Here is a 144,179-nt window from a genome sequence, read left to right as displayed (position 1 = left end):
GTGCCATTGTACGGTAATTATGTTTTCTTAATGTTTCCACAATAGCTCTGCTTTTGCCAGACTTCAATATTTTAGCAGCATAATGGTCACTTTGAAAGGGATGAACACCCATTACATCCAGAGAAGGAAGACCTTGGAAAATCAAATTCAGATCATGCTGAGAATACACTTTGCATTGCTAATTTGTTTCATCGTTATCTTAGTAAGGGAGAAAAACCCAGCGCTCTCTCCAGAAAAAAAAAGGAGGAGGGGTAATGCAAATGAATTAATTAGAAACATGCTGAAATGCAAATCCCTCAAATTCTAAACCTATGCTTAAAACCTTTCATAGGACCTGTGATACACAGGCTGAATAGATCCCAGGGTGGCCGTGACTCATCAGTGTGTGTGCAACTGAATGCGAGTTCTGGGCAATGCTAATAAATGCTTTTTGTCAAATCATTTTGTAAAACACACTAGATGCAACAAAGTTAATCAAGTTTTAGTCCTATAGGGACACACTTTAATATGGCAGTATTCAAGAGTCCTTGTCCCAAGCCAGGTAAAAGCATTCCCAAACTATCTGGAAATGGAACTCTGTTTTCACATAGACTCACAAGATCGGTGTGCCAAGAACTGCTCTTTGGGAAACATTGGCTACACCAATCCCTGTTTTTATAATAGTAGCATTGAAGTCCAGGAAATTAAAGACAGTCTTCCAAGGATGCCCAGGTGACTCAAGGTTGAAATAGAAATAAAATCTCAGGTTCCCTTGTTCTCAGCACAGTTCTCCACTCACTCCTGCCTGATTGTTTTGTACAAGCTCATTTGATATTGACACATTTATAAACTACCACTTTTTAGAAGATTGCAGAATTTTTATATGGATAGTAACAGATCTACAATAGCCTAGTTTATGCTTTCTATATCCTAAATGAATTTTGTAGTTTAAAAAGTGCATATCTACTCCTAGGTATCTATCTAGATAGATGTAACCCTTTACAGCAGGGGTCCCAGACATCATTGCCTCCAGGGCCAAGAAGGGAATGCAAGTGAGACAATTCAGCTTTAGCCAACTACAGCTTCGTGGAAATCTGAGCCCTTTGCTTCTAGTTCTGATTTTTTTTTTTTTTTTTTTTTTTTTTTAAGGAGAAGCCAAAGTGAAAATTTCTGTGTGACACTCATCAAATTTAAATTGTAGCAAGTGGCTCAAAATAAAAAACAGGAGTTCTCTGTGGTGCAGTGGGTTAAGAATCTGGCATCATCGCTGCAGTGCTCAGGTCACTGCTATAGCATGGATTTGATCCCTGGCCTGGGAACTTCCACATGCCATGGATGTGGTCAAAAAAATAATAAGAGAAAAGAAAAGAGAAAAAAGAAAAGAAAAGAAAAGGAAGGAAAAGGCTATCCAAAAAAAAAAATCTATCATGCATTTTGTGACAGCAGCCCATATGGCTTCTTTCTCCTGTCTGGGACCTGACTGGTGCAGGTTTAAATCTCACCCTAACTCTTCCTAGTGGTGCAATTGTATTAGTTAACGTGGGTCAGGTTATGCTGTGGTGACAAAATAACCCAAATTGCAGTGGCTTACAATAACAATTTGTTTTGTACTCATGCATATGCGGCCCATTCTTGGCCATAGCCCTGGGATCCAAGCTGAAGGAAAAGCTTCCATCAGGGATGTTGCCATTTCTGAGGCAGAGGAATAAAGGAAGATGATGGGACTGTGGGGCAGCACTTTTGCTTAGAAATTGCATGTGTCATTTCTTCCTGCATTTCACTGGCCAAAGCAAGTCACATGGACCTGTCTGACATCAGTGGGACAGGAAGTGCCATCCTCCATAAGGAAGGGATCTGTAAAGGAAGAGTTCACATATTCTTTTTTTTTTTTTTTTTTTTTTTTTGCCTTTTCTAGAGCTGCTCCTGTGGCATATGGAGGTTCCCAGGCTAGGGGTCCAATCAGAGCTGTAGCCACCAGCCTACACCAGAGCCACAGCAATGCCAGCTCCGAGCCGCATGTGTGATCTTACACCATACCTCGCAGCAACGCTGGATCATTAACCCACTGAGTGAAGCCAAGGATCGAACCTGCAATCTCATGGTTCCTAGTCAGATTCGTTAACCACTGTGACACAACAGGAACTCCAGTTCAGATATTCTAACAGTAGTACAATCAACCTATCACAGAGCAAAATTTTTGATTTTTCTGATCCTGGTTTTATCTGTGAAATTGGCATAATTATAGCAGCTGTCTGTATTATTAAAGATCTCACTCAGCTGTGTGTTTCAAAAAATTAAAATAACTGTGGTTTAAATAAAAAACAATCAATCAAAAATTCTATCTGCAGATAGAATTTGACCTGTATTCAGGCTGCCAGTTTTCTATCACTGCATTTTGGAATTAGTCCACTTCTCTCCTTTGGCTCTGTGGGGGCACAGTGCTGGGAGAGAGAGACTCCAAATCCTTGGGACTGGGGCAGACCCTCAGCAGGCCAGAACTATTGTCAGCTTCCATCTTCCACTGCAACCAAATGATGCCAAGGAGAGAAAGCCAGATAGAGACGACCAGAGAGAGAAGGAGAGAGATGGGTTAAGATCCTGGGCACCTCCCACTTCACTTTGATCTCTTCTTTTTCTTTCTAATTTTCAAATTTATTATTTATTTATTTTGTCTTTTTTTTAGGGCCGCACCTGCAGCATATGAAGGTTCCCAGTCCAGGGGTCTAACTGGAGCTGCAGCTGCCAGCCTACACTACAGCCACATAAACACCAGATCTCAGCCACATCTGCAACCTACACCACAGCTCACGGCAATGCCGGATCCCCAACCCACTGAGCAAGGCCAGGGATTGAACCCACAGCCTCATGGTCCCTGGTCAGATTCGTTTCTGCTGTGCCAAGATGGGAACTCCTCAAATTTATTTTGAATAGCCTTTATTTTGCAGAGTAGTTTTAGGTTCACAGCAAAATTAAGTATAAATATAGATTTCTCAGATATCCCCTACCCTAGACAGTCTCCCCCACTACCAACATCCAGATCCCAAATGGCACCTTTGTTTCAATCAATGTACCTAAACTAATATCACTAATCCACCGTTTGCATTAGGGTTCACTCTTGGTGTTTAACATTCTATGGGTTTAAACACATGTATGAAATGTATCCATCATTGCAATACCACACGAAGTATTTTTCACTGTCCTAAAATCCTCTGTGCTCTGCCTATTCATAACTCCCACCCGCTAATCCCTGGCAACCACTGATCTTCTTACTTTCTTCATAGTTTTGCCTTTTACAGAATGCCATATGGTTGGAATTATACAGTATGTAGCCTTTTCGTATTGGCTTCTTTCGCCTGGTAAATAATGTCTGGAGACACCAGACATTATCCATTCACTTACTAAAGAACATCTTGTTTCCTTCCCAGTTTGGCAATTATGGATAAAGATGCTGTACACATTTGGTACAGGGTTTTTGTGTGGTGAATTCTCAGCTGCATTGGCAAGGAGGAAGATTGCTGGATTACAAAGTTCTGATTGGTTTTGTAAGACATCCCCAAACTCTCTTCCAACCAGACTGCACCATTTTGCATTTCCCACAGCAACAAGTGAGAGTTTCTGTTGCTCCGTAGCACTTATATCTCTCAGTACCTGAGGTGATGTATTGCTCTCAGCTTAATGATGGATATGTACTCACTTAGTGACTTGGTGTGTGAGGTTTCTGCTCCGGGGGCTGGGTCAGAATACCTAAGGGAGGAGAGCTCCTCTTCGCTTCCTTGTGGATATGGTTCATTTTCAGAGCTGGATGTAGCCTGACAAAGCAGCTTCTCACTGGGTTCTGGCCATAGGCACCAGGCCCTCACAAGCTCTCTATTATCTTGAGAAATGCACTTCCTCACTGCTATTCCTGGAGCAAGTTGGGCTGCATAGATTGTTAAAGATTTTTCCCCTCAGGCTTTTAAAATGGCCCAACCTTTAGCCTGAGATCTGGCAAGCTGAGCAGAGATATGGTTGCAATTAGAAAGTCCTAAGCCTGGATGGTAGCAAACTTCAGTTTTTTAACTTCTGTAACCCTTTTCTTACATAGTTGGGCTCAGTAACGTGCAGGCAGAGGACAACTTTATTGTCTCCCATTATGTGCTACATGCTCATATTCACCACTTGGATTAAATCTTGGTCAGATCTCAGGACTTTCAGGGGTCACACTCAGGCTATTATAAAATCTTTCCCTTAATTTTCATTCTCAAAGCAGTCTCAAATCAAAGAACAGAACTAAAATCTTCATTCCAGTGTAAGAATCAAAAAATCCAAACTCTTATCTGATAGTAAAGATTCTAAGCCCTGAAGTTTTCTTTGTGGCTCAATGGGTTAAGAACCCAATATAGTAGTGTCCATGAGGATGCAGGTTCGTTCAGAGGGTTAAAGATCCAATGTTGCCACAAGCTGTGGTGTAGGTCACAGATGTGGCTCAGATCTGGTGTTTCCTGAAGACAAAAGAGATGGAAGGAGCCCGGTGGTTTCCTTCTTGATCTTCTGGTCTATATCTGCTGACTTACCCTCTAGGCCTAAGACCAGGGCAGGGCAAGCAAGTGAAAAGAGTTCTGTTCCATGTGAGTCGTCCTGCCATGATATGGCATCAGGACTCTCTGCCCTTGGAGGATGTTTAATTCTATCTCTTTCTCTTTGGAACATTTTTTCCTCTGGTCAGGTACTATTGTATGTTTCTCACTGATTCCCCTCTAGGAAGCTCCAGCATCCCTGCAGAGATATTTTCCTTCATCTAGTCTCATAAGTTTCCCTCCCTTAGGCTCTGGAGTCAGACACAGGGGTTTACATCATTAACTATGAATATATTACCCAAACCCCCATGTCTCAGTTACCCAGCGCCTGAAACAATGATAATAGAATCTGCCTTTTAGAGCTCTGAAAAGGATTTAATGAAATTATTAATGTAAAGTGTTTAGACTAGAGCTTGGCATAGGCTAAGATCTAGAAATAAATGTTATTGTTAGTATAATGTATCAATCATCTGAAGACACTTTCTGGAAGATGATTACAAAGATATAAATTCAGTGTCAAAGAGGCTGGGAACCAGCCACAAAAAATTCTTGCACAGGCAAGTAAGAAATGTGCCCTAAAGTTGCACATAATGTCATGGTAAAGTAGAAAAACAGTGGACTTATGTTCAGGGGACCTGGGTTTTAGTCCTAGCTTGGCTACCAACTGCTGTGTGTTCTTGGAAATGTACCAGAAACTGTCTGTTCTGCCTCTCATCTTCCTCCCTAAATTTACATTAAGAAACACGGCTTTCCGTTCATCTTTTGCTTGTGCTGGTTTGGTCCTGGCCCAATTGTCCAGTCATCCATGTATTCACCTTTAAAGTGAAATCAGCAGCCCAGCCCACCACAAAGTTTTGGTAAAAATCAAGTGAGATGCTGTGTAAATGAGCACACTATGAACTCTGAACCTTTCCTTTAGCCCCTCAGAAAACATATTGACTAATTCCATTCCCACATGCTATGAAACCATAACCCATTGCTAACATCACCATGAAAGAACTCAGCCAACTCCAGTTTATTCTAGCTCTTGGAAACAAATTGTGTAAAACCAAAGGGCAGGGGCAATTCTTCCTATTGTCCCTGAATGATTTGCACCTGCTTGGACAGGGAAACATGGAAAGCAGCTCTGTCCAGCTGAACATCCTGTGCTGTGGAAACAGCTCTCTCTCTGCACTGACCAGTACAGCAGCCACTAGCCGCTAGTAATGACTGAGCCCTTGAAACGCAGTTAAGTTTACTGAGGAGTTGAATACTGAATTTTATTTAACTTACAATAACATATTTAAATAACCACACTTGGCTAGTGGCTACCATATTGGAAAGTGCAAAATTCTAGCACCCGAAGCAAATGGTGGTCCAGGAAGAAAAAAGAAATGCAGGGCTTGGAGTCTAATCTGGGAACTATGTTTGCTGCTTGATGGGAATGTATGTTTGGCTGCAGATATTTAGTTTTATTGATTTTCATTATTGAACTGGGATAAGTCTGGGACTTGGATAAGTCTGGAAGGGACTCCTGCTTAAATTATAAAGATGTGCCCACTATCTTGCCTTGCAAATGGACTGGGGAGAATCCTTAAGCTTTATATTCTTACAGAGTATAATTATGTGTGTTTCATGAACTATGAAGAATTGGGGATTTATTAGAAATTTTCCACTCATTGGTCCTTAAAACAAGAGTGATTTAAGAGGCACTAGATGCAAACAGAGGCATTTCCTCTTAAGAGTACCATTGATGGGGAAGTAATAGTGAATGATTTAGAAAACATACGGTAAATGCCTCTAATTTTGTAAATCAGAGATTGCTGGATGGTGTCAGCTGAGGCAGGTAGGCTTACAAATTCATACCCTAAGCAGAAGGTTGGCCTGTCTTTTTGAAAACAGATACTCTAAAATGCCTGGTATGGCCAAAGAGGTGAAAGACTCCACGTTCACACTCATGCCAGGCCTGGGCTTCTCCCCACTTCTACGAAAGGGATAAAATTTTCCAAATTTATTAAAATGAGATAGATAGGACAGGTGACATGTATATAGAAAAACTCCTGCTTCTACTCTACTCTTCACACAGAACACTTCTGTGACCCACTGTGTCCATTTTTCCCACAACAACCGATTCTCTAACACCAGCTGGCTGTCCTGCAAATCAGTTCAGTCCTGACACTGTCCACCTGGAGTTAGGGCAGAACTCCCGGGTTAAGGATCCAGACCTACAAGATTCTCCCTTGTCAGATGTTGATCACAAGTCCCAGATTGTCATTTGTGCTTCTGACCAACCAGCCATAAACACTTAGGCTTGATAAATTGCTAGAATGGCTCACAGAACTCAGGAAATCACATCAACTGCTTTATCATAGAGGACAGAATAAAGGACAGATGAACAGTCAGATGGAAGGATCTGTATGTTAACCTTTTCCTCCTGCGTCTTCCCGCATCCTTGCCCATGGCCTTCTTCCTTCCTCTGCCTCCCACAGCCCTTGGCCTGTGGCATCTTTCTTCCATCTTCAAAGTGCACCAGTCCAACCTCTTTTTCTATTGTCCTGCCTCTTTTTTCTTCCTGCGACCCTCTTGCCTCCCTCTTAGAAAGATGCTTGTGATCAGACTAGGTCCACCCAGCTGATCTTGGATAAATCTCCCATCTCAAGGTCCTTAACTTAATCACATCTGCAAAGTCCCTTTTACTGTGCAAGGTAACTATTCATGGGTTCTGAGGATCAACCTGTAGACACGTCTGGGGAAATTATTCTAAACCAGGGTCATAAGCAGGTAACAAGTGACCTGAACGGTGAACAGTGTGCAGTCAGGCTCTCTGTGTTGCTTGGGCCAGTGGTTCTGAGTGTGCTTCTAGACCAGTAGCATCAGCAACATCTGGGAGCTTGATAGAAATGTACCTTTTTAAGCCTTACCTCAAACCTGCAGAATCAGAAACTCCACGGAGGTGGAGCCTAGCAATCAGTATTGTTTTTTTTCCTTTCAGGCCGCACCTGCAGCATATGGAATTTCCCTGACCAAATCAAAAAGGCAGCTGCTGGACTAAGCCACAGCCATGGCATCAGATCCAAGCTGCATCTACAACCTACACCACAGCTTGTGGCAACATCGGATCATTAACCCACTGAGTGAGGCCAGGAATCCAACCTGTGTCCTCACAGACATTATGTCAGGTTCTTAATCTGCTGAGCCACAGCAAGAACCCCCCCCAACCCCCGCAGCAATCGGTATTTTAACTCTTGGTAGAGAAGAGACTGATGCCCCACAGAAGTTTGAGAACCATTAGCCTAGGGAATGATGTAGGAAATCAAGGCCTGATACTCCGTCCATGCTCTTAGGCACAGCTCTCTTTCCTTTATTCTTTGTCAAGGAGAGACACCTTCAAGTTCTCTAAAGGTTAGATTTCTCTAAGATTCAAACTCATTACGTATTTGTCATAGTTATTCTCTGCAGTGCTCCACATGGGATTTAAGTGGCTTACAAAATCCAGTTAAGTCATCTTAAGTGGGTGAGGTTTTAGTCCTGTTTTTGCTATCTCTGGGATTTTTGTGCAGAGGAGACAGGATCTGGAGGGGAGGGCAGTGGAGGACCCTGCCCTCTCCCCCTTTCACCTTATTCTCCTTTTCACCACCCCACCCCCATTCCACTGGAATGGCCTGGCACATCTTAGGTATGAGCCGACAGACACCAGATTGAAGGTGGTTGGGTAAAGTATGAAGCCACTGATTTATAGAATTAGAAAATTTTAGAGCCAGAGGAGGTCTCCAAGAGCATGTTTCCAAGGCCCTCGATTTATAGAGGACTCTGAGGTCCACAGAGGTCATACACAAGGTCACAGAGTTAACGTGTTAAGTCAGGACTAGCTGCTCAGGTTTCTGATTTTATGCCAGTCAGGTAGCACTGAAAGACAGATCAAAAGTATGAGCTGTTTTCACCCAAAACAAAGAAACTTGACTAAAACAAGGTGAATCTGACCTGCTCGTATTTTCATTAAGGCTCCACTCTGTGAGAAGAATCAGTTAGCAAAGGTGAGGATCAAATTATTGGCGCTAATGCCAGAGCAGAATGAAGCTGAAATTTATTTGAGGTGTATCCAGAACAAGGGCAGGCATAAAAATCAGTGCAGTTCTATATAAATAAAGATCATTTGCAGGCAAAGGTAAGAATTTCAGAAAATCAATGGGGTAGATGAGGTTTATGAAGCCAGTTGCTGGAGTGACTGGATGGGGGAGTAAGGAGTTGCCTGTACAAAGGAGACGACCATGTCAAAGGGCTTATTACAGCAATAACCTGAAAATCCAAAAGCCAAATTATAGAGCCAACACAAGGAAGTTTTGAAGTTTGTTTCTAGGAATGAAAATATACAAGAAAAGTGTTCACCCTGGCAGAGAGATGTAGCCAAGAATGAAGAGCAGGGATTTCCTTTCCTTTAACCCAGGAGAAGAAAATGATGATTGATTTAAACAGAAAAGTGTATAGAGATGCAGGTGAGGCAGCACAAGGGGGAAGGGGTGGTAATTTATCACCATGGTCTAACACATTTAAAAAGTATGCGCGTGTGCACACACACACACACACACACACACTATGCAGGGCTTTAAAAATAACCAAGAGAGTATTTTCTCTTTTTTTTCCTTTCTTTTTCTTTCTTTCTTTCTTTCTTTCTTTTTTTTTTTTTTTTTTTCTATCTTGGTGAGAGAGAATGAGGTTATTCTAGTGGTAAATGTGTTTTAGGAACTGATGAATTCAAATCATTAACATCAGTATGTAGAGTCAGACCTCCCTCCTAAGAGGGGTTACCAATCCACTTAACATTAATTTTCGCAGATGAGGTTAGGGGAAATTTTTGTATTTTTAAAAACTTGATCATTTTTAATGCCTTTTTTCTCTCACCTGCTTTCATTTCTTTATTCATTAAGTAGAAAAAAGTGTGTGTGTGTGTGTGTGTGTGTGTGTGTGTGTGTGTGTGTGTGTGTGTGTGTGTGTGTGTGAGAGAGAGAGAGAGAGAGAAGAAACGGTTGAATTCAAAAGGTTGAATCGCCCCTGTGCACTCTCTGTAAATGTCAACTACGCCATCTGGTGGCAAATAGGTATTTTTGCACCTGGCTTAAATTTCACTGAAAGATGAACCATTTGAAAAATATCAGTATCATGATTTCTCATTACCTTCAACCACTAAATGAAGTATGAATTCTGATGCCATGAATATTAACTAGAAATCAAAGTGTAAATTAACTAGGTTCTTGTTGTAAAGTATTCATTATGAAATGAAGGGCAATTAAAATTTTAATAGATACAAAACTTTTATCAGAATCTTACCCATAAACAAAGTTTGAGAATTCATCCAGGTCTGTGATGACAGTTGTGAAGGATTTTTTATTTTCCATCCAACCTAAAGCAGGTCCCTCTCAATTTTCATTTCGCTCTACTTTAGCCCCTTGTTATTTCCTTCAGATTATTTTTTATATTTTCCTCGTATTTTATTTGATTTTTTCTTCCAGGGTCGATTTTAAAATACAGTATATTCACAGGATTAGGAATTGTTTTCGTGCTCTCCACTTTTGTATCCCCACTGTTTGTAGTAGACAATTGCTATTTGTTAACTTAATTTTTTTTTAATTTTTATTTTCCCACTGTACAGCAAGGGGATCAAGTTATCCTTATATGTATACATTACAGTTACATTTTTTTCCCCACCCTTTGTTCTGTTGCAACATGAGTATCTAGACAAAGTTCTCAGTGCTATTCACCAGGATCTCCTTGTAAATCTATTCTAAGTTGTGTGTGATAAGCCCAAGCTCCCAATCCCTCCCACTCCCACCCCCTCCCATCAGGTAGCCACAAGTCTTTTCTCCAAGTCCATGATTTTCTTTTCTGAGGAGATGTTCATTTGTGCTGGGTATTAGATTCCAGTTATATGTGATATCATACGGTATTTGTCTTTGTCTTTCTGACTCATTTCACACAATATGAGAGTCTCTAGTTCCATCCATGTTGCTGCAGATGGCATTATGTCATTCTTTTTTATGGCTGAGTAGTATTCCATTGTGTATATATACCACATCTTCCTAATCCAATCATCTGTTGATGGACATGTGGGTTGTTTCCCTGTCCTGGCTATTGTGAATAGTGCTGCAATGAACATGCGGGTGCATGTGTCTCTTTTAAGTAGAGCTTTGTCCGGATATATGCCCAAGAGTGGGATTGTGGGGTCATATGGAAGTTCTATGTGTAGATTTCTAAGGTATCTCCAAACTGTTCTCCATAGTGGCTGTACCAGTTTACATTCCCACCAACAGTGCAGGAGGGTTTCCTTTTCTCCACAGCCCCTCCAGCACTTGTCAAGTTAATTTAATTAAATTAAAAATACTTAATAAAGGAGTTCCTGCTGTGGCACAGTGGGTTAAAAATCCAACTGGAGCAGCTCAGGTTACTGCAGAGGTGCAGGTGCAATCCCCAGTGGGTTAAAGATCCTGCATTGTGGTAGTTGCGGGATCTGATCCTTGGCCCAGAAACTCCATGTGCCATGGGGAGGAGATAAAGGGGAAAAAAAAACAAAACCTTAAAACTCTAATTTTTTTTTTTAAAGAACCGATATGAACAGTTAAATTTAGAATATCTCTGAGTGAAGTGGACTATTTTCAAGACACTCATTCAAACTGGCTTGAAGAGCTTTCTGGCACTTTGAGAAACTTCATTGTTTGGGACCATGCTACTAACAATAAAACTGCTAGATAGGAGTTCCCATCAGAAACGAATCTGACTAGTAACCATGAGGATGCGGGTTCAATCCCCGGTCTCACTCAGTGGGTTAAGGATCCAGCATTGTCATGAGCTATGGTGTAGGTCACATACCCAGCTTGGATCTGGCATTGCTGTGGCTGTGGTATAGGCTGGCAGCAACACAGGATCTGAGCTGTGTCTGCGACCTACACCACAGCTCATGGCAATGCCAGATCCTTAACCCACTGAGTGAGACCAGAGACAAATAACACATTCTCATGGATACTAGTCATGTCCTTAACCCACTGAGCCATGATGGGAACTCCTCTCCCCTTATCTCTTATCCTTTGTTGGGATCCCAGCGAACCACGGAGAGAGTATGGAAGGGGGGCTCTACCAGCTGAATTATTTTTATATACAGCAGTAGAATCCAAAATTTAATGTGTTAAAGTCAGCTGGGGAGTTCTCCTGTGGTGCAGTGGGTTGAGGATCTGGCGTTGTCACTGCAATGACTTCAGTCACTGCTGTGGCGCAGGTTCGATTCTGGGTCCGGGAACTTCCACCTGCCACAGGCATGGCCAAATAAATAAATAAATTTTTAAAAATCACCAGGAAAGCTTGTTAAATTGCAATGTCCTGGGTCCAGCTCCTTCTCCTTCTGGAGATGTGTGGGAGCCAGGAATCTGGTAATCAGGTGTTGCCAAGAACTCACTGTGGGATGCCTCAATTTACTACTGTCAGCCCTACGAGTGTGGGAACTCTGTTTTCTTCTCCAGTGTATCTCCAGCATCCCTGGCACATGGTTGGTATGCAGTACATAACCTGTAGGGTAGGGATGAAGGGTGGGTGGAATGCTGGAGTTAATAATGGAAAACTATGTGGATTCAAGAACTTAAAGATAGGGTGAGCTAGAGCAGAAGAGAGAATGGTAAAATTTCCAGGGTCCAAAGATTTTTTTTTTAATTTATCCTTAAATTTCTGATACATCATATGTTGCCTTCGCCCCCTGATTTTATGTGACCTTTACTTAAATACCATCTCCCTTTAGCAACAGTCATTTTGTCACTTGGGATTAAAAATGGTATTTTTGTAAAATGGCAAACCATCTTGACATTTCATTATGAACCTTTTAACAAATTCCTGTTCTCATTCAAAACTCTTCTTCCAAGTAGAACAAAGCCTCCCATCGGTGGTTTTATAGCAAAAAGATTCCTTGCAGTGAGAGTCTGGTCAGTGGGGCCACAAGGAGTGGTGGGAAGAGGGCTAGGCTGTGAGCCAGGCCAGCTGGATTCCACGTGCAGCTCCTCCTCTGCTCATCAGCATGACCTTGAACAAGTCTTGCCTGTCTGGGGCCCAGTTTCCTCATCAGTAAAGTGAGAGGTTTAACCAGATGGTCACTAAGGCCCTGTGTGCTGTACATGTTATTTAGAATCACTCTGAGACTTGGATTTGCCCCCATGCCTCAAACTTGGGAGTAAAAAATAGACTTTCCCAAAGGCCTTCATTGAGCATATCAGAGGAGACAGAATAATGACCCACACACACACACACAAAGATGTCTATGTTTTATCCCTGAACCTGTGGCTGAGTTGCCTTCCATGGAGCAAAGGGATTTTGATGTGTGATTAGGTTAAAGACCTTGAAATCGAAGGGCTCTCCTGGATCCTCCAGGTGGGCTCAATCTCTTCACAAGTTTTTAAAATCAGAGGACCTTTCCTGGTTGTGATCAAAGAGAAAGATGTGATAATGGAGGAGTGTCAGCAAGGTGATCAATGACTTTGAAGGCGGAGGAAGGGAGCCAGGAGCCAGGCATAGGTGCAGCAAAAGGCAAGAGCAGGGTCTTCTCTCCAGTTCCCAGAGAGGAAGGCAGTCTTGCGGACACCTTGATTTGTCCATGTCAGACTGGTGTGGATTTCTGACTTACCAAAGTATAAAATAATAAATGTATATTGTTTAAGCTGCCACATGTATGGTGATTTATTACGAAAGCAAGATAAAACTAACCAATGTGCCTTAAGAATACAAGTACTATTCAGGAGTCTGGCACTTTCCATAGCTCACTTAGTGGGCAAGCCAGGACCTCCTGGGAGGGGGTTCAGGGGCCTCCTGGGAGTGGGTTCAGAGGCTCATTTGACCTGAGCTTCAAACTCATCACCATTCTCAGATTTAGACTTTTTAACATTGGTCTCCAAACAATTCCTCTGAAAAACTGTGTATATGCATATATGTGTATGTACATATATATGTATATTCAATCAGACCAATTTTTCATCACCCATTGGAAAGCCACTGAATGGTCTGAAAACACACTTGATAACTCATAGGAAATGCTGCCCAGCCTAAGCCAGTTGCAGTGGGTTCTAAGCCAGTTGCCGTGGGTTAATCCAGTGTAAATAGGAAAAGGACCTTCTTAGGCACATAACCTTCATCATGTAGCTCTGCATCATCAAGGTAATTAATCTGGGTCTGAGAACCTGGGAAGCCAAAAGTAGCATCCAGAGATATGTGAAATTACATAGCAGAAGGGGACCATGGAAATCTCCCAGGCTCCTCCTTCATTTTGCAAGTATATAAACTAAGACTCGAAGGATTGGGAACCATCCCAAACCAAAACCTGAAGTACTCTTTCTGCTATAGTAGGAGTTCTTAACATTGAAAAGAGCATCCATGTTTCCGTAAATACCATTATTTCATTCTTTTTTTTTTTTTTTTTTTTTGGCTGAGTTGTATTCCATTGTGTGTATATATATCTATCTATATATATACCATCTTAATGTCGATGAACATTTAGGTTGTTTCCATGTCTTGGCTATTGTGAATTTTCTCATATTAAGCGAAATAAGTCAGGAAGAGAAAGACAAATACCGTATGATATCACTTATATGTGAAATCTAAAATATGGCACAAATAAACCTATTTACAAAATAGAAACAGACTCACAGACATAGAGAACAGAGTTGTGGTTGCCAAAGGGGAGAAGGGAGAGAGTGGGATGAACTAGGAGTTTGGGGTTAGTAGATGCAAACTATTGCTTTCAGAGTAGATAAGTAATGAGGTCCTGCTATACACCATAGGGAACTATATTCAATCTCCTGGGATATGATATGATGGAAGATAGTATAAGAAAAAGAATGTGTGTGTATGTGTGTGTATATATATATACATATATATATATATATGTGTGTGTATATATATATATACATGTGTATATATGTACTTATATGTGTGTGTATATATGTGCATATGTATGTATATATGTGTGTATATATGTATATATGTGTGTATATATATGTATATATATATGTGACTTGGTCACTATGCTGTACAGCAGAAATTAGCACAACACAGCAAATCAACTACACTTTATTTTAAAAAATAAATTAAAAACAAAAACAAACAAAAAGAAAGCAGGACTGCAAAGTATGTGTCTATCACAGTATTCACAAATCTGCATTGCCTCAGCCTACTTTGCAAATCAACTGTTGCATCACATTTTGAGGACTTGCTCCCTAGATCAGGAAATTGACCCTGATTTAAGGAGGCAGCTGGTGGAGGAGGGAAGGGGGGCACAGCTGGGATCTGAGAACAGATACTCACACAGGCAATCAGCTCAGGCTAACTAGAGACTGGCAGTCACATCTCCAAATAATAAATAGACTCTCTAAAATGTCCCACAGTCCAGTTTGGGCTAAAATATCTGGAAATTTTGGATATTATCACCAATTTTGGAGGTCTGTTACCTAAAATTAATGAGCACCATCTAGAATGTTGGAGCTGAAAGACTTCTCAGGAGCACTGAGTTTATCTCTTGAATCAAACAAATGGAAACAGACCCCAGAGGTTAAGGTTAAGGCAGAGCCAGCATTTCAGCCCCATTCCTCAAACCCAGGCACTTGCTTATCCCCTTTGCTTACTGGAATTTAGATGATGCTTTCTTGTGAATGAAGACCCTTGGAGCATCATGAAAAGTGGTTTTAGTTTCAGCCCATGGACTAACCTTTGCCTAACTAAATCTGAAAACTGTGCCAACTGAGGTCAGAATTGATGTGCTCTAAAGAGAGAAAAAAATGAATTTGTAATCCCAATTATTTGGTGAATAAAGAAAAGACACTCAATTTCTAAACTGAGGACACAGCTTCTTCAAGGAGATTGGAATGGAAAGTACTCATTACTCACCAGTGATCTGAGGCTCTAATGACCACAGTGTTTGAGAAAACCACAGACTTTTCTCTCTCCTTTCATTCAAGTAACACCATGTTAACAGTGTTATTACTCAGTGATTACCCACACACTCAGGTTAATATACTTAAATTAGACCAAGATATGCATCCAAAGTCATTAGAAAAACTTGAATTTGATGTGAACTCTAATTTAAAGATATTATTCAGATACTTCAGACCTCAGGCCTCTGCTCATATTGTTCAGATCTTTATTCCTGAAGTCTCTAAATTCACTCTCAGAATGAAGAGGCATACAAATGCCTACCTGTCAAGTGCTACCATTTTAGGAAAATTCATTTTATTATTAATACTTAAGGCCCAGGGGGAGATTTCAGATTTGGGTCTACATTCAACTCTGATACTTGATAGGTGTTCCTGTGCTAGTTTCAGATCCCATTCTAAAAATAAAAAGCATGCCTAAGAAGAGTCTGTTCAATGGTAAATATATGTGGATTATCCATTTGCAAAGATTGATAATGCAATAAAACACTCTTACCTTTGAAACTGTGAATAATAAAATGTAATCTTTCTTTGATACTTCTGAATGTACTTTAAAATTATGCAGTGCCTTGGAGTCATTGCAGAGAATATAACTTTTTTATAGATCAGGGAACCACAGAACCTTAGAAGTGAAAGGGACTTAGTGTCTTTCACTTGAGGGTTGCTAATTAGGTTTTGTATAGTTGCCAGCTACAATCAATTGGTATGGCTGTGGTGTGCCATGCTAAGAATTCTTTGGCTACTAGGGCTCAATGGACGAGTGTAACGTGATCAATTAGCAATGTCTGCCATGGGCAGAAGGAAAGAATAATGACTGGCAGGGCATGTATTTTCTGTTCTTAACAATTCCAACCTCTTCATTTTAAAGATGAATAGCCTCAGGCCAAGCACAGTTCAAAAGATTGGCCAAAATCAGCTGGTCTATTGTTGAGCGGGACTAGACATTGCTGTTTCTATCATAGCATGCCAGCTCTGTAATATCAACTCACAACATCTAGAAAATGGGAAATCAAGTAAGTTTCTTGAGCACCTAAAAACTTTAGCAGGAAAAAAAAAACAACTAAGTAGAAAATATATTTGGATAGTGATGTGCATTACCTAGGAAATTGGTGACAATTCATTGAATAGTTTAAAAGAATTTAATTTTCCAGTGAGATACCATGTAGTTTAAACTATAATCATGCTTTCAAAATTCATTTTTTACACAATAAATATATTTGGATGTCTTCTCTGTGAAAAGTACTATATTAGAGAATAGTACTGAGATGTTCTAGGCAAAAATCTCCCAACATCCATTCAACAGACATTTACTGAGTACTTGCTTGAGTCAGATAATGTACTTGGTCCTGGAGATTTAAAACCAAGTAAAACTCTGCCTTGAAGGAGTAGTTCTCCTAGTAGGCAATATCTGGTACCATAACCAATGGTTAAAGCAACTTTGTTTTGTTTCCTAGATCTTCAGGAAAGATCTTTCTAGGAAAGATTTCAAGAAACTTAAGACAGAGAAGACGCTTTTAAGAAAGGTAATGTATAGCAAAGAAGAAGCTGGTAATTTTTCAAAATAAATACCCAGTGAAGATGAGTATGTAAATATTTCACCTTTAAATATTTCTATTTGAAATCATTTCATTGAAGTATAGTTCACATCATAAATGAAAATGCACAGCTTGCTGAATTAACACACAATAAAGAGAGTAAGTACATACTGGAAACCATAATCCTGGACAAGAAATAGAACATTATCAACCCAACATGCCTCTGTCCTCCTCCATCCTTACCCCTCACATCAGCCCCCAGGGGTGACATCCTTGATTATCCTGACTTTCCAACCCCAGATTGGTTTTTTCACTTTTTGAACTTTATGTGGATGGAATCACATTACATTTGTTTTATATCTGACTTCTTTTGCTCAGCAATAGTTTTATTGGAATTATTCATGTTCTGTGTAGCTGCAATTCATCATTTCTGTTACAATATAGTATCACCCTATATAAATATACTTCAGTTTTTTTATCCATTCTATGGTTGGGGGATATTTGTGTGCTTCAAGATTGGAGTTATCACAGTAAATATTTCTGTGAGCATCCTCGTGCCTGCATTTCTACTGGAGATATGCCTAAGATGTAATTATTGGGTTGTTCATGGGAGCATTCCATAAGCACTTCCAGTTTTCCAAATGGAACCAGTATATACTCTTCCAAAAGTGTCAGAGAGTCCTCATTGTTCCACATCCTCATCAATATTTGGCATTTTCAGTACATTTAATATTAATCAGTCTAGTAGGTATCTCACTAGAATTTTAATTTGCATTTTTCTAAATTACTGAGGAAGTCAAACACATTCTCATGTGTGTTAAGTGTTCCGATATCATCTTTGGTGAAGTATACTTGCTTTTTCTTTATTGTTATTTCCCCAATACAATTTTTTTTTCTACTGGACAGCATGGTGACCCAGCTACACATACATGTATACATTCTTTTTGCTTACATTATCATGCTTCTTCATAAGTGACTAGACATAGTTCTCAGTGCTATACAGCAGGATCTCATTGCTTATCCATTCCAAAGGCAATAGTTTGCATTTATTAACCCCAAATTCCCAATCCAGCCCACTCCCTCCCACTCCCCCTTGGCAACCACAAATCTGTTCTCCATGCCCATGATTTTCTTTTCTGTGGAAAGGTTCATTTGTGCCATATATTAGATTCCAGGTATAAGTAATGTCACATGGTATTTGTCTTTCTCTTTTCTGAATTACTTCACTCAGTATGAGAGTCTCTATGTTGCTACAAATGGCTTTATTTCATTTTTTCATGACCATTGTGTATATGTACCACATCTTCCTAATCCAATCATCTGTTGATGGACACTGAGGTTGTTTCCATGTCTTGGCTATTGTAGATAGTGCTGCAATGAACATGTGGGTGCATGTGTCTTTTTCAAGGAAAGTTTTGTTTGGATATATGCCCAGGAGTGGGATTGCTGGGTCACGTGTATAGTTTTCTAAGGTACCTCCATACTCTTCTCCATAGTGGTTGTACCAGCTGACATTCCCACCAACAGTGCAGGAGGTTCCCTTTTCTCCATAACCTCTCCAGCATTTTTTATTTGTGGACTTCTTAATGATGGCCATTCTGACTGGTGTGCGGTGGTACCTCATGGTAGTTTTGATTTGCATTTCTCTAAGAATCAAGGATGTTGAGCATTTTTCCACGTGCTTGTTGGCCATCTGTCTATCTTCCTTGGAGAAATGTCTCTTCAGGTCTTTTGCCCATTTTTCCATTGGGTTTTTGGCTTTTCTGCTGTTGAGTTGTACAAGCTGCTTGCATATTGTAGGGATTAAGCCCCTGTCCATTGCATCATTTGAAACTATTTTCTCCAATTCTGTAAGTTGTCTTTTTGTTGGTTTTTTTTTTTTTATGGCTTCCTTTGCTGTGCAAAATCTTGTCAGTTTGATTAGGTCCCATTGGTTTTTTTTTTCCATTTTTTTTTATTACTCAAATAAATTTATCACATCTGTAGTTGTATAATGATCATAACAATCTGATTTCACAGGATTTCCATTGGTTTATTTTTGCTTTGATTTCTGTTGCTTTGGGAGACTGACTTGAGAAAACCTGTGTAAGGTTGATGTCAAGATAATGTTTTGCCTATGTTCTCTTCTAGGAGTTTGATGGTGTCTTGTCTTATATTTAAGTCTTTAAGCCATTTTGAGTTTATTTTGGTGCATGGTGTGAGGGTGTGTTCTAGTTTCATTGATTTACATGCAGCTGTCCAGTTTTGCCAGCAACACTTGCTGAAAAGACTGTATTTTTCCCATTTTATATTTGAAGGGTAAGAAGATTTTTGTTCAGAAGTGTGCCCAGTGCCATACTGTAGTAAAGGGAGGCAAGCACAAGGTTGGCCCAAACCTCCAGGGTCTATTTGGATAGAAGACAGGTCAGCCTCCTGGATTCACTTACACAGATGCCAGCAAGAACAAGGGCATCCCTGGGGAGAGAGACATTGATAGAGTATGTGGAGAATCCCAAGAAGTACATCCTTGGAACAAAAATGGTCTTCGTTGGCATTAGGAAGAAAGGAGAAGGGCAGACTTGGTTCCTCATCTCAAAAAAAGCTATTAATGAGTAATAGTTGGCCACTGCCTCTTCTATTACAAAATTGAAATGTCTCATGACTTTTATATATGTACCATATTTAAATTGATCTCATACACTAGAATTAAGATCATGTATGGCTGATGGAATGTTTCTGTTTGGACAGTCCTGATTTAAATCAGGTTGGTTTGTGGCTAGATGAATATCCTCAGCTTTTTGAATTTTAGTAGTAATTGCAGTTCAACAAGTACTATCACTTTTTCCCCTTCGAAAGAGGTGGTTAGATTTGAATATGGAATGTTAAATTTTTCAAGAAGATGGTGAATACCTTCTCAAAACCTCTAGGAGACTGGTTTTATATTTAGATTTCTATAACTGGTTATATTAATATATTTAAATACAGAGAAGCTTCCTTCACTGTCTCATAGAATGGAGTAAGATTCACCTGTGTTTTGCTAGCCTGTTAAGGAAAGAGCTGAAGATGAACTGACAATGTCTACTTTATCTTTTTGGCATATCTTAACTATGCCAATTTTATTAAAATTCTCTGTGTCTAAAATACTGCCTTTTATTTATGAAAGGGCATTTTGGTGTGGTTTATGTAATGTATCAAATAAAGAATATTTAGCATTTCTCACCAAAAAAAAATTACAAAGAAAGAATGTATGCAAAGCATGCACATCACTTTGGGATCAGAGTAAGTGTTTATTATGTACTTGCTCATCTGTGAGTGACAGAACCTGAACTAAGTCTTCTAATTTAGAGGAAGTGCTCTGTCAGGCTGCCTCCTGATTACAAGCCCAGGCCCACAGGAAGCTCATAATTAAACAATGGCAATCTTGAGAGCATAAGGCAGTGCCCAAGCTCTGGTCCACCAGGAAGTTGTGTTATGTTTCTGTTTGAAGAGCAATGAATCTCAAGCCCAATGTATGATTCCATCCTGTAAAGTAATTCCTTCTATGCTGCCCTCCCAGGGCAGGAAGTTCTCCAAGATGTTACTTGCTACATTCTGCTCTCATGGATCTGTCTGATTTCACTACTACTATGATCTCTTTGAAAAAATAATTTATATATATTCCTCCTTTTAATTGTCTTAAATTATGAAAGTACTTACTTGCATTACTCATAAATTACTGTAATCATGACATCTGGGAATAATACAGAGACGCCAGTAGAGGCAGTGCAAGGTTGGGGGGGGGCAGAGAACCCCAGTATCCAGAGACAGTCACTGCATCCGAAAATTTCATTATTTTGGTTGTACTATTTTATTTGTCCATTTCTTTCCATATCTATCAGTCAGGATTACCAGTAACAAACAGAAATTGATGCTGACTCACTTAAGCAGAGAAACAATTCATAAGGTAGCTACTGCTGACTCAGGGAAGATCAAATATTGAGTTTGTTTCCACCATGCAGGTTTTAAATAATGCTGACATGAACATCTTTGTGCATAAAGTTTTGTCTGCTCTGTGAATTATTTTCATAGGATAAATCTCTTGATGTCTAGACTAAAGAGAAGTCCTCTTAGATCCTAAGATCCGTCTTCTTGGGTCCTTAGTTTTGATGGGGCTTTTAGCTTGCTAGTGTAAGTCTATAAGCGATTTTTATGAAGGAAAATGAGTGAGTTCTAGATCCCTTCAGTGCTTGCCATTCTAAGATAATGACACTAAAAGGCCTCCCAACTGCTCCTTGTCCACGTTGTGGCTTTTTTTGCAGTCACAGGCAATGGTCTGATGTCATCATTACAAGTTGGGCAATTGTAGCAGAAGCTGTCACCACCACTCTAACCAGCCCTGTGTCAATGCTAGTCCAGCAGTGTAATAAAGAACTGTGAGGACGCCCTTCTACTAAACCCTTCTCCTCTCCTTATAGAAATGTGCTCCCTACTTCCAGCAACCATCATGGTTTACTTACACTTTCTCCTGAGAAAAATAAAAATGTGGCCCACCGGCTCGGGAACTTTGTTAGGTTGTTATTACGTATGCCTACATCCTCCACCTTCCAACTACCACCCAGCCAAGGGCAGAGATGACATTTCTGTCACCTTTTTTCCCTACCAATGCATTATCCTCATTCTCACAGTGGGACGTAAGCTCCCCATGGACAGGCACTCTGGTGTGTTTTTCTTGTACTATCCTTTTCTCTGGTTCCTGTAGCATCACTTCACACATCGCAGACATGCAGTGAACATGCTCATTAAGTCAAGTTTAAGAATAGCCTCATAATTCAGAGTCTGGTTTCTTAGAATGATTTTTGCCTCCGAACACATCCAGGTTCTCTTCCCAGTTCTGGCTTTGGCTTACAAATCACCTTACCATTTTTCTGCCTACTTGGCTTTTCAGTTAGTTTCTCTACCAATCACACTGTTAGACTCTTTTATCTATCTTTCTGTTTTTCTTTAACTGAAAGCCACATTGCCCATGCATCCATTAACAACTGCATAAGACATATCTTCCCTACCTAATAGAAGGATCTAAATTTTTCTGCTCCTTAATGTGAATAGTAAACTATTGTCAGTGGTAGCTAAGAATATATTTACAGGAATTTGGGGGCCCAAATCCTCTCTGTGTTATTGGAATTGTATTTATTCAGACCCAAATTTGATCAGTTTTCTGTCTCTCTTTTCATTTCCTTGTCGGTTGCTTGACTTTCTCATATAGTACAGATGTTATGAGATACATTATTCTGGTCATATCTGCATTTGGTCTCCTTTTTTATGGAAGTATTATTGATTTATAGTGGTTAATTCCTGCTGTACAGCAAAGTGTTTCATATATTCATGTATACACACACACACACACACACACACACACACACACACTCACACAGACATATCTGTGTGCTATATTGTAGGATCTTGTTGATTATTCTCTCCATGTATTATAGCTTACATCTGCTAACCACAACCTCCCACTCCAGCCCTCCCCCAAGCCCCTCCCCCTTGGCAGCTACAGGTTTGTCCTCTGTGTCTGAGAGTCTATTTCTGTTTCCTAGATGGGTTCATTTTAGTCTCTTATTTTTAAGGTAATAGCTTATGAAGTTACTCAGTTCCTAGCCATTGCATCACATCAAAACATTTAAGAACAGTCCAGGGATTATCAAAACCATGGTCCCCCTTAAGTGTAGAAGTGGGGTGAGAGCTAAAATTATCAATTTCAGCTGTTCTACTTGTTATTTTTATTTATTCATGCATCCACATAAATTTCATTTTAGCACAGTTTTCTGAATCGTGTGTGTATGTGTGTGTGTGTGTGTGTGTAAGCTTGTATGCATATACACATTCATACCCCCACCCCCTCCACACACACAGGAAAACCTCTGACTTAGTTCCATCCTGTGGCAGACGTTACTAATGCAACCAAAATTACAGTGTTTTGAAGTCAGGCTTGACCTTGACCTTGCAATTCATTTTGGCCGGTGGAATGTATGTAGAAGTGTTATTTGCCACTGGCAGGTAAAAACATTTAAGAGGCAGTGCTCACTTCAAGTTTTCTCTGCCCTGGCAATCAGTGATTACAGATGTATGTACTGATCAAAAGACTCCACAAGACTGAGACTAAAGTAGCCTAGACCAGGGATCCAACTCAGAGAATCTCCATACCCAGAACAGACAAAACATACACTTGAGTTAAGTCACTGAGACGGTTTTGACTGCAAAATTTCACACCCCTTGGCCATGGTTAACCCTTACGTTCAAGGCCAAGAATAAAAGGCCGAGGTGGGGAGGGGAGGAAGACATTGAAATGACCCAGCCAAGATCAAAGCTAGAAACAAGGCCATGACTGGCACCTGGGACTCTGAACTCCTTGCTTTGTGTCTGTCTCCCTGAGAAACACTCTCATGCCTTTGCTTCCTCAACCACAGTGGAAATAGCACGTGACGTCAGGAAGAGCTCCTGGGTGAGTCATGAAAACTATACACGAGTTTGAAACCATAAATTGTCCAACATTTTACTATCTTGCAAAATCTTCCCTACTTTACCTGTCAAGTCTGAGATGGATGGAATGGCAGGAAGGCTCAGTAATTTGCAGCATTAAGTAGTATCAGAAATAATCATTTTTGCAAATCATCCAACATACTTGGGACTTGAATAGGCTCTGGTGTATCTGAAAATATTACTATAGCAGTGAAAGATGTATACAAAAGTATTTTTTTGAATCCCAAACTATTCACCATATTCCTGACATATGAAAGTGAGTAGTTAATAAAATTGTCAACATTTTGAAGGGGCTATGAAATAGTCTTACTATATCTGGTTTTATGCCTGTTCCCAGAGCAGGTTTCCCTGCTCTCTCCCCTCTAGGTCTGCATAAAGCAAACAGGATCCATCTTTCATCCCCTTGAAACTCTGGGATTTGCAGGATAATAGATGCTGAAATGCACATTCCATGACAGTGGCTCCCAGTCCCAGCACTGGAAGATGAGAAGTAGAGTAAAAAAAGAGACACATTGCTAGATAGAGTATTGCTTTTAATTTCCCATAATTGGAAAGAACTCTCCAGGGAGTTCCCATTGTGGTTCAGTGGGTTAAGAATCTGACACAGTGTCCATGAGGATGCAGGTTCAATCCCTGGTCTTGCTCAGTGGGTTAAGGCTCCAGTATTGCCACAGGCTGCGCTATAGGTAGCAGATGGAGCTCGGATCCGGTATTGCTGTGGCTGTGGTATAGGCTCGAAGCTGCAGCTCTGATTCAAACCCTAGCCTGGGAACGTCCATATGCTGCAGGTGCAGCTATTAGAAAAGAAAAAAAGTTCTCCACTTGGATGAGCTTTGGAAACTGTGGTTTCTGGAAACTAGGAACATAAGTATTGTCAGGAATTTAACATCAAAGATTTTTTCTCAAGTTACTAAAAGAAAAACTAGAATAAATTTTTTAAAACAATGAAAATGATGTCCTTTATGAATAAATCGCAGGGGAACAAACCATTGAAGAAACCTAATTCCCCCTTTATTGTCAAGGGAGGCTAAGTGTGAATATTGATTGTCTAAGACTTCATAGACCCAGCACAGTGCTCCAAGCACCTCTGTGGGCCTTATAATTTACTGTCCAAACTGGTACCCTTTGGAAAATGGAATGGGGCAGTGCATGGTAATAATTACTCTGATATACCAGACACGTACCGCAGCTATCCTGAACAAGTCAGACTCTACATATTCGCACAAGAGGATGCCAATACAAATGGCAAGCTGGATCCTAGCAGGTAATACACTTGTTGGTTCATTGGGGTCTCTGGCCAACAGGGACTACCTACTTAGCTAAAGAAAATTGTTCCCACACATGACCAAATCTTCCCATTTTTAAAAAGAAATCAGTATTTCTGTGTGTGCTCTTCATTTTCTTTTTTTTTTTTTTTTTTTTTTTTTTGTCTTTTTGCTATTTCTTGGGCCGCTCCCTGGGCATGTGGAGGTTCCCGGGCTAGGGGTCAAATCGGAGCTGTAGCCACCGGCCTGCGCAGAGCCACAGCAACGCTGGATCTGAGCCATGTCTGCAGCCTACACCACAGCTCAGGGCAACGCCGGATCGTTAACCCACTGAGCAAGGGCAGGGACCGAACCCGCAACCTCATGGTTCCTAGTCGGATTCGTTAACCACTGCACCACAACGGGAACTCCGTGCTCTTCATTTTCTAAATGTTGTCAGTTCATTCAAAAACTCAAATTACCACAAGGACCAAACCCATCCTTTTAATTCTAGTTTGAAGGTCACCAGTTTTTGACCTCTTAAGTGTGTTAGAGAGAACCGTCACCATGGAAGACTAAGAAAGGGCTCCTGGGACAAAGTAAATCTGTTACTTAAATGTGCTTTTGTATAAAAGGTAAAGAATTGGAAGACTTACCCTGGCCCAGGAACTTCCATATGCCATGGGTACAGCCAAAATAGAAAGGAAAAAAATTCACAATTCTAAAATTAATTAATTAAACTCTTAATTTACAAATGATAACAGAAGGAGTCCCTATCATGGCTCAGCAGGTCAAGAACCCAACTAGTATCTGTGAGGATAAGGGTTCAATCCCTGGCCTCGCTCAATGGGTTAAACAATCCAATGTTGCCAGGAGCTGTGGTGTAGTTTACAGACGAGGCTTGGATTTGGCATTGCTGTAGCTGTGGTGTAAGCCAGCAGCTGCAGCTCCAATTTGACCCCTAGCCTGGGAACTTCCATATACCTCCAGTGCAGCCCTAAAAAAAGACTAAATAAATAAATAAATAAATTACAGAAGGAGTTCCCACCCTGGCTCAGTGGGTTAAGAACCCAACTAGTATCCATGAGGATGCGGGTTCAATCCCTTGCTTTGCTCAGTAGGTTAAGGATCTGGCATTTTTGTGACCTATGGTGTAGGTCTCAGATGTGGCCTGGATCTAGTATTGCTACGGCTGTGGTGTAGGCTGGAAGCTGCAGCTCAGATTTGACCCCTGTCCCAGGGAACTTCTATATGCAGCAGTTATGTCCTGATAAAGAGAAGGGAAAAAATGATATATCATTTTTTTCTGATAAAAACAGAATATATCTATAAGCAAATCTAGTTTTGCTTTTTCTGAAATACATGATTCCATAGAGAAACTATTTTTGGCTGTCAGGACTAGCTTGGCTGGTTTTATTGAGTAAACCAGTATGGAGCTTGATCTTCATCCCTACAGGAGTGAGTAGGAAAGAGGTCTTTTCCTTTAATTATGAAGGAAAAGCTTTCCTTTCTCACTGTTCTCCATGGCTGCCAAGCAGACTTTCTCTACGTTACATTAGCCATAACTGTGTTGTGTGGCCACTGACAGCTGCAAAGGATCATGGGGAAGGGGGCTGGGCTATGACAGGCTTAGAGCAAATGTGACTCCTTGCGGCTGGGCACAACATTGCCCCAAACAAAATGGAGGTTCTTATCAAGGAAGAGAGGAATTTTTGGGTCAATCAGCAGTGTCTCCCATAACTGTGAAATTCATTCATTTTTTTGTTCAATAAACATTGTGGGGGCACTTATTAAGTGCCAGGTCCTTGGGACACAGGAGTAAACACAGAGGCACAGATCTCTGACCTCCTCTACTGAGTTTATACTCTTGGAGTGAGGAGGATTTCTTTTTTTCAACTTTTTTTAAATTAAAGTATACCTGATTTACAATGTTGTGCCAATTAGGAGGATATTCTTAGAAGTAAGGCTTATAGTATTTTAGAAGTTAATCAGTGCTTTGAGAGAAAATAAAACATAGAAGGAAAATAGAGGGTGATAAGACTGGGGGTATGGTTTGGATATATCAGGTAATCTGGGGAAAATTTTCTAAGGAGGAGAATTTGATCAAAGACCTGGAAGATGTAAGGGAACAAGTTACACGTCTACATGAAGCAAAGGGAATGGCCAGTGCAAAGGCCCTGAGGTGGGGGGGGCCCCCACTTTGTTGTGTAACCCAGAGGCCAGAGGTGAGGGAAAGGAGTGAGAGCCTGGATGGTAGTAAGGGGAGGTCAGAGCAGGACCTGGGGGCCCACAGGCATCACAGGGCCTGGTGGACTCCCGTGAGGAGGTGGCTTACAGTGAGATGGGGAATGAAGAAGGGTCCTGGGCAGGGTGGTCGCATGGCCTGACTTTTGCTTTAAGGGAATCACTCTGGCTGCTTTGTTGAGAATGAACTTCAGCAGCCAAGGGTGGAAGCCAAAAAGACATTATTGAAGCTATTGCAATAATCCAGGCAAGAGATCACTGGCTGCTTAGATCAAGGTAGTAGTGTTCTTTAACACATTAAAAAACAAATATACAGTTAATACTGAAACCAGAAGGGAGCCAAAAATGTCTCTTCCCAGTATGTGTGTATCCCTTGCTACTAATACAGTGTAGAAGCCAGACATTAAAAGTGCAGTGAGGCTTTTTTGATTCGCAGTTTCTCTCATATAACATCAGCCTTAATTATATACTATTAAAGTTAATTCTTGAACTCTAAGACAAAAGTCTAGGAAACTGTAAGTTTCCTTTTTCCCTGGTTTGCGGAGCTCCTTATCAATGAACACAAGCAAGAAGAAGCGTGAGCCACTCAGTACGATACCTTCTTTCAGGATAAAGTTACCCAATTAAAAATAAATGGTAAATGGTTGTGTTTTCCTTTGGGATTTTAATAACCAGGGCTTAATCCAAGAAGCCTGCTTGCTGAGATGTTTTTGTTCCATGATCATTTGTTGTGACCCCTATTGTAAGACAGAGCTATGGATGACTGGGTAGGCTCTGGAAGGATGAAATGAAGGCGGGAGCAGATGGTGCAAGTGAATGGAGGCAAGAAGAAGGAGGTGAATGGGGACTGAAAGGTCCACAGATGGTAGCATCGGTGATCCTGGGGCCAAGCACAAAAGAAGAAAGAGGAGCAGTGCTTTTCTAGCCACATCTGCTGACCCTGCCAGGCTCACAGCTGTCGTTTCTTGCTTACAGGGTTCTTCGTTGACCAGGGTACAGGGCACTGTGCTGGTGCCATTTCTGGGGAGGACCTGGGAAGGTCAGAGCTTCCTTGTTTAGGGGCCAATTGTTTGCTATGTAAAGAAAGTTCTGCTGCAGGTAAGCACACTTCTTTGCAATTCTATAAACCATAGTGAGACTGATAATGTGTACATGTGTGTACCTGCTGTCACCCTTCTCCCCTCCCACCCCCTCCGCACACCCCAGCCATCCCCTCATTGTTCTATCTTTCTATCCTACATTTTCCTTTCTCTCATTCTGGCACAGAATCATCCTTTGCCTGACTAGAGCTATCACCTTAACTCGACTAAAACATCACAGTCACGTGTCCTATGTAATTGCCATTAACTGATAGCTTGTAATTGTTACTTATTATCAAAGGCAATGTTGTTATCTATACCACAGACATTATTCATTAGGAAAAACCTGGGACACTAGCCCATTCTCATTTTGGAAATGGGTAAACTGAGACAAGGCCACAGAGTGCTTGGGAGAACAGAGGTGAGAAAGACACAGAATGAATTCATTAGCCTCTCTCCCAAGGAGATTTTCATGTTTTAACTTTTCAGTAAGCAAATTTTTGGAATATTAAAAAAATATCAGATTCATCATTGTTTTCTTCAGAGCAATTCTGCTGCTTCTCACCCTTCCTCTCCCCACCATGTTTAGGTATTTTATTTCATTTAAGGGTGTTTCAGTTTCTTTCTTCGCTGAAGAGACGATGCTGAAAAGACACTAAGAAAACTTCTGTCCCTCCTCCATAGCAGAAACCTTACCAGTCACACACTCCACAGATCTAAGAGATTTATGTTTTTGCATTCTGTGGTCTTTTTCTTTCTTTCTTTTTTTTTTTTTTTTGCCATATAATGACTCATTTTTGCTCAGTTGCAGTAATAATGAGTATGCTCTTCTATATTCTGACAATCTCATTTGCCAATCATAAGCCTCTTCCCTTTGTGTCATCACCATTTCTTTTATTTGTTCCTGATTAATGCATGTTAATTTCGGGATATATGTGGAAACGACTTAAGATTGTTGAAAAGAAAACCAGCTATGACCCAACCGCCCTCGGAATAATTGGTGCATTTTTCCAGTCTTCATTTATATTGTTTTTATTTTGAGAACTGGAGCTAATGCTGTATAAACTGCTCTTTGCTCCCCGCCCCCCTCGTTAAGAGCGAGAGACTGAAGAATCTGAGCCTGTTTCCCCACGTGTGAGATGTGTGAGGGGTTGGAACAGGAGAGGAGTCTGTGCCCTGAGCGGCGGGCACCCAGTCCCCGATGGCGGTGGCCACCGCGCGCAGTCCCAGGAGGGACAGCCCCGCGGTGCCTTTCCAGGCCAGGCGGCGCGCTGCCTGCCCCACAGGCGCCGCCAGGGGGCGCTGTAGCCCGGGGCGCGGCGGCAGCAGCGCGGCGCGGACCCTCCCCCGGCTGCAGGGGAGCCGCCCTGTCCCAGGCTCCTCCGCGGGTAAACAGACATGGCCGGCGAGGGGGATCCGCAGGACGCTGCGCACGACATGGGCAATCACCTGCCGCTCCTACCTGGTAACCGCCTGGGGCCGGTTCCGGTCTGAGGGAGGGAGCGAGGCCCGAGCCACAGGGGGCGCGGCGGAGCCGGCAAGGTGGGCGGCGGGTGCGGAGCCGGTGGGACCGCGCCTGGAAGCGGCCGCTCCTCAGGCCGCCGGCCCGCAACAGAGTCACGGTGCTTCTCCCCGGCTCGGTCCCCGGTGTGGGGATTAGCGTTCGGGTGGCACGGAAGGGGGTTGCCTCTCCATCCTTCTTGGGTCCAGAACTTAGCTCGGATGAAATGGTCTGAAACTTGGTGTGGGAGAAGGGGGACTGGGGCACTTCGGCAGCCAAGACTTTTCCTGGACTTCTCCCCTTTGGTAAGAGTGACAGCTGACATGTATTAAGTGCTTAGCACGTCATCGACCCTGCAGTAAGCGCTCTGCAGGTGTTTCTCCGTTTAATCCTCCCCACATCACTTTTCTCAGCCCAATTTGGTTGCTGAGAAATGGATTGGCAGATCAGTTCATTGACTTGCCCAAGGTCACAGTTGCACAGCCAGGACTCTCATCCGAATCTGTAAGTCAGCGTAGCCCGGGTTTCTTAACCACTTCACTGCCCAGACGGTAATTGGTCTGTTTTTTGACGTGTAGTCCAAGCACACGGTAGAGTACGCTTAATTAGAGATACTTAGGCCAGTGATGTTGAACTCAGTTTTCTCTTTCCTGTATGTTTTGGGAATGTTTAGACAGTAGCCTTATGTCCGAATACTGGGCAGGAAAAAAAGCATGGAACAATTGTACCGTCATGACATGGAATGCTCTAGACAAGAGGTGCTTCCTAAGAGGTCTGTCAGCCAAACTGAGACTATTAGCTCAGTCCCTTCACTGTGTGCCAGGAAGTGTGTTAGGTGTCCTGGAGATTAAAAGAGGCATGATGCACAGCCCAGTATTTGAGGTTTATCATCTCTGTGAGGCTTCTGAAAACATAATAATCAGGAGGCCATTGATTTAGGCCAGGTAAGTAAAGGCTGTTACAGGTCCATGAGAGAGAGGGATTAGGGAAAACCCTGTGAGGTTAACTGGAGACATCCAAAAGTGTATAATTTAGGCTAGGCTTGCAGAAGAGAAGGCCTGGAGAGCAGGTTGGGTTGGAGTGTTGGGAAGCTTGCATCTCTTGTTGGGGGGATTGGGAGTTTTTCCCCACAGGTTGCAGAGAAACATTTGTGTTTTTCAGATCTAAGGGAAGCTATGCTTAGAGGATTATTTTGCCCAGTAGGGGTGGCATGGATTGGAGGAAGAGACTGAAGGTCTGCCCACCATAGAGGAGGGATGTTTTCCTTAGCAATAAATCAGGATTAGGGTCAGTGGTCCATCCTGAAGCAGCCTGGCAGAATTGAATTTGACTGAAGAGCTGAGCTATTTTTTCAGAGACATGAGCCCATCTCTGTCAGTGTCAAATCCAATGTGTCAGGGAAGATGCTGATGTTCTATTGGCATCTACATGGTGTTCCTGCATGAGATGAGTCATCAGACTTCACCCTGGTAGCTCTCAACAGTCAGTGTTTTGTTAGAAAAAACAGGGAGTGAGAGGGCTCAGGGGTGTCAATATATTGATAATGCTTTTGTAAATCATGTGTTTTTGTTTTTTTTTTAAGAAACATTGCATTGTCCATACATCCCTGTAGTATAGGTTGTTTTGAAGAGTAATCCCCATCAAGTGCTAAGGAAATAGCTTAACATTTAAGATTCAAAGAAGCTGTCCCAGACAGATAAAACATCAATAGATAAAACAGCCGAGTAGGGGAAAATCGGTTTCTGCCATGTATATGAGAAAGGCTGCTTTATATAAGGAGATCATTTAGAGACTAGAAGCAAGAACATTGAAAAATCTCAATTGTAAAATTATGAATTCTAGCTTTGAGCTCAAAGTTGATCTTTTAAACTTTGTGTTACGGAGCGGTAAAGTATCAAAGTGCCTAGTGAAAGCTACACTGTCAGCGTTGTAAATACAAGGAAGTAGATTCAGAATATTCTTGTCATCAGTTAAAGTTTTCTTTGTTATCTCTTGTTGAAATTTCTTTGTTCTTAGGAACATTTTATCGAGGTGTTAAATAATTCAGCATTTGAATTTAAGTAGAAATAATTATATTATTCTCTTAAACAAGGCCTTATAAGAATTAGTGGAAAGTCCGAGGCAGTTGCCATATTGAAAAACATTTGTATTTTTTTGTCAGGGACCTAACTGGAGGTGATTTGATTTAAATAATGATATGCTCAAAGGAAAATGACTATTTTGTAAAGACATTTTGTCTACTTAGAAATTTATTTGGGGCCTGTCTCCCTTCTTCCTTCCTTCCTCTCTTCTCTAGAAACTCTTTAAATGTTTGAATGAAATTTAGCAATTGTCTTGTTTATGCCTATCATTTTTCAGATGAGGAAACTAAGGTTTAATCAAGTGAGATGACTTGTCTAAAGTTTCATTATTAGTTCCTAGCAAAGGAGAAGAGATAAACCTTCATGCATAAAAAGTTCAAATAATGTATGCAAGTAGTGCCCCTTCAAAGAGGCAGAACACAATCCCTACCCCTTGGGTATGGGTTGTGCATAGTGATTTGCTTCTAAAAGAGTACAATGTGGAAAGAAGAAAAAAGTATCTGTCTAGTGGAGAAAACCTGACAAACACTACCTCACCCAGATTATCATGGTCAACATCAGCAGTTACAAGCCCCGTTGCTAGTGTGCTAGAATGTCACTCCTCTGGGCTTCCTCCCCTAAAGGAGAGCCATTCTCCAAAATACCTGACCAGTAGTGCTCAAAACTATCAAGGCCATCACAAAGCAGGAAAGTCTGTGAGACTGTCTCAGGCCAGAAGAGACATGACAACTAAATGTAATGTGGTGTCTGGATGGGATCCTGGAACAGAAAAAAGAGTATTGGTAAACACTAAGGAAATCTAAATAAAATGTGCTTAGTTGATGGTAATGTGCCAGTGCTGCTTCCTTGGTTATGACAAATGTACTATACTAATATAAGACATTAACTATGGGGGAAATGGATGGGGGAACTCTCTGTACTACTAACTTTGAAACTTTTCTGCAAGTCTTAAACTATTCTAAAATTAAAGGTTGATTTTAAAAAGAATAGTTTTTGGCAGAGCCCAGCCCAAACCCCAACCCTCTGGCTGCCTCTTCATAGTGCTGTCGAGATTCTCAAATGTGTGTGGTGTTTACAAGAACCCTCTTCCCAAAGGCCCAGAATCCTCAAGAAGGAATTAAGTATTTGGAAGGGAACATAGCTTTGACATTTTCATGCCTCTGCTTTGTTTTGTTTTATTTTTTTCTTACACTATTTTACTTTTACAGCAGAGGATGAGGAAGAAGATGAGATTGAAATGGAAGTTGAAGACCAGGATAGCAAAGAACCCAAGAAACCAAACATCATCAATTTTGACACCAGTCTGCCCACATCACATACAGTATGTCATTTCCTACCAGATCTAGGATGATAGATATGTACATTTAACTGTAGACAAAAGTTCCTGAAAACAAATGACTGCTTTTAGCATTACTGGATATTACAGTAGAAACTGTGGATGAGGATGTGGGCTCTTTGCCAATAGATAAACAGTCTTGGCTATAATTTTAAACAGTTTGATAACTATGTCTGTGACTGGTTTGATACTGTGTCTGTCACTGCCGCTCTCTTTATGTCTTTACTAGTAATGGAGCTACTGAAGTACTTACTCCCTGTACCCCTGGGTTCCAGAGTGTTATTTAACATACTAGCATGTTACACTAACCATTTATGCTCTTTGGATGCAGAGATATTTAGCTTAGTTAAAATCAAGTATTTTGAACTTTAAAAAAATTCTCTTGAATTTCTTTGTGAAAAATCTTCACCAAAAATTGGAAATTCTACTTCTAAGAGTCAAAAATAGATTTTCATATGGCTGGCTGATAGACCAAGTTAATTTTTGAGATATTTGTACCCTTTATGTTTCTTTATGCTAGTTTGCTCTTCAGTCAGTTTAGCCTGTGTTTTTGTTCCATATTTGCTGACAGTGTACCTATTTGTGTCCTGTAGTATCTGGGCTCTGACATGGAGGAATTTCACGGCAGGACTCTGCACGACGATGACAGCTGTCAGGTGATTCCAGTGCTGCCACAGGTGATGATGATTCTGATTCCTGGGCAGACTCTGCCTCTTCAGCTCTTCAGTCCCCAAGAAGTCAGTATGGTGCGGAATTTAATTCAGAAGGATAGAACCTTTGCAGTTCTCGCATACAGGTAAAACCTTAGAGAGAACTGACTTGGGACACTCTTTCTATCGCAGTCACAGCAGAGGTCAGTGTCAAAGCCAGAAGTGAATACTGTTTTGCAAGCATAGGAAATGGGACAAGGATGTGAAGTAAAACACTTGGATGAAAAGTTTGAAAGTGCAAGTTGGAATATTTTGTTACAGTCATTACCATCTAAATCAGGCTTTTACTTTCACACACACTTGAAGTTTCTGGTATTTGAAAGTTTTAAGATCATTAATATTTAATGGAAAACATTTCTAGAATTTTTTTTTTAAAGAATGGTCCTTATTTAAAGAGAAAGAAGGCTTTTACATTGCAATGTAAAGGATTACTTTTACAAAGGAGTGACTAGATATTTCTCTATCTCAGAATTCTTAAGTTGTCCTCTTACAGACTAGTGGTAAATTGAACCTGAATTTCAAGTTTCCCGTGACATCTAGAGGAAGTCGGCATAGAGGCAGGAAATCAATACAGGAAGTTCCCAGCCCTATACCATGCTGCTGCAAAGTGGCACAGATGATGGTCTGCTGAATGAAAACTAGACATTGGTTTGGGAAATGAGAGTTCAAACCCTTATCAGTCCTAGCTCATTTTCATTGATTAGAAATCTGTTCTTTGACTAATGTGGTCTAACTGAACTTCCTGAAGCCTCTCTATACAGCTCAATTCCCTGTGTGATTTTAAAATGAATACAATGAAATAGCTTTACAGTGAGATCCAATTGCTATAAATTGCTTTCCTATATGTATTACTTTCATCAGCTTCTAATATTTAAAAAGTGTTCAAAACTGTTTCCTTTTAAAATTTACCTTGTAAGTAATGTACAGGAAAGGGAAGCACAGTTTGGAACAACAGCAGAGATATACGCTTATCGAGAAGAACAGGATTTCGGAATTGAAATTGTGAAAGTGAAAGCAATAGGAAGACAAAGATTCAAAGTCCTTGAAATCAGGACACAGTCAGACGGGTAAGAAACACTATTGTCTTAAAGCTCCTCAAACATCATGAAATGAAATGGTTTTCTTCTATTTTTTTCTGTTCTGCTGACCCTTCACGTTTGGTAAGTTAAACACTTGAGTTCCAATCTTCCCTCCCATCCCTAGAGATGATTTTTCGATGATTTCCAGGTGATGCTAATGTCCCTCCAGGTTTGAGAACAGTAGTGTAAACCCAGCAAGCAGTGACATTGGGAGCACAGATTCTTTGGGATTAAAGACCTCTCCAGATTGAAAAGGGGTAGAAGGCAGAACCTGGGAACCTGCATGGCCCTCCTGTGCATGGAGAGCTGCAGTGCTCGCACCTGCCGCCCACCCTGCCTGAGCCATGAAGCCGTTTACACTGAAGCCGTTGCCCTTCTCCAGTGCGAATGTTACATCACCCTTAAATGTGTTAGGTACACAATAAGTGATCAGTAATTGAATGTTGTCTCTGTACCTCACACAATGTAGAAGTTCTCTGAGTGTTCTGTGTTAGCATTTACCATTTTGACATGGCTTTCATGATTAGAGCTTTTTTCACAAGTTTAAGGGCTACATCTTTTAAAAAATCCACTCACCTTTTACTTTATCTCTTAAAAACAACAACAGAAACCCCAAACCACAGAGCATTTGTCCTGAACACAGCATGTTACCTTATGGGAGTGGTTCTCAGCTCTGGCACGTAAAAATCAGCAGTGAAGTCTTAGAAAGATCCAGATTCTTGGGTCCCCCCAACCCTAGGGCATCGGTGGCTCATCTGTAGCCAGAGTTGAAAATCTTGTCGGATGTCTGTGTTACATAGGTAACATCTTCTGAACACATGGGCATTCAGAGGGTTTTTTTAAGATTTAGAAAAGAATGTGAGCCGCATGAGGGCACTGACTTTTTGTTCTGTTCACATAGTGGGCATTCATAAACAGTGCTGATTCTGAAAATACCAATGGGTCAGCCATCCTTTGGGGCTAGAGAGAGCATAAAAGAATGAGGAACCAGGTGCCAGAGCCTTCAGGGGTTTTCAGTGCTTCCCCCTGTGATTCCCACAGAACGTTTGCTGCACACACTGTCACAGCATTGAACCCAGTGTACTGTCATCATAGGATTATGTGTCTGTCCCCCTCAAGAGGTGACCTACTCAGGACAGTGACTGATACTTTTCTATGTTCTAAGTACCATCAATGTGACATGAATGAATGAATGAAAACACATACCCCTGAGGGCTCTGTGTTGGGGCAGTTTGCAAGCTGTTTTGTTGTCATGGATTTTACTATCAGTTCCATTTTTTAAAGTATTTTCTATCCTTATGCTTAGAAAATTTTGAATATTTGTGAATTTTGTATTCCAGAAAACAAAATGGCAAATTGACTTGGGGAAAAGTATATTTCTGAGACTGTCTCCACAATCAGTGACTTTTGATTGTGGAACACTAGTCTGAACACAAGATGGCAGTAGACCCCTAACTCTGAAAACAAGGCAAGGGATACGCATTTGACTCTAGTTGAGATTGGTGTCCACCTGATGGGTTGGAAAAGATTCGGAAAGGGCACCCTCTCTGTAGTAGTCCTTAGCCCTACCATGGCTTCTCCCAAAAGTGAGCTTGTCTTAATTAAAAGACCTACATGGAATGAGTTCTCTGGCTGCACTGCCTTGCTAGTCCTTTAACTACCTTCAATGGAAATGGTGAAATGGAAGAAACTATGAAGATAATCTAGCTCAAGCTCCTCTTTTTTCAAGTAAGGAAACTAAGTGCTAGAGAGGTAATTTGCCTCTGGTCATGCAACTAGGGGGCAGCAGCTGGTTGGGTTTAAGTCTACAACTTGCAAACCAGTAGTCTTCCCACTAAACCCAATATCCTCCCAGAATTCCTCCATCATACATTTGCAGCTCAGGCCAGTTTCCTTTTCTCTGTAATGTAGAACCAGGTCAGTCATTTGTCTTTTCCCTAAATGACCCTTTGTATATGAAAAGTAGACTTCTTCCTTCTAATCTTATCCAAATTGAGTCTTTGGCATCTTCTGAACACATGAAAAGTTTTTTTGAAAATTAATTTAAAAAGTAGAAGTGTATCATTGAGTCATCTTCAGAAATTCCTGAGTATTGGGAGTTCCCATTGTGGTGCAGCAGAAACAAATCTGACTAGTATCCATGAAGATGAGGATTCGATCCCTGGCTCCTTGCTCAGTGGTTTGGGTCTCTGGCGTTGCCATGAGCTGTGGTGTAGGTTGCAGACACGGCTCAGATCCCCCCGTTGCTGTGGCGATGGTGTAGGCTGGCAGCTGTAGCTCTGATTTGACCCCTAGACTTGGACCTACCATATGCTGCAGGTTCAGCCCTAAAAAGCAAAAAAAAAAAAAAAAAAAAATTCTGAGTATTTCCTACATGTAGAAAGGAAGAGTAGATTACTACTCTCTTTGGAGTTACAAAAGACATCCTCTTACCTGTCATAATTAAGACAAATAATTGTAAGTCAAAAAGATTAATTAATTAAAACTGGAAATCATACAAATGTATATACATTTATACCTTAAACATTTAATTTTAACTTAAAATGTATAAATGTTCATTCATATTACATTTGATGGAAAGACAGGGTACTGTCTTGGAGCTGAATTTGCAAATTAGGAAATGGCATTAGTCTTTCTTGCATAAACCATTTTCATTCTGAATCATACATCTTCATTTTATACTTGTAGTTTTTCTTTAAGGAGAGATTCTGAGGGTACTCACAACGCAGTTTGAGCTACAGAATCCTTCCAGATTTGTGCACTGTTTTTCCTGCTATCAGAATTGTCTGAACCTAGTTTGAAAACATTTTTAGGGGTACAATGTACTATTCATGGAGCAGTTTTAATTTTGTACTCATATTTTATTGGTTGCTATAATATTTATATGAATTATGTTACTGTAGTCAACAAAACAACTGCTATAAATAGATTGGGAGGAAATAAATCTAGCTTATGTTAAAACCAAAACTTGGCTGCTCGGAGAAGAACCAGCATGTGTGCAGCAGACCCTGGCGGGCTTCACAGAAGGAACAGAGAGCAGGGCTTTACTCTGAGGCATTTCAGACAGACAGCCTGTGTACAGACCAATTATTAAAAGTGATCACTAAGCTGATTTTTTTAGTAGCATTCTTCTTTTTATCATAATAAAATGTTATGTACTCGGTGGGTAAAACACAATTCTTAATTCAGTTACTTTTGTTTTTAATGAACTCTAATAACGTAAGAACATTTGGACCTAGTTTGAAAATAACCAAATTTATTTTGCCATTTTCCAAAGTCACATAGACATAAATTTGAGCTTGCAGGAAGGAATTGAAATTAGTGGAGTGAGTCTGTTATTGAATTAAACCTGCATATTTTCTGACATGTGTATCTATTTTAATTTAATAAGTCAGCAGAAGTATCAAAATGTCATAATTTTTTGTGGGTTGAGACAGTGGTTACAATGAAAGACCGCTTTATAATTGTTAAGCCTGATTAATAATGAAGCAGAGACTCATAATGTATTTCACTTTGTCATTCTGACATGTTTTATTCCAGCATTTGGATGTGCTTATTCCTTCTGCATCTGAAATGCTATACTAGGAGACTCAGCGCCTCCTAAGTCAATGGCTCTTGGATACAACCTTCCTCTTGGCATTAATTCGGGATAAGATGTTTGCGATTATGATATTCTCAAGTAGCATTCTGGAATGATGACTTTACTATCATAAGAGTTTAAACAAATTTTAATTAAAAAAAAGTTAATATGAGTATTTTGATTCTTTGCGTATTCAGGTAAATATTTAGAATGAGAAAAGGAATGCACACAGAAATAAGACTATCTATAATTCTCTAGTTTTATCTAAACTTAGCCATGTCAGTGGATTCTGGAATTTCTTTCTTTCTTTACCGACTTGTCAGGTGAGGTGATTTATGAGAAGAGGTAGATGTGAGAATCAGGCAGTATAAAGAAATGGGGTGAGGCAAGGGGTGGAGTGTCTAAGAATGTCTGAGAAATTAATTTAGAAGTATCAACATCCTCAGTAGGAGTTGGTATATTGATTTTTTAACCTTTATTTATAGAATCTATATAATCTGAAATATAAAAACCTCTATTCCCATTCCACAGTGAGATAAAAAATCTTAGGTTATCTTTGGCTTTGACTTTGGTGTGATTTATGGATTATAGTATTTTCTGAAAATTTCTTGTATCCTTAATATCAGCATTTGCTGAATATGTTTTAAAAAGAAAACTTTGAAAAACTTAATATTTAAAATTACCTGTAATGTTTAGAAACTTAATAGTTGGAGTTAGTTTATCTTAAAAATGAACACCATGCCTGGTTCTCTTTGTTTTAGAATCCAGCAAGCTAAAGTGCAAATTCTTCCTGAATGTGTGTTGCCTTCAACCATGTCTGCAGTTCAGTTAGAATCCCTCAATAAGTGCCAGATATTTCCTTCAAAACCTGTCTCATGGGAAGACCAGTGTTCATATAAATGGTGGCAGAAATACCAGAAGGTGAGAAACTAATTTTTTATGCATCTTCAAAAACGAAGACAGGTTGTTTTTTTCCTGTTTTAAGAAAGAAACACAAACAGCACTCTTGATTCATTCCCCAGACACCTTCTGGGCAGTACTGTAGCTGCATTTGATCTTAGTTAAGCTTCTGAAAATTTCATGGGCAGCTGTTTATGTAAAAGCAGTTTGCAAAACTAGTAAAATGTTAAGAATACTGTTAAAATGTCCCAGCTTATGCCCGTAAGTTATGTATTCATTAATAACTTGTGGTGTTAAATTCTACAGGAATCTCTTCCTAAGCTACGGCTCCTGTGTCATAAACACGTTACCTTAAAGAGTTTGGGGAGCACATGCTAGCAGTAGAGTACGTTTTGCTTCTTCAGGACTTGCGAAAGAGCTTTTTTGCTGTCTTTCTGTACAGCACTATCAGCATCACAAAAATTGGCTTGAGACTAAGTCCTTTTTAAAAGTATTGCTAGGGCATTAATTCTTGTGTATATCCTTTTAGCTAGGTGATTCTTTCTCTTAGAAAAAATACTCATGAACATGGTATGTACTCACTTGTGAGATAGATCAGTTTTGAGTATTAAATAATTGTTAATGTTTATGATTTCTGCCTAGAGGAAAAAATTTACTAGTTTCTAAATGTAGAATAAATCAGCCATTTGAGACTTATCTTTTTAAAATATGGAAAGGCAATTTACATAGTAACCTGAAAAATCCTGGGCTAATCATCCCTTATTCTTTGTCAAGTAGAGTAGAGAAGGTTTTAATTTTGATGCAAAATAACATAGGATCCTAATTTGATGTAAATAGTATATGTTATTCATAATAGCGTCTCATACACTAGCCACTATACCACCCCTTTTAAAGGTCTTACAGTAAGATACAGTTTTCGGGGAGAGCTTTGTGGAGGATGGATAGTTGATAGGCATTGGGGCTGTAACTGGGTTTCTGTAGGCTTCTTGGTCTTACTTTGTTTCATCTGACCAGTCTATGGCATGATAGAGCATGGTTTAATTAGTGTTCCTAAAGAGGTTCTGATGAGGAAGTTTAATTAGACTGCTTTCAGTTTCCCAAGCATGAAACTAAAATTTTTGAAAATTTAGTAATATTGATACTGCCTTAAGTTTACAGTAAGCTTTGTATAGCTCTGTAGTACTTATGTTTTCAAACATGTTACAGACACTTTAAATATACTTTGAGTCTTGTTTAACAGAACAGTGGAAGGTTTTGCTGTCATAGTCATCTTCAGTGTGACTTGTAGTAAGTATGTGGCAGCTCTTTTGGTACCGGGATACGTGAAATGGTTTCTGAATGTGTTGGGTTGTTTAGTGTCTAGTAGTGAGTCTGATACTGGGTGGTCCTGAGCTGTTCTGTGACTGTGTAACTGCATCAAGGTGCTGCCTGCCTAGCCTCTCAGTACTTAGATAGCTCTGTATTTCAGTCACTGGATATTTTTCCAGGAGGTACTAACTATTTTGATTTACATAATAGTTCTTCCACACCAAGATTTTTTTGTTAAAAATTCTTAACCGTTTAAAAATCCTAAGTTAACTATGTGCACAGTTCTAAGCACTGAGTGAGAGTGATCAGAGTTAATTCCTGCCTTGGGTGATCTGGATGACTGGTTCTGTCTTCTCTCTGCAGGATCTTGTCATCCTAAACCTGAACTTGGATTAAGCTAATGAAGCTTTTTAAATTTAATTTTTTGTGTGAATTACTGATTGAATTCTTCCTACTATGTGGTTAAAACACCTCACCTTGTTCATGTTGAATTCAGAATTAGGCTTTTGCAGCTGTGTTGTCACTGGCTCAGCAAGAGCAATGAAAGACATGTTTATTTGGAACCAGAACATCTGACCTTTCCCTGTTGTCTTATTTCTCCAGTAATTCTGGGCTCCCAAACATTAGTCCTCAGTTCTCTTCATATTCAGAATTGCCAAGAGCTAAACAGAAGGAATGCAAGAGTCATAAAAGGTACTGAGGAATGAGAGAGTTATAAAATAAAATACAGAAGCCTTCATTCCATGTGTTTTTCAGATTGTTCAAGGGATTCCCTTGCATAAACCTTAAGTAGAGTTTCTTAGGTTCTGAAATTTGGATCTAGGTCCCTAGGCTAAGACAAATTTCTAGGTGACCTATTTTGGACTCCAGATGCCCTGAAGAGTCTGTTCTGCTTCAGAGACCATGGAGAGCCATTCTGCACTGTGGGAGTTGGAAGGGAGGGCAGATAGCACTGGTGGGAGCTCCCCATGCCCTGGGCCTTCTTAGTGGGTCATCCTGTTGCACCTCTAGCTAGACACTCGCTGGTGTCATAGCGCTTGTCTTCAGTCAGATCTGGGGTCAGGTCAGCCCTGTATTCAGAATTGATTCACATCTGACTCAGTCTCCCACCACGGGCTGATGCAGTGCATGTTGTATCTCCACGTCTGAGAAGTGGTTAACGTGGGAGAATCGGGAGATGCTCAGTTGATTCTTAAGCTCACTCACACTGACCTGGTTGCCACACAGTGTCCACCAGAAAAATCACTTAAACGTCTAGGAGTGCAGTCTTTCTGACATGTATTCAGTTAACCTTGAAACTGTGTGCACACACTACTCTTAACATTTGCCACTGAAACTAAACAATCCAGATGACAAAACTATTTAGGCTTCTGTTGTCTTCCATTCTAACAGGGAGTGTTAGAGAAGATGTCCCTAATGATTAAGGAGTTAGGCCAGTACAATCAGCAGACACTCTTCTTAAACCCACTTCTGTCTGGAAACCTTCATTCTTTAATCCAATCTTTGAAACTAATATTTCCTTATTTCCTTTCCTATCACAGTGCCTTTCTCTCTTCACTGGATTTACTGTAGTGCAATTCTCTCAAAGTGAGGAAATTGCTCTTTAACCTACTTGAAGTAGAGTGTAAATGTTTCTAAGTACTCTCCCTGTTTGCCCAGACTGGCTACTTGTTCATTTATAAAGGCTGTTTCTGGTCATCAGAAAACAGTTGAGTATGAAATGTAAAAAGAAAGCACACGTGGGGACGTATTAAGAAAGTGATGGTTGCTCATCTTTCTCCTCTTTGCTAAATTGATAAGCCTGGTCACTCTTGCATCTTGTTTAGAGCCTGGAGGAAGTGAGCACCAATTCAGGGGGTCAGGGCCCTCAAGTGTGGGTTCACAGGTTAGTTTCTAAGTCTTCTTCCAGAGTTGCTTTCTGAAAATAAAGATAAAACATTCTTATTTCTTTCCTTTTTCTTACTTAGAAGGATACAAACTGTCCTGCACCTTCTTCTGTCTTAAGAGTATAGGAGAGCTTTCTGTATTTGTTTTTGGGACCCTCCTGCCTTCTTTTTAAAGCTGCATGGTGCTCTGTAGTATGGATTCATTGTAACTAATATCACCAGTCCCCTCTGGGTGGCACACCAGCAGGGAATGTTGTGTACAGATGACCTTTCACACAGGTAGATGTGGCAGATTTTGAGATGTGGGATTATTGGATGTCAGGGCAGCTGCATTTGTAATGCTGACAGGTATTTTCAAAGTACCTCCCTAAGGAAGTTGTTCCTATTTGTACTCTGTTATCAGTGTTTCTCCAAGGCTTTCCACACCGTGTAGTATCCAACTTAAAATACTTGCTGGTCTGATAAATGAATTTACAGTGTCTTGTTGGAGGTTTAATTTGAATTTCTCTGAGTGTCGATGAGGTGTGACATTTTGTATTTAAGAAAAATTCATATTTCCTTTAGTAGGAGTTGGCCTCATATTCCTTGCCTTTCGTTGATTGCTCAGAGTTCTTTACGCATTAGGAAGCTCATCCTTTTGTTTGGAATTAATAGGTTCCAAAGATTTTCTTTGGTTTGTCATTTTTGTCTTTTAACTTTGTTTTTGGTGTGCTGTCGCTAACAGAAGGATTTTTTTAAAAATCCTTCTGTATTCTAAAGCATAGCTAGAAATACTTCCCTGTGCAAAGGAATTCTTTAATAAGAGTGAAAAATGTAATCTTTCACTTTTGATTTTATTGTTTTCAATATCAGAATTTAAGCATTGGCTCATGTGTGGTTTATCCTGGTATGAATTCAACGTTGCTTTTTCCCGGGTAGCTCCCCATTGTTCTTTTATCAGTTTCTGATAGGCTCATGTTCTCCCTCACTGGGGTGCCCCCTTACTATAGACAAAATTCATTTTTTTTTTTTATATGATCTGTCTCTTTATGCACCACCAAGATACTCTTAGGACTGCTGACAGTTTGTAATTTTCTAAATAAGAATGTGGCTAGTAACCCCCTCACAGCTGTTCTCTTTTCAAAGGCCATTTGGCTGCTATTCTTTATTAACTTTTCCACATGCACATTAGAATCTCTTTTTGCCTTGTTTCAGAATAATAATAGTAGCAGTAAGAGCAATAGTATTTGTTGCCTGTTTTTATGTTGAGGAGAAAAGTCTTAAAATCTTAGGCTGTGTGTAGTCAGGGACTTCTTCAAACAGTAGTGATTTCCTTGGCCTACATGTTAAGCTTATCGTTGTCTCTCTGCCATCATGAGCTTATAAGCCTTACGATCAAGAAAAAGCTCACCATTCCATTCCAGTTCTTAGAAGCAAGTAGGATTTGGTAAATGAAGGAAGGAAACAAAAACTGGTAGCTTTGAAATTACTTGGATAAATGGTTTTTATCATTTACATTGCTGACTGTGATAGGATTTAATACAGTGAATGACCACCTTTGGTCACTCTGTAAACCATCAGTAACAATTTACTATTCACACTTGGCCTTTCACATTACTCTTCCACATTCACTGCACTTCCAAGAACGCTTAAGTGGTGTTTTACATTTTTTGAACATTCTACATTGTTAGGAGGCAAGGCTGAAGCTATAGTTATGAGGCTTAAAAATGGAAGAATGTGACGGATTACCTCCAGGTAACAGATTCATTTTAAGGGCCTTTCTGCCTGCTTTTAGTAGTAATTCCCAGAGCAAATGCTACTTCACTGGAGAATCAGTCATTGGTCCCTTTTAAGCACCTAACTTTTTAACTTTTGGCTAGTATTAAAATTTTCTTGAAGTATAGCCCTTTCATGAAGTAAATCATGTTGTTGATATACTTGAAGAATGCCTGTAAATTGCTGGGACTTATCATCAGTATTACCCAGAAATAAGATGGGACTTTCCTACTGTGTCAGAAATCTAAATGGAACTCTTAAATTTGAGGACATTGGAGTGGCTAAATTTTAGCATTTCAGTAAAAGCTATCTGATCTTTTCTGGTTTGCTTCTCTTTGGTTTGTATAGTTGACTGTATAAATCACATCACAAATATTAAGGGTGTAGGAAGCACATTTAATTGATTTGTAAATAGAACTGTAGAGTCAGAGTCATCCTGATAAAGAATTTTAGAGGCTGCCTCACTTTGAAACACAGGAACAGAGACCTGAAACTGCAGCTTATTCACATTCACCAAGCCTGGGCTTGGCAGAATAGATGGTCATGACCCTGACCCGGGGCCTTCCCCTTCACATCCTATTCTCTGTATAGCATAATGTTATATTTATACATATATAATGTAACATTTATATGATTACATTTATGTAACACATACTGTATATAATAATATATAAATAATGTATGTATATATATTGTTTAAATGTACATACTTTAAATTTCCTTTTATCTTGATGGGGTACCAAATAAAATTGCATGTTTTTGTGTTACAAAGGCTGTTATTTTGATATGTAAAGTATTTATTAATGACTGAATTGGGAGTAGGCAAGTCGTTAAGTCATCCACGCTGAAGCTTCACTGGATCCCTGTCACTTTGTGATCCTAAGCATACCTCTAGAAAGTAACTTCCCCACTAAAACGTAAGGTCCACAGGGCAATGACTTTAGTCTTTTGTTGTGGTTTTGATTGTTGGTATACACCAAATGCATAAAAATAGTGCCCAATTCATACTAGGTACTCAAAATATTTGTTGAATACTTGATGAGTAGAGTCAGACCCCTTGAATGTACTTCCTAGACACTCCCCATGGTGACCTTGGGCAAGTGTCCTTCTCTGCCTGTTTCCTTACCTTGAAAAGGGGATGATAATACTCCCCAACCTTATCAAATTCTTGTTAAGACATGTAAAGTGGTTGCCATTACTATGAATATTCAGTTAACTGATGGACCATTAGTAGCATTTTTTATTCTGTACTGGACTGTGACAAAAATCCCTAGTAGGATTAGTTTTTGGTCTTAAAAGAACTGATTGGAGACTAGTCTGACTCCTCAGGCTTAGACAACTACCTGAGCATCCCAGACCATCTTTGGGTACCTTCAGACATAAGAATTATATTGAGCAAAATTCTTTAATAAGAATCCATTGGTGTGAGCTATAACCCACAACTTTCGGAACAAGTCTGTCATCAAGTGCAAAGAATTTTTTTTTTAATTATTTGTAGACAACTTGGACGTTCCCTTGAAAGGCAGCTCCATACCAAGCATCTCTAATGTTAGCTCCAGACCTTCTCTTTAGCATCCTGGCCCTGGACAGTGAAAGTTCTGTTTCCAGCCATCATAGAAGAGTAACCATTACTATCTCATCTTAGATTCTAGTCATCTTCTAGTAGAGGTGGAATGATTGTGGGGGAGTAGGGAGTGGGCTCCCCGTGTATTGGTTAGTTCATAACCACCAGCTAAGACCCCCAAGTCCCCTGTACGCATGCCGTGTACCCATGTTCTCCATCTCATACCACTCGGTCTTGCAGGTACTCGTGGAGTTCCCTCTGCTTTGTTAAAGGTTATTTTGCCTGTCTCATTCCACTCATGGTCCTTTCTGATCTACTGTACTCCTTTCCCACCCAGTTTCACTTATCATGCCCTCTGTCAATTAACAGCTCGTGTGCAAAATTAGAAGTATTTCTACATATGTAGGTTTCATTTACTGAGAAAAATGTGATCATTCTTCATATTCTGTGGGTTTGATATGCCTTGTTCTTTGGTCTAGTACAGAGTATTCTCTAATATTCTACTGTGTTTATTGTTGATAGACAGGTTGTTTCCAGTTTGTTGCTGTTAACAGCATGACTGCAAGTGCCTCTTTTCAGTGGTATTTTTGTGTCCTTTTGAACACTTCCCTTTCCAGATTTTCTTGGTGGTTTTTACACAACTATTCTTCCAGATGAGCCCTAAATTATGCTTCTAAATTCCAATCTCATTGGTATTGCACTGAATATATACTCTAAGGACTGGTATCTTAATTATTGAGTTTTCTCAGTAATACTGAAATTCTATAGGAATTTAAATAAAAACATCACTGTCAAATGTAGTAGATTATCATGTTACGGGATAACCTGCAAAAAGTCTTTTTCTGGGTCAAGACCATTTTTCAAATGCAGTTCCTTCCATTGATTCTATGGTGTTTAAGTGACTTTTTTTCTGTTTCCAGAGAAAGTTTCATTGTGCAAATTTGACTTCATGGCCTCGCTGGCTGTATTCTTTATATGATGCTGTAAGTAATTTACCTTAAACTTTTTGCTTCCAGGGAAGCCATGTCATAATTAAGGGTTATTAGAACAAAACATGGGCTTTCATACCTAGTGCTATTTTATTTTTGGAACGAATGCCATTTATTACATTTAAATGGAACAAGCAATCATACTGCTAGTGAGACTTGGCTTTTTTTGGTTCATAGTGTTTTCATTTTCCCCCAGTTTATAGTGGCCTCTGTCTTAAGGGCAAAATATTGAGGTGTTTGAGGATTTACTACGCATTTGAAGTGACAGTTTGATTTAGAAAAATAGAGAATTGTTGTGTAACAGTGTTTTTTTTTTCCCATTTTTTTTCTTAAACAAGTATATTAACTCCTATTTCTTGAACCCTAGTGTATTGATTTATGCATCCACCAATGTTTTTGCAGCTCAAATTTGTATATTAGGCATCTTGACATCTTGAAAAATTCATTAAGATGCTGTTGGAATAGTTCAGAGAATCTGGGCTTTAGACACAAAGACTGTGTTCAGTTTGATTTCTATTTTTCTGTGGTTTGGGGCAAATGACTTGATCATCTGTAAAATGGGGATAATGGTAGTTATTGTCTGGGATGGAGTGTTAGTCTTTCCCTCAGTTGCCCTGCCCATAGGTCCAGAGTCCTGGGGAAACTGAACATGTGAGCACTTGCCATATGGGCCACAATGAAGAAACAAGAGTTCGCTCTGCCCTTCAGCAGCCTTCACGTGAACAGTAGAGAGGAATATTTTTTGTATACACTTATGAAAAGATAGTAAGTAAGCACTCTTATGTAGTAAATAGGTTGTCAAGTAAGGTATGTAGGTATTGTAAGTACAGGACCAAGTCAGAAAAGGCCTCCTGGAAAGGCAAAGGAGAGGCCAGTTCCAAGTGCCCAAGGACAGAGCAGGTGCTCGAGATGGCCAGACCATGGGAGGAGAGGCCTGGAAGGCCAGCTTAGTTGGGGCTATGATTATTTCTGCATACAAAAACAGACATACTTAAACTGGGAGGTTTACTAGGTAGTGATGACTTAAAGTGCTACTGATATATTAAGTTTAGTGAGTTGAAAAGCTGACAGTAAAGTGTACAAAGTCTGTGTGCCTTATTATGGCTACTTTTGTTTCAAACAAGGAAACCTTAATGGATAGAATTAAGAAACAGCTACGTGAATGGGATGAAAATCTAAAAGAGGATTCTCTTCCTTCAAATCCAATAGGTAATGTAAAATCAGCTTCCTTCCTGTGACCTATGATGTCTTAATAAAAGAAATTTTATATATTTTCTATTTAATGAAACCAAAAATTTTCATTTTTTAAATATAAGTATTCTTAAAAGCATACACATTACTTTTGCTTTCATGCAATTGTACCCCCCCAAAAAAAAAAACAAAAAAAGTATTTTTTACTACTCTGAGGCCTCCCGTTTTAGGTAAGGTTTTCATAAAAGGGTCAGATTACAATAAATGGCTTACATCCCAAAACACTGAATGTAAAGACTCTCCTTTTCCTGTTCTTTTAGGTGCCTTTAAAAGTGACTCCAGTTACAGGACCTTGTACTTTATGTACATAGAATCTCTGTATCAGTTAGGTACAGCTTTGATATTTTAGTGACTGCTAACATGTTTCATTTCAGGTTTAATTTTAAAATGACATTTACTGAAATAAGTATGGCAGAAGTTACATTTTAGACCTTCCTAAGTATATATACTTAAGAGCAGATATATCTTAGTATTATTTATAATTGTATGAAATGTGTTGAGAACCCTGTATAGAAGGGCTTATCTGAAAAGGACATTGTCTTATTCATAAGTTAACTGATACTTAACTGCTTTGTAAGTTTAAAGCTTGAAAAAACCCACCATGTCTTTTTTAAGATTTTTCTTACAGAGTAGCTGCTTGTCTTCCTATCGATGATGTATTAAGAATTCAGCTCCTTAAAATTGGCAGTGCCATCCAGCGACTTCGCTGTGAACTAGACATCATGAACAAAGTGAGTAAGGCACATGTGCCTGTGATGCCCATGTTCAGTCTGGAGCACTAGGCTGCACTGTCGGAGCCAACAGCTCTCTGTAGGATCTAGTCGTGTGGTCATGCAGTTTGAGAACTAATTTGCCCATCATGGATTGCATTAAAAGTATTTTGAAGGATTATTTTAATCTTTTATTTGGGATCATGCAGACCAAAACTAGAACTTTTTTGCATTTTCCTCAAATATGAATATATACCTTTGTGTGATCGTCATTTAGACTTTCCAAACCCTTGATTTCCACATGGAATATCTGTGGTTATTGTAAGATATGTTTGGCACTGTTTCTCTCTCCCAGAAGGTCATTAGTTTTGTAAGTGATTAGGTGTCAGATCTCAGAATGTTTTTCTTGTTCCATCTTTTAAAAGCATGTTTTTGAATAGTTGGAAAATATGATATTCATTCAGAAGCACCAATATCTTGGAGAATTTCCCCCACTAATTTTCGCTTAAATTTTTTAGTGTACATCTCTTTGCTGTAAACAATGTCAAGAAACAGAAATAACAACCAAAAATGAAATATTCAGGTGAGTCTTCATTACATTTTTAGTATACATCTGAATATATCTCCCAGCTGTCTTAACAGAATTAGAGTCAAGACTGTATTTCCATTCTCCCTATATTTCTCTCCATTAAATTCCAAATTCTCAGCAAATGAAATGTGGGGAATTGACTGAATGTTGGGTAAGACATTCTTCCTGACTGGGTATCTAGAGCAACAGCAGATAAGTGAGTGGTGATTATTCCTAAGTAATGTGCATGGTAATGTAACACAGGTGAGCAATCCTTTTTCCCCAGTCCTTGTTGAAAATCTGTCAGTTACAGAGTATCTTCTTAGTACTTAAGGACCAAGCATGATTGCCTCAGGCATTATAGTTTCACTCAAATACCAGTTTTTGCCCATAGAGCCAAAGATAAAGTAGAGCATGCTTCTGACATGTACTGATGGTGATAGAACAGTGTTTGAAAATTATTTTATGACAAAGTCGCCATGAATCACAAGGTAAGGGAGCTGCTGTTTGCAAAGTACTCACGTGCCCAGGGATGACCATGCAGAACCTTTTCATTGACTCCCATGCTCAGATTCCTTTAGGGCAAGTTGAGCCCCATATATTTTACAATGTATATCTTGATGAAGGTGTTAAACACTAGTACTGCTTTCCTTGTAGTCATCATGGAAAATATTCAGACCAAATAAAACAGCTGACTGCCAACCTCTTGTTAGTTTTGACTTACTTAAAAGGTTAAAAACTATAGCTCTCATAACTTCATTATTTGGTGAACTTTTAAAATAACATTTTTTTTAAATTTTGACTTATCCTCTTTGCTGACTCTCTGTTCTAGTTTATCTTTATGTGGGCCGATGGCAGCTTACGTGAATCCTCATGGATATGTGCATGAGACGCTTACCGTGTATAAGGCCTCCAACTTGAATCTGATAGGTCGTCCTTCAACAGAGCACAGCTGGTTTCCTGGGTAATGTGGTGGCCTTAGGGTTTTTTTTTTTTTTTGGGGGGGGGGGTCCTTGCCTTAATTGGACAATAAAACCACAAGTCCTAATAAGCAGACTTGTGAAAATTATACTCAGAAATGGACAGTGAAGTGGATAATTCTATTTAAATGTTCTTTCATGGATGGCTAGAAACAGCTATTTTTGCATGGTCTCAATGGATGAAATGTCGGGGGGAAGAAGGTGGCAACCATAGTTCCCCTCAAATTAACTATAGTTAACCCACGTTCATTTCATTTTCCTGTCAGCTTGTGAAAATCAACTGTTTTATGGCCCAGTAAAACCACAGTTGATCGCTTCTTGGCCTTTTGGCTAAGATCAAGTGTAGTGTCTGTTCTTATCAGTTTAATATCTGATACATCCTCCATCCAAGGACAATATATTAAATGGATTTTTGGAACTAGGAGATGGAATAGGAGCTTGCTCCGTCCACTCCAGGCATCGACCTGGTATTGCAGTACTTCCAGGAACAGTGCACCCCCTTCAGGGAAAATTAAAAAATAAACCAAAAAAACCACAGATGACCCTTGAACAACATAGGTTTGAACTGTCAGGGTTCACTTACAGGCAGATATGTTTCAATAGTAAAATACTTTAGCCCTGCATGGTCTGATTGGTTGAATCGTCAGATGCAGAGGAACTACAGATATGAGGGCTGGCTATAAATTATAGGTGGACTAACCACTGTGGTGGTCAAGGGTCCACTGGGTATCTGCACCATATACCGTAAATAGTAAAGCTAGAAAATGTTACCCAACCAGTCATAGACACAAAACATGCACAAATCATGCTGGTTTTCTAATTTGCAAGTGTAGCTTTTCTTTTTTTTTTTTTTTTTTTGCTTTAGCCCAGTGGCCTTTGAAATATGACCAACACTATACCACCTGAGAACTTGTTAGATTCCTTCAGCCATATTTGCAGGAACCTTTTTATGAGTCCAAATACTGGCTCAGCCTTTTTATTGTGAAAGAAGCAAGCCAAGTCAGGATTAGTGATTATACTTGCTATTCTGGACCTAGAACCATATCACTTGGACTGTCCAGTCCTATTTGATACCCTTAAGGACTAAAACCAAAATTAACTTGTTAGTATAAATATTAAATGTGGGCTATATCAAGGGGAAAAGTAAGGAAATGGTTGCAATTACATGGTTTGGGGTTTTGGTTTTTTTCCTCTGTAATGCCATGGCTTGTATTTTTCTTAAAATTATCTAGCAAAATCATTCTTATTTTAGAAGAGCAGTCCTTAAATTTTATATGAGAAATACACTTGTCTCCCCCCTAGTTTTACCTCACACAGAAATGTATATTTCTACAGGTGGTTGCTGTTTTTTAACTGGAATACAAAACAACAAAGAAAACACAGGTGCAATTTAGAATGTAGTTTCCACGATCAGCAGTCTGTATAAAGAAATCCATATTAATAAGATTCTTTTTTTCTTTCTTGGCATTGAAGAAAAATTCAAGCATAGCTTAACAGCACAATCAAGTTACTTTTATTTATAAAGACTGGAGCCATTACCATGAAGAACCACACACATTAGAAAATCTTTTTGTGAGGTTTGTTTCGTGGAATTGTACAGATCAAGGGACTGTACAAATCAAAGCTCAGAGTATTTCTACTCTCCCACCTTTAGAATTTAGCTATAAGCTTTGTCTTCCTAACAGGTTTATATGCTGATAGGCTGGAATACAGGATGTATTTCCTTACCTGATGCCTTTCCTTAACTTTGTAGGTATGCTTGGACCATTGCTCAGTGTAAGATCTGTGCGAGCCATATTGGATGGAAGTTTACAGCCACCAAGAAAGACATGTCACCTCAAAAATTCTGGGGTTTGACTCGATCTGCTCTGTTGCCCACAATCCCAGACACTGAAGATGACATAAGCCCAGACAAAGTAATACTCTGCTTATAAACAAATATGCTAGAGATAGTTATTTAACAAATGGATATTCTAACATCAGATCTGCTTTGGATATTACTGCTTTTGATGCATACCTAAGTAAAAGGCAACATTACTTGGAAGGTTGCAGTTTCTTAGTCAAACAGTATTTGAAGATTTAAACTAAAATATACTATTGAAGAGGATGAGAAACAGTCTAGAATACTTGGTTTTTAGGAATGTCTACTTTAGTAGCTTGGTGCCATTATCCTGTGGTGTCTGATATGCCTGGTAGCATGTCACCAGTAGTAAGAAGGGGTTTATCATTTGATCCTGACACCTGGAACAAAGTTTGGATCAGTGCTCCAAACAGCGGAAGTTCCAAAAGCAAGGGGTGCCAAGCACAGGTACCTATTCCTTTTTGAAAGAGGCAAGGCAATGTACATTATTTTAAAAGGGCTTTGTTCATTTTGATTTTCTTTAGTTCCCGAGATACTGATTTGTAAATTTTGAAAATATTAAAAGAGTTATAATATTCGGTTTGAGCCCCAAAATAAAATTTTCAGTTCCTAACATGTTTGTTAGTGAAAAATAGCATTTTGTGTATTTGTTCACTATTTGTTTGGTTATTGTCCCAAAGTGTAATTGGAATATAAACTACTATGGAGCACAGATGCTAGGACATGTCCCCTTCATACACCTGGATGTATAATTTATTTTATAGGCTGTTTTGTTCAGTGTAAATTGAAGAAACTCTAAGTACATTTTAAGAGCAAAAATAAAACATGTTCTTTGCTTAAATAATGTAAAATATCTACTCATAAGCAGATAATTTAGGTGTAAGAAATAGTTTTTAAGATAAAGTTCCAGGCGGATTGATTTGCCACCTACCTCTTTGCTTAAACATTCAAGGGTTTATGGGCTCATTTCACATTTGTGTGATGTGGATGTCATTCACTGCTTTACCTAATTCACTGAGAAAAGTTCAGCTAATCAGGTACGTGTATGCAGCCAAAAATGAACTGTTAAGTTTATGTTTTAATTTATCAATATTTTGTCTTTTTCCAAACATGCAATGGTTCTGATTGCCTAGATTGGAAACCTCAATTTTGTATCATGTTGCATATTTATGTAAAGGGAGTAAATGAAAAGCAACTCAAGAACACTGTCCATTGTTTAGCATATACCCTAGCCACACTTGCTATGCCCCAGACGGTAATTTCTTTCTAACCTTTACTTATTACAACTAATAATAATCTTGGTTTCTTTATGGCTTTACTATTTGTTCATATGGTCTTACACTGAACTAAAACTTCCTCTAAAGGGATTCCAGGGAGTTCTTTGCAGTAGCATGGCACATATTTTCACATATCTAAACCGGGTGTAGTGAAGGACCATTGCTTTTACACTTGTCCCCTGAAGAGTGCTATCTCAGAATGTTCTATATTATTTACTGACACTTGCAAATAAAATTTTCTGGTAAATAAAAACATGCATCTAATACTATTTTAATACATAAACAAAACCTGACTGCTGAAAGAGCTGAATGTACATACGTCTATATATACTAGTAGGGATTCAACAATGCTGGGTTCAAATATATATCTTAATAGTACTAAAATATTTGTGTATTTCAAAATATGTGTGTGTGTGTGTGTGTGTGTGTGTATATATATATATTATCTTTTTTTTTGTCTTTTCTAGGGCTGCTCCTGCAGCATATGGAGGTTCCCAGGCTAGAGGTCAAATCGGAGCTGTAGCCTCCGGCCTATGCCAGAGCCACAGCAACTCGGGATCCGAGCCACGTCTGCAACCTACACCACAGCTCATGGCAACACTGGATCCGTAACCCGCTGAGCAAGGCCAGGGATAGAACCTGCAACCTCATGGTTCCTAGTCGGATTCGTTAACCACTGAGCCACCACGGGAACTCCTCAAAATATATTACTGATCTGTGTATAGTCGTTTCTGAGGCTCCCTTTCTTGCAACATAACCTCACACTTTTTTCATACTTCCTCTTATCTGGGCTTTAACAGAAATATGCTTTGCAAAACCACTTTTTGCCCACAGCGCACAAAGATGCTGTGACTGGCTACGGAGAAAGGAAAATCGATTATAAAATATGAGAATATAGCAGCTGAAATAGACCATACTTGCCATACACCTCTTCACCCACTGACAGCAGATGGGCTCAAATCTTTAAAGAGCAAATGTAGGCCATAAGCTTTTTCTTAAAGTGACAAGAGTACTATTACTATGTCTGGCACCTGATATATAGTGTCAGATACCACCTTTATCTTACAGTTCCAAAGGAAATGTTTATTAAAATAACAGGCTCCCAGGCTTAGCAGGAAAAAAGAAAATCATTGTGATGGAGAAAAAAGTATCAACAACAAACTAAAATCCAGCTTTCCTGAACAAGTCCTGAATGTAGGAATGACAGCCACCTGGGACACAGCTGATCTTCATATTTTACAAATGGTATTTTATGCAAATTTGTTATTTTCTTTGCAGGCAAATGTTTGTTCTGGAGATTAGATAAGCTGACACCTATCATTACACAATCATTATATAAAGTTAACCAAGTTATTTCAATTGCAAATATTAAGCATTTTTTTCTTCTTAGGATCAGTCTTAGTACTGCCCTATGCAAAAACAAAAAACCAAATTTAAAGTCTTAATTTTTTAAAAAAGCCTGGACAGACAGGAGAAGCCAACTGTACTTTTCTCAGTAGTAACTATTTGTAAAGAATTACAAGGTTCAGTGATATAAATCAGACTAAGAGGAGGTAGACTTTAGTGCCCGAAATATAATTTATTTCATAAAATAAGACATTTATTCTTCTGAATAGATCCTCGAAGCTGGTTTTTTGGTTTGTTTTTTTGTTTTTGCTACATATTCAAATCTCTTAATTGTCACTAAGGAGGGGGCAAAAAAACTAAGCTTACCAAACATTTTCTACTTTTTAGTGGCCAGTTCTCATCAATTTTACGTCTTCTTTATGTAACTTAAAAGTTCATCTTTTTCCATTTGGTAACCACTTTTCTTCCACTGTTCTCTCAACTGTTGTAAGAGAGCCCCAATTTCTTTTCCGGAAGAAATGCCCACTTTTCTGATGTCATGGCCACTTACAGGAAATGGAGGAATGGACCATTGCTGCATCTCCTTCAGAAGACAGTGCTCTCCTTGGTACTTGAGGAGCTCACATACACGAGCAGTTGCATCAGATTCTCTACACTAAGGGCCAAAATCAAACATTTAGTTTCACTAAACATTTATCACACTTGCTAGTGATCTTATCCTAAAATTTAAATAAATGCTTGATGTGAAATTTTTCACTTAAAATAAATGAATTTCACATAATACAGTGTGGGTCTTAGATTTCTACAGTTAGTAAAGATGGATTATATTCTAACCACACCTAGAATATACTTACATCTATGATAAAGTCTTGATAGGGTTTCAGTGGTTCTGAACTGTCTTTTGCTTTAATTAAATCCTTCCTGTTTTTAACTATAAATAAACCAAGATTCTTCTCTTCTTTTGAAATCTTCAACCTCAGATCCAATTTTGTGACATCATCCTGTACTCTGAATAATGAGGTTAAGAGAGTCATTGGCTTTGGTGAAAAACCTTCAACATTTTTACTGACTTTGTTAAATTCTTCTAAACTTGCATTGGCAGGTAATCCTGTAGAAACAAAAGCATTTTTCACTCATACTTAGAGTGGATAAACTTAATAAGAAAACACTCCTAAACTAAGCCAAACACTGGTTACATCTACAGAAAGGCCATCACTAGGACTCATTATTGGCCTAGTCTGACTGATGCTCCATCTAACAGGTGAACCAATGACATGCTGTTGCTGTCCTCCCACATCACTCTCAAAATCCCTTGTGAATATTAATTATAGATCCTACTGAACCATTTATTTGTACAAGTCAAGTCTTCTTCTAAGTGCTTAACATGTATTAACTAACTCACTGAAGCTCCCAGTCCTTCCATTAGATAGATGCTATTTTTTTCATAACCCTTTTTTTAGATTTAGGAACTAATAAGTAAGGAAATAACCCATGTCAACACAAAGCTGGTAAGTGGCAAAGCCTCATTCAAACCCAAGATGGACTAACTCCAGAGGTCACTTTGTATCACCATAACATGCTGTCTTTGAGCTGTGCATACCTGTGAAAAAAAAACAACTCTCCTACTCCTGACCTCAAAGTTTACTTCTTTAAAAATACTCCGTTTTTCCTTTAAAAGCCATTTAAATAAACATTTTTCCTTATGAAATTGTAAACTAGATGTGTTTGACTGCCAATAATGCAAATATTTTATAAGTTGGTCTCACCTATGTAAGGAGCCACATCAAGATCATACATGAGGTGAATCAAATGATTTACGTGGTTACCAGTAAGAATTTTTTTCAGTTCCACCCAAATCCTCTCGCCTGATATTCCAGCCAAGCCTTTTGCATTTTCTGCAATTGCTTCCAAAGTCTCAGGATCATGGTCACCAGGTTTATCTACAATTTTCCCATAAAACCTACAAAACAAAATTCTCAGAGTGTACCATACCACCTCTACACTGGCATTTCACCAGAAAAATCTGCTTTTCACTTGTACTGGTACTATATCACACACATCATTTAGTGAGAAGCAACAGAGAAGTCATGAGGTCTAGGAGGGACCTTAAAAGTCATCTGGTCAGTTCACCTTTTTTTCCCCAGGTGAGAAAACCTGAGATCCAATAAAGCATAAGTAACCATACAGTCAGCAAGAACCAGAATCCGCTCATCACTGCACTTTGAAATCACTGACTGAGATGCTTAGAATGGCCATCAATGTAGTCTCTGAACTGGTACTGGTAGTGGATGGATAAAACAGAGGAGTCTTGTAAGGACACTAAAACAAGATTGAAATGCCATCATGGAGTGGTCTTAATACCTCAATGGTTGTCTGTACACGTCGATACATTTTTTTTTAGGGCCACACTTGCAGCATGTGGAAGTTGCCAGGCTAAGGGTCAAATCTAAGCCATAACTGCCGGCCTACACCTGTGTGCCACAGCAACACAGGATCCAAACCACATCTGCTATCTATACTACAGCTCAAAGCAACACTGGATCCCCAACCCACTGAGCAAGGCCAGGGATCAAACCAGCATCCTCATGGATACTAGTCGGATTTGTTTCCACTGTGCCATGATGGGAACTCCTCTTGTGTATACATCAATATTTTTAATGAAGAGTTTCAAAGAGAAGTAACTGCTGTGGCACAACAGGAATGGTATGCTGGGACACGGGTTCAATCCCTGGCCCAGCACAGTGGGTTAAGCATCCAGCACTGCCACAGCCATGGCAAAGGTCACAACTGCAGCTTGGATCTGGTCCATGGCCCAGGAACTACATATGCCTCAGGGCAGCCCCCGCCCCCCAAATAAAATAGTTTCAAATAAAACAACTCATGTTACAGACATGGGAAGGAGACTTCATGGAATCTCAAGATTGGACGAATTAAAGTATACCTGTTCTTACCACTCATATCTTCAAAATTCAATTCATACTCAGAAATTGACTGCATTTCTATATACTAACAGTGAAAGATCAGAAAGAGAAATTAGGGAAACAACCCCATTTACCATCACATCAAAAAGAATAAAATACTTAGGAATAAACTTACCTAAAGAGACAAAAGACCTCGGGAGTTCCTGTTGTGGCTCAGTAGGTTAATAACCTGACTAGTTTCCATGAGGATGCAGGTTTGATCCCTGGCCCCACTCAGTGGGTTAAGGATCCAACATTGCCATGAGTTGTGGCACAGGATGCAGATGCAGCTCAGATCCCATGTTGCTGTGGCTGTGGTATAGGCTAGCAGCTACAGCTCCCACTGGACCCCTAGCCTGGTAACCTCCATATGCTGCAGGTACAACCCTAAAAAAGAAAAAAAAAAAAGAAGAAGAGACAAAAGACCCATTCTCTGAAAACTGTTAAGACACTCATGAAAATACGGATGACACAAACAAATGGAAAGGCATCCCATGGTCTTGGGTTAGAAGAATCAATAGTGTCAAAATGACTATACTAAGCAAAACAATCTACAGATTTAATGCAATCCCTATAAAATTACCAATGGCATTCTTCATCTAACTAGAACAAAATATTTCAAAATTTGGAAATACAAAAGACTCCAAAGAGCCAAGGAATACTAAGAAAGAAAAGTGCAGGTGGAAGAATCAGGCTTACTGACTTCAGACTATACTACAAAGCAACAGTAATCAAAACAGTATGGTTCTGACACAAAAACAGAAATATATCAGAAAGCCCAGAAATAAACCCAAGTACCTATGGTCAGCTAATCTATGACAAAGGAGGCAAGAACATACAGTGGAAAAAAGACAATCTCTTCAATAAGTGGTGCTCGGAAAACTGGTCAGCTACATGTAAAAGAATGAAATCAGAACATTCTCTAACACCATACACAAAGATAAACCTACTGATTAAAGACTTAAATATAAGGCTGGATAACTCCTAGAGAAAAGCATAAGAGAATGCTCTTTAACAAACCACAGCAATATCTTGGTTTGATGCACCTCCTAAAATAATGACAATAAAAACAAAAATAAATTAATGGGAACTAATTAAACTCAAAAGCTTTTGCACAGAAAGGAAACCACTAAAAAAACCAAAAAACCCACAGAATGGAAGAAAATCTTTGCAAATGATGCAACCGACAAGGGCTAATCTCCAAAATATACAAACTACCACAACTCAACAACAAAACAAATAACCCAATCAAAAAATGGGCAGAAGATCTAATTAGACATTTCTCCAAAGGAAATATACAGTCAGCCAGCAGGCACATAAAAAAATGCTCAAAATCACTAATTATTAGACAAATGTAAATCAAAACTACAATGAGGTGCCACCTAACACCAGTCAGAATGACCATTAATAAATTTACAAATGCTGGAAAGGGTGTGGAGAAAAAGGGAGACTCCTACACTGTTGGTGGGAATGTAAACTGGTATAACCACTATGGAAAACAGCATAGAGGTTCCTCAGAAAACTAAATATAGAACTACCACATGATCCAGCAATCTCACTCCTGGGCATATATACAGACAAAACTATAATGCAAAAAGCTACATGCAACCCTATGTTCACAGCAGCACTATTCACAATAGCCAAGACATGGAAGCAATCTAAATGTCCATCAATAGATGAATGGCTTAAGAAGATGTGGTACAGGGAGTTCCCAGTGTGGCACAGTGGAAACAAATCCAACTTGTATCCATGAGGATGTGGGTTCAATCCCTGCCCTCTCAGTGGGTTGGGGATCTTGTGTTACCATGAGCTGCAGTATAGGTCACAGATGGGGTTTGGATCCCATGTTGCTAAGGCTGTGGCTGTGGCACAGGTCAGCAGCTGTAGCTCCAATTCGACCCCTAGCCTGGGAACTTCCATATGCTGCAGGTGCGGCCCTAGAAAAGATAGAAAGACCAAAAAAAAAAAAAAAAAAAAAAAAAATGAGATCACTTATATGTGGAATCTAAAATATGGCACGAATGAACCTATCTATAAAATAAACAGATGCATAGACATAGAGAAAAGACTTGTGGCTGGAAGGAAGTGGAATGAACGGGGAGTCTGGGTTAGAAGACGCAAACTACTACATTTAGAATGGATAAGCTATGAGGTCCTACTGTACAACACAGGGAACTATATACAATCTCTTGGAATAGATCATAATGGAAGACAGTATGAGAAAAAGCATGTATATATATTGTATGACTTGGGTCATTGTGCTGTATAGCAGAAAGTGGTACATTATTTAAATCACCTATACTTTAATTAAAAAAAAAATCAATTCATTAGTGACCTAAATTAAATGACTAAATGACTATGGCTATACCTTAGTCTGTGCCCTATTATTTTTAAGGAGATATTGTTTGCTAACACTCAGTTCTAAAGGAACAGAAAAGACCTTTAAAGGAATAGAAAAAACCTTCAAAATCTGTCACAGTATGTTCTGAGAGATCCCAACCAATGAAAAATTATTAGTAGACACAAATTAACCAGTTACAATAGATTTTTAAAGGGCTAGAGTTCAGAATTTAAAAATCACTGCTACTCACAAAACCATCCAAGTGCATTTCATACCTACCAAATTCACCTAACAGATATCCCATGACCACCTAAGACTGTACGCTGTATGAAGGCATATTTTCATTCATGATACTGTTCAAAGCACTAAGCACAGTCGCTGGCTTGTGCTAAGCACTCAAATACCTATGTAATGAATGACTGGTGCAGAAAATAATCAAAAAGAAAAATGAACATTTTAAAAAGTGAGAGCTAAACTGTATAAAAGATCATCATAGAAAGAAGCAAATAAATGTTCTAGTGAATGAAAACAAGAAGTATCTAAGTATTATCTCACTCAAAAGTCACAGTATCCTGTCTCTTGAAAATAAATATTTGGGATGTCACCAGTGTGTACACAGCATGCTATTCATTTCATACAATGAGAACTGTGCTCTGAGAATAATATCAAAACTATATCATTAATGTAATGTATAAAAATTCTTACCTGAAATATCTTAAAATTCGAAGATAATCTTCTTGTATCCTCTGTTTAGCTTGTCCAACAAATCTAACTTTCTTATTTTTTAAATCTTCATAACCATTAAAGTAGTCAAATAAAGTACCATCAAAACCTATGCATTAGAAAAGAGGGGAGAAAAAACACTATTAGCGAATAACTGGAAAACACTGGCATATATACAATTTTATTCAGCCATAAAAAAGAATGAAAATCTTGCCATCTGTGAGAACATGGATGGATTTTGAGCATATTATGCTAAATGCAATAATTCAAAGAGCCAAAGACAAATACCATATGACCTCATTTATATGCAGAATCTTAAAAAGAAAAAAAAAAATCACCTCATAGATAGAAGGGTGGTTGCAGAGGCTAAAGCTGGGGAGTGGATGAAATGGATGAAGGTAAGTCAAAAGGTACCAATTCCTAGTTATAAAATAAAAGTTTTGGGAGGTAATGTACAGGATGGTGACTACAGTTACCATACTGTATTGCCTATCTGAGAGTTGGTACGATAGTAGATCTTGAAAGTTTTCATCACAAGGGGAAAAACTTCTGTAACTATATATGGTGTCAGATATTAACTAGACTAACTAGATCACTAGACTTACTAGACTTAGATCTACGGTGATCATTTCTCAATATACACAAACATTGAATCATTATACTGTATACTGAAAACTAACAATGTTGTATTTCAATTATACTCAATTTAAAAAATTAAAAGAAATGGGAAAACTTAAGAAAATCAGCTAAAAACTATCACTAATACTAAAAATTAAGCAAAGTAAAGAGTTTAAAGTTGAAATATAGACATGAATAACATTCATCTGTATCCACTATCAAATGGGTGATATAATGGAATAAAAGGGTGCATTTACAAAAGAAATTAAAAGACAATACACTCAATAAATTAAATAAGATATGTCAGTACAAGATGGGCAGAGCAAGTTCCCACTGTGGTGCAGTGGAAACAAATCCGACTAGAATCCATGAGAAGGCAGGTTCAATCTCTGGCCTCTCTCAGTGGGTTGGGGATCCAGTAATGCTGTGAGCTGCAGTGTAGGTCACAGACATGACTCAGATCCTGCCTTACTGTGGTTGTGGTGCAGGCTTGCAGCTATTGCTCCATTTCGACCCCTAGCCTGGGAACTTCCATATGGTTACACATGAGGCCCTAAAAAGCAAAAAAATACATAAAGTAGGCAGAGTCAGGGAGACATCAAACAAGCTGATTTTCAAGTTAATAATGGAAAATAAATAAGAGTAGCCAAAGTAATCCAGAAAAATAATAATAGTAAAAATCATCTGGAAAAATTAAGTAGTAAAAATAATAAGCCACAGGAAAAAATTTTATAGTCCCAAATTAGGGAGGACAGTTCAAAAAGATAATTACCAATAAAACAAAACACACACAATACCAGAGCCTTCAAAGAAATTATTAATAAATCCAACTATGTAAAACATCAAATCTGCCTGCATAGCAAAAAACACAATGCAGAGTGGAAGATAAGCGATATGCTAGGAAAAACATATTTAAGTCAGTATCATAGAGACGAATGGCTCATTTTCATAATATACAAAAGGCTCTTAAATAAAAAGACTATATAAATAGAAAAATGAACTAAAAATATATACATAAAATATAAAAACACCTCTTTAAAAATGAAGATTTTCAACTTCAGTCATAACAGCAAATCCTGAGACACCATTTTTCAGATCGGCATCAGATTGGCAAGGATGCAAGTCTGATGATACCATCAGCAGAGGCGCAGTGAACCTGTTCAGGAGACTCCAACATGCAGCCTTTTCAACTCTGAATTTTGAACTATATAAACCTAATGACCATTCAAAACATTTTCTACCACTACATGCTCTCTCTTATGTTGAGCAAAATGAAAAAAACTAACAAAACAGTTTTAATATAAGACACATAAAAGTGCAAGTATGAATAAAGTGATCCATTCATCCCAGTTATCCTGGGACGTTCCTGATTTTAAAACTGAAAATCACAAGTCTCAGGAATATCTCAGTTCCTGCAAACCGAGACAGATGGTCACCTCGGGGGCCTAAGAAGAAAAAAGAGAAACAGCAAAGACCAGGTGTCATTCAACCACCCAAGTGGGGAAACTTCACCTTCACCTCACAACATCACAGGAAGGAGGCACTGCCGCTACCCACTTATCTATCATCTGAATTCTCTTGAACTTGAATGTTCTTTGATTATCCCCAATGCAATAATACCGGTAAGCTCAGGCTCAACACTTGCCAAACTTAGGTTTATATGGCATTTTGACACATATAGCCAATTTATCAGGCTCCAGATTCAAGAAGAAGTAACAGGAAATGAAAACAAGTTGTTTAAAAAATGATTACCAAGTAGAAAATAAATGTAGTCTATCTGCCTCTGTTACTTCTCTTAGTGAAGAGACTCTTACTCCCTGGGGAACAGAGAAATAATACAATATTTACCAGTAAAGAAAAGATCAAAATTTGGAGGAAAAAAAAAAAGTGTGACAAAAGGGAAAATAAAGGTTTGAGAAGAAAAGTAATCATCACCCCCCAGAACTAGGAATGCATCAACTGATACGGTTTGACAAAATCTGGAAAGGAAGACGGGCTACAAGTAAGGATTAGTATGTATCAGTATGTACTTTGTTTTGCTCTGAATATCATCTTTAAAAGATGATGAATAAAAATCAGAAATAAAGTTGAGTTGCTGAGCATGATGTAGTGATTAAGGATATGGACCTCTGGAGCCAGGCTGCTTAAACTGGAATCCTAATTCTGCAATTTACCAGATGCAGGACTTTGAGCAAATTATTGTAGGTTAAACACCAGAAGAAGGCTGTTGGGAAAATTATATTTATATGATGTGCTTAGAACAGCACCTGGCACATTTGAAGCATTCAGCAAAAGTTAGAAAACAGTAGTGCCAATAAGAATAGCTTTTATTTTTATAAACTCATATATTGAAAAAGATTATTTCTTTTAGTTAAGTCTGCTTATGAGAACATGAGAAGCTACTTAGAAGAGTTTTATACATTATACTAGTTGGAGCAGTTTACTCTAAGTTAAGAATGATGTAAGAAGAAATTAACCCCTGAGTTTGACCCCAAAATGGAGAGAAAACATGTCTCCAACTGGGCCCTCTTTGGTCATAAATCACTGGGTTTCAAAACTGAGGCTCAAATCAGGGCTCTCTGTGTCCTGAGCTCAGATACTTTAAATCTCTGAGTCTGTTTCTTTATCTGTCAGTACCCACTTTAATAATACCTGCTTTATGGAGTTCTTCTGAGGATGAAATGAGTGGGCAGTGATGTTCCTCACACCCAGGAGGTGCTCCAGAGATGTGACCTGGCACTAATGTGATTAGCAAGAAATCCCACCAGGCCTACAGCCCCCTTCTCCATCCCAGAAAGTGGATCCCACTGCTTCATCCTCACTGTGACCGTGCCACAAACCAGGTGAGGAAAAGTGGATGCCCCATCACTCTTCTCTAACCCAAAGACTTAGACCTGAAGAGCTTGTCTAAAATTTAAAGTACAAAAAATAATGCTTTGTGCACCAAAACACAGACCTCATTCACATCTGCTCCCATTATGACTCTCCTTGCTTTCATGAACAGAAAGTTAAGCTAAGAGGATAGGTTCCCTCTCACACACCAACGACTCTGATTATGGATGATCCTTGAAATGCAGCACTATGGAAGAATGTGAAGTGTGCTCTGCACACAGAGCAGTAAGCGACTAAGATGAAGAAATCACTCACCAAGCATGCCACAGGCACCAGCAGAGAGCCAAGGGTGGAATATCATGCTTGAAAACCAGAGGAAAAAGAGGGGCACAGCGTGTGTGTCTATGTGCACCTTTCTCACTGGAAATGGAACATTTTCAGATGCGATTAAGAAGTTAAGAGAGGGGAGTTCCCATCGTGGCTCAGTAGTTAACAAACTTGACTAGCAACTGTGAGGTTGTGGGTTCTATCCCTGGCCTCACTCAGTGGGTTAAGGATCCGGCACTGCTGTGAGCTGTGGTGTAGGTCGCAGACCAGCTCAGATCCCATGTTGCTGTGGCTGTGGTGTAGGCCAGCAGATAAAGCTCTGATTCGACCCCTAGCCTAGGAACCTCCATATGCCGTGGGTACAGCCTCAAAAGACAAAAGACAAAAAAAAAAAAAAAAGTTAACAGTGACTGAATGTGTTCATATGCCAGGCACTGCTCCAAGGGTCCAGTTACTAACTCCTCCTTACAACAACCCTATGAAGGAAACTGCTCTCAACTTCCTTTTACAGCTGTAGCAGGATGGAGTCAGATGAATCCAGGTATCTTGGCTCCAGAGTCATCTCTTAACCACATGGCTGTCTCTTAGGAGAAACTAGTGCAACCCCACAAATTGGAGAACATTTCAAGAATGCAGGCTTCACCTGAAAAGAAAGTATTTTGATTGAATGAATTAAAACATTATTTTATCTCCACATATTACCTAAAAACATAGAATTTATAGTTAGATCTCTGCGCTCAGCGTCTTTCTGCCAGTCAGTTGTGAATTCAACCTCAGCGTGTCTTCCATCGGTGGCAACATCAACCCGTAGTGTAGTAATTTCAAAATTTTCTTCATGAAGCTGGAAGTAAATATGTTTTTTTAAAAAATTAGTTTCTAGTATCACTGGATGGATTGACAAAAACACGTGCATCCCAACAAGTTTATCTTCTTTTTAAAGTTAACCAGTGCTCATATACCTCGAAACAGAAAGCTACCACAGTATTCAAAGAAAAATCCAATATTTTTAAGAAATAATAAACCCATCTTAATTAAAAAAGATGAGTCTGACATACGAAAATGGTAACTCTGACAAATGATGTGACAGAAACGAAGAGAGCCCTTAAAGCAATATATTCTAGTTCTTCAATTTCAAACCAGGCTACTTTCTGAAATACTTTTAATAGCTCCAGTTTGCAAAGAGCTGAAGATCAAAGTATAGAGTACACACCATCGAGCAAAGGATTGACAGAAGAAGAAATACAGGTAACACATCCTACAGCTCCTTTACTAGGGACCATCAATGAAGTAAAACAAAGTGCCACAGATATCTTGGGAGGAGAGAGGACCTCCAGCTGGGAGCTGAGTAGCTTCATGTTGGAGCAACAGGTGAGTTGAGCCTTGAAAAATAAATAAGATCTGTACATGCAGAGGTGGGAAGAAGAACATTTCAAAGAAAGAGAAAAGGTGACCAAAGGCACAGCTGAAGAGAAAGAGGGACACATATGTAAGAGAAGATAGCACACTGCCATCGAGGGGGTAGACAGCAAAGGGTTGACATGCTAAGCAGGAGTTTGGAATCTCTTCATTAGGAATTGAAAGCCACTTATGATCTATAAAAGTCTGTCTAGAATTCCTCTCAATCTCACACATATTCTTTTCTATGAACTAGTTCTCACTATAGAATTCTAGAACTCAGGAATTTGAGGCACAAGTTATTCAAAGAAAGGGTAAAAGATGAAGACTGTTGAAAAGCACTGTAAGAAACAATGAGACCCCCCAGAGTGGTTCCCTTACCCAAGCGGAGAACCAGAGACGAACTCACCAGAAAGGCTGACCTAAGAATAATTAGAACTTGGGACACCAAAAACAGAAGATCGTTGGAGTAAAGCATCACAATGAAAATAAGATTAAGTGAAGAAAACCCAATAGGACCCCCCACCCCTTTCCCTGCATGGTTTCCAAAATGCTCATTACCAGGCTTGCTCTATCTGGATAAGGCTGGAGGATTCCTCTGACGACGACTCATGAAAAGTCCCGCTGATATGGACTTGGTGATCCCCTGTTAGACGCTGCCCACACAGAACTACAGTAAAGCTCTCAAGTCCTCCTGCACACACTAGAAGATCACCCCACCACAAAGAGAGAAACAAAAAAGACCCACACTGAAGAAAAGCCAACAGCAAAGACAGAAAAAGCTCAGAGGAAATAAACATGCTGTCAAAAAAACTCTAATTGATACCGTAAGGGAAATAAGACATTGCATCTGAAATAAGAACAGAAAGCTTTCAAAAGAAACATTCTATGAAAGACTTCTTGAAAATTTAAAAGACAGCCAAAGTTGCAAACACAATAGAAAAACTGGATGATTGAGTTAAGGCAGTCTCATAGAAAATAAAGTGAAACAAATGAGAATATATAAATAAAAGACAAAGATAAACCAGGAGTTCAGTCCCTATGGTCCGACATCCAACTCACAGGGGTTTCCAAAGGAGAAGGCATTTAACAAAAGGGATAAAATCATGAGAGGAATACAAGAGGGCCCACTAAGTGCCCCTCACAAAAAATGAAAAGATAAATCTGAGCGAAGGTATATCATTTTGAAATTAAAAACACCACACATAAAGCGATCAGAAAGGCTTCCAAGAAGGGGGAAGAAAAAAACAGGTCTCACTGAAAGAAGAAATCTGAATTAGCTCAGACTTCTCAGCAACAGGACTGGAAGGGAGAAAAACGAAGGCTTTCTACTGTTGCCTAAAAATGATCCTCAGCCTTGACTTTAGCCAACCACAGTATCAGATCAGGGTGAAGGTAATAAAGTAGTATTTTCTTACGTGTAAGACTCTCTCAGGTTACTGAAATAAGGGCATAAACCAAGGCAGAAGACCACACGGGAGTAAGAACCAGGAGGTCTAATTAGGACAAGGCCAGGGCAACTCACAGGATCCCTGCAGGGAAATCCCAGTGTGAGTGGGTAGCTGGCCTAGAACATTGGATGGGAGAGGACAGAATGCACCAAGTGGAATGGTTGACATAAGAGGGACTGAATGATGTGGTGAAGGCCACTGGAAGGAGGTGTCTGGTTCTGACACAGAGCACAGGCAGAATGGGTGACATGCAGAGAGCTGTGTCCAAGTAACACATTGCTAAAGGCAGGGAGACCCAAAGCATGGAACACAAGGAATGCAGTGGAAACAGTGCACAATCCAGGTGTCAAGAGTACCTATGAACTTATTTAACCAAAAGTGATGACCTAAATGTGCTGAGAATGACAGAAGGAGCATCTTATATGCTGCTTGTTGAGCAGGGTTGTGGTAAGATGACTAAGCTGCCTTCCCTGTAGGAAGTGAATGAGTAGTAACATCTTAAGGCTGGAAATTAAACACAAATGAAATATTAAAGCATAGAAAGGCCTTTTTTTAGAAATGTAGAGGGAAAAGTTGAAGTACTATAAAAATTAGTTGAAAGGTAGTTGAAAGGGGCTGCAACAAAGAAAGTGCAGCATTTAATAGGGGGCAGAGGAGACTTTCCAAAAGGCTTTTTTCTATTTGCTTTAAAAGACTAGAAATAATCTATAAAATTTTTTTAAATGACCACAAAAGGCAATGCGGTTCCTATCAAACTTTCACTCACCCTGGCAGTAATCGTTCCGTGCTTTTCTCCTTTATTGTTAATCATACGGATGCCAACCGACTGGAAGAGCTCCTTCATCTGCACGGGGGTGGCAGTGGTGGCAAAATCCACATCCTGAGGCTTTACTCCACTTAATAAATCCCTCACTGCTCCTCCTGCTATTCGCAGTTCATGATTTTCTTTGACAAATAATTCTGTGAGGAAAAAGATTATTTTTTATTTTAGGGTGTTTCTTTTAAGAATTCAAGAAGTACAGGTTTTTCCATCTACCAGGGACAGCAGAGATTACTGAACTGAGCCTTTTCATATGAAAATTAGGAGAACAAAGCCCACAGCAATGAAGTGGCCTGCCCCAAGAGAGTATCTCTAACAACCTGTGAAGCAGTGAACCGTTAGAATCTTTCTTGGGTTAACTTGGAAGATCATTGAGAATTCCATGATTCAAAGTCATCAATACAAATTTGAATTGGCACCAAAAACTTTAGTGAATAATCCTACTTTATTTCTCCAGGTTTGTGGGCATACTTGAGAAATGTGAAGTGTTCTTATACATATTTCTCTGTGTACTGATGCTGAGGCAGTTATGTTCATACAGGGGCTATCAAACATTTGTCTATCACACATATGATAAACATCATAGCTAAGAATCTGTATATTATGTTCAAAACAAACCCATAGCTCTGCTCTAGAAAAGCCCACGGGTACCTTAGCACAGAACACCTGAGCTGACTCCTCTTAGTAGAGGACAAGGCTGAGTCCACAACCACGAGCCACATGACAGGGACGTCATATGGAATCTAGTGAGGCTGACATCAGCAACCGGCCTCATACAAGCAGCTAAGCCTTGGTGTTGCTACGTACTAGACTCACACTCACAGTGAGACCCTGATCTTCTCAGATGAACATAACCCAAGTCAGAGAACGTCTACATCAGATATGGCCACTCTGTGACCAGGATGGATCAAGACAACTTTCAATCATGTCTGAACAGAGATGAGACACAAACACTGTCTAGAGAGCACCCTATAATAGTTAATACATCTCTACTCCTTAACCACCAGTCTGTTCTACCTTGCACTGTTTCCACCTTCCAGGTCAGAAGCATTATAACACCCCAGCACAGATTAATCCCTGCTTCCTGACACCACCTAATCCACAGCAAAGCCTCACTTCTTAAACTTGCGTTAAAACCATGTGACACAAGCCCAAATTCTACAAGCCTTGTCTAAAACCCTTTTACTGAGAGGTCCCAAAGTTCTCCATGGTCAGCATTCACCCTGCCCCCACATGGCAAGGTGTGTTCCTGATGGTCTATGGCAAGAGAGCACTGACCTAAGTGTTCAGCTAAATGCATCAGAGTTCCAGAATCTCTCATCAAACTCAAAATGTCAACCTCCATCCCTCTGACAATCTCTGTGCTCTTTGTCATCCTTCTCTTCTGCCTATTCTTCCCAAACCTCTCAGCCACAAACCTCTGCAGACTCCCTAAAATGATCTGCTAAAAAACAACAAATAGGGAGTTCCCACTGTGGCTCAGTGGTAATGAACCCAATTAGTATCCATGATCATGTGGGTTTGACTCCTAGCCTTGCCCAGTGGGTTAAGGATATGGCCTTGCCTTGAGCTGTGGTATAGGTCGAACACACGGCTCAGATCCTGTGTTGCTGTGGCTGTGGTGTAGGTGGGCAGCTACAGTTCCAATTCAACCCCTAGCCTGGGAACTTCCATATGCTATAGGTATGACCCTAAAAAGATTAAAAAAAAAAAAAGCCCAAAACCAAAATACAAACAAACAAAAAAAAAAACCCCAGATGTCCCCTCTACCTTCCTAGCCTGAATTAAAAGCTCCCCCTCCAGGGATAGCACTTCCATATACCCTCTCTAATGGGAAGCATTTATATTCCTGTAATTCCACATTTTTAATCAAGCCCCACTGATTTCTTAAATGGGGTCTATGGTCCTTTAAAATAAGATATAAAAATCTTATATTGGTCCAAAGTTTTCAATGAGACTTAGAGAGGTAAGGTAACAAGAGTTTCATGAAATAAAACTCACCCTGACTATACATACCATGCAATCTAATCTATGCTATTCTGATCTCTTTTCCTCCATTCTGAATTCTGGTTAAGACCACTAAGTTGACTTTATGACCCACTAATAGGCCACGCAGAGGGGAAAAAAACACTGACCTAGCTCACCCTTACTCATCTCTTGTGATTCAGTGGAGTCAAGCGAATTCCATCTAAGCCCCTAGAGTACCCATTTTTATGTGCACTAATTATATTAAAATGGCCTGTTTATCTTTGGCTCCCCATCTCTCAAGGTAGAAAACTGATCTTATTTATCTTTATAAAAACTTGGCTCACAATGGAACTGAACTGTGATATTCCAGCTTAAAAAAGAAAGAAAGAAAAAGAAAAAGAAAAAAACTGCCTCACTGGAAAGGGTACTTTTTAAAAAGGTTTTCTTCCTTCAAATTAAAAAACGATATAAGGAATTGTTTTGGAATGCAAAAAAATGGACAAGTTTTACTCTCATTTGAACAGGATGAAGAAGGCCAAGGCTGAACACAAAGACAACCACTGTTTTAAGATTCTCATGCTGACTCCAACTAAATAAAATTCTAAGTTCAAAGTCACCCAATACATTAACTACATTGCCAGAAAAAAGATGCAGAACTCAAAGTAATCTATCCACCATTTTGATTAGCCCTATAGAAATGGATAACTAAAGCCAAAAAAATAATCTCACAATTCTAACATTTATAGAGAAAGGCATATGAAGGCATATGTGTGTGCCTGTGTGGAACAGTAGTGATAAAAACTATAAGAAAAGCATGATTTTATATTGCCCTAAAACATAGGGATTATCAATCTTACATAGACCCCCTTTTTCCTCAATTACTGACATCTTCAATGGACACATTCCAAAAAAATTTATAAATTACAGACATACTCAGCAAAAACACCTCATGCAACTAAATGTAATTGTAAATTTAAACTTAAGACTCATGAAATACAGAACCTCATCATTCCAAGTGGCCTTAATCTGCTTCAAGTGACATGTCTGATAGTAAGCTATTATTACTTAGTCTGATTATCAATCCATAAGACTATGACATTAATGTGTCCAAAAACTTTTATAACTGTCTTCTTCTTTTTTTTTTTTTTTTTTTGTCTTTTTGTCTTTTGTTGTTGTTGTTTGTTGTTGTTGCTATCTCTTGGGCCGCTTCCGCGGCATATGGAGGTTCCCAGGCTAGGGGTTAAATCGGAGCTGTAGCCACCAGCCTACGCCAGAGCCACAGCAACACGGGATCCGAGCCGCGTCTGCAACCTACACCACAGCTCACGGCAACGCCGGATCGTTAACCCACTGAGCAAGGGCAGGGACCGAACCCACAACCTCATGGTTCCTAGTCGGATTCGTTAACCACTGCGCCACGACGGGAACTCCTGTCTTCTATCTTTTTAATTTTAATTTACAACCAAGTTTTCATTAACTTCTTCACTTTACAATTTTGAATTCTGAGTGTTGGAAGTTGTGGATCTGGATAGAAAGTGAGCAGGAAGTGTTAGGAGGAAGACCACGGCGGGACTATTACTATCAGAAAACAAACTGCTCCTTAGCGTTTCCAGGAACTCCCAAAATTTAAGAGTGATCAGTTGCTCCCATTGTCCCAAATGTCAACGTGACTTTGCAACATCACAACCCAAGCAGCAGAGAGCTAACCACTGAGCACTCTCTCCCAGCAGTGAGTATGGATCACAGTCAAGGGGCCAGAACAGCCCTAGCTCATCCACACACCTTGTAATGAAAGCCAAAAATCACAACATTCAGAACTTTAGTCTTATGGATAGAATAAAGAAATAACTTTATTTATTTATTTTGTCTTTTTAGGGCTGCACCCACGGCATATGGAGGTTCCCAGGCTAGGGGTCTAATCGGAGCTGTAGCCACCCTCCTACACCACAGCCACAGCAATGCCAGATCCTTAACCCACTGAGCGAGGCCAGGGATCGAACCTGCAACCTCATGGTTCCTAGTCAGATTTGCTTCCACTGTGCCATGATGGGAACTCCAAGGAATAATTTTATATGCCACTAGTATTACATGGCTGTCCTCAAGTAAAAAGAAAAATATGAAATAAACTGACATATTTTTAAACTATGAGCATAATGCCTAACTACCAAATTCGTGCACAGTTGAAACTAATTTTACATTAGTTACATTTAGCAAAACAGCTATTAAGACTTAAGAACTGATACAGGAATAAACTGCATGCTATCACTATGTAACAGCCATCATTTTTTCCTTTGTATGTTTTGTGCATTGTTTTCATACAGAACATTATATTTTACCAGGACACTCAAGTCTTTAGAAAGTAGCAAAGACTAAATAAAAGTAATTACTTGATTTTCTAACTACTGAGCAATGTGCTAAGATTCCATTCTTGACACTCCCACTATAACCTAGAAAAGGCAATTTCCATGCTCCCATGTGCCACGTTTTCAAGGACAAGACCATGAGGCAACTGCCATCTCTCTCTTCCCATACTATTCAGTTTATAACTTCCTTAGGACTTCACCTCTCAAGGTGGAGAAAATTCTTGAAGTCACTGTTAAACAGTGTTCAAGGACCTATAGTAATCAATATCCACAGCCTTGTTTCGGAAAGAAAAATGCAGAAGGATCTGAGATAGGCCCCCAAGAGTCAACTCTTGACATCCCATCCCCTAGCAACTCTTTTCCAAAAGGTCTCTTAGACTGAAGATGGCAAGCCTGGGAGCTGGGAAGGGTATACAAAGAAAAAACTGAATTCAACTCAAAGTTGGAGCATTTAGACATGAGCTGCACAAACAGTAGCCACATGTGGTTACTGAGCCCTTGAAACATGGCGAGTCTGAGTTAAGATGGTCTGCAGGTGCAAAACACCAGATTTTGAAGATTTACATTCAAGAGTGGGAAATATCTCACTTACAAGTTTTACATAAATTCAACATTAAAATGATGCCATCATATAGTAGACTGAATTAAATGAGATGAGGTCCTAAAAATAGTTGTTAAAATTTCACCCATTTCTCTTTACCTTTTTAAGGTGGTGACCAGAAAAAATTTACGCTGCATATGTGACTCCTGTATCTACTGGACAGTGAGATTCTAGAATTTTTCACTAATTAAAAATCATGAAGTTCCTGTCATGGCTAAGCAGAAACCAGACTCTAACTAATATCTATGAGGACGGAGGTTCAATCCCTGGTCTTTTTCACTGGGTTAGGGATCCGGCATTGCCGTGAGCTGTGGTGTAGGTAGCAGTGTAGGTAGCAGGCGCAGCTCGGATCTGGCATTGCTATGGCTGTGGTGTAGGCCAGAGGCTATAGAGCCAATTCGACCCCTAGCCTGGGAACCTCCACATGCCATGGGTGCAGCCCTAAAAAAAGAGACGAAAAAAAATCATGGGGAGGCAACAGTTTTAGGCCCTCTACATCAATACTATATGTAGAGCCCACAAAAATTAGTAAGTTCTGGGCTGTTGACCTCTGGCATGTACCTAAAAAAATCATCTAATTTTAAGAAATGAAAAGTAGCTTTGTCAATAAGCTAATACAAGGTAAATCACTTTAAAGCAATGGTTTCTCCACCTTCCAGGCATCAGAATTAATGGATTAGGTTTTGACAAAAATTTATAAATGCTCATGCTCCCCAGAGATTCCAATTCAGAAGACCAGGAGTGGGAGCCCAGCACCTATACGTTTAAAAGCTCCCCAGGTGAACCAAATGGACAGCCAGGATAGCAAACCAACAGTCTAGGTCATGTTTCTATATTCACACACCTTAACATATTTTGAAGGTGGGACTAAAATACCCCAGGCTTTGAAATGCATCTGTGTGCGGTGCAACAGCCAGCAGCTGATACTGAGGTCCAGTATAAGAAATGACAGAACTGTGGCAGGCAAGATGAAGATGCGGTAAGCAGGCACTTGGCCAAAGCCATTGCCCCTGTTCCTTCCAGGTAAGTTTTACATGTGCACAAATGGAGGGGACACCCATTTCCTTCTGCCTCAGGTCTCTCAGAAAGCAGTCATACCAAGAGAGCAATTATAGCCGAATGATTACAAGATGAGCTTTCAAATGAGACTGCACAAGTTCAAAACCCAGCTCTCCAGTCATTAGTTATAAAAAGGTTAGCAAAGCCTTTCACATTCCTAAGCTTCTGTTTCCTCAACCAGAAAACAAGAGAAATCTACCTACTGATTAAGTTAGTAGGCCCAATTCTGTGATGCATGCAAAGCAACTTGGGTAACATTAAAAAAAAAAAAAAAAAAAAGAAAGAAAGAAAGAAAAAAGAAAAGCCATGTTTGGAGTCTCTGTTGTGACTTAGCAGGTTAAGAACACAACATAGTATCCATGAGGATACGGATTTGATCCCTGACCTCGATCAGTAGGTCAGGGATCCGGCCTTGCTGTGACTGTGGCATAGGCTGGCAGGTACAGCTCCAATTTGACCCCTACCCTGGGAACTTCCGTATGTTGCTACTGTAGCCCTAAAAACCAACCAAAAAAAAAAAAAAAAGTCTCTTCTCATGATCTGGCTATAGTTTTGGATTACCCAGAGTATATCCTGGTTTCTTGAGCTCAACAAGAAACCATGAATGCTGGTGGAAAAAAAAGTTAACCCTCTCTGCCTCTCCATTTACACAAACTTCCAAAGCAAGAAAAGTCATCCTAATTTCTACCTGTCAGAGTCTTCAATCCTTCTGTGAAAAGTGACTGGAATTCTGGAGACTGCAACTTCATTGTAAACAAATACTGCTTCACAAGGCACAGCCTACTCCAACTGCAGCTCAGTAAAGGCCTGCGCCAGGGATCCAGGCACCTCAGCATCTGGGAAGAAAGTCACCAAGTACACATCTACAAGACAAGCATGCATACATGACAATGAAATTTACAAGTGAAGGGCAGTAAAGGGATACATTACAATTTTACTAATTAATAGCCATTCGTCCTCTGTTTAGATGAAAAAGTGACAATGTGTGGGCAAGTTACAAATGGGAACAATGCTGGCAGTCAGCGAGTTTTGCACTCCTGAAGCGCTGACTACTGTACTTGCATAGGGCATTTTACTATTAGGACGTTCTCCTGGGAGGCAGGTTTCAGTTAAAGCAATGAGGGGTACAGGGCTGCCAAGAACAGTGGTTCCAGAAAATATAAATCAAGGACTTGCAGGAACACTTGGTCTCCTCTAGAACACGTCGGAGTCATGTGTGTTTCAACACACTTGCCCCCAGGCTCCTTAGATTTATGATCCCGGTACATTTCCCAAGCAATTATTTTCCTATGACTTGTCCTTGCTGCCCGCTTCTTCCTCATTCACATCAGCCGCGTCCATCATGCCCTCCTAGAATCCCATCCACCCACACCCTGCCTTCCATTCTCCACCGTCACACCCCCTTTTCCATACAAAGTGAGCCTCCGTGAGACAGCAACAGACTCAAGTGATCCCCAACAAGAAACCACTAGAGAACAATCATTGCTTTACTTGGAATGGAGATTTCAAAGAGCGGCGTTTCCCATCAGGGCTGAGTTCCCCTCATCCAGACCACTGGGGAGGATAAACACCGTGTTTCCTTCCACCTCCGCTTCAACTCAGAGAAACCCAGCGGGGACCCAGGCCCTGAAATGGCTGTCTTGCCCCCCGCAACAGGTGCTGGACCGAAGTGAGACCCTCAGGCGACCGACCGCGAGGAAGAGAAAGCGCCCACGGAAAGCCCAATGAATCAGCCGGCGGTCAGCCGAGGCGTGGCGCCCCGCGACCTCCACATTGGGCTCTGTACACTAGAGCGGAAGAGGCCTTTCCCCGCCGCGCCACCCTACTTCCTGAAGACCCAGCGGGCGCGACAGTCCGTAGGTCCACCGCTCCCCCTCCCAACCGCGCGCACCCGCACGTACCCCGCGCACCCGCTCACAGGCCCTGCCGTACAGTCTCGCTGCGCGCACTTCCGGGCAGCGGAAGTCGTGACGTCACCGATGCGCGTCGATTCCGCCGCCAATGGGAAGTCGCAGCAGGCGTGGGCAGGGCCCTCCAGGCTCTTCCCGCCCCTCCCAACTCCACTCCAGGCGGCCACCTACCTGAGTGAGGAGTGCGGCTCCTCGGCTCTTTCTGACCTTGCGCAGGCAACCTTTGCTACTGGGGGATTCGGGAGTCGGAGGGCTGGCTGTACATTTATTTAATTACATCTCACTGCACCTCTGTCTCTGAGTTAGACGCCCATCTGTGTTGCTTATCGTGTGACATTGAATGAGTGACAGTCTTCCTTTGTAAAATAAGACTACCAATAGAACCTATCTCAGAAGGTTGACTGACTTAAAAGCCATGTTATTCCCTGGTAAAGAGGAAGTGCTCAGTAAATGTTTTTACTCTTGCCTGCTCCCTGGTTCGCACTTGACTCTTACTACTACTCCGTACCCTGATCTCTGCCCAGTAGTAAGAATACAATTTTTAAAATACTCAGAATCAGAGACGTGTAGACCAGACCTAGACAGAGAGTTCAAGACAATGTCGTTCTAAATTAATACAATCCGTTGAAATGACTGCTCATATTTTGTTTTCCCATCTGGCTTTTGTAAATATTTGCTTTCATGGTCTGGTGGCTTTGCAGCTGTAAAGTGAAGAACTTGGATTTGGTTCAGTGCTTACATTTTTCTGACGGCAGAGAAGAGTGAAGAAAGAGGCGGAAGAGTGAGAGGACAGCCCTAAATTCTTAATATAGGAAACTTCCAAGAAGTTTTTCAATATCTTAGTAAATGAGTAAAATCTTTATCGTGTAATGTCTGTTTTAATGTTTTAGATGTAGTCTTTTTGCTATAACAAAAAGGCATTTTTAATTTCCCTAGAATTTTCCTCTTAAAATTCATATGCTATGGTATTTCTGTGGCTTCCATGGATAAGACCTGTTATCTTCAGAGATGTTAAGTGCCCCATTTTGAGAAGCAGAGGACTAGCCTTGAAAGTTGTCATTAACTCAATCCAACTGCTTATCACAATAATGAAAAATACATATATACATACACACACACACACACCTCCTAATTCAAGTGACTAAGACAAAATACAGAGAAGGACTTAATGTAGAAGAGCCTATCACTAAAGACATAGCCATTAACAGGATAATAGGAGACATTATGGATAATTCTATAGAAAATAATTTGATACTGTAGATGAAATAGACAAATTCTTTGAAAAATACAACTTATCAAAACTGAAACAGGATGAAATTTTAAAATCTGAATAGCATTTTGCTATTAAAGAAATTGAATTTTGTTCAACAAATGCCCCACAAAGATAATTCCAGGCCCCCATGGTTTCAGCAGTCAAATGTATCAACCACTCAAGGAAGAAATAATGCCAATCTTGCACAATTTTTGTTCAGAAAATAGAGGAGGGAACACTCTTCCTTCATTTGAGGCCAGAATAGCACTGATAAAAAACTTGAAATAGATATTACCAAAAAAAAAAAATTTGCAGATCAAGATCCACATGAACATGGAAACAAATAGCTTTAATAAAATGTTAGCAAATTGAATGCAACAAGTTGGATCAAGTTGGGTTCATTCTAGGACTGCAAACTGGATTTAACATTTGAAAATCAATGTTATTCACCATATTACAGGCTAAAAAAGAAAAACTATATAATCATCCCAATAGATTCATAAAATCATTTAAAATTCAATACTTGTGAAAATTAAAAAGACTTCCACAATCTGGCAAAGGGCATCTCTGAAAAATATACAGCTAATATCATACTTAATGGTAAAATACTGGCCACTTTTCCTCTAATATCAGCAACAAGAATGCTCATTCTCAGGTCTTCTTTTCAACATTTTACCATAGTTCAAACCATTAACATAGGCAAGGAAAGAAATAAAAGATTTAATAATTGAGAAGGAAGTGAAACTGTCTTTGTTTTCACATGATGTAATAGTTAACATAGAAATCATAGAAATTAACAAAACTTACAAGTAATGACTTGTGTTTAGCAAGGTCTTAGGATTAAAGTTGAATAAATTAACAATATATTAAAAAGATCCTACAACATGATCAAGTATAATTTATGCCAGGGATGTAAGGACTTTTTAATATCAGTAAATCAATTAGTGTGAAGACCACATATGACAAACTCACAACTAACATTATTCCCAATGGTGAAAAACTGAAAGCATTTCTGCTAAGACCAGGAACAAGACAAGGATGTCCACTGGCACCACTTTTGTTCAACATAATTTTTGAACTTCTAACCATGGCCATCAGAAAAGAAAAATAAAAGGAATCTAAATTGGAACAGAAGTAAAACTGTCACTGTTTACAGATGACATGAAATTATACATAGAAAATGCTAAAGATGCTACCAGAATACTATTAGATATCATCAAGGAGTTTGCTAAAGTTGCAGGATACAAAATTTATACACAGAAATCTTTTGTATTCCTATACACTAACAATGAAAGATCAGAGAGATAAATTAAGGAAACAATCCCATTTACCAATGCATGAAAAAGAATAAAATATCTAGAAATAAACCTACTTAACGAGGCAAAAGTTCTGTACTCTGGGAACCACAAGATGCTGATCAAAGAAATTGAAGATAACATAAATAGATGGAAAGGTATACCATGATCTTGGAATGGAACAATCAATAGGATCAAAATGACGATACTACCAAGACAATTTACAGATTCAATGCTATCCCTGTCAAATTACCAATAGCTTTTTTCACAGAACTAGGACAAAAAAAATAATTTATATGGAAACAAAAGCCCTCAAATAGCCAAACCAATCTTGAAAAAGAAAAATAGAACTAGAGGAATCAGGCTTACAGGTTTCAGACTATACTACAAAGCTACAGTCATCAAAACAGTATAGCACTGGCACAAAAATAGAAATATAGATCAGTGGAACAGGATAGAAAGCCCAGAGATGAACCCAAGCACCTATGGTCAGTTAATACATGACAAAGAGGCAAGAATATACAATGGAAAATAAGACAGTCTCTTCAACGAATTGTGCTGAGGAAACTGGATAGCTACATGTAAAAAAAAAAAATGAAATTAGAACATTCTCTAATATCATACACAAACTCAAAATGGATTAAAGACCTAAATATAAGGCTGGATACTATAAAGAGGCAGAACACACTTTGCCATAAATTGCAACAGTATCTTTCTGGAACCACCTCTGAGAGTAAAAAAATAAAAACAGAAGTAAACAAATAGGACTTAAGTAATCTCACAGCAAAGGAGACCATAAACAAAATGAAAAGATAACCCACAGAAGGAGAGAAAATCTTTGGAAATGAAGTGACCAACAGGGGATTAATCTCCAAAAAATACAAACATCCCATGCAGAGTTTCATAGCAAAAAAACCAAACAACCCAATCAAAAAAAAAAAAAAAAAAAAAAAAAAAAAAGATCTAAATAGACATTTCTCCAAAGACAGACAGATGGCGAAAAAGCCCATGAAAAGGTGTTCAGTGTTGCTGTTAGAAAAATTTCAATCAAAACTACAATGACGTATCACCGTACACTGGTCAGAAAGGTCATCATCAAAAAGTCAACAAACAATAAATGCTGGCGAGGATGTGGAGGAAAGGGAACCCTCCACCGTTGGTGGGAATGCAAATTGCTACAACCATTATGGAGAACAGTATGGAGGTCCCTTTAAAAACTAAACATATAGAACTACTATATGACCCAGAAAATCCACTCCTGGGCATATATGCAGAGAAAACCATAATTTGAAAAGATGCATGCACCCCAGAATTTACTGCAACATGATTTACAATAGCCAAGATAAGGAAGCAACCTCTGTCCATGAACAGTGGAATAGATAAAGATATGGTATGTAAACACACACACACACACCCATTGGAACATTACTCAGCCATAAAAAAGAATGAAATAATGCTATTTGCAGCAACATGGAAGGACCTAGAGATTATGTTACTAAGTGAGGTAAGTCAGACAGAGAAAGACAAATGTAGTATGATACCACTTCTATGTGGAATCTAAAAAAAAAAAATGATATAAATGAACTCATTTACAAAACAGAAACAGACTCTCAGATTTCAAAAGCAAACTTAAGGTTACCAAAGGAGAAAGGTTGGGGGTGGATCAGCAGGGTGGGATTAACATATACCCACTAATATATATATAATTGATAACTAACAAAGACCTACCATATAGCACAAGCAGGTCTACTCAATGTTCTGTATTAACCTATATAGGAAAAAAGAAATGATATATATATCTATATATCATATGTGTATATATATATATTTCCACATATATATCTCCATATATGTATCTCCATGTATATACACACACATATGTATATATATATGACTAACTTTGCTGTACACCTGAAGCTAATACAACATTGTAAATCAACTCTACCCCAATAAAATTGTTTTAAAAAGAAATAAAATTATAAAAAATTATTTGTATTTTATATAATAGAAACAAATAGTTATAAATCCTAATTTTAATGGTAGGTAAATTATATACAGAGATATATAGTATAATGTAAGAATAAAGATAACAAAAGAAACAAGAAACTTGGTTGTCAAGCAAGCATTCATAAAGTAATACATTATCAGTTATTAGAGAAATGCAAATCAAAACCACAATGAGAAAAAAAAGAAAAAAACACAAGATATCATTACATACTTTTAGAATATTTTAATTTTAAAAAAACTGGGAATATTAAGTGCTGGTGGAGATGCAGATCAACTAGAACACTTCTCCATTGTTGGTGAGAATACAAACTACTGCAGCCACTCTGGAGAACAGTTTGACACTATCTGATAAAGATGTATATATATACTTACCTTATAACCCAGCAATCCTATTCATAGATGTTTACCTGAGAGAAATAAAAATTTACACTCATACCAAAAAATGCATGTGAGTAGTTACAGTAGCTTTATTGAAAATCATTCAAACCTGGAAATAAGCCAACTTTCCTCTAAAACATGAATAGATAAGTAACCTGTGGTACATCCAGGCAAAGAACTACTACTCAACAACATAAAATTGCTGATACACGCAATATGTCTAAACTCTAGTCTAGAAAGCCAGACTCTTGGGAGTTCCCACTGTGGCTCAGTCAGTTAAGAACCCAGCATTGTCTCTGTGAGGATTCAGGTTCAACCCCTGGCCTTGCCCAGTAAGTTAAGGATCCGGCACTACTGCAAGCTGAGGCATAGGTCACAAGTACAGCTTGGATCCAGTGTGGCTGTGGCATAGGCTAGCAGCTGCAGCTCCACTTCTACTCATAGCCTGGGAACTTGCATTTGCTGCAGGTGCAGATAGAAGAAAGAAAGAAGAAAAAAAGAAGAAAGCCAGACTCAGAAAACTACACACAGAATGATTCTATTTATATGACTTCCCAAGGAAGGCAAAACTATAGAGACAGCAAACAGATCTGTAGTTGCCCAGGACTGGAGATAGAGCAATATATTTACTACAAAGGGGCCTGAGAGAATTGGGGGGAATTGATGGTGTGGTTCTCTATCTTGATAATGGCAGCAATTACATGACCGTGGTGTGTTTGTCAAAACACAAAGAACAATGTAATATAAAGGTTAAAGTTTCCTGTGTGTAAATTATACCTTAATAAACCTGACAAAAATATTGTCTGTCTATATAATAGCAAAAAACAACAACTAGAACATGAGATTTTTTTAAAAAAATAATTTTGATGGGCTCTCAAGGAATGTTTATTCAAGTGCATTAATTATTAAAGTATTTACATAGGAAAGTAGAATGAACAGTTTTGAGGCTATTAAACTAAAACAGTATCTCTCAACACCCTTCCCCAGTATAGTGAAGATAACTAAATCTGTACCCAAGTCCTCCTTCCTCCACACAGGATGTTAACTATTAACTCTTAACAGAGACCCATCCTAAGGAACAAAAAACTCTACCTGCCAAGGAACTGACATTTACTACATGGAAATCCTATAGGAAGTATTCCCTTTGTACAGTATACACCCAAAAGTAAATATTATGAACAGAGAATAATGTTAAGAGTCAGTTTTTTTATATACCCTGGAAACACCACAGCCATAAGTATTATTCTGCAGTTAGAAGGTAACTTATTATTGTAAAGGAATGTCAAGAAAATAAAGTAATAATACTTAGAAACATGTATCAATATTTGTTGTGTGTACCAATGTTAGGTCTTAACAGTTACCAATGCTTGTTTGAAAACTCACCAATTCTTATTGGAATGTAAGTTCAGTGCTGGTAAGTTCAGTGATTCCCTCAAGAGTGGGCAGCTTCCATCTTTATTCACAGTAAATCAGATCTTTGATTCCAGTTTATCTATCTAAGTGGACAGAATTCGGTTCCAAAATGGATACTTGCCTCTTTACCCATCTAGGTTTTGGTTATGTTCCTTGGAAACTGACTCATTCTTGAAAACTAGAAAGAGAGTAATCAGGTATTTGTAGCAGTTGTGAATTTATTGCTGTTTTCTTTCTTTCATTCATCCAGCCACCCAGCTAATGTTTGTTGTGTTTACTATGAGCCAATGACACGTGTGAATACTCACAATAATGATAAGGTTATCTAACAATTTATATCATGCTTAATACAGTGCCAGGCATTGTATTAACTCATTGGTCCTCACAAACACCCAATGAGGTATTTTTCCAAAGAGATAACTGAGGCATAGAAAGGTTAATTTGCCTAAGGTCACACAGGTAGTGAGTGGCACAAGCAGAATCCGAATCTGGACATTGTGTCTCCAAATCACCACTGTTCTCTGATAAAGCTTGATAAGCAGTCAGGGACCATATCATGCAAGGCCAGACACTTCATGGGATGACATTTAGATTTCTTTTGAATGGTAATACAAAGAATTTAAAGGTTTTCTACAGAGGGCTTTTCACAAACTCATTCGTGTTTTAATGTGTTGGATCTGGCTACAACATGGATAGTGGATTGGAAAAGCCTGGTGCATAAATTATCTCATGGTTCTGGAAGTCAGAAGTTTAAACTGCTTCTGGAGACACTTGGAAAGAATTCTTTTTGTTTTCGTTTCTTTGTCTTTTCCAACTTCTAGAGGTTCCCTCCCAGTATAATATCTTCTTTCCTCTCTCAGCCTCCTGCCACCTTATTAAAGACCTTTGTGATGACATTTGGGTCCCTTTGGTAATCTAGGACCGTCTTGCCATTGAAAGATCCTCATGTAATTCACATTTGCTATAAGGTGTCATGCTCATGGACTCTGGGAAATAGGATGTGGACATCTTTGAGGGACCATAATTCAACTTACCCCCAATTGTGTGCTGTAGTGACTGGGGGAGGGAAGACACAGGAACATTAAGGATTACTACATTACAAAACAAGTGATTGATCAAATTAGGGCATTCACTGCTTGGACCTTAATGCTGAATACTTTATCCATTTTTTCTTGCATGAGTTTTAGGTGGGTGGTTTGATTTCAGGCAAAAACACAAGGCTGAACAGATATGGACTTATTAAGTGACAGACTGATACCCTTCAGAACCTAGTTCTGCATCCCCCCTGCCAGCACCTCACTCCAGGATCCTTTGGCATAAGCCCTCCTTATTACATCAGTGCTCTGAGAAGCATTTGCATTTTAAAATAGGACAGAGAAGGGAGAATAATGCTTCCATAAAGATATGAATTTATAATGAAAGCATATTAGACCCCTCGAGGAGGAGATACTTGAGGTAATATTTAGACAAAGACAGATAAAAACATGATTATGACAAAATTTTAATATTCTGAAATTTTGGACTGATGTCATCTCAAAAAAAAACCCCAACCCTCCTCTCTCTCTCTCTCTCGTTTTTTTTTTCTTGGTAAGCCACACTGAGTAATTTGTTAAAAAGAACAAGTTCTCTTTCAAGAATGTGTTCTTTGCTTGAAATAACAAAAAGTACCTGTTTGGAGAAAAAGTCATTCACTTGTTTCATTCTCATAAAACTTTAATAGAAGCCAACTAAAGTTTAAGATCTCCCAGAGGATAAATAAAGATATTTCTCAGCAAATGTAGAATCACAATTTTCATTGGTGCTGGGGGATTTTACACACAAATGCAATTTTATTTTACATTTAAAAGAGGTAAGTAAATAGACAAATCAATTTTAGCTGTTATGAAATTTCATGCTGGGTCATTAATTTTAAAAGATGGGACTTCAGTAATAGTTAAAAGAACAGAGGCCCAAGGGTAAATACTGAGAATAATCACCTTCAAAATTCTGACTTATCAGCAACCTCAGGTCAGAACCAAGAGGAATGTGGGGAGGAAGGAATCAGGATGGTGGAATAGGAGGATGTGGAGCTCACCTCTTCCCACAAATGCATCAAGAATATGTATGCAGTTGAAACAATCATCCCAGACACCTACTGAAGACTGGCAGAAGCACTTATACACCTGAAGGTACAAGAGGGATCTCCATGTAACTGGGTAGAATGAAAGGAAAAAAATAAGAGAGAAGCAGAAGCAGACCTGCACCCCTGGGAGGGAGATGAAGGATAGGAGAGGTTCCCACACCTGACGGAGTCCTCATAGAGCAGGGAGATGAACTGGGACAGGAAAGGAGATTTGGAGGCTCAAAGGAGAACACAACAGCTAGTCCATGGCAGGCAGGACAGATGGAGACCTACATAGATGGTCCATGCCATCATGCCATCTCTAGCCTGAGATGTACATTGGCTGGTATGGGCAGGGGCTGGGTGCTAGAATGTGGGGTTGGGAGAAGAGATGTGGGGAGAGGACTGCCTTTGACTGTACAAAGGCAGCCTGAAGGGGCAGGAGAGTGGACCAGCACAACCAAGAATGTTCCAGGAGGAGGCCTGGGCCACCACAGAGACTAAGCATCAGCCATTGCTGTGTGGCATGCCAAGGGCAAGGCCACCATTGCAGCCTCTTTGCCCATGCAGGAGCCTGCCTCTGTGGGCCCTGGAAGAGTCTCCTGCCTGGGCTTCCTCTCTCTCCCTGACCCCTGTCCCACCCCCTCCTGCCAGAATGAGTTTGTACCATCAATCACTGCCCAGCCTGGCCCAAATCTGGGAAGGCCTGTACACCCTGATGCCACCCCCACCCTCTTCCTGCAGGAAGAGGCCATGAATCCAAATTGCCACCAGATCTGGCTCCTGTGAACTTGATGCTTTGGGAGTGGTCTCTAGTGGGTTGCCAACATGTAGAAGTAGGGATGAGATCACAGCTGAGCCCCAGGGACCCTGTGACTAAGGAGGAAGAGCTGAAATCTCTCCCCCTAGCTGTGAAGACCTCCACTGTTGACTTTGTAAACACAAGGATTTGTGGACCATCCAAATGGACAAGTGCTCCCACAGCTGAAACAGGTCTAGCATTAGCAGCTGTGGGCTTTGTGGGTGTGCACTTGCAGGAGATGGACAGGAGCAAAGTCTGAGCTGCCTCCAGAACTCTCACAGCAGGCCCAGAGGAACAACTACTACAGTCCTGGGACCTGACCTCAGTTGATATGCCCTGGTGACCTGGTGAAAACAATGCTTAAGATACACCTGGGCCAACTGTTGACATACCCATGGTTAAGGTGGGGCTGAGAGCAGTGCCAACAAAAGTATACTTTGTGAGCCTGCACAATGGGTGAAAGGTGACACAACAGACGATGCTTAAATGTGAACAATTCCAGTGGAGGAGAGTACTCCCTGGAATACTGGAATACTCCTAGTGAGAGTAGTCCAATCCTGCCTAGCTCACAATATAGATAAGAACACAGCTTAGAAACAAATCTGGGGGCTTCTTCTCCAACGACTAGTGACAGAGTCTGCTCCTTAGAGGGAAGTGACAACCACAGAGCAGAGAGGACTCCCCACTCAATACCCACTGCAGGCTTTGGTTGCCACAACATCACTCATACCTCCTAACAAGGGGATAATGGCTAACATACACTGAGGAAAGAGGTGGCAGGCATCCATATTAAAAATAGTCCCAGCACCAAAAAATATTAAGCTCAGACAGGCTGCCTAGAGTCATCCTGAGCTCAAAGCCACCTCTTAATACACCCTTTGACACAACCCTGACCACCAGAGGGACAAGACCCAGCTCCACCCACCAGTGGGAAGACACCAGTTCCTCACACCAGGAAGTCTACACAAGCCCCTGTTCCCAGCAGGAGGCAGAAACCAGAAGCAAGAGGAACTAAAATCCTGTAGCTTAAGGAAAGGAGCTCACAAACACAAAGTTATGCAAAATGACATGACAGAGAAATATGTTTCAGATAAAGGAAAAAGATAAAACCCACAGAGGAGATAGGCAGTCTCCCTGAAAAAGAATTCACAGTAATGATAGTAAGGATCTCAAAAAAAGAACAGAGGCACAATTGGGAAGTTACAAGAAATGTTTAACAAAGAACTAGAAGATTTAAAGAACAAAGATTAATGATACAATAAATGAAATGAACAATACTCTAGAAGGAATCAATAGCAGAATAACTAAGGCAGAAGAATAAAAGGTGAACTGGAAGACAGAGTGGTGGAAATCACTGTTGCGAAAAAGATTAAGAAAGAAGAATGAAAAGAAATGAGAACAGTCTAAAACTCACCAAAATTTGCATTATAAGGGTCCCAGAAGGAGAAGAGAGAGAGAACAGGCCTGAGAAAATATTTGAAGAGATTAAAGCTGACAACATCCTAGCATGGGAAAGGAAACTGTCACTCAAGTCCAGAGAGCACAGAGAGTACGATTCAGGATAAACTCAAGGAGAAACACACCAAGACACACATTAATCAAAAGATAATAACAATTAAGGACAAAGAAAAAAATATTAAAAACAATAAGAGAAAAGTAACACATAACATACAAGAGAATTCCCATAAGGTTATCAGCTGATTTTGTAGCAGAAATTCTGTAGGCTACAAGTAGGGAGTAGTAAATTTATTTGAAGTGATAAAATGGGAGTTCCTGTTGTGGCTCAGTGGAAACAAATCTGACTAGTATCCATGAAGATGGAAGTTTGATCCCTGGCCTTGCTCAGTGGGTTAAGGATCCAGCATTGCTGTGAGCTGTGGTGTAGGTCACAGAGGCAGCTTGGATCTCATGTTACTGTGGCTGTGGTGTAGGCCAGAGGCTACAGCTTCAATTTGACCCCTAGCCTTGGAACTTCCATATGCTGTGGCTGTGGTGGAGGTCAGAGGCTACAGCTTCAATTTGACCCCTAGCCTGGGAACTTCCATATGCTGTGGGTGTGGCACTAAAAAGACAATAGATAAATAAATAAATAAATAAGGTGATAAAAAGAAAAACCTATAACCAAGAATACTTTATACAGCAAGCAAGCTCTCATTCAGATTTAAAAGAGAAATCAAAAGATTTATAGACAAGCAAAAGACAGTTTAGCACCACCAAACCAGTTTTACAAAAAAACACTAAAGGAAATCCTCTACCTGGGAGAAAAAAAAAAAAGGCCACAACTAGAAACAGGAAAATTACAAATAGGAAAGCTCACCAGTAAAGGCAAACATAAAATAAAAGTAGAAAATCATCCATAGACAAATATGATATCAAAACCAGCAGTGGTGTGGAGAGCACCAATGCAGAATATTGAAAATGCATTTAAAACTAAGAGACCAGTAACTTAAAACATTTTTGTATACACATAGTTGGCTATATCAAAATCTTATGGGAAATGCAAACCAAAAGACTACAATAGAAACACAGGAAAAAAAAGTAATCCAAATACAAAAATAAAGATAGTCATCAGAACACAAGAGAACAAAAAAGAGGATAAAAAAGCCTAGCAACTCAACAACTACAAATCTAAAACAATAAAATGGAAATAAATACATACCTATTGCTAATTACTTTGAATATAAATGGATTAAATGTTCTAACCAAAAGATGCAGATTGGCCAAATGGATGAAAAAACAAGACCAATATATATGCTATCTATAAGAGATCCACAAAGATCTAGGGACGTGTACAGACTGAAAGTGAGGAGATAAAAGAAGATACTCAATGCAAATGAAAATCAAAAGAAAGCTAGAGTAGCAATATTCATATAGGACAAAAAAGACTTTAAAATAAAGAATGTTACATGAGACAAAGAAGGACATTACATAATGATCAAAGGATAAATCCTAAGAAGAAGATATAACAAGTGTAAATATATATGCACCCAACATAGGAGCACCTCAATATATAAGGCAACTGCTAACACCCTTTAAAGAAGAAATTGATAATAACACAGTAACAGTGGGAACTTTAACACCCCTTTTATTGTGATAGACAGATCATCCAGACAGAAAATCAACAAGGAAATATGGTTCATAAATGATGTATAATACCATATGGACTTAATTTATATTTATAGAACATTCCATCTGAGAGTAGCAGAATATACATTCTTCCAAGTGCACATGGAACATCCTTTAGGAAAGACCACATTCTGGGCCACAAATCAAGCCTTGGTCAATTTAAGAAAACTGAAATCATATCAAGTATCTTTTCTGACCACAATGCTATAAGACTAGAAATCATCTATAAGGAAAAAAACACTACAAAACCCACAAACATGTGAAGGTTATAGAATATGTTACTAAACAACCAGTAGATCACTGCAGAAATCAAAAAGGAAATTAAAAAAATACCTAGAAACACATGAAAATGAAAACACTATGATCCAAAACCTATGGGACACAGCAAAACCAGGTCAAAGGGGGAGGTTTTTAGCAATACAGCTTACCTCAAAAGACAAGAAAAACCTCAAATAGACAATGTAATCTTACACCTAAAGAAATTAGAGAACAAACAAAATCCAATGTGACTAGAAGGGAAGAAATGATAAAGACTAGAGCAGAAATATATGGGATACGGACAAAGAAAACAAAAAAATCAATGAAACTAAAAGCTGGTTCTTGAAAAGATCAACAAAACTGATAAACCTTTAGCTAAACTCATCAAGAAAAGGTAGAGGACTCAAATCAATAAAATTAGAAATGAAAATGGAGATATTACAACAGATACCCAAGAAACACAAAGGATCGTAAGAGACTACTGCAGGCAGCCATGTGCCAATAAAATGAACAACCTAGAAGAAAAGGACAAATTATTAGAAAGGTACAACCTTTCAAGAGTGAACCAGGAAGACACAGAAAATATGAACAGACTAAAGACAAGTAATGAAATTGAAATTGTGATTTAAGAACTTACAAAATAAATAAAAGTCCAGGATCAGATGGCTTCAAAGGGAATTTCTATCAAACATTTAAATAAGCTTTATATCATAATAAACAACCCAATCAAAAAATGGTCAGGTCTAAATAGACATCTCTCCAAAGCAGATAGACAGATGGCCCAAAAGTACATGAAAAGGTGCTTGACACCACTAATTATCATAGAAAGGCAAATAAAATTGCAGTGAGTTGTCATCTCACACCAGTCAGAATGGTCATCATCAAAAAGTCTACAAATGGAGTTTCCATTATGGTCAGCAGGTTAAGGACCTGACACAGTATCCATGAGGATGAGGGTTCGATCCCTGACCTCGCTCAGTGGGTTAAGGATCCAGCACTGCTGCACGCTGTGGGTAGGTCACAGATGCAGTTCAAATCCAGTGTTGCTTTAGCTGTGGCTTAGGCCTCAGTTGCAGCTTCAATTTTACCCTGGGCCTGGAATGTTCCATGTGCCACAAATGCCGTAAAAAAGAAGGAAAAAAAAAAGGTCTATAAACAATAAATACTGGAGAGGGTGTGAAGAAAAGGGAACCCTCCTACACTGTTGGTATGAATATAAATTGGTACAACCACAATGTGAACAGTATGGATATTTCTTAAAAAACTAAATATTGAACTACCATATGACCCAGCAATCATACTCCTGGGAATGTATCCATTCAAAACTATAATTCAAAAAAAATACATGCACCCCAATGTCATTGCAGCACTGTTTACAATAGCCAAAACAGGGAAACAACCTAAATGTCCATCAATAGAAGAGAAGATAGAGAAAATGTGATACATGCATAAAACGGAGTATTGCTCAGCCATGAAGAAGCACAAAGTAATGCCATTGCAACAACAGGGATGGAGCTAAAGATTATCATACTAAGTGAAGTAAGACAAATATCTCATGATACTATATATATATATATGGGTTCTAATAAAAATGATACAAAAGAACTTACTTATAAAATAGAAACAGATTCACAGATTTCAAAATCAAACCTCTGGTTACCAAAGGTGAAAAGGGTGGGGTGAGGGAAATTAGGATGTTGGGGCTACCATATACACACCACTATATGTAAAACTGATAACTAACAAGGATCTACTGTATATTACAGGGAATTGTCTTAATATCCTATAATAGCCTATATGGGAAAAACGTCTGAAAAAGAATGGATGGATGTATAAATGATTCACTTTGTTGTACAACTGAAACTAATACAGCATTGTAAGTCAAATATATTCTAATAAAATTCAAAAAAAAAGAGAAACAAAAGGAGTCTAAACCAGCTTTCTTGCCGTGTTCTCCATTGAATCTCTTAACCTGTACATGCATGAACTCCTATGAATTCCCTGTGTAATAACACAACTCCCCCTCTTTCCTTAACACTGCATTCCTGATGAATTCTGATGAAACAATGTAGATCAAATTTAAGACCTGTCCCACATCTAGTGGTAGAGACAGAGATGTAAACATAATATTCTGTACAGTATAAAAATAAAATTTACAAAAATGCAGCAATTTAATATATATTCAAAGTGAAGAGAGTAGAGTCAGAGAGGTCCTCCCATAGGAGAACAGACTTAATCTGAACTAATTAAAAGTTTCTCAAGAGGAATCGCCTTCCTGACATCTAACAATACCAAATGAAATATTTAATTCCAACATAATTTAAAATGGGCTGGTGAGTGCAGCTAATCCTCATTATTATTAAGAGCATCATTATCATCATCAATTGGAAAAGGCATGTGATGGTATTTAGATGATTCTGGCTTCTTGTAAAGAGTGTTCATGCCTAGGATTCCTTTGCAAGGATGTGATTTCACAGTAATAGAAAAACTGCCACTACCATAGTCAACTCTAAAAATATCTGGTATCACTTGACAATAAAATACAGGCTTGACATATTTTTAAAAAGAGGTATTTAATTCCATTCAGTTATTGTTATACTGTTTCTTTTACAATAATGATGGGAATTATTACTCAATTATTATTTATTATTTACTTTATAAAGTTTTGCCATGCTGGGCAAGGTGACTTTGGAAAGCATCATAAAGAAGATTTCTTAAGTAAGTTTTCTGGAATCTCAGTTTATTCATATGTAAGATAGGTTTATAGGATTTTCTTATGATAATGTGCATAAAGCAATTGACAGTTCCAAGCACATAGGAGTTTTATTCCTGAATAAAATGGAATGCTAGTTTACATTAATAAATTTAGTTTAATTTTTAGTTAGTTTTTTAATGATGTAGTTGATTTCCTCTATTTGTCTTTGAAAGGAAAACTGGCCCCTGGAAAATTATTTTGTGCTATATACTTATGTCAAATAATTATGTTATTCACCTTAATCTAATCAATGGTATATGTTGATTATATCTCAAACTGGAAAAAATAAAGTATTCAAATACAACTGGTTGCTGAGTAAAGAAATAAAAAAGCTTAAGTTACTGAGATTCTTTACTGAACAAACACATGCTTTTAATTTTAGCTATACATGGTAAATCTACAGATTGATTTTACATCGGAATTATTCTAATAATTACCTGGGATTCTATTTAAATCCTATTAGTACTTCTATTTTTTTAACAACAGGGTTTTTTTTTTTTGCAGCATAATTCACATACTGTAAAATTCACCTATGTTTTTCAAGTATAGTCCCAGAGTTGGCAATCATCACTTCAATCCATTTTAGAACATTTTCATTACCTCAAAAGAAACCTCAAACCTATTAGCAGTCACTTCCCATTTTGTCCCAGTTCCCCCCATCCAGCCTTAGGTAACCACTAACTGATCCGCTTTCTATCTTTATAGATTTAACTATTCCAAACATTTAATGTAGGTAGAATTATACATTATGTGATCTTTTGTGAACTAGCTTTTTCACTTAGCTTTGTGTTTTCAAGATTAATTCATGTTACACTCTTCATAAGTACTTAATTCCTTTTATGGCTTAATAATATTCCCATGGATATGCTACATGTTCCTTATCCATTCATCAGCTGATAGACATTTGTGTTTTTTCACCCTTTGGCTATTCTGTGTAACAGTGCTATGAACAGTCAAGTATAAATTTTTGTGTGGATATATGTTTTCAGTTCCGTTGGGTATCTGCCTAGAAATAAAATTGCTGGGTCATATAGCAATTCTCAACTTTTTTGAGAAACTATCAGACTGTTTTCCAAGTGACTATACCATTTTACATTCCCACCTACAGTCTGTGACGGTTCCAATTATTTCACATCCTCACCAACACCATTACCATTTTGTTTTGTTTTTTAATTTTAGCCACCCCAGTGGGTGTGAAGAGATATTTCATTGTGGTTTTCATTTTTCTGATGGATAATGATGTCAAACAGCTTTTCATGTGCATGTTGGCTATTAGTACTTACTTTGAAGTCATTTCTATTCAAATCCTTCACTTATTTTAATTTTGGGTTATTTTCCTCTTCACTGTTGAGTTGTCAGATTTTCTTATTTTTTCTCAACTCAAGTACCTTATCAGATATTTCATTTATAAATATTTTCTCCCATTCTGTGGATTGTCTCTTCAACTTCTTGCTGATGTCCTTTGTTTTTATGTTTTTATTAAAGTACAGTTGGTTTACAATGTTGCAGTTTCTGGTGTACAACAAAATGATATATGTATGCATGTGTGTATTCTTTTTCAGATTGTTTCCCATTATAGGTTATTACAAGATATTGAGTGTATCTCTCTGTGCTGTACAGTTGGCCTCATTGTTTATCTATTTTATATAAAGTAGTGTGTATCTGATAATCTCAAGTTCCTAATTTAACCCCCTCCCCATCTTCCCCTTTGGAAACCCTAAGTTTGTTTTCCATGTCTGTGAGTCCCTCTGTTTTTGTTTTGGGTATAATTTCATTTGTATTTTTTAGACTTCACATATTAAGGGATATAATATAATATTGGTCTTTCTCTGCCTTTTTTTGTTTAGTATGATAGTCTCTATATCCATCCATGTTTCTGCAAATGGCATGATGATTGCTGGTGTTATTTGTTACACAAAAGCTTCTAATTTTGGTGAAATCCAATTTATCTCTTTTTCTTTCACTACCTATGTCTTGCTGTCATATTTAAAGAACCATTGCCTTATCCAAGGTCACAACAATTTATGCATGTTTTCTTCTAAGAATTTTATAGGTTTAGCTCATTGTTATTTCTTTGACCCCTTTGCAGTCAATTTCTGTACATGATGTGAACTAAGGGTTAAATATCATTCTTGTGCATGTGTACATGCACAATTTATTGGACAGACTGACTTTCCCTCCACTGAATGTTCTTGGCACCCTTGTCAAAAAAAAAAAAAAAAAAAAAAGAAAATCGGAGTTCCCGTCGTGGCGCAGTGGTTAACGAATCCGACTAGGAACCATGAGGTTGCGGGTTCAGTCCCTGCCCTTGCTCAGTGGGTTAACGATCCGGCGTTGCCGTGAGCTGTGGTGTAGGTCGCAGATGCGGCTCGGATCCCGCGTTGCTGTGGCTCTGGTGCAGGCCGGTGGCTACAGCTCCGATTCAACCCATAGCCTGGGAACCTCCATATGCCTCGGGAGCAGCCCAAGAAATAGCAACAACAAAAGACAAAAAGACAAAAAAAAAAAAAAGAAAATCAATTGACCATAAATGAGAAGGTTTATTTCTGGAGGCCTAATTCTATTCCATTGATCTCTATGTTTCCAATATTTTAAAAATAATTTTATTCCTGCATTTATGTAAAATAAAACATTTATATATATGGAAACATAAGAAGAAGTTTAAAGGAAATATTAATCCCTCTGTGGTAAAATAAGCTGTTGGTTCCAACTATCATATCTCTTCAGTGGTTATACACATGCACACCCTTACCTTATCAAGGTAGAGTGCATGTCCTGTGGGCTTGGTCCATTTGACTCTGGGCTTGACCAGGCAGTTTGCTCTGACTCTTGGAATGTTGGTGAACATTACATAAAGAGATACTTAATGTACCCTTGTGTAGTTGGTCTTGCTTTTATGTGCTTTTGTTGTCATATGAAAAGAATATGTTCTGGGTAGCCACTGGTTCCAAATGAATGGTAGATGCCTGGAACAAACCTGAAACCGCTTTGTGATCTGGAGCCCAGCTGAGTTTAGCCAGACCCCACTCACAACTCAGAGGCTTAGGCAAGAAATAAATGCTTATCACTGATTCCCATTATGGTGTTTGCAGTTGGCTGTTCTGCAGCAACACCTAAGACGCCTACCACCTAGAGATAACCACTCCTATCAGTTTGGTCTTTTGATAAAAACAAGATCATGAAAAAATTAAACATTTTTATATATGTATATTTGCACCTCCATTGTTTTTACTTAACATTTTCCCATACTACCCTGTGTTTAAAATTCTTGATAGAGGAGTTCCTACTTTGCTGCAGTGGGTTAAGAATCTGACTACAGCTGCTAGGGTCTCTGCAGAGGCATAGGTTTGCTCCCTGGCTTAGAGCAGTGGGTTAAAGATCTAGCATTGCTGCAGCTGCAGCATACGTAGCACCTTCAGCACAGATTTAATCCTTGGCCTGGGAACATGGAAATATGCTGCAGATGAAGCCATACAAATTTTAATTTAAAAAATTGTTTAAAGTTATTGTACTCTTTTAATTATCCACATATTTCAACCTTTAAAAGTTATGCATTTCTCTTAACCATTTCTAAGTTACTTTTACTATTGTAAGTAAAAGTACAATGAATTGCACTCACTTTCCCTCTATCATATAAATCTTGGTCTACATGTCACATGATTTCCACAGAATGGATTTCTAGAATAACTTTAATAAGTTCCTTTAACCAGGACTCAAGTAGAGTCACTGAGTCCTGATTTCCATGTCATTGCTATTGATGTTTCCATCTATACTCTTCAGCTAAACCAAGATTGTTCTGCTTCTTAACAGACATAGGCAAATTTGATTTCAATTTTTGAAAAACCATTTTTGTGAAATCCTCCAGCATATTCCATTATACTGTCTTGGGACATGTATAGTTTATTCTAAAGAAGGAAGTTGTTGTCTCAAAAAATAAGCTATCCAAAGCCCTACCTTTCTTAATTTCCTTTGGACGTATTTGGAAATAGGGCATGTGGACAAAATATAAGTACTTTTTTTTTTTAATATTGGCATAGTTCATAATGCAGCATATGCCTAGGATGATGGTATCCAGGGTACCAGCCAGGTCTAATTTTCTTTATGTTTGTAACAGTATCTGGCAGAGTGCATAGATTCATTCAATAAATATTTGTTGAATAAATGAATGTAAGAAATAAAATGTTAAAACAGCCTTTCAGGCCAGAAATTACTATCCTCACAATGATTAATAATTATTTCTAAGGTTTCTAAAGTGACAAATATTCTACATCTAAAATTAGATGTAGGGCTTTAAAGAGTAGGCCAGATGGCTGAAATATACCTGAACTTCTCTGGGTGCAAATAAATGGATCTCTCTCCATTCTTTGACTTTCCTTTTCCCCCAGGGCAAAAAAGGTCACATTTTTTTTTCAGATCATATAATGACTGATCCAGTTTCTCTTTGGCAACTGCTCAAAGGATGACTTCAGGAACCCCAATGTCTGTCCTAGAACATGACAGACACTGAGCCTTCTGGAAAGTCTTGTTCAGGGTGCCCATCATTTGTCATCTTCCAAGCTGAATCCCTGATCTCACTTGGCCATCACCTTTCTCTGTATCTGCCCCGTGGGGACCTGGGGCCCTCTGTTCCCACTTCTGCATTGGCTTCCCAGGGACTGCCACCTGCCACCACTCACCTCCTCGGGCTAAGCCTGAAGGTCCCCATTCAAAGGCAAAGATTTTCATCTGGCTTAGATACTTAGCACATTAAATGCCACTCTTATCTATTCACACCCCAGGCAACATTTTTATTTATTTATTTTTAAGTTGGTTTTGCAAGTCAGTCACCTGGAAATTCCCCAGACAGAAAGGGAACAAAGGACAGGAAAACCCAACTAGGTTCACTTAAGTTGAAGGTGCTGAGCAAAGGACAGCTGAGGTACTGCCCTGGGAACTGGGTGATGACAGAAAAGGGAAGGTCCGGGGGATATTCTCAGACCCACACAGCCGTGGTCACCATCTGCATAGGGCTAATCCAGGCTACAGATGCCGGCAACACACAGAACCTCTTTCTCCCTCCTCTGCCCCTCCTCCCAGCACAGGCCCACTTGTTTGAGGGCTCAGAACCTGCTAACAGAGCAGAGAAAGGCTAAGGAAGTCCTGGACAACTGAGAATTCCTGTTCAGCTAGTAGAGAGAGGTGGGTTCTTCTGCTCCGTTTTTCTGGCAAATCACCTGCCTGGGGTTGAGTCGGGGACAGAGGCGCTGTAGTGACTCAGCTGAATGAAGCACAGAAAGAAAATAGGAATGCGGGGCTTTAAAGTACCCACAGAAAATTTGATTACCTTGTCACCCAAGAGCCAACATTCACTGCAACTCCTGAATAAAAGCAAAGGTCTTGAAAGGGAGTGAAAATGCAGATGAGACAGTTATCAGATAGGAGTTATCAGTACAAAAGAGATCCTTTCACTTGACAGCAGATTAGTCCTCAGGGCGTTGCCCTTAAGGCTTGTCCCTAACTGGCTACTTACAGATGCTCCTTGATATTTGCTTAGAGAAGCCCTGCTGATGTCCCATCATATAGGAAACTGGCTACGAATTTTTAACCATTGCAGCTGTGATGATGAAATGGTGAAGAAAGATCTGCCTCTAAGTCAAAAACTGCATCTAGAGAGACAAGGTTCATTGTCAATGCTGCATCGCTGCTTCTGACTACAAGGCCACTGCACTGCTCAGTAAGTGGGGATGCAAGGCTGAAGCTGATTCATCCCAGCGTGAGCAATCCCCTCCTTTCTCTATAAACAATACCCCGTGCTCCACCTTTCATTACATGGTAGGAGGTGGGGGGGATAGGAAAAGTGAGAGAGAATGATTTTAAATATATGGCAAACTTTTAAATAAAGGAAAGGGGGAAACAAAACTCCTTAAAACTCTACTATTAGCAGGGCAAAAGGAATGATAATGCCTTAAATCTGTCATCAGGCAGGCATAACGATTCTGGGAAGAGCATTGTATTCATTGTGTTGGCTACATAATGGAGGTGTGCAAATCTGTGCCAAGGTGAGTGACATTAAAATAACACCTAGAGTTTTTGCTGATGCTTGTATCAGAGAATTGTTTCCCACTGTGGCAGATACTTCAGTGATTAAAATGAGAACATATCTTCTGCCAAGATTTCTGAGGAAATCTATGAGTTTAGAAAAGAGGGTATAGGATAAATAAAATACCTTGATGAGGAAGTTTCAGAGTTAATTAAGAAAGCTGCAGTTTAAGAAATAACAACAACAGAAAAAGATGATTGCATTGCCTCTAACCGAAGGCTTTCTGCTTCTTGTTTCTTCTGGGAGTTCTGGGATTTTTTTAATTATTTGGTTTTATAGGAAATGTACAAAAATTGGCTGAAGTAACTCACTTGGTTTTATGTTCACTAATTCAATTTTTCACCCAAAACAATGTGAACATATTTCCATGTGTACAGAAGAAATGGACGGAATGGGTTAAAAAAGAAAGAAAGAAGGAATTAAAGACAGAGACAAAGAAAAATCAGAATATCTTAATACCCGATGAGCCTAAAATTCATCAACACATGAAAAGTGACTGCTTTTATAGCCATATGGATTACTGGATTTGATACCGATTTTAATGAATTATCATGCCGAATATATTATCTAGTACAATTTCTATTTCTTGTGAACGGGTATGTCCTCTTTCATAGTTATTGAAATAGGTTAATGTATGTAGCTATTTGCTAAAAGTGTGCATTTTACACATAAAAAAGTTTTGGAAATCAAATCACCTCATTTGTTTTCATTACATGAAATGCTGCTTGGGGAAATTGTTAGGCAAAGTACCAAGAATATGACACCTCCCCCAAAACAGCCCAGTCTTGTCTATGTGCCCAGCCTACCATGCTCTGCTCAAACTTGACCCTGTGCAAGGTTTTACCCTCCATCGCTTGGCTTGTTAAGGGGTGTGTATTAATTTGCCTTTATTCTGTATAGGGCCAGACATAGGTAGCGCCAGCCCTGTACACAACACTGTGTTGGGTCCTTGGGCTGCAACCACAAGCACAGATGTAATGGACATGGTCCTGCCTCTCCGCTACTGAGCATGGTCATGGGAAACAAGAGGATCGCAAGAGACAGGTATGCCCAGGAATTGGGGGAGCATTGGTGTGGGACGACATTGCCCCATGTGCAATTAGCTGAAAAGCATTTACCCTCTGAGAGATTTGCAGCCAAATCCTTCTTCCAGCATTTTCCAAATAGTCAGGGTGGCAACACAGTTTCTTCCTGTTTTTGTCTGGGGCAACTCTTTGAATCCTTGAGGCATATTTTAGGACCCTTCTAGAAAATTAATTGGATGCACAGTGGTAGTTAAAAAAAAAAAAAAAGTTGCATGCCATATATATGGTCCTTATTACTCACTTGTAATTTTAGGAGTGTGTACAATTTCTCACTTGGGGGTAATGCAATATACCTAACTAAACATGCATGTCACTTGCATTTGATAACATAATTTATTTTTTTTCTTCATTCCCCCAAAAGATAGGTTTTATTGCTGATTACACTGTACAGGGTGGGGGGAAAGAGGAAATAAAAGGTAAACTCTACTTTTAAGGGCTTAACAGAGCATGAATCCTCTCAGTTGCTTTTCAATTTCTGTACACTGTGGTTGAGTCTGGAATTTAGTTGTCACCGCAGCTGACTCAAAAAGATTCTCAAAAATGGGTAAATACAACTTTGGTTATAAAACAAATGTTCCAGGTAGTAAATAAGTTGAAAAGAGAAAGAGTGGGGAAAATATTCATAAGTCTGAACTTCAGTAGAATTTGACCAATTCTCAAGAACACTGGGGAAATTCATTGTAAATTGTTAAAACATTACCCAACTTTCTAGAAACATCCATAGTGCAAGAAATTTTGCTCCTGTTTTCTCCCAAATTTCAAAGAATATAACACCTACCAGAAGCCAGATTCTCAGAGGGCAGTCGAGGAATTTCAGATCAGTGCAATGAAATGTCACTAGAACATAGAGCCTATGGTCTCTCTGAGATGTTGAGCATGCATTACTAATGACTATGGGTAGGCAACACATGTATGCATCATTCTGCTGAATTTGAATCCTATTTTAACAATTTAATGATTTTCTGCTAGATTTTCCTTGGTAGCCATGAGAAGAATGAGTTGAACATGTAATTTTGATATATTTTTAAGGCAGCAAAGTAGCCTATTGTATACTGAAATATAACCCAGTTGACATCTATGTAACAGTATATCTGTAATTAAAAAGATGGTCCCAAGAGATTCAAGTTGGTTTTCCAGTAGGGGTGATTGCTATGTCTGGGACCGGAAATATTAAGGGGGCTAGTATTAATGAGGATGCAGGTTCAATCCCTGGCCTCACTTAGTGGGTCAGGGATCTGGTGTTGCCATGAGCTGTGGTGCAGGTCCCAGATGCGGCTTGGATCCTGAGTTGCTATCACTGTGGCATAGGCTGGCAGCTGCAGTTCTGATATGACCCCTCCTAGTCTGGGAACTTCTTTATGCCACAAGTACAGCCCTAAAAAAAAAAAAAAAAAAAAAAAAAAAAAAAAAAAAAAAAGTGGGGTCAACTGCCAAAACTCTAGTAGTACCCAGCCTTGTATGGAATTTATCCGGCTCACAGTAAATTGTCATTCTGGGTAATATTTGGACTAGTGTTGCGGATCTTATGTTGTCTATGGGACAACAATTTTTCTTTCAAAGTTATCCTTTTTAGCAAAAATACCACAGTAAGATGTGAAAAAAAAGGTGTGTGGATCTTTTATGGCAAAAAAATTTAATCACCTGAAAATTTTGAATGATCAAATTTGCAAAATAATTTCTGTTTTCTGCAGCTATAAGAATCCATAACAAATTCTATGGGAGAATGCTTGGTTATGTGAAATATTCAATTATCTCTGCACTGAGATAGTCTATAGTTTATATTACTTCAACAATTTAATTGGAAAAGATAAATAGATGTTTATTATTTTTACAAGTATGGTTATAACATACTATTTATCAATGTTTATTTTGCCAGTCAGTAAATTTTGGATTTTGCAGGAGTCACAGTTTTGCAGTTTTTTTCTCACCCAGAATTCCTATTAATGATGCAAAGTTAGAACATATGTGGTATTTCTAGACATGCTGACACTTCGAAGACCTCACCTTCTTAACTTGAAGAGGAAGCTATCTTTGTTGTTGTTCGGTGAAGATTTTTTTACTTTTGCTTCTCAGCCTTAATAAATGACCAATGCTTCCTTTTAATTCCTTAACAGCCTCACTTATTGAAACTTTAAAGAATTCTAGAATACCTGCCTTTATTGTCATTTTTGTTTTAAAAATTATTTTCCTACATGAGGTGAAATTATCAGAGAGAAAGAAAAGGATTATTTTTATCAAAAGTGGCATAATTCTGATCAGTAATACTTAAGCTTATCTGAAAAAAGAATTAATCCATTTATATGCTGTTTTTGTCTTCTACATTGTGACATGTTACTAATTTCATTACTAAGTTAAACTATGATAATTACTATTACAAGTCAAGCAGTAAAAGTAACTAAGCTTTTTTTTTTTTTCTTCTTGTACTTCCTGAATGTATCCATTTAGCCAAAGGTCTATCTTTTGTGGTTCTACCAGAATTATGTCTGGAAAAATACTAAACCATTTAAATGAAATTTTAAATTAAAAATTATATCATTTAAATTAGTATAGAACATGGATTTTATGGTTGGAAATACAAGATTAGGTCTAAGTTCCACTATTTACCAGACACATGATCTTTAGCAAATTATTTAACCTTTTATACTCCTTTCACCATTGTAAATTCGCTAAGAACTACCCACCAAATCATTGTGGACGTGGGTGTGGTGGGGGGAACACATGAGCAATAGTAGGGAGAACTCTTTGTAAATGCCAAGACAGCATGCAACAGGTGGGATATTATTTCAGTTAAACTCATATGAAAAATGCCTTTTGAAATTTTCAAAGAAACACTCAAGATTTCTAATCTCCAATTCCCAGCAAGAGAGCCTCAATTCTTTTCTTTCACATATTAAAAAAAAAAAAAAAAAAAAAAAAAAAAAGAGGCTGCAAGGACCTAACCTCTATTTCAGACTGCCACACCTGAGTTATAACATTTCTACTCTAGTTTCATTTTCATTGTTTGCTTATTTCCAATAAGTAGAAATATTGTTTTCTCCAGGCCTGTAACTATGTTTTCAATTCCTTTTATGGCCTCTTCCTTTTGGGGTTCACCAAAAAAATTCAGCCTCTCCAAAGTTCAAAGTACTATAAACTTATTCTAGGTTTGTGATAAAAAGTTTCTCTTTCTCATGTTAAAATTGTTTCAGATTTAAGTTTCTCCTCATGTTGGCTCATACCTAAATAGTTATTCTTGAAAATGGCAATGGTATTTATTTTCAATGTGATAACTGCCTAGGACGTTTACTGTTCAAAGATCTGCTCTTGTCACCCAATGAATATCAGTTCTCTCCTATTTTCTTTCCTTTGTTCCAGTTTTGCTGACTGTCTATGCCACAGGATTGCCTTTCCTCATCTGTTGTGTGTCAACAACTCTACTTCATCCTTTAGGACTCAATTTCAAAGTCTCTGCTCTTTTCATGCCCAATATAGATATTTAGTTGAGCAGTTTTTAATCTGGAATTACGTTTATTGATTTACACTTAATTCTGCTCTTGCATGATAGATCCACAATGTCAAGACAAAGTCTAAGATTTGTTCATATTTATATTTCCAACCCATAATAGAAAGTTCACAAAAGTTTGTTAAATGGCCAAGTGACTATATTTTGCTTTGGAGGGGAACTGCCAGTTTTTCTTAAAAATGGCAACAGGTGGCAACTTGGATTTTCATCTTTCTGTTTCCTGTAGGATGTGAGCAGCATGGCACCTGCACTGCTGATTCTTTTGGGGGCCACAGTGATACTGCAAACAGATTCACTTCCCAATAAAAATGGTAACCACTGTCTATTAAATTCAGTAATTTCTTTTTAAAAGTACATTACAAAAGGATAACATTAATTTCTCCCAAATAATACTCAATTAGGAAATCATCTACGATTTTTTTTAAAAAGAGGGATGGAATATTTATTCTTATCAGAATGCAAACTGTTTGAACATGTTATTTTTGAGACATCAAATTTGGCAGAGATGCAAATTCTATGCTGCTTTGGGAAATCATATTCCAACTGTAGGTATTCGGGCACTTACAGAATAAATCTGGAGCCGATGGCCACATTTGGAACATATTCTCATCAAGGGAACAGTTTAAAGTCCTCAGAACCAAAGAGTAAGACGCTTTCACAGTATTTTGTTTCAGAAATTTGTTGATCAATGCGTATAACTTAAGAAAAAAAAGAACTGTCGGATGTTTCCCCAACCAGCACCATCTAAGACAACTTTCTATGATAATGACAGTGCTCTATAGCTGCACTGTCCAATTTTAAGTGACTGCTGAGCACTTGAACTATGGCTTATTGAACTAAGACAATGAACATTTGATGTTATTTAAATTTAAATATGCACCTGTGGCCATTGGCAACCATAATGGACAGTATAGACAGAGCCCTAGAAATCTGTATGTGGCAAGTGTGAAGGCAGAGTCTTGGGAGGCTATTAAATATTAAAGGTCAGTGAAAACATCTTGATCATGTAGTAAATTAATCAAAGGAGGTTTTATAATTATATATTGTCCTAATTTTAGAAAATAAATTAAAAGTGGGATAAACATATGCCCCCCGAATAAGATATCACATGTTAATGCCACTCTTAGTGATAAGATTGAAGGTACAGTTTTCTTTTATTTCTTTTTATTTTTCCTTTTTTTCTTTGCTTTTTTATGCTTTCCAAGATTTCTAAAAAGAACAGGTATTGATTTTGTAATTTAAATGCAAGCTTTTGTTTCAAAGGCAATGTTAGAGAGTGGTTCATTAAGGGGGAAAAACGCTTTTCTCTCTATAAATGCCTATTTGAGTAATTTTGCTCAAAAATTTTTTTTACCTTGAATAAAAACAAGAAAAAAATCCATTTTACATCATGAGCCAGTATACATACAAATACATAATAACATGTATATAATGGAAACAAGAGGTTCATAAAACAGTACTTATTGTATTTGATGCATCTGGTATTTCTATTCTATTTTATTCTATGTCATTAAAAAAAAATTGCTAGCCACAAATTAATACATTATCACAGCCCACTACGGATAATGAACATTAGTTTGATAATTATGGTTATAGTGAATAAGAATATAGTAAAATATTCATGTTTCAACAAAAAACCTGTAGATGTTATGGGCAAATAAAAGATAAGGAATCAAAAGAAATTCTTAAGAAACTTTTTACCAAATTATTTTAGCATTATGGTTCTAATATCCATAATAAAATACTATGCAAAATATTTTAAAATTTATAAAGTACTGTCTATGTATAATTAAATGTGTGGCTTCTTTTTTTTTTTTCCCTTAATCAACAGCTGTACTTCTCCCACCTGTCAGTTTCACCATTAAGGTTATAGATTTAGCTCAAGTTCTTTTACATTGGGAGCCAAATCCTGACCAAGAACAAAGAAATGTCCAGCTAGGATATCATGTGAAAATAAATGCTCCAGAAGAAAAAGATGTAAGTGATGGCAATTCTTATTTAGAGTCAATCTTAATTTTGTCTGCATTTTCCTTATCAAAGGAAATTAAGTAACAGAAAGAAAGAAAGAAAGAAAGAAAGAAAGAAAGAAAGAAAGAAAGAAAGAAAGAAAGAAAGAAAGAAAATGAACTACTAAAGGGCAGTTTGTTACATTCCCAGTAGAACAGTGTGTCTGTTGAAATGGCTAAGAACCAGTGTCATGCCTCTGTTAAATAGCAGCAGAGCACATTTTAACTTTGGGGCAATTCTTCCACTTAAGAAAAAAATTAGTAACATCTGAAGTATAACAGATTAGATATTGGTTTTATATTTCCTCTACAATATCCAAAAGAAGCAAAAAGAATAGCTGAGTTAAATGGAGAGAGGGTAAGACGCCTAATCACAGAGGCCAAGTTCAAATCTTGGTTCAGCTACTTCCTGTCTTTACAACATTGGACCAGTCACTCAACCTCTCAGAGCCCCAAGTTCACTACAGAGATATGTTAAAGCACCAGGTCCCTTGTAGATGTGCAATAAAATTAAACCAAGGGAGAAGCAGTCAGTATTAACTACTTTTCAGTCAATATGGAATTTTAGAGAATTCTCTGTCAAAAAGTTATCTCTGGGGAGGAGACTGGACCTAAAGACCATGGTTAAAGGGAAGTGGAGCCTCAATTGTAATGTTTTGTTTGTTTTTATAAGAAGCATGTGTTTGGAGTTCCCACTGTGGCTCAGTGGGTTATGAACCTAACTAGTATCTGCAAGGATATGGGTTCAATCCCTGACCTCACTCAGTGGATTAAGGATCCGGTATTGCTGTGAGCTGTAGTGTAGGTTGCCGATGTGACCTGGATCCCATGTTGCTGTGACTGTGGTGTAGGCCTGCAGCTGCAGCTCTGATTCAACTCCTAGTCTGGGAACTTCCATATGCTGTAGGTGTGGCCCTAAAAAGAAAAAAAAAAAAAAAAAAAAAAAGAAGAGGAAACATGTGTTCATGCATCCTTGAAGAATCAGTTACTATATTTTTATCATATGTATTTTTAAACATATACAAATACTAGAATTGGGTAATTTACTTATTTGTTTTTAAAAACCATGTTATTTTGGTATGACTGACCTATAGAGAGATATACCTATTCAACGTATACAACTTTTTGAGTCTAGGGATAGGGACACACCCTTGAAATGTGGGTTTAATTTTTCCTAGCAAAACGATTTCATGACATTTTATTTATGTGCCTTGTAAAAAGTAGAAGAAAAGTCTTGTTTAATTAAAATAGTTCCCTTAAGGCCATTTCCCCTTGTGGGTTTTATTTTTAGTATGAAACCAGGAACACTGAGAGCAGACGTGTAACCATCCTCCATAAAGGCTTTTCAGCCAGTGTGCGGACCATCCTGTGGAACAACCACTCTTTCCCAGCAAGCAGTTGGGTTTCTGCGGAATTGAAAGTCCCACCAGGTAAGGCAGGCCTCCAAAAGTCCAGTTTTATATTTCAGACTTGGTCAACATGGGAAAGCCTGAAAGCTAACAGCTCACTTTTCTTTAGTCACCAATTCCTGCCCAGTAGGCTTTTGCCTCATCAACATCCCACCCAAGGTCATTATCACTTCTTGGTGTCATAAGCCATCCAACTGCGTCTGGCAGGTTCCTGCACACACAGTGTAAACTTTCACATTCCGGCTCAAAGGCCACAGGGTTGTAAGCAAAATCAGGGCCCATCAGGTCTCTCTTAATTGGATACTAGGACATCTTTCCAACCACCCCTTACATGACTCATCTGCTCTGCTCAGATGGATTTCTAACCATGACCTTATGCACCAGCTGAGTCCTGCCTTGAAGCTTTTGCTTTCCTGGGCTTGCTTTCTCTGCTGACTTTTCTGAATCCTTCAAAGCGCAGGTCCAGTCACATCTGCTCTGTGAAGCCTTTTATTTTTCCTCCTGGGCACTGAAGGTTGCTTTTCCTCTTAGAATTTATTCATGGGGTGTGCCACTCATTTGGCCTATACAACATGGCATTATTTATCTTTCATAAATAAATAGGTGTTAACTCTGCCACCTCTGACCACACATCCCTTCTGGACAGGGGCCCTGTCACATGCTTACTGCATCCAGTGTAATATAGTATATTCTGTTAGTGTGTGGATTTGCTTTGAATTCTGACTTCTCAAACCCAACAGAAGAGAAGCATTAAGGAGACCTTCCCATTCCATCATTAGATCATTAGATCATTAGATCATGTTGTCTGGACCACAGAGCAGCCAATGGCCTTGACCCCACTTGCAGAGACTAACCCAAGGCAGACACAAGGCCACAAACACAGGTCTGTGGGTTCCTGACATTAAAACACGTTTCCACCTCCCCATAAGGAGCAGGAGAGCATGCCTATAACATGCCTTTCAGAATTATATTTCTGCTACCCCAGTTGTTCTCCAAGTATGCCAATGCAGGTGAACACTAATGAAAAATTCATTATTTCTGCCTTGAGTTGGACTGAATTCACACCAAATCATTCCTTGAAAGGGAACTGGGAGACAGTCAGACTTCAGAAATTTTAAACTGCACTTGGGTAAGGACCATCTTGTCATTTAGTGCTTGGACAGGCTTTCACATATATATATATATATATATATATATATGCATTTGTAAATGAATATATATGCATTTGTAAATGAATATGTGTGCCTATGTAACGTGTATGTATGTATATTTACACACTCATGCATGTACATATCTACATACATGTACATACATCTACACCTACCTAAATACATGCATATGCAGCAGTGTATGGGGCTAATACAAAGCAGAATGACGTGACCTGGTATTCCTCTGTCTTTAACTCCTCTGCAGATAATAGGGAGCTCAATTCCTCTCCACCTTGAACAATGCTGGCTGACCATAATAAAGTGATTTTACAGTCTACTTAAACGAAGCTAAAAAGACCCATCTGATGAGGTGCTCCCTCCCTCCTTGGAGCCACCACAAGGCCAGGGTTTCTGCAGAATGCTCTAAAGGGCACCCATTGAGGTGATGACAAGCAGGGTGGAAATGAAAACAAGGCTTTCCTGACAAATAATTCTGGGAAATTCCAAGCGAAATGAACATGAAGGCGTTCCACTAAAAAAAACTTGAGATTTCCTAAAAGTCCTAGCATATTTTTATTTGGCTGTGCCCAAAGCATGCAGAAGTTCCCAGGCCAGGAATTGAACCTGCATCACAGCTGGAACCAGAGCCACTGCAGTGACAATGCTGGATCCTTGACCAGCTGAGCCACCAGGGAATTCCAGCTCTAGCATGTTAAAGAAGACTTTATATCAGGCTAGTGTGCACTGAGTCTCTGAAAAACTGGTGATATTTTGCAAGATTGCCAAAACTCCTTTCCTTCTGAGCAGCAACCTATGTTATTCATAAGGCATTTGAATACAACGTATTCAACGAATCACTCCATTCTAAGATGGAAAGTGGCAGTTGGAGACCTTCCTCAACCAGCTCTCTCATTTACAGTTGGAAAAACTGAGGCCCAGAATAGCAGGGAACAATGGTGTGACCGCTAGTTATTGACAAATGGCAGCATGAGAACACCCAGTTTGCTAAATACCAAGCTCCGAATGACAACAGTGCACCGCTCTTGAACTTTCATGCATGTCTGTCACATGCAAACCCTCCCTGCAAAGCACCCGCCAAACTTCTGGCGTCAGAAACAAGAGGGCTTAGTCATTTCACCTTCATTCCCCAGTAAGATGACCTTTTGCAAACAGTAGCTTTCTATAAATATGTGATGACAATTACTTTTTGATGAGGGATGAGAGTCGGAAGTACAGACTCCAGAAGCTCTCATAGCAATGTTTTGTTCTTCTTATTTTTGACTATCTAGGGTCTCCCGGAACCTCAATTGTGAATTTAACTTGCACCACAAACACCGAGGCATATAATTACACACACGAAAGGCCATACCAAGTTTCTCTTCACTGCACCTGGCTTGTTGGCAAGGATGCCCCTGAGGACACGCAGTATTTCCTCTACTATAGGTTAGTACCTATTTTTACTTATGTGAATGGCTTGTTTCCTCCAGCCTTAAAAACTTACAAACGTTCCAATTTAGGTACGGCTCTGTGACTGAAGAATGCCGAGAATACAGCAAAGATACCCAGCAGAGAAATATCGCATGCCGGTTTCCCAGGACTGTTATCAATAGCAAAGGGCGAGACTGGCTTGCAGTGTATGTCAACGGCTCGAGCAAGGAAGAAGCAATCAAGCCTTTCGATCAGCTCTTTGCTCTTCATGCCATTGGTAAGGCAGGCTTGACTCAAAGCCAAAATAACCAAATTGCAGAGTCTCAGCACTGAGAGAGGTTATAAAGATCATCTCCTTTGACTGCTTGTCTCATGTTAAGTGGCCATCTGGCCCCTGTTTAAAAACCACAGGGTCAAAGTTTCTCAGCCTCAGTATTATTGATATGTTTGGCTAAATATTTCCACGTGGGGCAGCTGTCCTGTGTCCTGTAGGGTTTTCAGCAGCATTTCTAGCCTCTACCTACTAAATGCCAGCACTACCTCATCCCCCCACATTAGGACAACACAAATGTTTCCAAACATTTTTTTCTTTCTTTTTCTTCCTTTGGCTGCACCTGCAGTACATGGAAGTTCTTGGGCCAGGAATTGAATCTGAGCCACAGCAGTGACCTGAGCCACTACCATGACAATGCCAGGTCCTTAACTCCCCAGGCTACCGGGGAATTCCCAGACATTTCTAAATGTCCTCTATGGGGTAAAATCTCCCTTGGTGATAGTCACTGCTCTAGGGAAAGTGAACTCACAGCTGAAAGGAACCCATATCATCTCTTGGCAGTTTCAACTGTTTTGTAAAATTTCTGTCCCAGGCCCAGTGATAAACTGGTACCACCCCCAAACATATCTGTTTCCTTTTCCCACAAGATGTTCCTTCAGCTATCCGAAGGCAGCCAGGCTTCCCATTCTGGGATCTCTCCTCCTCCAGCTACCAGCCCCCAACTTCTCATGCAGACCTCAATGGTCCTCCTTTGTTCTGGACTGTCTCCTCTGGATGTTCTTTTTTCCTTTTTTTTTTTTTTAGGCATATGGAAGTTCCCAGGCTAGGAGTCTAATTGGAGCTGCAGCTGCTGGCCTACATCACAGCTCATGTCAACACCAGATCTTTAACCTACTGAGCAAGGTCAAGGATTGAACCTGTGTCCTCACGGATACAAGTCAGGTTCATTACCGCTGAGCCACAATGGGAACTCCTCCTCTGGAGGTTCTTGAGTTAGAATGTCTCTCTCACCCTGTGATTCTCAGATCTGAGCATATTATTTAAGCTTTCACTTGCTAAGTTCTCAAAAATGAGGATTTTTCTCCTTTATCCTATTTACTCGTATTAATGAAACTCATCAGGAGCCTCTCACATAGCATTTCTAGTTCTTAAGTTCCAGATTACAGTAGCACTGTGGTTATTAGCATAGGCTGTGGATCAGGCTGCCTGAAGTTGAATCCTGGCTCCTCCACTGACCAGCTGGATGACTTGAGACAAGCTGGTCATTTCTCTGTGCCTCAGTCTTCTTTTTTTTTTTTTCCTTTATTTTTGTGCCTCAGTCTTTTTAGCTGAAATATGGGAAGATATCAATACTTCCTACAAGGGGAGTTCCCCCTGTACCTCAGCAGTAATGAACCCTATTAGTATCCATGAGGACATGGGTTTGATCCCTGGCCTTGCTCGGTAGGTTAAGGATCTGGTACTGCTGTGAGCTGTGGTGTAGGTTGCAGACACGGCTCAGATCCCTTGTTGCTATGGCTGTGGTGTAGGTTGGAATCTGCAGCTCCAATTCAACCCCTAGCCTGGGAACTTCCATATGCCACAAGAACCCTAAAAAGAAAAAAAAAAAAAAAAAAAAACTTCCTACAAAGTCTTGTGACAGTTTTGTTAAAAATTACAAAGTTCTGAGAGCAGTGCCTGGCATAAGTATTCAACAAATATGCAAAATATTATTATTTAAAGGACATGGTTTGGCATGTGACATCTATCTGTATTTTTACATCACACACATATATATATATATAGGTTGTGTGTGTGTGCGTATATATATATCAAATAGAGTATAATTTTGCTTCAGAAATCATAGCATTTGCTATGAGGTTATACAATTATTTTCAATAGCATATTTCTTGGGGATTTCCTGTTGTGATCCAGCAGAAATGAACCTGACTAATATCCATGAGGATGCAGGTTCGATCCCTGGCCCCACTCAGTGGGTTAAGTATCCGGCATTGCTGTGAAAGGTGGTGTAGATCACAACACAGCTTAGATCCTGAGTTTCTGTGGTTGTGGTGTGGGCCAGCAGCTGCAGCTTCAATTTGAACCCTAGCCTGGAAACTTCCATTTGCCACAAGTGCGGCCCTAAAAAAGCCAAAATATAAAAGTATATCCTTAGACTACCTAAAAATGTCACTGTCATGAAAACAAGTAATAAAAAATGCTGAGGAGGACCTGGGAAACAATGATATTAATATGAAAATGGACACAACCTGGGACAGACCACAGGCATTTATTTTCTTGTACAGTATTCATTTTACTGAGGCCATTTCATCAGATTACTAAAATAACTAAATACTCTCTTGGTGAAAATTTTGGGGCTTAGAGAATGGCAGGCTCTGGATCCGGTGGGCCCAATTCTTAGCTTGTCCCTCCGAGTCAGTGATTGTGAGCTCTAAGTCACATAACTTAAGACAAAGCCACACACTTAGAAATAACTTTCATTTCCATCAAATAAACAATCAGGAAAGAACTACGGAGTTATAAGACAAATTTAGCTCAATCTATTCTTTCTAGGTAGGTGAGAACTAAATCTCCACAACAAACCCAAAGAAGATACACAAAACAAAGTGAGCTAAAACTGAGGCACAGAAAGGGGAAGTGATTAGGCCAGCCACACACCTGCTCAGGACTTATTGGGGGCTCCAAGGCAATTTCTCCCCAGGATCAAGTGCACCCTCAGACTGGTCCGACCTGAGAAATAAAAATGGATGGTGAGGTGGGTCTTGCCATAGGCTGAAGGAAAAGCCATTCAATGCCATGTGAAGTGGGAAGCCCTAAAGTTCACAAAAGAGCACTCTCCTTTAGTATGACAGGACAGAAGTCATATGTGAGCCACTGAAGTTCTGGACCTTACAGATTCATTGAAGAAATCATGCTGGTAAACACTTCATTTTTTTTTTTTTTTTTTTTTTTTTTTTTTTTTTTTTTTTTTAGGGCTATAGGTGTTGCATAAGGAAGTTCCCAGGCCTGGAGTCAAATCAGAGCTGCAGCTGCTGGCCTAAGCTACAGCCACAGCAACGCCAGACCCAGGCTGCATCTGCAATCTACACCATAGTTCTTGGCAATGCCACATTCTTAACTCACTAAGCGGGGCCAGGGATGGAACCTGCATCCTCATGGATACTAGTCAGGTTAGTTTCTGCTGAGCCACAACAGAAACTCCTAACAAATTATTTTTTTATTAGAGTAGAGTTGATTTACAGTGTTGTGTCAATTTCTGCTGTACAGCATAGTGACCCAGTCATATACATATATACATATGTTCTTTTTCTCATTCTATCTTCTATTGTGGTCTATCCTAAGAGATCGGATATAGTTTCCCCTGCTGTACTACAAGACCTCATTGCTTATCCATTCTAAATGTAGCAGTTTGCATCTACCAACTCAAGCTTCCTGTCCATCCCACTTCCTCTCCCCTCCCCCTTGGCAACCACAAGTCTGTTCTCTGGCCCGTAAGTCTGTTTCTGTTTTGTAGATAGGTCTTCTCAAGTATTTAAAATATCGCACAAATGAACCTATCTTTGCAATGTCCTGAGGAATGTGAGTGGATCAGCCTTATCAGTGTTGATCACCAGCCTCTTTTTCTCTAACCCAGATCGGGTAAATTCTCCAGTGAATGTCACAGCAGAGATTGAAGGAACCTGCCTCTCTATTCAATGGGAGAAACCAGTTTCTGCTTTTCCAATCCATTGCTTTGATTATGAAGTGAAAATTTGCAACACAAGGAAGGGTTATTTTCAGGTAATTCTTCAGCTCATGCTGATATTCGATGACAGATTTATTTAGAAACATTTAAGCAAAAATATTGTCAGAGACTGCTCTGGTTACAGCTTGGCATTAACAAAGTCAAAGGTAACTTCTGTCTACCCAGATTTTACGGAAAGAAATAAAACCTTACTGGCCTATTGTCTTGAAAGGACATAGTTTTTGTTGTAGATAATGCAAATAAAGTTCATCAGTACTACTGTTGGTGAAATGGTGCAGCTGCTGTGGAAAGCAATATGGGGATTTCTCAAAAATTAAAAATAGAATTGTCATATGACCCAGCAATTCTATTTCTGGGTACATATCCAAAAGAATAGAAAGCAGAGTCTCAAAGATCTCTGTGCATTCATGCTCAAGAAGCATTATTCGCAATAGCCGAAAGAAGGAAGCAATTCACATAGCCATTGACAGATGAGTGGATAAACAAAATGTGGTTTATTCATACAATGAAATATTGTCAGCCTTAAAAAGGAAGAGAATTCTGACATGTACTACATGGATAAGCCTTGAGGACAGTATTCTAAGTGAAATGAGCCAGTTGCAAAAAGACAAATACTGTATGATTCCATTTATATGGGGTACCCAGGGTAATCAAATTCATCAAGACAATAGTGGTACATGGTGGTTTTGGAGGCTGAAAAAGGGGAGAACGTGGAGTTTTGGTTGAACAAGTAGGGTTTCAGTTTTGCAAAATAAAAAGTGTGCTGGAGAGAGGTTATACAGAGTGAATGTACTTACTACTATCCAACTATACATCTAAAAATAGCCAATATGGTAAATGTTGTGTTATGTGCATTTTACCACAACTTAAAAAAAAAGAAAACTCATTAGCCCTAATGACCAAAACTTTTTTTAAAAATGATTTTTATTGTTTCCATTATAGTTGGTTTGCAGTTAATGGTCAAAACGTCAAAAGAGAAGGGACTGAATGAAAGTCAATATTTATTGAGCAGCAACTATGTGTTGAGCTTTATTATCCTAGTTTATTCTATCCTCATAGTAACTCTGTTATGTAATGACCATTCCCAATTTATAGGAAAGTGAGACAGAGAGAGAGAAAGTTACCCAAAGTAACAAAGCAAGAACAAAATAGCAGTCAGGATTCAACGCTTGCCTTACAAATTCAATTTGAATCAGTTTGGTTTAACAAACACTTATAAGGAGGCTTCTTTGTGGGAAATAAAGAAATGACTAGTCATTGCTTCTGCTCTCAAGGAGCCTGATCTACTGGACACACTCACCCAGTCTTAGCGCCGCCTTAGTATCATAAAGGCAAAGGTGGATACAAAGTAATGAGAGGGCAAAGCCAGCTACCAGGGCCTCCGCCAGAAGAACTGACCAGAATCTTGAAAGATGAATAGAAACTTTCCTGGTGGGAGAGGGTGGGGACTTTTTAGCTAGTTCTTTCCCTGGTATATATGGTGAAAGACTGGTTTTCTTTTTTTAAATTTCTAATCTACCATAAATTGATACTTTTGCAAAATACAATAAAAATGACTTGCTAGAAAAATTGAATATAGCCAAGGACATTGATCCTGAGCTTGATGTGATGGCAATGTCGAATTGCTATGAAAGCTCTGTATTATCTCCATTTCTCTATTTACCTCCTTGTGGATCAGCAGTGAACAGCTCCTGACTCACACACCCTGCTCCCCACCCTGGAGTGGCAGGAGGTCTAGGCATGAGTAACTCCAAGGCCTGAGGACATGGTTCTTTCAGCCAAGTGGCAGTAATGTAGTCAGCCAGAACAAAAGGACAACACTGGAATCTTAAGTTTAGATTTTACACTGGGACTTCTTCCAGATGATTCTAAGATTTTGTTTTTTAAAAAGTAAATGGTTTCTCTTTTTAAAACCATGGCCATGGGCAATGGAAGCCATGGCAGTGTTTTACTTGACAGAGAAATATGAGTGTATCTGCAGAATTGTAGAATTATTTTTGTAATGGCATGAAAGGTGGGTATGGGTGGAGAGGGGGCATGTGGGCACAGATATACCAGTTCCTGGCTACGGCAATAGTCCAAGCCCAAAAAATGAGCCCAAAAGTAGGCAGTGTTGTGGAGCAGGGACAAGGAAGAGAGGAATGCATCCAGGAGTAAATACATCTGGGAGGATGTAAGATGCAGGAGGACATAAGACACAGACACCAGGGACATATCTCTGGTTTGGGGCAGAGGGAATTAGCTGCATGGTGGTGACACTGACCAGTAGAGAGAATAGAAAAGAAGGGTTTATTCATAAGAGAACGGCCTCCATTCAACACTGAACAATGTTAGCCGAGGGTCCCTACAGCAAACTAGCATTTATTGAGTGCACATTAATAGGTTGAACTGCCTCCAATTGCCATTTTTACAGATCAAAAATGGGTTATTAAATATTAGCAGTTTTCATATGATTCAACCCAATATATCCTTAAGGTTGGGCTTTACAAAAGTAATTCCATTGAATTCATTGATCCATTAGTTAGGTGGTATTGTTTCTGTTTTACAGATGAGAAAACTGAGGCTTAAGTCAAGGAACTTGCCCGGCAATTAGTTGGAGGCAGAGCCAGGATCAAGCTAGATTCAAGGTTCTTGCTCTTCCTACTTTTTAAAGCTCCCCACCCCCCAGCCCTCAGTCCTTGCCCCCAGGCTTGAGTTGAGACATTGGATCAGGGATCTGTAAATTTTTTTCAGTAGAGGGCCAGAGAGAGCTATTTTAGGCTTTGCAGGGCATAGTCTTTTTTTGCAACAGGTATTTATCTCTGCTATAGACACAAGCAAATAGGTGTAACTGCATTCCAGCAAAACTATGTTTGTGGACACTAAAATTTCAATTTCATGTAATTTTCATGTGTCATGAAATATTGTTCTTTTTATATTTTTTCAGTCACTGAAAAATAGAGAGGCTGTTCTCAGCTTGCAGTCCCCAGAAAAACAGGCAACAGGCCAGACTGGCAGAGACTATAGTTTGCTGGTGCCTGTTGTATATGATGGAAGCTGTGTAATATTGTTAGTTCAGTGGTTACAGAATATCGAAGGACAAGACAAGGGGGATTATGCATTCTGCTACCAGCCGCTCCAGTCTGTCAACCTGGAAATGTCAATTGGACCCAGATGGATCATCTAGATATTACCACTGCCCATTTCATTTATTTTGATTACTGCATAGCTTTCCCATTCATTTGTACTGAATGGGTCTAGAATTAACTAATCAGTACCTATCCCATAGATTTTAAACAGGTCGATGACCACTGAGTCATATTATGTACATCTGACCTCACTTTCTGATCATTAGCATAATTTAAACTGTGTGTCCAAGGATTCTTGCTCTGTTTTCCTATTTAGACAGAAAAAATGAAGACCAACACATTCATCTCCATAATTGATGATATTTCTAAGTATTCCGTTCAAGTCAGAGCAGCAGTGAGCTCCGTGTGCAGGCCAGTGGGACTCTGGAGTGAGTGGAGTCAACCTATTTATGTGGGTGAGTATCTCCTGTTTATTGTAAAGTGAGCGACCTTATTCATGGTTGTAACGAATCCTCCTGGAAGGTGTATGAATTCACTGGTGAGTCCTGAAGTGCTGTCCCATCTCTACCATGCCTCATCCTCTGTCAACCTGCTGCCTGTTGGACCAGAAATGGTTTTAGCATGAGGCTGGAAAAGCTGAAATGTTTAAGCTTCTCACCAGCATGAGTCTTTCCAAAGCCCAGTACCTATTTCTTTTTCCAGATTATCTGATTCTACTTCTATTCAATCTTTTGAAATGATACTTTCTGAGATAATTGTAGATTCACATGCAGTTATAAGAAATAATGGAGGGAGAGCTTGTGTAGCCTTCATCTAGTCTCTCCCAAGAGTATTATCTTACAAAACTGCGGTAAAATGTTGCAACCAGAAAACTTGGATTCACTCAACACACCCATCTCATTCATATTTCACTAACTTTATATGTACTCATTTTTGTGTGTATACAAGTTAATGCAATTTTATCTACATGTGGGTTCATGCCTCTATCACCACTGAGATCCCTCTTTTTGCTTTTTTTTTTTTTTTTTTTTTGCTTTTTAGGGCCACACCCGTAGCATATGGAGGTTCCCAGGCTAGGGGTTTAATCTTAGCTACAGCTGCCAGCCTACACAACAGCCATAAGCAATGCAGGACCTGAGCCTCATCTGTGACCTACACCACAACTCATGGCAATGCCAGATCTTTTATCCACTGAGGGAAGGCAGGGATTGAACCCGCAATCTCCTGGTTCCTAGTCAGATTCCTTTCCACTGTGCCACAATGTGAACTCTCCTTTTGCCCTTTTGTAAACACATTCATCACTCCTTCTCTTCCATTCCTAACCCCTGTCAACTCCTAATTTGGTCTCCATTTCTACAATTTTCCCATACTAATTTTGAATTCATTTTTTTCTTTTCATAAATAAGATTCCAAAACTGAATAAGCTTCAGGCCCACAAAAATCTGGATCCACTCTGGGCCTTCAGTGTTAACAGACCTAGAGAATCAAAAGGATTGATGTTGCCTGGGTTCCTGTGTTTGTTCTATAGCTATTTTTGTTTATGATTAAATTGACTAGTTTACTTGGCAGATCAGATGATCATTGTATCTCTTCCTGGGATCAGTGAAAAGTGGTGATGGAGGCTCTGAATGAAAGGGAAATTTTCCATTCTCCCTCTACCTTAGATGGCAAACCCATAATCTGAAGATATAGCCATGTACCATGAGAGAGAACATGCACGCTCTGTGTTTGCTATTATCTTAGCCATGGCCACCCAGACGCATTTTATGGGAGAAAGGGACAGTTAGAAAACAATGAGTGTATCTCACGTATGTGGCACAGCCATGCAGCCTGGGGCTGCAGATATACAGAATTTGCTTAATTCTACATAGATATACATGGTTAAGCATTGCCTTAGAGCTGCAAGGAAATAGGATGATGGAAAGAACTCTGGAATCTTTCATGGAAAGCTCAAGTCTAGTGCCAGCCTTAGCACGTACCAACGATGTACCTTTTAACAAAACACTTCTCTCAGCTCATCCTTGGGTTCCCAGGACTAAGGAGATAATATCCACCCCTCCAGCCTCACAACTTTTTGTGAAATAAGAGCCACATTGATAGATAATGCTTATTGTTGACTGTCCTCCAAGCACTATGCTAAGTACTTCACAGGTACTATCTTCCCTAATGCTATCCACAAAACGATGTTGCAGATGAGAAAACAGGTTGGGAAAGTTTAGACAATTTGCTTAATTCTACATAGCCAGCAAGTGGCAGAGATGGAATTCAAACCCAGGCTGAGTGACTCCAACCCTGAGCTCCTAGCCCTGTAGCAAGGGGGCTGGGATGCTGCAAGCTGGAAGCAACTGAACCAAAGACTCATCTAAGAGATCCTGGGAGCTAACTTTGTGGTTATGGCTGGTCTGGGGGAGTGTAAGTATCATCTCTCCCTCATCCTATGAGGTGGTCAATGAGATTGTTTGAATAATATTCTTAAGGAGAGATGTCTTTCAGGCCCATGCTAAAATTTCCTGTTTTTTAATTCATTCCCTTAGGATAATGGGTGGCTCTGCAAGGAATTCCTGGACAGTGACCCACTGGCCCATGTGGATGTGAGTTAGGTCAGATACAGAGCAGGGAGATGTTCCGGTGAGATTGGGCAAGACGAGAAAAGGCCTGAGAAATGGAAAGCTGTTCTGAGTCTGCAAGGGGGCAGCTCATGCTGAGCTGCTGAGTTTCCAAAGGGTAAACGTGCCCCTAGAGTTGTGCAACATGACCAGCCAGGGCCTTGTGGCATGGCCCACACATCACCCCACTGGGACTCAGAGGCGCTGCATGAAACTTCCTGGCAGAGGGAACTGAAAGGAAAAAAGGAACTGAGACTGGGCCAACTGTACCTACTTCATGGTTCTGCCAAGGCCTGTCTCTCCTTCTCCCCCAACCCACCTTCTTCCCAGGTGGATGGTGAAACAGACTCAACACACGCAGACCCTCCCTCAATACTGCTTCATCTTTGCAAACAAAATTCATTCTGCTCACTGAGGGGGAAACCAATAGAAGAAACATGAATCCATTCCAGCGACTCTTTAACAAGGGTATTAATTTCATCAAGAGCCTATTGTAGAAATTTAATTTTCATTACTCGCATTTAGTGGATTTTTTTTTAATGTTTTATTTCCCAAAGGCACAAAACTCACTGACCCCAAATTATGGATATTTCTATGTTTTCCAACGTTATTGCAAATACAGTTTCAGAGTTTTGTTTTGTTTTAATGCTGTTCAAGGACCTCAAACTAACTTGGAGACTAAGGTGGGAACTTTGGCTCTGGAGCCAGTTCTGATTTTTCAGAGCTTGAGTTTTGCATTCTCATCAGTGTTGACTATAGAGAGTTTAGAGCTTAGAGGGAGAGGAAGTAAAGAGCCAATCAGGAGATCTTGGTTTTTGTCATGGCTTTGCCCATGTCTAGCTCTTTGACTGTAGAGATAGCATAAAATAATATTTCATGAGCCAAGTAATTGGAGACTGCTTAGACAGCAGAGTCCAGAAGAATTCTCGGCTACATTTAGGTCACTGGAAGGCATGGCAATGTGCTGTCACTGGTGCAGGGAACAGAGTGGTGATGAGCATGCCAAGGTTCAGCTGCCCTTGACTTAGTCATTCCTAACCTCTCTGGGTCTCAGTTTCCTCACCTGTAAGATATGACTTTCCTCACTTATAAATTCTTCCCAAATCTGCCTTTCACATCCTTCTACCCCCATCAACCCCTGACACAAGTGCTGAGAGGGAGACTGGGACCCATGATGAGAGCTTATTTTAAGCTTGTTTTTTACTTACTATTCACTCTCCACTTTCGAGCACCCGTCTCGTTATTATTTTCCAAATAACAGCCTCCTAGTTTGGAACTGGGCTCATTACCACATCCTCTCAGGTGTGCCTCACCGCCATCATCTTCTGCAAATCTCATTTCATTTAACTGCCACCCACTTTAGGAAGATGAGCTGATTCATATTCCCACTCACCTGATAAACCCATCCTTTCTGGAATTTATTCCCCTGCTCAGTTTAGGATCATTTGTGAATTTAATCAGTGCAGACGCTCCATTTCCATCAGGATGATTAATAAACATAATATGAAGTCCAGTTTCCTCTGGGACATTTCACAGGCTCTTCCCTGCCCCTGGAGGACGCAGCAGCCTACCAGGCAGAACTTCTGCTCCATTCATTTCTTCTAGAAACCTCCCTCCTCTTCCACCTTATCTTATAAATGGCACCCTGGTGCCCTCCCCTTCAATTTGCACACCAAGGCCCAACTCAAATAGCACCTCTTCCTTAGAAGTTAAAAATCTACCTCCTATATTGGAAAGAAATGGAGGCCCAGAGATATTAAATAACTCAGTAGTTATCAAACAGCCAAGTAGCTATTAATGGATACTTTTTTCAAATAGGTGACATGAGTCAATTAGTGCTATGGAACAGATTCAGTTTACTAATTGACCCACGATAGCCCAAGGTTATTGAAAACAGAAACATCACACAAGCTCTGATTAATGAAAAGGGGAGGATGAAGGGGACAGGAGTGATGTCCAGCTGGGGTTGGCAAGGTCCTTGAATGGTCAAGAGACACAGGGAACGGCAGCTGGGGATGCAGCCAGCCTCAGTGCACTCTTTCCTGTGAAACTCTACTCTCCTGTTCTGGGGTTTCCAGAGCATGGAATACCTTTTTTTTTTCTTTCTCTCAAATGTAAGTAGCAGTTTCATTTTATCAGCCCTCATTATCAGGTGCCCTCCCTCAACTGGCTTCTCTGCCTTATCTGAAGAGCTGACTTCCCACTTTTCAGACATCTTTCTCCTTTTGAAACTTTCTTAACTTCCGGATTCTTCTGTCCCTTTTTTATCTCAACTATCTCCCGTTTATCAAAACATTGTGTCTCCTGAATAGTTCCTGGTCTGGGGGACGCTTTTCCTTCTCTGAAGTCTATTTTTTTCTTCTCTCTCCCTTCTGAAGCTCAAGAGTCACACAGGAAACAAGCAATAAGGAAAATTAAGTCTCCTACAGGAATGTCTTTCCCCATGGAAAATTGTTCTTTGAGCTGTGTGGTGGGTCCTGCTTGGTGGTTCTGAGGCCTCCTTATCAGTGATTCATCTTTGCCACAATCACAGGCATTGCTCCTCAAACTAACAATTGGGTTTTGCCCTGACCTCAGTGAAGGCCATATCTAAAGGCCAAGAGCAAGTCGATGTTTTGGTACTAGGTACCAATTAATATGTTTTTTGTTTTTAAAAAGATTACTTGAGGCATTTACACATTGGGGAGTAGAGGAAAGTTCACCATACTTCTCAGATGGCTCAGCTGTGTGGTCAAGGTCAACAAAGGTGCCAGCTGCCTTTTAGGACATCTTCTACAGCAAGACCAGTTACTCATAGATAATCCTAACCTTGGCTTCCAGTCACAGTTTGTTTCTCTATGTGTTTTTGTGTTTAATGTGTGTGTTCGCGGGTGTTGAGGGTGGGGGGGAGTGGACACTTAGAGTCACACCCCACATGCTAGAATCTGTAAGGACTTCATAAAAATAGTTGGAAGCAGAAAATCAGGGAGGGAAGTAAGAACTGGGTCTGAGATGGAAGCAAAGTTCCCACAGGGAAACTCTGGTAGCTTTTTTCCTCGGACTTGACATTCATGTTTTGTGAATGAGTGAGGAAACATGGTACCCTGGACCCAGGGCATGGGAATCAAAAGTTGGAGGGCTTGGTGTCACCTTCGAAACCTACCCATCCACCTCCTTGACTTTGCACTTTGCTGGCTCCCAGCCTCAGCCCTCTGACTCTGCCCCTGGGCTCTTTTCTTTTCATCTCTTTTCATCTTTTTTTTTTTTTTTCTTTTGCCCCAGTGTCTCTTTGTAAACCCTCATGCAGTGGTAGAAGAGGGAGAAAAGCAGGAAGGAGAAAGGTGGAGGGGAAACATGGTAGAGGGCTCCAATTCACTTTCCCTAGGTCTTATGAATGAATTTTGCACATTCAAAAGCTTTTGTGAAGAAATAGTGGGCTTCTGGGTCAACAGCGACAAAAACTGGTTGAGAAGAAAAAGTTGACCCATTAGCATGAAAAACCTCACTCACCTTATCTGCGAGTGATATAACTTGTGGTGGATCTGGGTTTTCTTTGTAAGTGGGATATTTCAAATTGGTAAACATGGTGGCTGGTCTGGTCAACAGCTTCCTTTCACCCAGGCTCCTGTGGTTTCCAGGCTGGGTGCCCCATGCCTGGCAATGCCACCTACTTATTCTCATCAGGGGGGCAGAGCCACCTCATCCCAGTGGCAGTCCCACTGGTCTGAAGGAGGGCTGGCAGGGAGCTTTAAGACTCTATCCCCTAACTGCAGGAGCAGGGAGTTCCCACTGTGCTCTCAGGCCTGACCTCAGAGGTGTGGTGCCCACACCACCCTTCTGCTCGTGACTTCTGCCCCGTGATAGGCCCTCCAGATGTTACGCATAAGGTGGGACTCTGTTTTGGGGGCAGGAACTGTGCTTGGCTTGTGCACCTATGTTATGTCATGTATTCTTACCAACACAGGATTTTCTTAATTCAAAGGTGAGAAAAGAGATGCAGAGGGGATAAGGAACTGCCCCAAGTGAGAGAAATAGGACGTGATGGATCCAGATCTGGAGTGGACCCATGCCCTACTCTTTCTGTGATGCTTTATCACCCTGTGGGTGAAGGTGCCACCTGGGGAGACAGGGGCAGGAGGATGGACTGTGGAGGTGGGGGGGTTGGCCATGGAAGGGTCACTCTGTCAGCTCATGCCCTGGCCAGCCTCCATGCAGACCAAGCAAGGGGGGTGTTTTCATTGATCTCTTTAGATGATGCTAAATATCCCCTATAATTTGTTAGCGTTTATTTGAGTATGAATGTCCTTGAGGGTTAAGACCATCATGTCTTATGCCCTTTCCTATGTCCTACTATTTGAATACTTGGTGCTTTCTTTCCCTTCAGGGCTGAGATTATGACTCTGCCTTTTGAGGATTATGACAGGACTCAAATTTTAGTCTTGCTTCAATGATTTAGGGAAATGATCTTGATGTCTTACTTCTGACACAATGTGTTTAATTATAATCACAATTATAATAACTAATATTCATTGAACACATACTATGGACTAGCACTATGCCAATCACTTCACATGTATAAGCTCAGCCAGTTCTCATTCTCACTGAATAAAGCAGGCAATGGAAGCTGAAGGGGCTCCCTGCCTGTGGTCACCTCAGTGGCAAGCTACAGAACCAGGATGAAAGCACTTTAGCCCTTTTTTCTTACTTCTGCATGAAGACTGCAGCCTCCACAGCCAGCTTTCAGCTGCTTTAGCAGGTGGATAGAACAAGCCCAGTGGCCCTCTAAAGGGAAGAAAATTCTGGGCTACCTGGAGCCTCAGAAGGCACACAGCCCTTGGTGCTATGTGGAAAAGTCTGAGAAGAAGATGGTGAAAAGAAGTTCTCTATTCAACTGCATCTAGTCCAGGCTTACCAGGGACAAATGAAGGCCAACAGTACAGTCACCATCAACCAGGGAAGCCTCAGTGTACACATGCACGCAACACACATGCTGCATAGCGTCACCAAGTTCTCTCCATGTTTTAGTTTATTGAGTCCAGTTTCCCCAGATGAGCACAGTGCAAGTTCTTTGTATTTTGCTCTGGTCCCTGGACTGTCAATGTCTCTCCAGTGAGGCTCCATTTGCTCTCTCCCTCTTTTGGTATCCCTAAATCAGGTAAAGCTCCCAATCCATACAACAGCTGCCTCAGAAAGCTCGCCCACGCAAAAGCCTTGCTTAGGACTTTTGCTCGCTTGTGAGTCTGTGACCTGGCTTGGGGGGGCACTTCACAAGTGATGCTGAAGCCTCCCCCTCCAGCTGGAGGCAAACTGCATGGGGCTTCCTGGACTAACGCAGCTACATCCTCCCAGTTATCCAGCCCTGTTGATGCCATCCTCCCAGCGCCTGCTGGTTTTATGAACACTGAGCAGGGCTGCTTCAGTGGAGGAGCCCCACCACTTCACTAGTTAGCTTCACTAGTTAGCTCCACTAGCTAGCTCTTTTCCCTGGGGACCTACTGTTGTGTCTGAAATCAGACTCAAAATCAGTATGGAAGCACGGAAAGTCTACTGGTATAAGCGGTTTAAGAGTGGAACGGCCTCCAAATCAAACTTACCTTCTAAGAGTTATCAATTTGAACCACAAAGATCATAGAATTCTAAAATAAGAGGGGTTGTGGCACCAGGAAGGAAATGATTTGAGAAAGCTCCCATGGCAGACAGAGGCAGAGCTGGGACTAAGTTGGCTCCAGGGCCTGGGTCTCTTCGACTACCATCCCGTTCACCCTATCTATCCCTTTCCTACCCTCTCCTCCCAGGACTTGCGACAAGAGCCGAATGTTCATTAGTTGACTTATTCTCAAGGTCAAATGGTTGAGATCAGAAACTAAAGAAGCCAAGGTCACCAGAAACCAGACAGCTGAGCTCCCCAAAGCTCCAGGTTGTCATTGTCAGAGGAGCATCCTGGACTGAGGGGCCCGAGCCTGAAAGGCTTCTCTTCCTTAGCAATTGAAGCTTTGTGACTTCCTCTTTCTGAAACTCCTCTCTGGTGCCCTTTAATTTCTTGAAAAGAAACCCTTGTGGCTTCTGTTTTAATGGCAGAAAAGTCATTCTTGAGTCAGAGTAAAGATTCAACTTACCTGGAAATACTCGTTCTTAAGAAAATGTCCAAAGTCCAAGACCCCAGAATTCAAATTAATGATGTGGTGAGGGGCCTCCAACTTTACAGTATGAAAATTCTTGATCATTTTGACTTGAAGGATATACACTGTCAGTGAGAACTGTTTTCCTGTTCTGCCTTCAGCAAAATCAGAGTAGACACTGTCTTCATTTACTCACATAACAGACTCACAGCCTCATTTTTGCATGAGTAAATAATGCAATGGTAGATAATCCCCAGGCCATTTCCATTTGGTAGTGTATTGTCGAAGCTTTTTCTTGCACTAATTTTTCCTGCTAGCTTTTGTTTGCTCAGTAAAGCAGACCTTGGCTCTGTTCTTTGGGGTTTAGTTCTGTTCCCAGGTGGTGGGAGAGGAGTAGTTCTAAGGTTAAGAAGGGTCATTGCAGAAGCCAGGCTGGGAGAAATGACTCACATTCCAACTCCCTCCAGGCAGTGACTGTTACCCTGATTCCCAGCTACTACCTTGCATGCACCAAGAAGTTTTTTGATTTCATGAAATAAAATCAGTTGCCTCTCTAAGTTTTGCTAATTCAGAGAGAATCTTCACTTATCAACGTGAGCGCTGAAGTGAACGACTGGAGGGTGGTTTAACTGAAAAGATTTGTGTTACCACATTCAAGAGTGACCTGCTCTGTTATCAAGACCTGACATACCAGCCTGTGGGGAAGTGCACAATTTGAGACACCAGCGGGACTGAGTGTGTGACCCTGATAACATTTACAACACTGCTCATTGTTTCTGCAGAGCTCAAACCTCACCTGTTGCAGCTAGCTGTAAACAGGAAAACCTTCTTGCTGACATAATAACCTTTGTTAAATATGTATCCCATGGATATGAATCTAGAGTTTCTTAATGTACTTATTGGGGGTACTTTTGTAATGGTTCAGTGTGTGGAAGGGGGAGGTTCAGAGATGGGGTGATGAAGGACCCACAACCCCTGATTCAGGACATTAGACTGGCAAATAAGACAGCATTTGATGTGACAAGATGAGTTTGTCCCATTTGCTTTTTTTTGGTTGTTTGTTTTGTTTTGTTTTTTTAGGGCTGCCCCTGCAGCATATGGAAGTTCCAAGGCTGCAACTGCCGGCCTACACCACAGCCACAGCAGCACAGGATCTGAGCTGCGTCTGTGACTTACACCACAGCTCACGGCAATGCCAGATCCTTAACCCACTGAGGGAGGCCAGGGATCAAACCCACATCCTCATGCATACTAGTAGGATTCATTACCACTGAGCAACAATAAGAACTCCCCCAGTTGCTCTTTATATCAGCATGAGCAGGTGCAATAATAACTAGGTTGTATGGGACACTCAGTTACTGTCTTGAGAATAGAGTATGAATCCCAGAACCATTGAGCGTCTGTGGGGTTTGGGAAAATAAAAGGTTTGTCTCTCTGGAGCTCTGTTTTTCATCATTTTACAAAGTCTAGCTAATGCCTGTTTGTAAAAATAATCTTTAAAAAAATGCTTTGATCATAGGTTTTAAATAAAGGGATTCAGACCCAGCTAGAGTCTAGGGAATGTCAGGAGAAATGGTAACTTGCAAGCAGCCCTATTTTATCGGAGACACAGCCTGAAGACCTAGCCATGTTCAACAGTGGGGTCACAAAAATGAAACAGGTCTTCCTGTAGGGAAGTGGTATCCCCGGGAACCAGCCTGGAAGTGGATGCTCAGGAGAGAGTTTAAGGTTCAAGTATGTGTTAGTGAAGCCCCTGCCTACACAGCATGTCCTGGGCTTGAGGGTGGTGGCAGCAGGACAGGATCCCTGGACTGTGGTTCAAAGTATGACTCCTCATCCAGTCCTGGGCTTCAATCCTGTTCCCCTGGCCACTGGCTCTGTGTCCTCAGCTGATTACTCTTCCCTGCTTTGCTGCAGCTCCTTCACCCAGAACATGAGAGCAGTGCCCACCTTGAAGCACTGCTGTGACAAACTGACAATGCACTTTGCAGTGTCTGGTACCTAAAAAGTACAGGTTAGAACATATATAGAAGATAAGCTCTTGGTGACTACTGGTTACTGATGACTTGAATTTCTGTTGTTGTTCTTTACTCCAACTTTTGAACTTTCACCAATGAAAACAGACTAAAATCAATTTTGGGAGAGGCAAGTATACGCAGACCAACAATGCCCTGGATTGAGCCAGTGGTACTAGTGAGTGTGCTGGATTTAGAGTCTTTTTAAGGGCCATATTTTAACTCCCTTGTTTTTACAGATGAGGAAACTGAAGCCCTCAACCATCTGGGAAAAGAACCAGGTTTCTAGACTAGGCAAGCATGGGTTCATCAGATAGAAGTGTTCCTTTCTTGTGCTTAGGGTTGGCCATGAGGGAATGGTGCAAACCAAGCAGATGAGGGAACGAGGGCAGGGCTGCAGAGCATGGGGAAAATCAAAGTGACTTTCAAGGATTCTGTGTGGGAACTTGGAAGAGTGAAGACCAAGGGGATGTTAGTGAGGGAAATTTGATGCGACGAAGGCTGTGATTTTGGTTTTGAACTTTGTCAGCTTTGAGACACATCCTGGTGGGTTTCAGATCTAGATGTGGAACTGCATGTCAGGTCTGGGCAGGAACAAAGATGTAGGAGTGGACTCCATGGAATTAAAAGATGAATCTGGGCTCAACAACTTTTCAAATTTCCAGGACCATAGTGGAAAATACCAAAGGGTCAAGTCTGAGCTGAGAGGGTTCAGTTGAAATTTAAAAGGGGAGAAGGACATGGTATTGAAGAAGAGGACATTTAGGTAAAGGAACCAATGACTTTGTTTCTAGGCGGGGGCAGCCATCAAGCCTGAAATTCTGGGGGGAGGTCAGGAGAAATATCATTGGAGAAAGGAACCGACTGTCTCCTTGGATTCCACTAGGAGGAAGCCACCAGTCATTTAACACATGTTTTCTGAGATGGGAAAATGAAGCAGCCTGAATCCCTAACACAAGAAACGTGGGCTGGGAAATAAAGCAAGAAGTCATTTGATGATCAAGGGGAGAGATGGCGGAGCAAAGAAGGGACTTATTTAAGATAAAGGACTCTATGAATATTTGGAGGCAGAAGGGAAGAGATGAAGGAGGTGAGAGTAAAACTTTTGAGAGGTAGAAGGCAAACTCCAAGTAAGAGTTCTCAGGAGGCCAAAAAAAAAAAAAAAAAAAAAAAAAGGGCAAGAGCTCAAGCAATGTTGAAATCACTACCACTGACATCTCCCCCTCTGGATACCTTGAAAGATCTGAATTTTAAATATTTGGGGGTTGGGGAAGTCTTAAGATATTTACAAGGACTCGAAAATGCCACTTACATTCACTTCTTATTTTATAAAAGAAACATTTAAGAGCAAACCAAGGACTGGGACCTGCCTCTCCGGTGCAGTGTGTGTGTATCACCTCTGCAGTGGGAGCTGCTGTTGCTAAATTACCTACGTCTTTATTTGCTTAGTGACATCTCCTCTCTACAACAGGAGGGCAGGGCTCCCTGGGCTCTTTTTCCCCTATCTCCCAGCAACTTGTCCAGTGCCCAACATATCATCGGAGCCCCATAAATACTGGTTAAATGGGTGAATAAAGGAATGAACGAACACAGAAAGGACCCACATATTCAGAAAGGGAACTCAAGATTTGCATTCTTCTCTAAAAATGAATCATGCAGCTTAGCAAGCATGTTACCTTTTAAACACCATTTGCATTTCCAGTACATTAAAAAAAAAAAAAATCACACAAACCCCAAAACTATCATCAAAGCCCATAGAAGAATCTATCCTTTAGTGTAGATTAGAAGCAAATGTTACCAGTGAGGTGGGTGGCATGCAGTGGTGGTGTATTCATACTTTCTGTACCGACACGTGGCAGTTAGCTTCTATTTTTCTATCTGTGAAATGGACACAATGGTAAGGGGTGTTCTGAGGAAAATTAAGATTGTAAAGTATTTACAACAAAGTCTAATACCCTCTTTAAATGCATGTATTATTGTCTACTTTACCTCCTCTGAAAGTCCAATTTTTAAAACTTTTTCGATTATAGTGCACTTAAGTTACTAAATAGGTTTACATTTGTGTGGATTTTCCATCTAAAAACCTTACTCCTCACCAAAAGCTGAGAAGCTCTAAGTTCTAGGCGGCATAGTATGTAGAATGTACCCAACTATAACTGCTGATTGACTCAGTAATACTTGAAGGAGTGGTCTCATTGCTGTTTCCCACTCCTCCAGCTCAGAAACCTAAGACCCAGGAAGGTAAAGCTACTTACTCAGCATCACCAGTAGCTCCAACTGAAAGCCAAGCTTTCTGATGTCCCAGTATGGTCCTTTCTCCTATCTACTGCTAAATATAGCTCTGATTTCTTTTCTTTTTTTTCTTCTTTCATTAGGAAACGATAAGCAGAAGCCCTGGATGGAATGGCTCCTTATTGTGCTTACAGCAGCCGCCTGCTTCATCCTGTTAATTGTCTCACTCATATGCAGGATGTAGGTATTCTTTATATTTGGGTGTTCCCATTGGGGTCTGAATATTGAATTTTTCACACTCTTGCCGTGTATCTACTAGACAGAAGGTTCTTGTTAATAGGTGGGTTTAGAATAATTTTACGCCTTTCCAAGATGAGTGTGGACCATAAGAAAATCTGGGAAACAGTTGGCGGTTTACTGAAACGTAGTCATCAGCCATGACATACACCTTCTTGATGCTGCCAACAGTCTGTTTGTTACTTTCTATGAAGGTTTTTACATGTGAGGTCTTTTGGTTCCTTGACTTCCATTTACTCAGCACTTGGATGCCTGTGTGGGGCTACTGGGGCATGTCTGTTCCATCTCCAGTAAAGGAAGAAATCTCTCTGGTCTGGACACTGAGGTCACTGTAGTACCTCCTGTGTTTTCATGCCCAGCTACTAGCTCCCAGCCTAGCCCTTCACTCATCTGGCCCCTGAGTTGATTGTCCCTAGGTCAGACACCGATTCTAGAAGTATCATGCAGATCTGCTGACCAGTTTGAGAGCCTGCAAAGGGCCCTACTGGGACTTCTTATCCATTTTGATGAGTCCAGTAAACTGGCCACTTAGGAGGCTCAGAACATGCTCTGGCTTAGCCCTTTCAAAATTTAGAAGATGACTTTTATTTTAAACAGCTTCTATTTTATTTTTTATTTCTTTGCTTTTTAGGGCCTGCAGCATATGGAAGTTCCCAAGCTCGGGGCCCAATTGGAGTTCCCAAGCTCGGGGCCCAATTGGAGCTTCAGCTGCAGGCCTACACCACAGCCACAGCAATGCCGGATCTGAGCTGTGTCTATAACATATACCACAGCTCATGGCAATACTGAGGAGGCCAGGGATTGAACCCACATTCTCATGGATACTAGTTGGGTTTGTAACCTACTAAGGCACAATGAGAACTCCAGCTTTATTATTATAAATGTTCTATCATCTGGCATCAATAGAGTGTCCTCACCTGTCCATACTTGAAGTTTTATTTCTATCCGAGCCTTGTCTGTGACCCACACCACAGCTCACGGCAACGCTGGATCCTTAACCCACTGAGAGAGGCCAGGTCAAAGGAGAGGATAAGGAAAGTAAACACTGAGAGCCAGCTCAGTGGAGGAGGGCTGCATGCCAGCATCTTAGGTAACTATGGGGCACCACACACTCTGTGTACATTGTTTTCAGAAATTAGGCCTGGTAACAAGCACCAACATGAAGCAGCTGCACTCTTGTCTTTTTTGGATGACTCAGAAGTCACATCAGAGCCTTTCGGTACCTCCAACGTCTTCAACTATTATTACAATGTAGATATTTGGAAGTTTTGGTCAAGAAAGATTTTGAATTTACAAAATGGCAGGTCCTGGGACTAAAGAGGTCAATTTTTTAGAGTAGATATTTAAGGACAAGAAAGATGTTCTTGCTCATCTACTTCCCTCCTTTACTCTGCTTTCAGATGCCACTTATGGACCAAGTTATTTCCACCTGTTCCAGCGCCAAAAACTAATATTAAAGATTTCTTTGTAAGCATCAACCATGAGGTAATATTGAAGGTTCTTATGGTATGTCCTATCTACCCACGGTTGGGTGCTCAGGGGTCTGTCAGTGGATCACTCGTTTTCTGTGTCCCTGAGGAGGCCAGACGCCTTTAATTGCTTTAGTTCTTTTGCTTTTTGGCTGATTCATTTGGTTTTTATTGTTATTGTTTTGTCTTTTGTCCTTTTAGGGCCACACTGGTGGCATATGGAGGTTCCCAGGCTAGGGGTCTAATTGCAGCTGTTGCTGCCAGCCCACGTCAGAGCCACAGCAATGCCAGATCCGAGCCGCCTCTGTGAACTACACCACAGCTCACGGCAACGCTGGATCCTTAACCTACTGAGTGAGGCCAGGGATCGAACCCGAAACTTCATGGTTCCTAATCAGATTCGTTTCTGCTACACCATGACAGGAATTCCTGATTGATTTGTTAATATATATTCATTCTAGTCTTTGAGTATCGCAAAAGTACTACTCAAATATGAATATCCTCACCTGTCATACTTGAAGTTTTATTTTCTATCAGCCATCTCTTAACTGACATTGGGCAATTCCTTCAACCCCATGAGCCCTGACTTCCTTTTTGGTACAGTAAGGGGCAGAGATGAGTTGTACCAATGTTCAGTTCAGCCCTGATGTTTTAAGAATCCATGTTTCTGCATGCAGGTACCATACCCCCCTCAATAAAGTTTTTCAGAGGAATTTTTCCTAGTTCCTTGGTATAAAGAACCATAGAGAAGGCAAATGATTTCCCCAAATATGTTTCTTTAGGTTCTGTTAACTACTCTGAGCACTTAGGCTTAAATGGATGTTCACCTACAGGTAGCTATCCAATTGCTCTAGCATTACAGGGTAGAAGAAAACATCCTTTCTCTGGTGAATTGTCTTGGCATCTCTGTTGCAAAATCAGTTGTCCATATATGTGTACATCTAATTTTGGACTGTCTACTCCATTTCATTGATCTGTTTGTCTTTCTTGAAGCCAACACAATACTGTCTTGATGACTATAGCTTTATTGTAAACCTGGAGAGATAGGTGGTGTAAGGCTTCTGGACATGATTTTTTTTCAAAGTTATTTTGGTCATCCTAGGTCCTTTTTATTTCCATGTAACTATAAGAACTAGTTAATCATTTTCTGCAAAAACAGCTGCTGGGCTCCTGACCAGGATCGTATTGTATTATAGGTACACTTGGTGAGAAGTGACACCTTAACAGAATGAGTCTTCAGATCTGTAAACACAGTATCTTACTCTCTTTATTTAGGTTTCTTTCATTTCTCTCAGCAATGTCTTATGATGTTCAGTCTGTTGCACATTGTTTGTCAAATCTACCACAAAATTGAATGGTTATTTAGATCAGAGCCAGCCAGCTTTCTATAAAGAGCCAGATAGTAAATATTTAAGGACCAAATGGTTTATCCTGCCACCACTGTGGTGTGGAAATAGCCACAGACAACACGTAAATGGCTCTGGCCAATAAAACTTTACCAAAATAGGCCACAAGCCAGATTCGGCCCAGAACCTGGAGTCTGCAGAGCCTCATCAGGCAACCCTTTTTTTTTTTTTTTTTTTTTTTTTTTGGCCTATTTTTAGGGCTGCACCTGCAGCATATGGAAGTTCCCAGGCTAGGGGTTGAATTGGAGCTGCAGCTGCTGACCTACACCACAGCCACAGCAAGAAGGGATCCAAGCCATGCCAGCAAGACACACCATAGCTCATGGCAATGCCGGATCCTTAACCCACTGAGTGAAGCCAGGGATTGAACTCGCATCCTCATGGATACTAGTTGGGGTCGTTACCACTAAGTCACAACAGGAACTCATCAAGCAATGTTAACACATTTTGTTTTCTCTCTGCTAAAGTGACTCATGAGTCATTGGTGACTGATTTTGGGACAGCTTGAGTCGATCAAACAAACACTCACCAAAATGGATCACTGCAGTAAGTGGTGACCTTTCTTCTGAGTTACAGTTGGGGTGATTGGAATAATTTAGGTGATGACAGTTACTGACCTAGTGAAGCAGAGCATCGAGACTAGTCAAAGGATCAGGCTGCCCTTAGTTCCACCCTGGTGGTCTCCCTCATCAGGAGAATGGCCGGCTGTATACCCATAGCTTTGTCGGAAAGAGTGTGGCTCACTGTGACATATGTTCCTGGTTGCATGAATCCGAGCTGTCTGTCCCACCTTGCTGTCGCTTACTTGTCTGTGACAGATTACATGTAGTTGCAGTGGCAGGCTGAAGTTGTTTGTCCCGGCCTCTTAATGAAACATCTTAATGTGGGATCTCATTTCACTTCAGAGCCCCCAAAGATTTCCTTGAACATTCCCAGGATGGCAAAGAAACTGGTTTAAGTGCTCACAGTGTAAGCGTGTGGCTTTCTGTTAATTAAAATCAAGTCATGTGTGCAAAAGAACAAGTTGGGGTAGACAAACTGGTTTCAGAATAAGCCAAAGATTTATGTCAGAGCCCAACCCTGCCAGGCTCCTCAGGACAACATGCTCTGTTCTCACATGGCAGGTGTCAGGTAAAAACAAATCAGGGAGGGAGGGAGGCAGGGGGTGAGGGAGAGGCTTGGGATGAGGGGAGAGCAGGCAGAATTGGGAAACTGAAGTGTCACCTCCTTCTGTCAGTTCTACCACTTACATCCTCCACATGGGGCTCAGGACAGATCCGTACACAGCCAGGCCAGTGTCTGGCTCCTGTGTCAAAAGGCAGAACCTGTCCAACCCACTGCTGGGGCCTCTGCTATAAGGACGACACGGGACCCCTTAGTGCTATGGGCTAACTACTGGGAATACTTCAGCCCGTGGGAAAGGAAACCATCTGCTTTTCATCACTTGCACCTCTGAGTTTGGCGGTGGTCCCCAGAATCTGGGATTTGGAAGGGATCTGCCCTCCCAGAGCTGCTGTTAAGCAAGTTTTTGCTTATTCAGTCAAAAACTGAGTTGGAAAGTGCTTTGTAACCTTCAATAGAGAGATATGAGGGAGGAGGGGAGGGTGGAGGAGGGGGCTCAGCGATGAAAAAAAGGCTTTAAAAAGCTCTTATTCTGGAGTTGCCATCATGGTGCCGTGGAAACAAATCTGATTAGGAACCATGAGGTTGTGGGTTCGATCCTGGCCTTGCTCAGTGGTTTAAGGTAAGGATCTGGCATTGCCATGAGCTGTGGTATAGTTTGCAGACATGGGTTGGATCTTGAGTTGCTGTAGCTGTGGCGTAGGCTGGCAGCTGTAGCTCTGATTGGACTCCTAGCCTAGGAACCTCCATGTGCTGCAGGTGTAGCCCTAAAAAGCAAACAAACAAAAAACACAAAAATACCTCTTATTCTGAGCTTTCAGTTTGTTAGAGACTGGTAACCAGAGAGGGTTCCTCCAAGATTAAGTAGGACACAAACTATTGAAGTATGTAAGGCCGAGACCATGGCTGTTGTCATACATGACGCAGCGTCCAGGGCAGAGCAGGTATTAAAAATGTGTTGAGTAAAGGAAGTTGAGGAATATGATCTCTTACAGGAGGTGTTTCTTTGGTCATGGATTTTGTAATAAATATCCATATTACTTATAGTAGCTAAAATTGGGGAGTTCCCTCAGGGTCTAATGGTTAGGATTCAGTGATTTCACTGCTGTGGCCCTGGGTTCAATCCCTGGTCTGGGAACTGAGATTCCCACATCAAGCCACTGCACGCTGTGGCCAAAAAAATAAAACAAAGCAAAACTCGAAACAAGTAATAGCCAAAATTGGACATAATACCCAAGTATAAGGGAAGACTGTAGTAAAGTATGGATGGTGTACGTTGGAGCTATTCACAATGAAGCAGCCAAAGAGCCTAAGTCACCTCTCAGCATCTTCAGAGAGAATGGTCTACCAAGGAGACCCTGATCCACAGATGCTCAATTCACTATGTAAAAGGGTGAAGCCTGTGGGTATGGAGGGCTGACTATATATGGCCATGCCCACAGTGCAAGTTCCCATGCCAGCGATCAAACCTGTACCACATCAGTGATGATGGCCAAATCCTTAACCACTAGGCACCAGGGAACTCCTATATGTAACTTAAAATACTATGTGATGTTACATAGAATGAAACCCATTCGTAAAGCTCTTAATCCGTTTGACTTCACATAACTGTAAAGATAACTTTATATTTAGAAAAAGGGATGAAGAGAAACAGTGGGCTGTGTTCGAGAGGCATTTATGAGTGTTTTTGGCCTTCTTCCCACTTCATTTTCCACATTTTCTTCAGTGAACATTTTTCTAAGCAAAACTGACTTGACACTCATTGTAAAGAAATTCAGAGGATCCAAACATTCTCTAAAAGGCAAGGGTGGTTTGTTTTGCAGAAAACCGGTTCCAGTGAGACAGAAGTTGAAGTCATAAGTTATGTGGAGGAGGCTGGATTGGAGACCCTGGAAGATTCCGTGTTTTGATTGTTTCTGAGCATTCTCAAAACCAACTCACAGTCATAAGCCTCAGTGCTAAGAAAACAGGAGGGGCTGTTTCTTGGCTAAGAGGAGTTCAGAATTTACCCAACACTCAATTTAGCTGCAAGGCAGTGAACCCAGAGTAATTTCCTAAGTGTGGACACCTCATCACAGTCTCCTGGCTTCTTCAGGGCAACTGATCCACCTGATGGTTGTGCTAAGTCTGTTCTCTACAGGGAGCACCTCCTCACCTGCCAGTCCTCGTGATCTGCATTCCTACTCAGACTTTCTCGTGCAGGCATCAGTTATTAAGGCTAATGTCAACTGTATTCACTTCTGATAGTGACAGTTTGACTGTTTAATTTGCCAGTGGTAACAGTCAGCTGAAATCTCAGAAGAAAGCACTTTTTACCATATTGGAGTAAATCATGAACTTGGATTCAAGACTTTCTTACAGCAAGTGGAGCTATGTTTGTTTTTTTTTTTTTTTTTTTTTTTTTTTTTTTTTTTTTTTTTTTTCCTGAGTTCTAGAATACTTTTTCTTTCAAGTAGTGTGTATGGAGGACAGGGAGGGAGGGGAGAGAATGCATGAATCCCAAGCTCCAAGGACTAGTTAGCATCATTTTAGACAAACTGATTGGAAAAAAATGAAAAGCCAATGTCACTCCAGCCCAAATAAAAGGACAGGATTTTGTTGGCAGATTCTATTCTTGAAGGCAGCCTTGATATACCAGGAATATACTGAGAGAGGCATTGAGTGGCATTGTGTTGAAATGGGATCACTCAATCAAGAATGACCTTTCAGAAGAGATGTCTGCTTGCAAGATCTTAAGAGCCACTTGGGCATCCAGCCAAGTAGTGCTGGGTCAACCCTGGCCTCGGAGATTAGGAAGGGGTCCTACAGGGATCCCATCCAATATCCCAATCTAGACAGGAAATCTTCCCAACATCCTTCTGCACCAGTCTGCAACCAGATTGGAGGCCTTTGTGCTGGGCCATGGGCTACAGGTAGAGCCAAATACAGGTGTGTCCTGGGCAGAGAGGAAGTAGGAGGGACATTTGCTACTTGAAGGAATGCAAACCATGCTGACTATACATGGCCCTGGATGAGGAAGCTAAGGACAGGGAAAGGAGGTCACAGAGTTCAGAAGCCCTCCACCATGGCACACTATTTGCATGCCTTGCACCATTCGTTTAGCCAGTTTGACCCCGAAACGGGGCATGTTGATTACCAAATACTTCAGGGGCAGTTTCTCTGGTAACCATGCAGTGTAACTAGCAGGGACTTGGGCCCAGGACAAGAGGTTTGAGAGCTGTCAGCTATTGCCTATTTCCAAGTGTTATGGACTGAATGTTTGTGCCCCCCCCCCTATTGACATGTGGAAATTCTACACCCAAAGTGATGGTGTTAGGAGATGGGGCCTTGGGAGGTGATTGGGTCATGAGGGTAGAACACTCAGGAATGGGATTAGTGCTTTGGTTTTGGGGTTTTTGTTTTGTTTTGTTTTGTTTTGCTTTTTTTTCCCCACACAGCATATGGATGTTCCCAGGCTAGAGGTCAATTTGGAGCTGCAGCTTCTGGCCTACACCACAGCCACCAACAACCTGGGATTTGAATTGCATCCATGACCTACACCACAGGTCACAGGCAACCCTGGACCCACTTAACCCACTGAGCTACATCATGGAAGGAACCTGTGTCTCATGGGTACTAGTCTGGTTCATTACCGCTGAGCCATGATGGAAACTCTGGATTGGTGCTCTTATAAAGGGTCCCAAAGAGTTTTTATTCTCCCATGTGACAGTATGAGAAGTTGGTATTCTGCAACCAGGAAGACAGTTCTCCTTAGAACCCAAGCACGCTGACACCATGACTTCTACCCTCTGGAACTGTGAGAAATTTCCCTTGTTCCTAAGTCACTCAGGCTGTAGCACTTTGTTGTTCTAACAGCCTGAGCTAAGACACCAAGGGTCAGGAGCTGCACCAGACAGTTCACACACATCATCTCTAATCCTGAGACGCTACATTGTTAGTATTACTGCTCCTATTTTATTGATGCAATCACTGAGGCTCAGAGAAGATCAGAGATAGAAAATGACACAATGAGGGGTTGAATATAGGCCCAAGGGACCCTGGTCATGTGGAGAGGATGGTCAGAAAACAAGCTGAAGCCTGCTTAGGGGTGACTGGGACCACAAGGGTGTGGCCCATAGAGGGGTAGCAATGGTTGGCCAAACATCCGATCACCTGATTGATTCAGAATTTCTGTAAATGTTACTCAAGAACCTGTATTTTTAGTGACTATTCTTGGGTTAGGCATTCTCAAACTTGAGCATATCAGAATCACCTGGAGGGGTCATTAAATCAGAGAAGAGATTGTGACTGGGTAGGTCTGGGTGGGATCTGTGAATCTGTGTTTCTAACAAGCTCTCAAGTGATGCTGAGGCTGGTTTCTCAGCCACACTAAGTGCTGCCCTGGGTGGTTGTGATGATTATCAAAATCTGAAAAACCAACTGTTGAAGGAGTAGGTGATGAAAAAGTCCTACAAAAAACCCACCACCTACCCACACTTTTCTTGGGTTGTTGCTGTGTGTGATCTCTTTCAAACTGGAGCCCAGAAACCTAGGACTGTATAATATGCCTCCATCTAGGAGGCTGGACAAGAAGAAGTTTCTACTTAGCCCAAAATTCTGTCTCCGCATTTTTATTCAGCAGCAGTGGACAGAAGTCGAGTTACACAACTGTACCAGGATATGAGTGTCAGGAGTGACACAAAGCAGCTCATGTGTCTCCGGAATGGGTTATGAACTTCCTCTTCTGGCTCGTGACACCCACCCGCATCCTGAGTCTCTTCCTTCATGAATGGGTCCAAAGCATTTGGGTTGATCCTGCCTCTGGGGCCTCATTCTGGGTCTCAGCCCCTCTTGGAGCTATTGCACCCCAGGATATGCCATCCAAGACAATGGGGCTGGTGGGAAATGCATTTTTCATCCTCAGTGTCTAGGACAGCCCCTGTCTCTTAGAAGGGATCCATGCTCTCTGGACCCTCTTCAGCACTCTTTCAACCCTGGCACAGCTGTTTGCATACAGTTGGAACTGAATGCTATTTGGCAGAGATCAAGGCCTAAAATAATCACATGGAGAGGAAGATGGGTGTCTAATGAGAACACGACTGAGTAACCTGGAGACTTACGTGTGCCTGACCACCTACCTGGTGTAGCCTGGGTCTCTCCTTGCTGGTGACATGGTGGCTACATTATGCTATATAAATTGGTATATAAAAGGACTTGGGCTTTGAGGGGTGCACCCTGTTTTCACTACCTTGTCAGGCAAATCTGAGTGTGAACACTGAACTGTAAGCACTCGAGGCCAGCAAGTTGATTGACCTCTTCCCACCAGCATTGGGTGGAGAGCCACTTTCCTTCTAAAATCCCTCATGGTCACAGGTTCAGAATAAACCTCGGTTCTGCAAGGCAGCCTTTCCAGCAAGGATTTCAGCCACATCTCCGGCATTTGGAAGGTGCTGAGTGTGGCACAGGAAAAGCACCGGGGGGGGGGGGGGGGGGGCAAGTGCATTTGCCACCCAAACCTCATTGAAATGCTTCAAGGCCTCCAGCTATTTACACAGCCTGGGGAAGAATTCTGTGTGGGCCAAGAACATCCTGATTAAAAATCCAAACACTTTCCTGGGGAGGATTGTCTGTGTCAGAACCATCTGTTGGTGGAATGAATAAACCTTAGGTGCTAATTTGTTAAAGAAAAAGTAGATACTTCCGCAAGAACAGAGAACAGAAAACAAATCTTTGATGGCACAAGCAAAGGTGAAAAACTAATTAGAAGAGGACTTCAAGTTTGCCCCAGGATCTCCAGGACAAAGACTCTTCTGGTTTCTACAGCCTACAAATCAGGTTCCGGGATACAAACTTCTTGAAAACCATGCCTACTTTTAGGATTAACCTTGCATCCTCCACCTCCCCAGTATCCTTCTGTTTTAAGTAATTAATGTGAATGTAAATGTGGTTCAGAATGAGAAAACTTTAACATAAATGACACAGAATTTTCTGTAAAGTGAAGAGGAGTACCTTTCTTTTTTCCCCCAGAAGTATTCTCCTTCTTTGTCCTCACTATTGCCTGCCTCATCTCTCAGCTAGGATCACTGAAGTGTCCATTCAATGTCCTGGTCACCAGTATTTCCTTTCTTTGAAGCATCTAAATAAAAGGCACATCTGCTTAGATCACCCCTTGTCCAAAACCCTTAAATAACTCCAGCACCTTCAACTTAAAGCTCCTTTGAAAGCAAAGTCCTCTGACTTTACTCTTCTGCAGCAATCCAGCCACATCCCCAGGAAGCACCCCTCTGTCCTGAGCACCAAGCACCGCTCTCTCACCCCTCTGTGCCTCTGCTGAAGCTTTCTCTGACGGAAAAGCCTCCCCGCCTCCCCCATCTTATAAACATTTTCTCTTCTAAGCCTCAGTGCCTTGCCACCAGGAATTCTCCCTCTATGATTTCCAGGTACCTTCTGTTAGATTCTATTTTGTCACATATTATTTAAAAATTTTCTGCCTCACTAAAGAAGGAAACCCTCAGAAGAATAGAATGGGGCCCTTTGGATCTTTATTCCATCACAACTGAGCAGAAACTCTTGAACTTAGAGGTTGGAAAAGAGAGTGAGTTTCTTAAGTGTAAGCCAGAATAGGAAACTGTATTGATGTTAGAGTTATCAAAGTAAGCTCTAATCAGCGGAGACATTCTTAGAGCTGTGCGGGGACAGAAGAAATTAAATCAACACTAGAGTTTAAAAAAAGCAGTAATAAAAACTCACTGTTGGTATGGCTCTCCCTGCAGAAATCCCTCCTTGTAGCTCAGTGGCCAGCCTGCATCAAAGCTCCCGAGCCTCCTCTGAATATCCAGCAGCCATTCCCGCCCTTTTGGCTCACATGACCCACCCACGTTCATTTAAAGTTCCAGTGGATTTTTTTCACCTGAACAGTGTCTTACTGGTTTTGCTTCATTTATTAAAGTTAAAAGCAAAGGTGCATCACTGCCAGGTGATGAAATGAAAGAATGCATAAAACTGGGGGATATTTGTGGGAAAGAAAGCAATACTTAAGTCCTGGTGTCAGAGTTCAAAGGTCAGCCAGCTTCTGAAAGAGCCTAACAGCAAATCTTCCCAGCTGAGAGCCCTCTGGCCTCAGCTGAGACCACTCAGTTCTGTGATCCGATAGCGTGGCTGTGTTCCAGTTAATCTTTATTTACAAAAAAATAGGAGAGAAGCTAGATTTGGACTCTGGGATAGCTTAATGGATCCCAAACATGTGACATTTGAATGTGCTAGGGTTTTTTTTTTTTTTTTTCCTTTTTTCTTTAGAAAGGCAAAGCAACTTTTGAGAAAATCACCAGTTTTGTTTCACCAAATAAAGATCATTCTACAGGTAGGGATGCCAGTGGTGGAAAAATGTGTTGTGTTTGGCTAAACTTAACCTGTGATAAGCTGGTTTTGCAATAAATATTAAGTCCAGAATTCTGTTCCTCCTTTTATCTGTTCACACTTTTCACACCATCTCTCAAATGAGTGTGTTTCTGTCACCTCCAGTGAACCATGAGGAGGGAGGCGTTAATCCCACCTATCTTGGTTTTCCAAGTGTTTGACACATAACAAGCACTCACCATCTAATTTGTTGACAGTTCAGTAAGGAGAAACAAAACTGGGCTTGAGGTTTGTTTATCCTCTTTTCACCTCCTTGCCACATAAGCTGAGGTTTGTACTGGAAAGATCCCTTTGTCTTAATGCTCTTTGTTGCCAGTTCCAGGAGGAATCTCACCCACCAGCCCAAGCTCCCTGCACGCGTGCACACACACACTCACACACACACACGAAGGAGGACATCCTCGGAAAAGGGAAGAGAGACTCCAGCAAATGAAACAGAACTCGAAACAGCAAAGCTCATGTTTGCACCCACAGAGACAGGAACCTTCAAGGAACTGATCAGCAAGACCCTGGAATTTTGGCACTAGTAATGAATCACCTCCATGAGCGTGCATCTTCCCTGCATAAGGATTCTAGATTTAGAAAATAAAAAAAAAGAGGCAGTCTAGTTAAATTTGAATTTCTGATAAATGGGGCATGGGATATACTTCAATTAAAGAGATATTAATTTTGAAACCCAAGTTTAATCAGGCCTCCAGTACTTTATCTGGGCACCCTGATTTTTGTTGGATAGCCTGAGTTTGAAAAACAGCTCTGAGACACCTGCAGCTAAATATGACAAACAAGCAAAGACACCATTGGTAGTTGAAGAAATCCAAGCAGCCAAACTATACCACGGAAGAACAGAGAACTCACCACACCTGAGCTGTGTGGGCTCTGCCTGCAGGATCCTACACCTGGGAGCCCCACCTATGCCATGGTTGCTTTTCAAAAACCTGGAAAATTCACTATCTTTCTTGACAGGAACCAATATCTATCTATCTATCTATCTATCTATCTATCTATCTATCTATCTATCTATCTATCATCTGTCTATCATCTATCTACCTATCCATCCATCCATCTATCCATCCATCCATCTACCTAACTCACTACCTTGCTACCTACTTATCTACTGGTATAAATATCTAATGTTTAGAAGTGAGGCCTAGAGTTAGAAGCCACCAGCACCTGAATTCATGACTTCCCTGGTCAGCTTGTGACCTGGAAAAAACCTGTGACCCTCTCATCCTTGGTCTACCATGTACCAAATATGAATATTACCTGATAACTAAATCACTGGGTTAATTTGCACAGACACTGGATATTACTAAAACATCATTGTTGTCAGCTATTGTTATTATCATTGCATTTCTCTGTACTGTGACCAAATGCTGTAACTAGTCCTTTGGCTTCCCCACCCAGTCTGTCTCCAAACCAGGACATTACCTGTTACAAAAGAGGGCAGCCAACAGCCCCTTGCTGGATGGTGGATGACACCCGCTTCAGGGATCTGCTTCTCTGAATGGCTATCCTGGATCTGCACCTTGTTCAGAACTCCTCTGTCACCCAGTTGCCACCTCTGACACCCGCCTCTGGCCTTGCCACTGTCTTCTTAACTGACTCTGTGTCCTGACCGATCTCTTGTTGAGACCAGCTTCTTTCCAAATGTGGAAATGTACTGAATTCAGAGTACTAAATTCTAGTCCTGACTTTGTGTTTGTGTTATCTTGGTCTTGTCATTATCACCCCTTTTCCTCCATTTCATATGGAGGAACCCATTCCTCCTGCTTCTTAGTGTGAAGAACACTTTGAAAACTATACAAACAAATTCAAGTTTACTCATTGCAAGTTAAAATCTTAAGATATACACATTAACTGCTGTGGTTTGTTTCTCATAACAACAGTTAAGAACATGTAGTAAAAGTCCAGTTTACAGAGATTGGGAATCTCACGTTTGAATTATTCCAGCCTTCCCATTTCCAGACTTTCAGCTCTATCATTTGACCTTTTTTTTTTTTTTTAAACTGCTTTCTCTCAGTTGCTCCATAGTATTGGAGGGCTACTAATCTACAAGGGATCAGACTGTGGGTGATAAAGGACTGAAGCTGATTTTGTTTAAATTGTGAGCTCTGTCGAGTATTGTGCTTTAACCTGAGTTGGGGAATTGGAACATCTAATCTGTATGGGCTGCTAAACAGGAGGGGGAAGGGGGGGTCTCCTTTCAGAATAGGCAGTCTGACTGGCAGATGGTAATTACACCCTGACAGGAGGGCAGAGGCTGGGAAAATCACTCCCGATGGTGCTGAAGATTCTCCTCCCTCCAGTTTTGTTAGGGTCAGAGATGGAGAGTGTAGTCAAGCATCATGGCAGAAGTTCTCTGGTGGTTCAGTGGGTTAAAGATCCCATGCTGTTACTGCAGCAGCTTGGGTCGCTGCTGTGGCATGGGTCTGATCCTTGGTGGGGGAAGTTTTGCATGGTGCAGGAGTGGCCAAAAAATAAAAGGAAAATGCTTTCTTTACTCCAAAATTGAAAAGAAATAATTAAAGGGAATCATGCCTAAATTGAGATACTCTCTGTCTATAGGAGAAAGAAGATGTGACTGCCAGTGATTTAAATCCATCATGTAGTGAGTGGCTTGATAGACACACATGAGTACTCCTGATGTGCCCTAGAATCAGAGAAATGAAGGTCAGTGCCAGCTAGAGAAACTGAGAGAGGCTTTGTGGAAAACCTGGCCTCTGACTCTATGACCTAACTTCTTTCTTTAAAATTATTAAATATTACTATTTATATTAAGAAATGAAAATATTGGAGTTCCCATTTTGGCTCAGCAGGCTAGGAACCCTACTAGTATCCATAAGGATGTGGGTTCGATTCTGGCCTCACTCAGTGGGTTAAGGATCTGGTGTTGCTGGAAGCTGTGGTGTGGGTCACAGATGTGGCTTGGACCTGGAGTTGCTGTGCCCATGGTGTAGGCCGGCAGATGCCGCTCCAATCTGATTCCTAGCCTGGGAACTTCCATATGCCACAGGAGTGGCCCTAAAATGACAAAACAACAACAACGACAACACCAAAACAAAAAACAGAGAGAGAAAGAAAGAAGAAATGAAACTATTTAAGAAAAAGGTGATAATGGATGTTCCAGGTGAGCTCAACTCACTGTGGTTATGGAAAGCATCCACATTCTAGGTCCGTTCATCAGTCACTGTCTCAAGTCACTTGGGAAAAAGAACAATGGCTGATTTATACGGTAATTTGCTGGTGCTGGGAGAGCTGTGCATATAGAACTGTACAAATGTAACCCTGATGAATAAGGCGCAGTTGTCTCCATGTCTCCCAGGTGAGCAGATTCCAAAGTCCATATTCTTAGCCATTAAACCAGGCTGCCTATGTAAAACCCCAATGTCATCCTTTTGTCTTGGGGTAATTTGGGGTAGGTCCAGAGATTGACTCTAAGTCTTTGATTTTAAAAGTCTTGCTCCTGAAATCACTACGGTTGGGCAGAGAATTCTCCTAATTGTCACAAAGGCAAATGCAGCCAATTCTTGATTATCCAGGTTACTGAAGGTGAACAGTAGCATTGATAATCCAATAGAGTGGGCAAAAATCACCTGGTGGTTGATTACATTACATCAGATTACTTTAAAAATTACATGACATTTTAGTAGCTAATTATGTACTATTTATGTACTTTTTAGAATTCAACATTCTTGAAGCATATTTGCAGCAAGGTATGGGTGGCAGGAGAAACTGAGAAAAGGTTAATCAGGACTGCATATTGCTTCCCAGATGTAAAGAACCCAAAATTTGGAGGTAGGAATAACACCCTCATTCTATCTTAAGATAAAAGCTTTCAGCAGCTCCTACCTCACAGGCTGGAAGAATTCCAAGCTCACCTGAAGATGAAATGTATCATCCATGTCTTCTGCCCCCATGGAAAGATGCTGTTTTGTACACAGGGTTTGTGGGCTTCATAAAAACTCAGGAACATTGAGAGAATCCAATTATCTGGCAAGAGAACCTCCTTTTATGCAGTTAAATCATGGAGGGACAGACATACCCATGCACAAAATGAGTGTAAGGGTAAGTGCTTGAAAAGATGAAATAAGCAAAACAAAGAGCCCCTTTCCTGGTGCCTCTATGCAAAAATCCCAAGCAGTAATACACACCCTTTGAGCACATTAAGTGGGACTAGGGCCTAGGGAACCATGCCACCACCACCCCAACCCTGGCAACCTGGATGGCTAAGCATAGACACTGTATTGCTTAGACCTTCCCAGCATTTATTATCTCATATTCTAGAAATATCATC

The 144,179-nt window shown here is 40.1% G+C and overlaps 3 protein-coding genes across 11 annotated transcripts; 2 read left to right on the top strand and 1 right to left on the bottom strand.

The window, feature by feature from the left end:
• On the top strand, positions 29,379–53,652 carry CRBN (cereblon). The gene is made up of 11 exons (XM_005669735.3): positions 29,379–29,528; positions 32,854–32,966; positions 33,575–33,777; positions 34,609–34,758; positions 39,112–39,271; positions 46,684–46,746; positions 47,877–47,961; positions 48,619–48,734; positions 49,232–49,296; positions 50,114–50,245; positions 52,015–53,652. Exons 1-11 carry the CDS (start codon positions 29,462–29,464, stop codon positions 52,193–52,195), a joined length of 1,335 nt encoding a protein of 444 aa, XP_005669792.2. The 5' UTR covers positions 29,379–29,461; the 3' UTR covers positions 52,196–53,652.
• Positions 51,101–139,320, bottom strand: TRNT1 (tRNA nucleotidyl transferase 1). Of its 7 annotated transcripts, none has more exons than XM_021069269.1 (8): positions 139,220–139,320; positions 74,893–75,067; positions 68,160–68,353; positions 65,250–65,388; positions 60,753–60,879; positions 56,513–56,706; positions 55,601–55,854; positions 51,101–55,401 (listed from the first exon to the last, which is right to left on the bottom strand). In XM_021069269.1, exons 2-8 carry the CDS (start codon positions 75,038–75,040, stop codon positions 55,153–55,155), a joined length of 1,305 nt encoding a protein of 434 aa, XP_020924928.1. In that variant the 5' UTR covers positions 75,041–75,067; positions 139,220–139,320; the 3' UTR covers positions 51,101–55,152. The 7 variants fall into 7 exon arrangements, with proteins under 7 accessions (XP_020924928.1, XP_020924930.1, XP_020924926.1 ...); XM_021069271.1 differs by having other exon boundaries at positions 74,893–75,040; positions 139,220–139,309; XM_021069267.1 differs by lacking the exon at positions 139,220–139,320 and adding an exon at positions 76,106–76,205.
• On the top strand, positions 94,944–135,971 carry IL5RA (interleukin 5 receptor subunit alpha). Of its 3 annotated transcripts, XM_013981906.2 has the most exons (12): positions 94,946–97,214; positions 98,481–98,624; positions 102,394–102,478; positions 103,999–104,144; positions 105,465–105,603; positions 108,020–108,173; positions 108,248–108,435; positions 112,067–112,212; positions 115,562–115,700; positions 128,340–128,436; positions 129,894–129,978; positions 134,314–135,971. In XM_013981906.2, the coding sequence occupies exons 3-12, from the start codon at positions 102,406–102,408 to the stop codon at positions 134,398–134,400; spliced, it is 1,254 nt and encodes a 417-aa protein (XP_013837360.1). In that variant the 5' UTR covers positions 94,946–97,214; positions 98,481–98,624; positions 102,394–102,405; the 3' UTR covers positions 134,401–135,971. The 3 variants fall into 3 exon arrangements, with proteins under 3 accessions (XP_020924933.1, XP_013837360.1, XP_020924934.1); XM_021069274.1 differs by lacking the exon at positions 134,314–135,971 and having other exon boundaries at positions 94,944–97,214; positions 129,894–130,137; XM_021069275.1 differs by lacking the exons at positions 128,340–128,436; positions 129,894–129,978; positions 134,314–135,971 and adding an exon at positions 117,780–125,075 and having other exon boundaries at positions 94,947–97,214.

This window comes from Sus scrofa, chromosome 13 (assembly GCF_000003025.6).
Source record: "Sus scrofa isolate TJ Tabasco breed Duroc chromosome 13, Sscrofa11.1, whole genome shotgun sequence".
Lineage (NCBI taxonomy): Eukaryota > Metazoa > Chordata > Mammalia > Artiodactyla > Suidae > Sus > Sus scrofa.
The sequence above is the reverse complement of the archived record's forward strand: the minus strand, read 5'-3'. Positions and strand labels throughout refer to the sequence as shown.

What these genes read in the sequence shown, in the direction of transcription:
- CRBN (XM_005669735.3), top strand. Translation starts at nt 29,462, where the DNA reads ATGGCCGGCGAGGGGGATCCGCAGGACGCTGCGCACGACATGGGCAAT. An exon ending in ATCAGGACACAGTCAGACGG is followed by an intron (nt 34,759 to 39,111) that starts GTAAGAAACACT and finishes TCTTTGTTTTAG; the next exon opens with AATCCAGCAAGCTAAAGTGC. An exon ending in GAGCACAGCTGGTTTCCTGG is followed by an intron (nt 50,246 to 52,014) that starts GTAATGTGGTGG and finishes TTAACTTTGTAG; the next exon opens with GTATGCTTGGACCATTGCTC.
- TRNT1 (XM_021069269.1), bottom strand. Translation starts at nt 75,040, where the DNA reads ATGCTGAGGTGCCTGGATCCCTGGCGCAGGCCTTTACTGAGCTGCAGT. An exon ending in TATAAATTCTATGTTTTTAG is followed by an intron (nt 60,880 to 65,249) that starts GTAATATGTGGA and finishes TCTAATGCATAG; the next exon opens with GTTTTGATGGTACTTTATTT. An exon ending in ATCAAGACTTTATCATAGAT is followed by an intron (nt 55,402 to 55,600) that starts GTAAGTATATTC and finishes TTTGGCCCTTAG; the next exon opens with TGTAGAGAATCTGATGCAAC.
- IL5RA (XM_021069274.1), top strand. Translation starts at nt 102,406, where the DNA reads ATGGCACCTGCACTGCTGATTCTTTTGGGGGCCACAGTGATACTGCAA. An exon ending in GAGTCAACCTATTTATGTGG is followed by an intron (nt 115,701 to 128,339) that starts GTGAGTATCTCC and finishes TTCTTTCATTAG; the next exon opens with GAAACGATAAGCAGAAGCCC. An exon ending in GTCTCACTCATATGCAGGAT is followed by an intron (nt 128,437 to 129,893) that starts GTAGGTATTCTT and finishes CTCTGCTTTCAG; the next exon opens with ATGCCACTTATGGACCAAGT.